This window comes from Sciurus carolinensis, chromosome 5 (genome assembly GCF_902686445.1).
Source record: "Sciurus carolinensis chromosome 5, mSciCar1.2, whole genome shotgun sequence".
NCBI lineage: Eukaryota > Metazoa > Chordata > Mammalia > Rodentia > Sciuridae > Sciurus > Sciurus carolinensis.
The window spans coordinates 160,526,266-160,643,963 of record NC_062217.1 but is presented as its reverse complement, the minus strand read 5'-3'; the positions used below and the strand labels follow the sequence as shown (position 1 = coordinate 160,643,963).

General features: G+C 48.2%; 2 protein-coding genes across 5 annotated transcripts; one reads left to right on the top strand and one right to left on the bottom strand.

Annotated features, from left to right (window-relative positions):
- Positions 1-6,688: 6,688 nt before the first annotated feature.
- On the top strand, positions 6,689-78,825 carry Nrap (nebulin related anchoring protein). 4 transcript variants are annotated; one of them, XM_047552194.1, is made up of 42 exons: positions 6,689-6,929; positions 7,269-7,363; positions 7,910-7,997; positions 12,213-12,317; positions 15,190-15,294; positions 16,464-16,568; positions 17,271-17,375; positions 18,071-18,178; positions 18,451-18,552; positions 21,345-21,449; positions 22,368-22,484; positions 24,879-24,983; positions 27,292-27,399; positions 28,385-28,489; positions 33,424-33,522; positions 34,640-34,744; positions 35,842-35,949; positions 36,191-36,292; positions 38,547-38,744; positions 39,399-39,503; positions 42,524-42,622; positions 44,663-44,767; positions 46,163-46,270; positions 47,835-48,146; positions 49,319-49,423; positions 52,207-52,305; positions 53,874-53,978; positions 54,720-54,827; positions 55,364-55,477; positions 57,582-57,779; positions 59,391-59,495; positions 60,723-60,821; positions 62,218-62,322; positions 62,659-62,766; positions 63,625-63,936; positions 69,707-69,811; positions 70,571-70,669; positions 72,247-72,351; positions 75,511-75,618; positions 76,860-77,171; positions 77,846-77,977; positions 78,549-78,825. In XM_047552194.1, the coding sequence occupies exons 1-42, from the start codon at positions 6,858-6,860 to the stop codon at positions 78,651-78,653; spliced, it is 5,190 nt and encodes a 1,729-aa protein (XP_047408150.1). In that variant the 5' UTR covers positions 6,689-6,857; the 3' UTR covers positions 78,654-78,825. The 4 variants fall into 4 exon arrangements, with proteins under 4 accessions (XP_047408150.1, XP_047408149.1, XP_047408153.1 ...); XM_047552193.1 differs by having other exon boundaries at positions 21,342-21,449; XM_047552197.1 differs by lacking the exon at positions 24,879-24,983.
- On the bottom strand, positions 78,386-107,755 carry Habp2 (hyaluronan binding protein 2). The gene is made up of 13 exons (XM_047552198.1): positions 107,599-107,755; positions 96,210-96,246; positions 90,209-90,319; positions 88,637-88,744; positions 88,163-88,279; positions 87,291-87,410; positions 86,658-86,829; positions 86,048-86,145; positions 84,845-85,100; positions 83,650-83,792; positions 82,858-82,992; positions 81,355-81,500; positions 78,386-79,397 (listed from the first exon to the last, which is right to left on the bottom strand). Exons 1-13 carry the CDS (start codon positions 107,665-107,667, stop codon positions 79,233-79,235), a joined length of 1,677 nt encoding a protein of 558 aa, XP_047408154.1. The 5' UTR covers positions 107,668-107,755; the 3' UTR covers positions 78,386-79,232.
- Positions 107,756-117,698: the final 9,943 nt, after the last annotated feature.

Below are 117,698 nucleotides of genomic sequence, written 5' to 3'. Positions count from 1 at the left end.
CCCAGGAAAGGTCCACCATCAATCATGGCATCCAAGTGTTGTGTTGGTTTGTCCACCAGGAACTCATAGCTGGTTCAAATGGAGAGGTGGCTAGAAGGGAAAACTTTTCTTATTGTGGGCTGGTGTGTGAAACTCCAGTGTTATTGTCCCCAGACTGAATTATCACAGTATCAACAAGTCAAGTCACAGAAACATGGAAGGGAAGAAACCATTTTGAATTTTTCCTTAATTGTACAGACATTTTGAATCCAAACAATACTCTATTCTGACTATATCTCCTTTGTGTCTCCAACCTTGGACCATGTAATTTTTAACAATTTATTTAATTATTTTTATTTTCCTGTGCTAAGGATGAAACCCTAGTCTTGGCATGAAGCACTCTTCCCCTGAGCTGCACCCCAGGTCTAGCCATGTTATTGATCCATGCTTCTTTCTATAATGACAGGAGTATAGCATGATCTTCCTGCCCCCTCCCTCTCAAAACATCCCCAGCTCTTCCTATTTGGATGGTTTCCCAGGGGTTGTCTTAGCAGTGGCTCCAAGCAGGTCCCTCTGGGCCTTCCCTCCAGCTCTCTGCTCTGCTCACCAGGCTGGCCACAGGTTCTCCGCCTCCACCTGCTGGGCACAGCACCGCAAGGAGGAACACCAACAATTCCTTCTCCTCTTTTCCACAGCTCAGACCAAGCTTTGACTTTTGACCCCCACTGAAGGGTATCCCAAGATGTTCAGAAATACCAGGCCGGGCACCAACAGGCCCAAAACCCACTCTGCACCAGCAGGCCTCTGCCCGGTGGGGAGAATGGGAAGCTCAGGCAGAAGCTATTCCCTGAAAGGAAGAATTCATGTTGTACCTTATCAACTGATGGCCTCTCAACTTCCAAGTCAACCTTTTTGTCTGTTCTGCAAAAATTTATCTGAGCCCTTTAATTAGTCTTCCTTTGTTAAACTTTGTCTGTAGGGGGCACTGGAGAGACATTGCAGATGGAAAGAGCTTTGTTTTCCTGGTTCTCTGCCTGGTGTGCGCCTGCAGAGGGCCTGGCTTCTCAGCACCAGCTTCCTATAGAGTGCCTAGTGGTCAGAGCACCCTGCAGCCAGCTGGGACCCTCCTCAGGTGGTTTTGTAGTGGAGTGCCTCCACTGAGACACCTCTCCAAGGACAGCTCTCTCTGCATCTAGAGGGCTGACTTCCAGAAAGTTCCAGAAAGCAATTCCAGCAAGTTCCACAGGCATGACAGAACAGTGACTTCTTTGCCATCTAGTGAGCCACAGCCATGCTCTCCAACAAAGTTTGGACCTAAGCCCTGGTGGGGAAACAGGGGAGGTGATGGAACCTTTCTTGGGTTCCCATTTCAGCTCCAGGGGTAGCGGCATATTATGTTATATTGTTATGTTTTGTATGAGTTGTTTGCAGGAAATATGATACCTCAGAATATGACTGTATTTGGAGGTAAAGTCTTTAAAGAGGTAAAATGAGGGTGGACTCCAATCCAATATGACTTTTGTCTTTCGAAGAAGACAAAAGTTTCTGGACACAGAAACACACAGAGGGAGACCATGAGAGGATGCAGGGGAAGGACTGCCATCTACGAGAGAGGCCCCAGAAGCTTCTGGCCCAGGAAAAGGCTGCCTCGGGAGTTGGGTATTATTATTCAGCCTTGGCCCTGTGAACCCCAGGAATGGGGGTGAGGGTGGGGTGGGATGTCTGATCTGGGAAAGTGTGAGAGCCCAAGACAAGGCCCTGCTTTGTGAATTCTCCACCACAAGCGAGGGGACACAGCATTGTCTGTGCAGTGCAGAGGAGTGGAGGATGGAACAGAGTCAGCGCCATCAGCTCAGAAGAGCAGGGCAGGGAGTCTGCGCTGCATCTCACATGAGAACTCTCCTTCCCCAGCCCGCAGCCAGCTTCTTTGAGTGAGCAACTCTTGAACACCCATCATCAGGGTTAGCTCCTTCCATGCATGTTGCCCAGCCCAGAAGTCCCTGCAGCTCCTGCAGACCTGTCTACCCTAGAGGCGTGGGGAGTTAAAGTACAGGGTAACACTCAACCAAGGGACCACAAGACATGAGTGGGTGTTGGGGGCTATGCCATACGGACTACGCCAAGATGGCGCCTGGCAGCCAGCCAGAAGTTGTTTTGGTCACATCAGCGGTGAGGAAGTCGGTTAACATAAGCACACCCAGGTGTTTTGTCATTGGCCGTATCCAATTAAGTCCACGCACACAGCGCATGCGCAAGTGTTCCCGAGTGCTCCTGCTCGTTCCTACTCATTTTGACCTTTACTGTGATTGGACAGCTAGCTCCTCACCTGATCTTTGCTTAACTAACTTTGGCCCTACCCTTCGCCTCCTGGAGGGGATATAAGCCAGCTCTCCTCGAGCGCCAGGGTTCCCAGGTTCTTGAATCATCACTAAACCGTTCGAATTCAAGAGTCTCGCTACTCGTTTGCCTCCCGCACCAAATTGACTCTGCTGGACGGCGTCAAGTGGGCAAGTTTCCCAGACCCTCATTCTTCAGGGGGACAATTCTGAACTCATTTTATACACTTTCCCAGAGGGTCCCCAGCAAGAATGAGCCCTAGTTGCCAGTAGCAGTAATAAACTCAGAAAATACACTTTATTGATTCTTCTTTCCCTAGCCCGTGGAATCACCTCCCAATCTACTTGCACCCAAGTTCTGGCTTCCAGCTCTGCCTGCAAGGGGCCATGAACCAAGGCAGGCATGAACTCCCAGTGCGGGAGGAACAACCCCAGGCTATCCTGAGCAACAGTGATAGAATGAGGAGTCAAAAACTGTCCCCTTTCATGACCTTTGTCACCTCTATAATTTCAAAACCAGTTCATATGTGCAGCCCTGAGAGTGCTGGAAGTGATTCGGAGCTGGGAAGAATTGCCTCATGCTCCAGATGACACGATCGAGGCACAAAAAGATCTTGACCAGCTGACACAAGGGGTCCACCCTTTTCTTTATCAAGAGATAAAAAAGGAACACTACATTTAAGTTCGAAAGCAAACCAAGTGCCCCATGAACACAGCATTCATGCACGTGGAGCAAAAGGCTGTTCAGCTTTTCATTGGTCACCAGCTCCCTGAATCAAGACTCTAAAAAGCCAAAGCAACACGGTGTGGTGCTGGCAGAAGCATCCAGATGGAGGGTCCATAAAACTCTCCCCGTCCACTGCCAGGCCCACGTCCTGGACTCTGCTGATTGGACAGGACCATGTGTCTCTCAGCAGTTCCTTCAGACCCATTTGGCCTCACCTGTCATGGCCCTGTGCCTACTTATGCCAACCCAGCTGCAAGGGCGGCACCCAGCTCTGTGAGGGCTCTGGCCATCTCGCATGGGCACAAATCACAGTATCTTTGGTGTTTTGCTGCCCTTGGGGTTTTCCTGTTGACACTGAGGCATGACATGCTCTGGGACTCCCTGGACACATACATGGCATGGAAGTGTAAGGGAGTTAATGCTCCAAATTTTTCCTCCTCCTTCCTCTAGCAGATGTTCCTGGGTAGCAGTCATTTATGTGGTCTCTTGGAATGGAGCTTATACATATAGGGCATCCCTAATCCAAAACTCCAAAATATGAAACTTTTTGTGCACCAAGATGATGCCTTGAATAGAAAATTTTACCCCATGAAACTTTATTTCATGATCAAAATTATTAAAAATATTGTATAGGACTGAGGATGTGGCTCAGTGGTAGAGAACTTGCTAAGCACTTGCGTGAGGTCTTGGGTTCAAAAAATAAATTTTAAAAAATTGTATAAAATTGTCTTCCAGTCATGGGTATAAGTGTATATGAAGTATTAATGAATTTCATGTTTAGATTTGTATCCCACACCCAAGATATCTCATTATGTATATGCAAACACTCCCAAATAAAAGCAAACAAAACAAAACCAAAAACCTCTGAAATTCAAACCACCATGGTCCAGACATTTTGGATAAGGAATACTCAACTTGAAGCAGGTGGTAGCCATCTTGAGAACCAAACCAAATACTGACCACCTCCCTCATTTTCTGTCCTCTTATTCCTGCTCTCTGAATTACACTGCCAAAGCCCTTACCATGTAAGCCTTCACCTCAGGTCCTGTGTCCTGGAGAATCCGGGCTAAGATCACATGTTCCTTGAACCATTTCCTATGGCCAGAGGGACCCTTGGTGTGCTCACCAACTGGAACTTGAATGGCCTGCTGTAAACCCTGTGTCAAAGGGGAGGGATGGAGGCCAAGAAGGGAAGGGTCTGTGTAGAATGGGAGGGGGATACAGTACAAGGGTAGTGGCTATTGTCTTAGTCTTTTTGTTTGTTTGTTAGTTTTGTTTTTGCTTCTGTAACAGAATGCCTCAGTCTAAGTAATTTGTAAGGAACAGAAATGTATTTGGCTTTCAGTTCTGGAGGCTGGGAAGTCCGACGGCATGAAGTCAGAGAGTCTTCTTGCTGTGTCATCTCATGGCAGAGGCCGAAGGGCAAGAGAAAGCAGGAGGTGACCAGACTCATTTTTACAACTGTTCACTCAGCCCATGATGTTAGTCCACCAGCCACCTCTCATTAGGCCCCGCCTCCCACTACGGTGGTATCTAGGATGAAGTTTCCAGCATATGAAACCTGGTCACATCCAAAGCACAGCATCAGCCCGACAGGTGGGACTGTGTCTCCCTTGCCTGGCAATGAGTGTTCACCTCAGTCCCTTGAACCATCCCATTCCCAGTCTCATGGTTGTTTTCCTCTTGATTTCTGACATATGATAGAGCAGAAGTGACAGAACAAGTCCACTTACGCAGCTTTCTTTGAGCAATCCTTGCTTCCGCCAGTGGGACCAAGAAGTGGTAACAGCTGTGGGCTGCATCACTGCCTGTGGCAAAGAAAAAATGTTCCACAACTTCTTCCCTCAATGCAGCTGACCCTGATTTCTCAGCCCCCCACCCTGGGGACACGCTCATTCTCGGTGATTCTGGGGGCTCATAGCCAGGTAAGACTTGGTAAGTCTGGTGGAGAGCAAAACATCTGGAGTTGCAGTTCCCATCTGCTCGGGCTGGTGGGGAACCTGCTGCCTCATCAGCTACCCCGGCTGCCTTTCAGCATGAGAGTCTGCACAGCCCAGAGTCCCTGATGGGTCCCCTTCCCAGGTAGAGAGAGCAGCTTTGTGCCCACATGGGGCAACTTGAGACTCCCCTGTTCTCATGGGAACATTGCTCTTCTTCACTTCCTTTTCTCCCCCCAGATGTCCCAACATCACATCAAAATACTACTGCCTTCTCTCCACCTGACCTGGGGACACTCCGCCTAATCTCACAGCACCGAGGTCAAAGGTTGCTCATTGGTAGCCTGCCAGAAAAATATTACCTATGGCCTTGTTTAATTGTTTTATGCCCAGTGTTTTATCAAAGAGGGGATTTTGTGTGTAAGCACATATCTCCAGCTTCTTTGGATAAATCAGAATATTTGGCAACATGGGTACTAATTCCCTGTGACAACAGATGGCTGAGTCTGAGGAGTGCTGGGTTTTTCCTCTGTTTGGGGAGGTCCTACCATGTACTGTGACCTCACGCCTGACCTCTACCAGCATAGTGGTATGAGTATTAACTTATTTCATTAACTCAATAACTATTGTGTAACCTTTAAGGCCAGACCTGTCGCAGACCCTCAGAATATAGACGTGGCAACAAGAACCAAGTATCCTGTGTTGGTGGAGCTTGTATTTTGATGGGGATGATATAATTAAAGATACATATGCTAGGCCTGTCATCCCAGCGGCTCCAGAGGCTGAGGCAGGAGGATCGCAAGTTCAAAGCCAGCCTCAGTAATGACAAGGTGCTAAAGAGCCTGTCTCTAAATAAAATACAAAAACAAAATAGGGGTGGGGATGTGGCTCAGTGGTTAAGTGCCCTGAGTTCAAAACCCAGGACCACCCCCCAAAAAGTAATAAAAATGAAAATGAATGCATCAATATTTAATATTTCAGGTAATGATAACTACTGTGAAGATCCTAAAACTGAAGTGGGGACTAGAAGGTAATGAGCTTGGGGTGGGAACAGGTGAGGTGACCTTTTGTATAAACAGAGATGGAAAGCAATGAGAGTCACAAAACCAGGGAGAGAGGTTTTTGTCCTCAAGCTATCCTTGTGAAGGTCCACAACACAAGGGAATAAGCAGAAAGGTCTGTTTGGGACCTGCCAGGACAGAATACTAAGGCCTGAACATTCGCCATTTTGTGTTCCAATAGAAGCTAAACACAAATTATCTAAACTAATTTTTTAGTTTTACTGTCCTAAATGTTTTCAGTAGATAAAGCTCAAATTCACACATTAGCTCTACCCTTCCCCGGGAATGAATCAGTCCTGCTTTACTTCCTGAGTTTTTAAGCTGGCCTCTTGGCCTTCGTCGTAGGATGCCTACAGCCAGCTTTTCTAATTTGATCACTGGGTGATGCATGGTGTATTCTTGAGATTCTTTTCTTGGGTTGTGATCACAGCTCCTGTTCAACTACTACACACTGCCTGGTCATACACCAGGGTTTGGCTATCCACATAAACATGATGCTGTTCTGAGTTCACTCTTCTATTTAGAGAAGCCCGTCAGCTAGAAATACCTCCACCTTATTTCCCAGACGCATGCGTGCTGAGAGCAAGTTGCCAAAATAGCCCTTTGAGTAAGTGGCAGCTTTAAAAACCAACCAACTGCTGACTCAAACCAGAAGGTCAGTAAAGGAAAGTGGAAGTTGGATTCTGAACGCTGGATTGAGGAGCCCACAGGAGTTTGTAGTGGTGGGGAGTTTGGAGACTTGACCAAGTAGCCTGAGGTTTCTCCTTGGATTTCTCGCCTATTGTCTGTCCTTGTCTTCTTGTCTTCAGACTCCAAGATGAATGTGCAGGCCTGCTCTAGGTGTGGCTATGGGGTGTATCCTGCTGAGAAGATCAGCTGCATCGACCAGGTCAGTAGACATTTCCTGGCCTTTGGGAATCATAACAAACACGGCAAATTTGTCTTCTTACATGTGGATATGTGGGGTTTTCTGAACCACAAGAAAGAGATGTACTTTTATACCTTTGTTAGGTTCTACCCACTTCTGTGTCTTCTAGGTTGCCTCCAAAAAACAAAACAAAACAAAAGTTATCCATTTACTTAACATAAAATAATCCTGTGTGTGTTTTTAATTTTTTTTTAATCACCATTTCATTCCAAAATCTCAGTTTTTAATACCTAGAATATATAAGAATCCTGAGCCTGGGAGGTGAATAAATAATTACTGAGTCTGCTTTATGATTTCTAGATATGGCATAAAGCTTGTTTCCACTGTGAAGTGTGCAAGATGATGCTGTCTGTGAATAATTTCGTGAGTCACCAGAAAAAGCCATACTGTCACGCGTAAGTGCTTGATACCCCCCCTCCCCCGCCGCTTGAGTTTTGTCCATTCTTCAATAAGTAGCCTACTAAAGGAACAGACCATGCACCCCACGGTTAAATCCAAGCAATGTCCGCAAAGTGTCCACTCACATCGAATCACGGAAAAGATGTAAAGTGGGGGGTTATGCGATGGATGGGGAATTGCAGATTTCTTAAAGATCAAATCTGTTTACAGCAAATTCTCATCAAATTGTTGTGTGTGCAATTTAACTGCTGGCAAATATGCATAGAGCGCTTTAAAGTCTTTTAAGTAACTTTCAAATCTTTTTCTATTTTTTAGAAAGTTTTCAAGTGATCAGTTAAAGTTTATCTTTAAGTCACACGGGTTGAATTTAATTGGTTTCGTTTTTTGTTTTCTTTAAGACTTCTTGCCTGGAATATTATGAACTTAATTATTAAATTTTATGTTTACTGACTTTTAAAAAATAGCTGTACCATCAAGAAGAGTCACTTGATCATCTTGGATAAGGGGCATTTCTGATTTTGATTTTTATCTTATTTTTGTAGCCATAACCCCAAGAACAACACTTTCACTAGTGTCTATCACACACCATTAAATCTAAATGCGAAGAAGCTTCTGGGAGCCATGGGTGGGGTAAGTCACTTAATTTTTGCATTTCAAAATAACCTTTCAAGAAAATCCCTTTGCTTAAGCACCTGTTAGGTTTCTAAGTGGATCTCTGTATGTGGAGGTTCATTTCCTCCACAGACACATGCAAAGTGTATTTAAGTAACACATGTTGCTCATTGTCCTTCCTCAACAATTGGGACCAATACCCAGGATAATCTGGGTTCTGTATTTGATCCTTGATTCTAATATAGTCTTTCTGTTTGGCCAGTGCTGGGCACATGGTGTTAGTTTTCTAGGCCTTGCATATGCTAGTGCTTAATATGTAAAGCAAAATTTACCTGGTTGGAAAATATTACAAGGGCTCTTCTTTTCTTTCCTCTGTAATATTTTGGTACAGAGTGTTCAAAACTTCAGTTCCACACTCTTAAACCTCTCTGCATTCATTAATTGCTTAAGATTATATGTAGCCTCTTTCCCCTGTGGGTAAGATGCTTGGATTTGGAAATGAAGTTTGGTTTGGGAGGTGGGGGCAGGGACGTGGGGTGGACAAGGGAGCCGTGTTGATACACCTGACCCCTTCTGAAACATAAACGGTGAAGTTTCATCAAATAACCAGCTGCTGATTGAACTCTTGCATCTATTAAAGTGATGAGTCATTGAACTTCTCTGGCCAAGGCTGGGTGAGAAGTGTCTTTGTGGGATGGCGGTTAGCAACTTTCTAAAATTAGAAAGTTACCAGTGATGTGGAGGACTCTCTAATAATCTCTCCTTACCCAACATCCCTTGCCGATGTCACCCCACTCATACTGACTGTGGCCTCATCCTCAGGAGAATCTGTATTAGACAGAGGTGGTGCCCTTGCCCTGTGGCTCTCTACATCTGCTCCCGTAAGACTTTATGTCACTAAGTGCTCTGTTCAATTGGCCAGTTTACATTATGTTTATTTAACAAGCATATATAGAATTGCTTGATTCACTTCCTACACATCACAACCCAATGAAGTAGATCCTGTTATTATCCTACTCTACTGGTGAGGAAGCTGAGGCCCAGACAGCTGGTCACCCAACATTGATTTCTAAAGATCCACAAGCCTTAAGAATTCACAAGCAGTCCTACGTTATTGGAGCTGAAGCCTTTTAGAACTTTGATTTTGTCTCTTGATGTCTGGAGGAAGCTATATAAAATTACAATAAGTGCGTGATTTAGCTCTTATTTCAACAGAGTACCAGACACTCTCCTGAGTTCTTTGTTTTCTCATGTATTTTCACGAGAACCCTCTGTTCTAGTGTAATATTGCAGTTGAGGAAGCTGAGGCTCAGAGAGGTTAAGTAACCTGCCCAAGTTCATCCAGCTCGTTGGGTACAAATCCAGATCTTTCTGACTGCAGAATTCATGTCATTGGCCCAATTCCAGATCTTCGTAGAGGGTGACAAACTCTCCAGAAGCAAAACAGTACTCATTGATGTTTGCACATATCCAGATGTTTTACAGTTGTGAATGGGAGAAGTATTTACAGAATGTTGTTGCATGTATCATACTCTCTATAGACAGGTCCGTCATGTCCGTATCTTCCAACCTTACCTGAGCCGCAGCTGGCAAGTCCACCTTAGAGTCATGCAACAGGTCACACGGGAGTTACTTTTCCTTTGAAGCAATGCTGAATTCTCTTTCTTTTAACTGTGTGTGACAGGTCCAACCTGGCTCGAGGCTAGGATTATCGCTGGTTCTACTTCCAGCCACAGGCAGTAATGTGGGCATCCCAGGAGGCCTGAGCGTGTCTATTTGTTTGCATTTATGTGACTGTATGACTGTGCGTGTATGGACATATGTGTGTGTGGGGGGAGTGCATGTACGTGTGTATGCAGGTGCAAATATGCGGGCACACACATACATATACCTGCATGTGATATGTGCACGGGCATATGTGTTTCTACATATTAATGTGTATCGCATATGTGTACATGGTGTGTGTGTGTGCGTATGTATGTGTGTGTGTGCTATGTATATATGTGTATGTGTGCGTATGTCCATGTGTATACCTGTGCATGTCTGTGTGTGTATGTGGTATGTATGTATATGTGCACATGCTGTGTATAGGCATGTATGGTATGTGTGTACACGTGTACACGTGTATGCATGTGTACACATGTGTAAATGGTATGTATGCACACGTGTGCATGTGTATGTACAAGTGACTACTGAGATCCCTTTCTCCTTTCCCACCAGGGATATATTAAAATGGACAGCTATGTCCCTTCAAGGCCCCAGATCTTGCAACCACTCTAGGGGAAGTGACAGGTTACTTTTTATCCCCCTTACCTCTCTGAAAGACTTTGCTAATGAAAGTTGTAAAAAAATCATTGTGCATGTGCTAAGAGAACAGAGGAAGGGCAGAGATGCTTCAGAGATGGTGGCAAAGGAGAAAATAGAGTACAGATTCTAAGCTGGCATGTGCAGCAAGTTTACATTTCTTTGTTTCCAAAATGCTGCTTTTTGAAAAATAAATAAATATTTACTAAGACAGAATGTCCTGTTTGATAGGCGTGAATGGAATTTTTAGAAGAATAAGCATCTGGGTTCTCATCTATTCAAGGAATGAACTTTAGCCCTTACTGCTGGATGTTATCGGCAACACAGTTCTCCCCTTGGCCATCCTCAGGGGAATTGGGGACATTTGTGATTGTCACAACTGGGAAGGGCAATTATTACCTCTGGTGGGTAGAGACCAGGGGTGCTGTTGAATGTCCTGCAATGCTCAAGAAGTTCCCCCCCAAAAAAGATTTAACTAGCCCCAAAATATTAGAAACACTGACTTGAGTCTATGTGATGCTCATGGTACTTCCTTAAAATACTAGGAAAGCGGACTGGGGTTGCGGCTCAGTGGTAGAGTGCTTGCCTTAGCATACGGGAGGCACTGGGTTCGATCCTCAGCACCATGTAAAAATAAAGGTATCTACAACGAAAATATTTTTTTAAAAAATCAAATAAAAAAAATACTAGGAAAGCACCTTGTCAAGGTGTCTGCATTTACAGATTTAACAATATGCTTATTGGAGCTGCATGAAGCAGCAGTAAGCAAAAACTTACTGGAAAGTCATGGAAGAAAAGCACCCTTGACAGGAAACTAGGATCCCTGGGTTTGGTATTTTTCTCCAGGTTTGTTTCCTCATAATATGTAAAATTAAGGGTTTAAACTTCAGCTCTTAAAAATTGCAGATTTCTGGACCTATCTCAGACCTCATAAATTGGGTTATCTTCATTTGGACTTAAGACCTGAGTTTTACTTTTGCAGTTAGTTTTCTATGCTTTCTTGAAGAAATCTTTGCCTACCCCAAAGTCACGAAGACGTTGACGTGTCAGTTCTTTCCAAACTGACAAACCTGTATCTGCGCCACCCGTGCCACTATGTCTTTCAATACCGATTCAATCAAAATCATGGTGTGTTTTGTGGACACCGGCAGACTGATTCTAAAGTTGATATGAAAACACAAAGACTCTAGAATTCCAAGAAATCTTGAAGAACAAAATTGAAGGACTTAGGTGAGCACAGTTCAAGACTTACTATAAAAGCAGTATTCATTCCCTCGTTGGAGAATTGGTGCAAAAATAGACAGACCAGGAGAGTGTTGAATACAAGACCCAGCAACTGCTCTGCTCAGATGTGGTCATTCAAATTACAACACAGGTCCACAGCAACTCAATGTGGCAAGAAAGTACTGGAGACATGGGGTATTTGGGAAAAAATGAGCCTTGACTCCTATCTCACACCTGCGTACAAAAATCAACTCAAGGTATATCATAGATCAAGATGTTAAGAGTAAAATTACCCATGAGGACATACTCCCATGAAACTGGTGAGCCAGCGTTTTGGTGAACCCCTCGGGGGGTTGGTGACACAGACTGAAGCAAAGACCATTACTTCGATGTCCAGCAGTTTCTGAGGTCACTCTAACCTGCATACCATATGTTGTGTGTTAAGCGCCTAGAGACTTTATCTCAGTCTTGTTGATTGCCCTGCTCAATATAGCTTTGCATGGAGCAGGAGCATGACATGTGCCACCTCGCTGGTGGCACAGATAAAACCACAGCAAGATGGACAGCGTGGGGTGCCTGGTGGTGCAAGGAAGGTGCTTCACGGTTGAGACTTGGGAAAGATCCCCCTCGATTTAGCTATGCATTGTTTATTTATTTTCTTTCTCTTCTCATGGAAACATTACTGACAACATCTTCACGGTGCAGGTCAGTGACCAAGAAGATGGTGAGCAGTTTAAATCGGTTTTTCACTGGGACATGAAATCCAAGGATGGACCTGATGCACCTCACAGGCAACCACTGGCAAACGAGGTAAGAGAAGTGATAAAGGGCTTTGGGAAAAGAAAAACGGCATTTGCACAAATGAAATGGATGATGATGATGAGGAGGAGGAGTAATAGTGATATTATTTCTAGAGGAAATCAGTAGTGTTCTTTTGTCCTGTCTGTAATTATAACCCCTATGAAAGAGACCTCCATAGTGCCTGGCAGCACTTCAACCGTGTCTGCTTCAGCCCAAGTTTTTGTCTTGTCCCTTCCCACCACTGTGTTCCCATCCCGGGGAACAGCCCCCCAGGCTTGAAGCCAACACTGCCCTTTCTTCTCCTGACCCTCCACTCAGCCCCAGCCCTGCCCTCCAGGCCACTGTCCCCACCTGGACCTCTGTGAGGGCCTCCAGGGATGGCTTGGCCTCTTGCACATTCGCTTCTCCCCAGCCTACTGTGCCCACCCTGGTCACACACAGCTTCTTCTATGTCCCGACTCACTTGTCCCACCACCCTCTCTGTTGACAGCTTCATTTCAAAATTCCTGCAGCCATAATACTTGCATTTTTCTTATTATAAAAAATCATCACAGTACAAAGGCTAACCCTTTATCCACCACCTCCAAACCCAATTCCCTCACTTTAGAAGTACCCTCTGTTACCAATCTTTGGGGATCCTTCTAGACTTTACTGTTTTCTTTTTTTACTTATGTTATTTGTCAGTCATCTATCTCTAGTCATCATCTAGCTATTGGTTGTCTTCCTATTTTCTATTTATTTATATCCATCAATCATTTCTCTTTATCAATCATCTGTCTATCCATCCACCTATCAATATCTGACTTTCAACTACTTACATAGGAACATACCTATCTTTATTGAAGGACCTTGACTCACTCTTGCTTCAGTTTTATTTGTAAAACGAACTTCAAAAACTTCCTAATTCACAGAGCTATTGTGAAAATTAAGAGTAAAATACAAACAAAAATATTAGGACAGTGATAGGAAAAATAAACATTGGCCATTATTATTTTATTGATAGTTATATTGATTGTTTGTTTTCTCATGAAACAGCATGCATTGTTTTGAAGCTTGTGTTTTCCACTCAAAAAATGTCTCAGAGACATTTCTACACCAGCAGCCTTTTAAGCTGTGGTGGATGGGTGTAGTGTGATTGTTTTAGTCAGCTTTTTGACTGTTGTGACTAAATGACCCAACCAGCACAACTATAGAGGAAGAAAATTCTATTTTGGGGCTCACAGGTCTTAGTCCATAGAAGGCATGCTCCATTCCTCGGTGCTAGAGCTGAGGCTGAACATCATGGTGGAAGAGTGTGGCAGAGGGAAGCAGCTGACATCATCAGGAAGCCAAGGAGGGAGAGGGGGAGTGGGAGAGGGAGAGGGGGAGGGGGAGAGGGAGAGGGGGAGGGGGAGATGGAGAGGAGGAGGGGGAAAGGAATGGGGAGAGGGAGACTCCACTCTCCAGATACAAAATAAATACCCCACGCCCCCAATGAACCACTCCCTGCACCACACCCCACCTGCCTCCAGTTACCACTCAGTTAATCCTATCAGGGATTAATTCACTGATTGGGTTAAGACTCTCACAACCCAATCATTTCTCCTCTGAACCTTCCTGCATTGTCTCACTCATGAGCTTTTGGGGGACACCTCACATCCAAACCATAACAGTGGCACATGGTTCAGAGGGTTGTGCCATGGTGACTATTGATGGGCAGGAATCTTTTCTTTCTTTCTTTTTTTTTTTTTCTTTTGCTATTACAAAGGTGCAATGAACACCCTTTTTCATGGCCTCTTTTGGACAAAAGTGAGTGTTTCTGTAGAAGAGATAATGAAAAATAAGGTTGCTAGGTCCAGGGTATGTGCCTTTTTAATATTCAGAGCCTAAACGGCTATGCATTTATTCTCCCGCAGGCAGATTTTGAGAATGCCTGTTTTCCTGTACTCTCACCAATACTTGGTATTGCCAGATATTTTGGCATTTTTTTTAATCGAGGTTTTTCTGCTTGCTAGTGCGGTTGAGCATATTTTCAAGTGTCTCAGCTTTCCAGAGGTGGTTCTGCCCAACCTGTCCAGCCCGCCTGGCTCCCTGTCTCTTTCCCTCATGTCAGTCAAACCCAGCTCCTGGGCCTTTGCCACCTGCCTGTGCTTTCCTTTGTGGCCACCCATACTCCTGGGAATCATTGAACAAATGTTTATTGAGTCTGCTGTGATTAGTGAACGGAGCATGAACATCCCTCATGGAACTGACTAGAGGAGCGCCTTTGTCTCTCCCTCTACCCTGTTAACCAACCTTGGCCTTGAAGGTCCAGCGACAATCCCAGGGCCCTTTCATACAGAGAAGCATTTAAAAACCTCCCACTCTGTTCATCATCCTTCCAGAACATTATAATATACAAATGAGTTCTCATTGTTTTTTCCTATGTAATGTTATCTCCAATGGTAAATCATAAACACCTTCAAAGAGAAACATTGTCTTCCTTCTTTTTCTTTTCTTTTTTTCATTGCTAATAGGCAGATAACAAGAAGTAGGTTTTTGAAGTTTTAATACTACTGATTAACCTCAGTAATCGGCTGTCTACAGGACCCTCTTCCCTCCCCACCACCACCCAGTCTTAGTGCAAAGAAGAGTAAAGGTGTTAAGTTATATTTGGACATTTTCAATAACATCAGTGTATTTCAGAAAGTTCCATCACCTAGGCTATTAGGTCATTTTCTAGTCTGAAGAAATGTACATTCTAGTTACCTAAGACTTGTTCTTTACCAATAGGAGCTTGTGGTTTTTAAAGGTCTTATTTTGACAGTGTGTGAGTGTTGCTGGGGGTGCGTGGTAGATGGGGGGATCTTGCCAACCGAATGTGTGAGGCGTGTGTTCGTAGCATCTTGTGTTTCCTCCGTAGAGAGCCTACTGGACTGGATACGGGGAAGGCAACGCCTGGTGCCCGGGAGCTCTGCCAGACCCTGAAATCGTAAGGATGGTTGAGGCCCGACAGTCTCTTGGTGAGGTAAGGGCCTTAGAAATGACCTTAGCAATTGGTTGAGCAAGTAGTTAGCAGTTGGTTGACATCTTCCTTTGTTTTGAGAAAGGCAGCAGACAGAATACTGTACCCGCCAATCCGTCCCGTGTTCTAATCCCCAGAGTCTTTGTGTATGTCACTGTACACGTGGAAGAGAAGTTGCAGGTGTGGTTAAGTTGTGGGTCTTGAGACAGGAAGAGCCTGGATTCTAGGGTGGCCCAATTTACGTAACCACAGGTCTTTATGACAGGGAGGCGGGAGGGGCCATTCCAGGAAAGGTGCTGAGGGCAGAGAGAGGTCAAAGCCTTATGGGGCTGGAACCAGAGCTTCTAGGAGCTGGAAAAGGAAAGGAAGCAGATTCTCCCTAGTTCCACCACAGGGAGGTCAGCCCTCTCGGCCCTAAAACTGTCAGGCCCGTGGGGCTGGGGTTGTGGCTCAGTGGTAGAGCACTTGCCTAGCTTGTGTGAGGCACTGGGTTCGATCTTTAGCACTACATATAAATAAATAAAATAAAGTTCCATTGACAACTAAAAAATATATATCTATAAATAAAAAATATGCAAGAATATTGGAAAAAAAAACCTGTCACACCCTGGAAAGTGTTCCAGTAGGAAGGCAGCTTCAGCCCCAAGTGCAGAAGTCCTGGGCCATTTGCACACAGTGCCCCTCCCACACACCGACCCATTCAAGAGTCTACTTTGGAAAACACTGTTAGTCTTTGTGACTTTTCCTTTAGAAAAAAGACAGAAAGCAATGGAAACACAAATGCTAAGGTGAGATGTTTTATTAGGAAACTAACCAATCTGAAAGAGCAGAGGGGCCAGTGAGCCATGCCCTCTGGGGCCGTGGAACTCTCCAGAGCGGACGAGTTGGCAGTCTCTGTGTATTAATGACTGTGCTGCCATGCAAGCCTTAGAGGGAAGGACACCTGCGTGGTTGGACCAAGCTCCCCATAATTTGATGTAAACCTGAAGGGGAGTCCTTTCGACCTAGGGAACGTTGAGTTCCTTGGTGTAGATGGTGTTATTCAAGTACTGTTTTCACACTTATTCCAAGAGATCGAAATGCTCCCCAGGATTCATTAGAAGCAGCTCCGTTGGTCTGTTGGTTCTCATCCGCTTCTTACTTCTCATGCTGCCTGTGCTTCTGGCCAACAGGCGTATACAGAAGACTACGAGCAGCCCAGAGGAAAGGGGAGCTTTCCGGCCATGATCACTCCTGCTTATCAAAGGGCCAAGAAAGCCAATCAGCTGGCCAGCCAGGTGGGTGTCTTGAGCATATTCACCTTTGACTGTACTCAATTTTGTCATTGATGAAACTCGGTTATTCAGAAAAAAATATTCAGAGTGTTTTGGCACAGTAGGAACGAGTAGTATTGTGCTAGGGAAAAACAGCATTCTTATGTTCTCCTTATCATTTATTCTCTGTGCCTCGATTGGCCACATCTCCAAAATGAAGAGAAAACCACGTGGCTCACCCCGAATGGACCCAGTGATTTCTTGAAGTTGCTTTAGCATTAAGGATGCTGATTTTTATCAACTAGATGGCAGAGGCTCCTGAAGATTGGTGTAGTTTTTAGTGAAGAGCTCAGATTTTGGAGCCAGCATGCTGGGATTTGAATCCTGGCTCTCTCACATATTACCTGTGTGGCCATGGGCTAATTACTTAACTTCTCTGCTCTTCTTCTGCCTGCTTATTTGGAAAGCAAGGGAAACAATAATCCCAGTGGATGTGTAGTTGTGGACGTGAAGTTACTATTTGATTAACACTTAGCAGTGCCTGGCACTCTCTGGAACTTAGCATAATGCATAGACGCCTTTGTGACCATAATAGACTTGCCACAGGTCTGTGCGGAGCATGGCCTGATGCTGTAGATTCAGGAGAGCTCTAAGGAGAGGTCCTCACAGAGGCCGGGGCGGGGGGGGGGGGGGGGCGTGAACTTGACTCCTCCGTCTCCCCACCAGGTGGAATACAGGAAAGGGCATGAAGAGCGCATCTCCAGGTTCACCACGGTGGCGGACACGCCTGAGCTGCTGCGGGCCAAGGCAGGGGGACAGCTCCAAAGTGAGGTAAGACGGGATGGAGGAGGGAGGGAGGATGCAGGAGGCACCCCAGTCCTGCGGGGAGTCGGGAGCGCCAGCAAGAACTTCCCAAGGTCTAGGACGTCAGTCAGCGTAGACCTCCCAAGACTCTTTAAATGAAAGCGTGAGATCCCGCCAGTGCCGAAGCAGATACAGCCAGTTAACTGAAAGAACTCTCCCCGGCCACTGCAAAGTAGGAAGCGTAGTTTCTAAAGAACTCCTTCCATTTGCCCTTCCTAGCTTCAGTGCCCCACCAGAATGCAGTGTTGCTCTGAAGGGGAGGTTGAAGCACACGTCCAGCTTCCCTCCCAGGCAGTGTCCACTTGCCTTGGCCTGGATCTGGGATGGAGGAGTCTTCTTGGTCTCCCACACTTGACCGCAGCTCCTCAGGGATCTGAGACCTTGCTCAGCCCAGCCCCAGCACCTGGCCCACAGCAGGTGCAACACGGGCAGGTGCTGAGCGCCACAGTGAGCATCTCCCTGCACCAGGCACTGTGCTGGGTCTGGGAGTGAAAAGGTGAATGAGATGCACGTGGAGCTGGAAGCCACTCACGTGCCATAGGAGCTGTGACTGGGGGTGGACACAGAGTCATAGGAGCCCTTAGCCAGGAACCTCCCTGAGAGCACCTGGTAGACAGTGGAACTGTGGACGTAAGCCACTCTTTTCTTTCTCTTTTTTCCAGGTGAGATACACAGAGGACTATGAAGAGCAGAGAGGGAAAGGCAGTTTCCCTGCTATGATCACACCTGCTTATCAGATCGCCAAAAGGGCCAACGAGCTGGCGAGTGACGTAAGTGGCCAAGGCAATGTTGTCACGTTGGGAAGGAAGCAGGAAACCAACCCGGGCCTGTGGAGTCCAACTTCCTGTCTACTCTTGCATGCGCCCTGGAGCCAAGAAGTAGCTTTCCCTGGTAGTTTTCAGTCATTGTTTGCCGTGACAATGACCTGGTACTTCTAGACTCAAGCAGAAAAAGGACATTCCATTAAACCTTCATTTTTGCCCTTCCTGCTCCTGTCCTTGGGAGGCTAAATTCAATTAGTTTGTCCTTTCCCTTCAAACAGGTGAGATACCATCAACAATATCAAAGAGAAATGAGAGGGATGGCTGGCCCTGTTGGAGCTGAGGGCACATTGAAAAAGGAGTGTGCAGACCAGCGTGGCCAGGTATGAGATACGTGGCTTCCTGGGGGCCAATTCTCACCATGGCCAATTCTGCTTGGCTCCTACTAGCTGTGACACAGCCTATGTCCATTTAACCAGAGGCTGGGCTGTGGATCATCTTCGTCCTGTGTATGGAGGGTGGATTTTCCAAGCCAGGAAATAGCAAACAATTACACAGGGCTGTGTGGTTGACTTGATATCAGATTTCGAGCACTTTTTTTTTTTTTTTTAAGTAAAGAAACGATACCAATATGGTGGCATGGCCAAGAATAAGGCATTCTCATCTATTCATTGAAGAACAGACCCAAGTACCGGAGTTGGTTATATTTAGTTCATTGTGCATCAACGTGGAAAGGATCAAAATATGACTGGGTTGTGGCTCAGTGGTAGAGCACTTGCCTAGCACGTGTGAGGCCCCGGGTTTGATCCCCAGCACCACCAAAACAACAACAACAAAATAAATGAATAAAAGTAAAATAATCAAAAGGCACATCTTGAGGATATTGAGCATTTTGCTGAGTAAACAGGGCCTGTTTCCTTAGAAAGTAAATTTCTTATGTAGGTTGCTAGGTGAGGCAGTAGCCAGAAGGTACAAACCTTTTCCCCAGTTTCTTTTCGCCAACGAACTTTGTCTTGTCAGGGAATGAACAGGTCGCAGCAGCAGTTACAGGCCAACCTGGACTTGTTGGTCCCCGTGTGTTTTCTGGCCCTACTCAGGTGGTGGATGGGAAAAAAGGGAAGCATTGTTTTTTCACAGTTGTAAGTAAAAAACACTGGAAGAGTAAGTGTGAGCGTGGAGTGGTGCATTCGATGAGTTTGAGGGAATAAGTAAATTTCTTAGCTGCACAGTTTGATTTATTTGGCAGCAAATTAGTTGGCTCTTCAATGTACATGACCTATAAAATAAAAGGACAAAGAATTTATTCCTCTTCTTTAGAGAAACAAGTTACCATTTGTGGCCACATACTCATGTGCCTCTTAAGATGTGTGTGGCTTTGGTGGTGACCCCTTTGCAGATGTCTGCCTGAGGAAAACAATGCTTGGTTTTGAATTCAAAAGACCGTATTATCCAATTCTGCAGGTTCATTAAATGCTCTCTCGGAGCTTTATATTCAACAAAAATGTGTTCTGCTGGTTTCACATGTTAAAAATTTTACCTAGTAAGGCTTGGAACAACTTTTAAAAATGAGTCTTATTAAGAAACATCTGGCTTCTGTAACTGGCAAAGGTATTTTATTCTGTATTTTGACAGTGCTGTCTACCCCTAGCGATGACACACGTGTTCAGTTTAGTCTGTGCCTCTAGGCACGTCCATACACATGGATGAAATATAACTTCATGGGATCGTAGTTGGTTCTTGATTTTTAGGACACTTTGAAGTTTCCAGTCTTGATAATAACAAATACAAGAATCAAAGTGGGTGTCGTCTGATTGCGCCGTTAGCAGCTGTTGAAGGGACTCAGTCTGCTGTGGCATTTCGCTGTGTGATTTAGCGTGACTCGCCAGGGCATGAGTAGGACGGAGTGAGAGAGGCAGACAGATAACTATAAATATCCATAGTGCCTGAAATGCCAAGCAATTCATTCTTCTTTTTAATATCGAACTAGACTCACTAAAATGGCTCTACCATGTATTCAGTTTATCATTTGTAACAATCAACTCCCCAATAGGATGAGGTGTCACAAAAAGAGTCACACACACACAAATAAAGCTACAAGCACAAAACTGTGGAGCAGGTTGGGGAAAAACCACAGAGCAGATTGCTAAAGAATTTGAGGGGTTTTTGATCGTTGTTGTTGTTGTTTTGCCTATTACGTCTGACCCAGAATATTCTAGCAGCCAAGCAAAATGGAGCACTCTAGCTAAACAGTTATCATGATTGGGCAAAAGGAAGCCTGGGCATTTAAATTTGACCCAATTCTTGTACTGAAGAAAATGTGTGTGCCCCAGTCTAGTCCTGGTGCTGGAGAGGGTGCCCCCTGCCTTCCATGAGACCCAGGAAGATGGAGTCACAGGCTGAAGGGACATAATCATGGGCAAAGAGTAGCAAGAATGCAGAGGAGAACACAGCTGGTTCTGCCCCTGGGCGGGTCTGGGATGAGGCAGGACTTTGGAACTTCCAAGAGAAAGTTGCATCCAAGCTGGTCTCAAGGTGCTTCTGGCTGCCAGGGAAGGGTGGCCCCAGTCACGCGATGAGAGCTTCATGAAAGAGGAGGTTTCTGTGGGAGTGAACGGGCGGCATGGGAAGGAAAGGGAAAGATTACGAGTGAGGTTACCATCCTTAGTGTCAGTACACGATTACTCCCATTCCAGATAATCAATGTGAAGTTTCCCCTTGTAAATCACAAAAATTGTAAGAGACTCCTTTTCTGGTTTCATGACAGACACACTGAGGGAGATAGTATAGGGGATGTCAAAGCATCTCTGTGCATAGCTCTACCATTGGACCTAAGTAAGGTAGTGTTTGAGTCTCTTAGAAGACAAAGGACTTCCCCGTTGAGAATTAAGGCATGAATATTTCATAGCAGCATGGCACTGGGAGACCAGTAGAGTATCTTGATTTATTGGGTAGAAATAAAGACAATGATTATGATAATAGTTACCATTTATTTACTGCTGTGTACATGCACCAGTATGCAGGCCTGACTCCAGGGTCTGGTGTCCTAATCACCACATGGGACAGCACCTAGGGCAGTCACTGGAATGATAATGGGAATTGTGGGCCCTTTGGGAACAGGCTCTGTGAGCAATCATTTCTGATCCCCACCCAATCAAAGTTTTGATTGTCTCAGCAGGGTGACTTGGAGGAGTACGAGGAGCCCAGGGGAAAGGGCAGCTTCCCAGCCATGATCACCCCAGCTTATCAGAATGCCAAGAAGGCCAATGAACTTGCTAGTGATGTAAGTACCAAGCAGGGTGGACTGGAAGCAAGGCAGAGAGAGAGGAGAAATGAGGCTTTGAAAGCTGTGCTTACTGAAACCTCCACACAGACACATTCTCAGAGCTGAGCCAAAGGGGAATGTTAGCCTAGCCCTCCATTCCCCTCCAAATTTTCTGATGTCTTCTTTTTTCTGTGAAGTCTTTGTTTACATTTATCAGCTTTGCAAGGAGATCAACGTGGACAAAAAGCAGAACTCATTTTACGTCTTTTGAAGCGAGTACAAATGCCGGTCCAGCCAGATAAGCAGGGATCAAGAATCTCAACCAAAACCTATTTAGAAATGGAGCATTTTAATGGAAGAGCTGATTAAGACAGGTTATGTGATTATCAGACTGGGTGTAACCAATGATAAAGTGGTTTTTATTTGCGGAATGTTAGCCAACAGGCCGTCCTTGAAAGATAGGCTATAATTAAATGGTAAAGTGAAACCTCACTGCAGATCTTAACAGGCTGACTTGAACTTGGCTTCTAATCAGTTTCTCGAATTCATTCAGGACCCTCTGCCCTTTCCTGGACTCTCCTAATGTTCAATTACCCACTTGCCCGGAACAGAGCAAGGGATGTGCAAGACATGGCCTCAGTGCCAGGCTAGAGTCAGGCTACTGGAACCTGGGCAGAACCAGGCTGGAATTACATGATTGTTTTAGTACCACTTTTTTTTTATCATGCACAATTATAGTGTAATGTATAAGAAGTGTGAAAAGAGCCAGTACTATTTTAGTACAAGAAGGACCGAGTCATTCGTAGACATAATGGAAGAAGAAGTCCACATGAATTCTTTGTCTTCAGAAAATTCTATTCAGTAAACCTTGACATTAAATCTGGGGTAATTTTGGAGACAGGTCTCTCACAGATCTCCTTCGTGTGTTTCTTTCAGATAAAATACAGGCAGGACTTGCACAAGATGAGGGGTGCTGCACATTATCACTCTCTTCCAGCCCAAGACAACCTGGTTCTCAAACGGGCCCAGAGTGTGAACAAGCTCGTGAGCGAGGTGGGTGTGGGGGGAGGGGGCACACTTCCGTGCTGTCACCCTCTGCCTCCTAGACAGTGAACGGGTGACCTATAATAAAAAGCACCATTAAGAGAGTGACACCACACACATAAACTGTGGGTTTCTGGTTTCTGAAGAATACGTAGTAAAAGGCAATTAACAAGAACCCCAGGAGTAGGGCTGGGGCTGGGGCTTAGTGATAGAGCGCTCATCTTGCATGTGTGAGGACCTGGGTTCCATCCTCAGCACCACATAAAAATAAATAAATAAAGGTACTGTGTCCATCTACAGCTAAAAATATATATATATAAAAAAAACCACCAGGAGTCAAGAAAATTAAATTTTTCTCTGGTGGCTCCAACCTATCTTCCCAGTCTTCACCAGGTACATAATCAAAAGTGCCAGGCAGTAGATTTCTGGTTGGCAGAAAGAGTGCAGGACTTAGCAAACAGTATGTCGTCATTATAGAGTGGAAATCCAAGGTCAGAAAGAGTGTTTCAAACGTGGGACCGCCCTCCTTCTCCGTAGCGGGAGTTGGAAAGGCTGTGACTTCCCACCTTTCAGGCAGAACTGGCTGCTGGAGGGGGCATGGTGTTGGTGTGCCCTGTGCTTAGGCTTTGGGAATTCTTAGGACCACCTGGCAAGGAAACGCCCCACCGGTGTCCTCTCCGCACCCTCCTCTCTGCTGGCAGCTCCTCCCGTCCACATCACTTCGAGACTCCAGTTGGGCGCCTCTGGCAACACGGGGAGCTACGGCTATTAAAAGTCTCACATATGAATCATCTGCACCTCAGAGACAGAGATGCAAATATCCTAGAATAGTTCTCTTCTCTAACCTCTAAAGGCTGGTCCTTTCCCCCAAACCGTTCATTACCCCATGGTCCTCCAACTTGGGACTGCTCTGGATCACAGGAGTGACATGTCCTGAGCCTCATCAGGAGACCCAGACACTTGGAAGCAGTAGGTGGGTGCAGAGGCCTTGGTATCTGCACTTAAACAAATGTTCCAGATGATTCTGATGCTCGAGACCATCGACAGACTACAACAACCTCAGCGTCAAATCAGTCTGTTTTTATAAGTGAAGTTTTATTGGAACTCAGCCACATTGTATTTGCTTACATATTGTCCATGGCTGCTCTCAAGTCACCTAGGGGGAGTTGAGCACTTGGCATAGAGGCCACATGGATGGCAAAGCCTGAAATATTTACTGTCTGCTTGTTTTATTAGCTCTAGATTAGGCTGTCACTTTGTCATAGGCCTGGAAAAGCTAGCATCTGGTTCTGATTCGTAAAGGCTTTCAAGGGACAAAAATGGAACCAGACCACTGGTTGTACAGCGTGGCCACCCTGGAATAGCACCGTTAACATGTTGACCTTTTTCTATGTAAATATATAAATAACTGAATATATGAGTATAAAGACATATGTCTAGAGTTGGAATTCAACTATATATACAGTTTTATATTTTTTGACTTAAAATCGTAGTGTGAACATTGTAGTGCATCTTGCATATTTTAAAGAACATATCCCCGCTATTTAGTTTTATAATACATGGTAACAAAGAAAGTCATATTTCCTTTGGTAAGAGGCCACAAGAGAACCTTTGATTTCTTTTTTTGCCCTTATGTTTCTGCAGTAAGACCAGCCAGCTCTGCCTCTATAAATAGTGATCACCCTCAGCTGTGTTTTGCAATTACCTGGGATGACTCAGAGTCCACTTAATAACTATAGCCTCATGTTTTCTTCCAGGCACTTAGGAAAGCTCAAGTAGCCAGCCCATTTTAAACTGAAGACACTCTTCATCAGGGTGATCTCCCTTGTTATATTCCTTAATAAAGTACCTTTTTTGGTAAAATTTTATTGAAATATATATAGAGAGGTGCATATACCAACTGTGTATAGTAGGAAGAATTTCCACAGGTGGACATGGTTACATGGTGAGATCTCAGATCAAGAAATGGAACTTGACCAGATGTCTGGTTTTCCTCTTAAGAGTAACCACCTGATTTCTCAAACCAATTTTGCCCTTGTTTTTTAAAAAAACTATTTTGTGATGCTGGGGATCAAACTGAGGGCTTTGTGTGTGCTTGGTAAGTGCTCTACCACTAAGCTACACCCCAAACCCTAGTTTTGTCATTTTTTTTTTTTAGCTGTATGTTTTTATAGTATTTGCTCTGAAAAAGAACCACATATGTTTATTTATCAGAATGAAATTAATTATTACTTTATGATTTGTTTTTAACAAGAAAAAAACATACTTACAACATCCTATGCCTGGTATTTTAAAATTTGGGGTTGAAAATTTTCTAAAACTATCTCAATCAAGTTCCGGCAATGTTTTCAAGAGTGACTTGGGGTTTGGGTCTATGGTGCATCTGGTGTTTTGGTTTCCAAGGTGGAATATAAGAAGGATCTGGAAAGTAGTAAAGGTCACAGTATCAACTACTGTGAAACGCCTCAATTCAGGAACGTGAGCAAGATCTCAAAATTCACCAGCGATGTGAGTTGCATGTGTCCCTGTGTCTTGGAGAAGCAGGGATGTCTAGGCATGAGTACCTGAGATAGTTGGTTAAGGTTGCCTGATGGGATTAGGTGTTGTAGAGTCAAATTCTGTCACATCCCCCCTGTCCCTTCCTATGTGTGACTTTGAGTCCTCAGCGCAGGACCTGTCCTCTCTGTTCGTTTGCATCCCTTCCATGCAGCCCAGCGTCTGCTCCTATAATGACGAATGCTGGTGAGGGAGCCTGGCTAAGCATGATCCGCCCCCCATGTGACTTTGTGCTTCTGAGTGAGTGCATGATCTCACTTAACTCTCATAGTCATCTGGAGCCAGACAGTCTCTCTCTACCTCAGAGATGAGCAGACACATACTGGAGTGGCATTTGTGAATTTGGACATTCTCAGAGAAGGTCTGGTGATGTGTCCTTGAGAATATCAAGGACCTATTCTAGAGTGTATGATATTACTTCTGTTTAGCTGTACATAATAGTAGAATTTGCAATCACAGGTGACCTTGTTAGGCTCAGTATGGAATTTATTTCGCATAAAAGTTGTGGTTAAGAGGATCAATTTTGGAGCTAACATACTTGGTGCCATATAGTTAGCCAAGTGAGCAAATTATTTAAGTTCTCTGAACCACTTTGCCAGTCATTCAAATGGAGATGTGTTGGGGTCTTTGGCCCCTTGCTTTTCTCAACCAGTGACAAGGGAAGGGGACTCTCCCCAACAAGGCCAGACCCGGAAAGGTAGGGCCGACTGACCGCCCGCACCCAGCCCTCCGGGCGGAGGACAATCAGACGTGTCAGGGAGACCAGTCACAGCAGGAACTCGTTTATTGAGGAAGTCACACAGCTTTTATGTAGGGTGGGGGGCTAGGCGGGAACCCCAATCAGCTTAAAGGTCAGCAAGGCAGGGTGGGGGGGATTGGGGGGGTGTTTTCACGCAGGTGAGAGTCCCATAGGACTATATGGCAAGCACGAGCTGATCACGTTTGTGGAACTGTTGTTAACCAATCCCTGACGGTGGTCTGATTTATCGTCATTAACTTTTGAAACCGCCTTTGAGGCCTTGATCTTGCTCACCCGCCAGGAAGTAAGGAGTCAGCCTGAGCTAGTTAACATGTCATTAGTCCCAACAGAGATGATAATAAATTCTTTTTCTTCATAGAGTGACTGGCAAAGGTTAACTGAGATAAATAGAATCATCTCTAATATATAGCAATAGTATGTCTAATCTATAGCAATAGTATTCTATTATTATTATTATTATTATTATTATTATTATTATTATGAATAGTATTCTACTCATCCCAGGCCTGGAAACTCACTGACCTCTCAGGGCAGGTGATTTTAACACAGTGTCATGAAGCTACCCAGATTTTCCTATTTATGACTTCTCATCATTCCATTTGGATCTTCTATTTATTTGATGTTATTAGAGATATAACATCATTATTTCACATGGTCACAGTGACCAACTTTTACATCACAGAATTTGACAAAGGTCGCCTTCATATACAGTCATCACTTTGCATCCATAGGAAATTGGTTCCAGAATCCTCTTGGTGGGTACCAAAATTCTCAGATGCTGAAGTCCCTTATATAAAATGGCTTAGTAATTGCACATAACCTATGTACATCTGCACATATACTTTAAATCATTTCTCGATTACTTATACTACCTAATATAATGTAAATGCCATGCAAATTGTTGTTGTGCTGTATAGTTTAAGGAATTGTGACAATAAAGTCTGCGTGTGTATAATACAGATGCAGTGCTTAAATTAATATTTTCATTCTGTGATTGGTTGAAACATGGGTGTAAAATCAGAGGCAGAGGGCTGACTGTATGTAGAAGTAGAGGTAATTGCATGCAGTGACTTGCATCCGTCCCCAGCCTGGGACTGTGCAGATGGTGTCCACATAATCAGTGCTTGTTCAATGATGGGCTCCACACACTCACGGTGAGTTTTCACATTGGAAAAATCTGGTAAATTTAAAACCAAAACCGTAACAATAAACAAATAAGTCAAGTCTGCTTTGTGCTCCCAGTGCTGGTCAGACTCATGCTCCCAAGGGCTTGTCTGCTGTCTTGATTCAACTTCTTGTGCTTGCTTGAAATGTAAGTGGTTAGAAAAAAGTTTGCTTTACTTTTGACTCCGTGGTACACTGACTACTTAAATGGGTTATATTTAATCCTTTGTATTTTGGATTTAGTGAATTAGGACAAATAGTTTATCTTCAACTAGTGGGAAATTTTTTTTTTTTAAGTGGGGAAGTATTTGCTATAAGTTTTGTGTTTCTATGTAGAATAAATATAAAGAAAACTACCAGAACCACATGAGAGGCCACTATGAAGGAGTTGGCATGGACAGACGTACACTTCATGCTCTGAAAGTTGGCAGTCTGGCCAGCAACGTGAGTGCTTTGTGCAAGGGCCTCCAGGGGTGGAGTGGATGGGGCATCAGGAATTCAGCTCATTGTTTTTCAACCTCTCTAAAATATTTGTGTTCTCCTGGGTAAAGACAGACCCATAAGAATTTCTAAATGTTAACCAACACAACCCAAAAATACTTACAATCCCTTGAAATTTTCAAAGACTCAATGTATTTTTCTTAGCTTTCTCTGATTTAAAGAGTACTGAGATTTTTATAATTGATCCAGTGTGAAAAGAACTGGGTTTCTGAGTAGTAAAGAGAAATGGATGAACACAATTCATATTTGAAAACCCCCAGGATTCCAGAGCTTTTGTGATTTATATGGCGTTTATTCAATGGTTGGTGAGTTTGTCTATTTGAGTCTTTGTGTTCATTGAAGACCTGCTATGGCCAAACATTGGTCAAGGATCACAAAATAGAACAGGTCCCTGTTTTCTTTGTAGCATGTAATTATTAATTTCTCTGGATTTATCAATCCAGTTCACAGAGTTTCAAATGCCAGGTTGTAAATCTTGGAGGTCAGGGACACTGAAAGGAAACTACTTTCATTATGCAAATGTCAGTTTCTTCTGCTTGAGACTGTCCAATTTGACCTTTAGGGAAAAAAAAAATTAAATATTCTGAAGACTCAACTTTTCATTTATTTTCTTGGAGTGAGCTAGAAGTAACTCCACCTTTTGCCCAAGTGCATGCGCTCTTTATTAACAGAAACGTCAAGGAATCTCATCATTAAAAAGAAAGATAAATAACACTACAGATGAACATTAACTAATCTTGGATAATTAAGAAGAATTCAAATTAATCAAAGACAAAAGTGTGAACATAACTTAATTTTCCTTGGAGGTGATGAAACTGAATTAATTTTGTTTTTGGCTATTTTAAAAGTATTTCTTATGACATTCAAATGAGGTCAAAGGAGAACAGGGACTGATTTCTTTTTTCTTGTTCTTGTCTTTGGGTTTCAGATTGCCTACAAGGCTGATTATAAACACGATATTGTGGACTACAACTACCCAGCCACTCTTACTCCTGCCTATCAAACAACCATGAAGCTGGTTCCCTTGAAAGATGTAAGTCCTCTTCCGATGGTCCTTTTGTTTATTACTTGTCACTTCCTCCCTGTGGGGCTATTCTTAGGCAGTAAGAGGGAAAGAAACAAGATAGGTCAAAGGCAGGAGGTGGAAGGGACTTGAGCAAGGGGACTCTTTCCCCTGGGAAGTCCATCCATGCATGTCTGGAAACTCTGGTTTTCAATGTACAGTGGGGTCCACTCTGGTTTTGTCTTGAAAACACCCTGAAGTTCATTTTCTTCTTTTAGAAATGAACTGCTGGGGGAATTAATGATCATTATTTCTTAGCAGTGCTGACTTTTTATTTTAAGCTTTGGAGTGTAGTATGTTAAGGACTGAAGGAATTAAAATAAAATGGATAGATGGATATCAGTTGAAAGTAAGTGGTAATGTTGACTGAACTTTTTCTCAGGAACACATCAGAAACATATCTGTGTGTGTGTGTGTGTGTGTGTGTATGTGTGTGTATCCATATATAGATAGCCATATCTATCTGCTTATCCCTTATTTATTGTTATTGCAACACTGAATCCTTTTATAGTTTGGCTTGCCCCAAACAAAATAGTACAATTCAATTTATTGTTTTCTGATTATAAGAATTTTACTACCTGTTTACTATGGAAAATTCTGGAAATACAGAAAAGTACAAAGAAAAAGACAAAAGTCATTTGACATCTGAAAACATTCTTAAGGTGGTCTCTAAGTGAGTGGGTGCCATAGTTCTTGGTCAGTGAAGGTGGTCTCTGATCAACAATTCAACACACAGTACTACATATATTTATTGAATGCCCAGTGTTACTTACCTTCATTTCCTTTGGGATCAGCTTGACTCCAATATTTGACTTGAGCTTCCCCTTCGGTATATAATGCTTCACCCTTTTTTCTCTCTTGCTCCACATTAGGAGCAATAGATCGGTTGGGTCTAACACGGTGTCCAGGACATTGGAGCACACACATAGCAAGGGTAGTGAAAGGGGCTTTTTAAAGGAGATGGGAAGTAGAGGAATGTCAGCCTCTTTTTCTCAGGAAGTTTTACTGGGTTGACTTACTCACCTCACCTTAATGAAACCAAAGTTAAACTTGGCCATTACCAAAGTTACTTTCTTTCTCTTTTGGCTGCATACGTTACCTGGGACACTTGCCAATTAAGAGTACTTCATTAAAACTCCAGGGTGTGCTTGTGCAGCAGAGTTCTAGAAACCATGCCTAATAAACAGCACAAACAAAACAAGATTGATTCCTACAACTTTGTTCTCCCATTATAACATGACCTGAGACTACGTTTTTCCATAGAAGACTCTGGATCAAACTGTACACCTGAAATATAGCTAGCCCACTTGGGGACATCTGATATATGAACAAATTTAGACTGAATTAGGAGTATAGAGTTTCGAGATAGGTTCTAAACTGGCCGGGCATGAGCCACGTGCAGGCTATAGGAGTCTTTTTTTGTTTGGTTTGGTTTTGGGCCACACGTGTCTAAAAATAAATTGAACCAACATGTGGAAGTTGTGAATTAGACAGTGGAATTAATATTTTCATCTTTTCTTGAAAAATCTGAAAAGCCTGGGAGAAGTGGCCCTAGTTTCTGCATGGTGGCAGTTGTCTGGGGCTGAGAGGTGGCGGCTCCCTGAGTGTGACTTATACCCTTTTCCCTTTCCTTCCTGGCTCTGGTGTGAATTTGAGTTTACTGTCCCTGATGTAGGGACTTTAGTGTTCAGGAAATTTGGGGGGAATCCATTCGCAAGAGCATTTGTGTCTTCTCTGTCTGATAGCATTAAAAGTGGTGAAATAACTATGAAATTAAATAAAGCATGGGCCCTCAATTAGAGAGCATTCCCTTTAGATAGATTTTATAAACACTAATAGAATTAAAATGAGACTCTATATTTAGCAAAGAAACCCTTCAGAATGTAGATTGAAGCAATAGCCAGGCATTTGTGATGTTGCAAAGATGTGATTAATCATGGAGTCTGTTAATTATGTCCTGCAGAGAAAAGTAATTGTGCTCTGTGACATACTTAATGCAGAATAATCGGGAAGGAAGATGCCATTTAAAAAATATAGTTTTCGTGACATTTTATCATGCATAATTCTGAATTCTAATAGACTCTATTATGAGTTGATAAGTTTTCGCTCTGAATTAATGCATTAGGAAGTCACAGTACTGTAATCTCATTAATAGTCGACTTTGAAATGACTTTATATTTCCTAGTTTTCCCTATATTCTCAGGACACAGACAAACTTTTCTCCTTGAATCATAGGGAGGGTAAAGGGATGCTGTCCTTGACTCCAAGTCCAACAAAAACACTCCAAGGCCCAGTGTATTTTTCCTAGGTCCTGTTCTAGAGGTTAACTTGTAAGTCATTCATTTGTGCACAGAACACATTTCCCTATCTGAGCAATACTATCTCTGGTCATGGAAACCTCTTGTCCAAATACCAGTTGAGTAGTCCAAGCACACTAGTTTTGACAAACCAGGTTAATATGCATACATTAAGAGCCACCTTGAGAGGTAGGGTCCTGGGATTCAAATCCAAGCTCTGACACTTACTTGCTGTGTGACCTTGAGCAAGTCACCTTAGGTCTCCAAGCCTCAGCTTGCACATTATAAGGTAGGGATGATAGTAGTGCCCACTGTTAGGGTGTTTGGGAGAATTAAATAAGTCATGTGTGAGAGACTTAGAGTACTGCTGGGCCCAGGTGCGTGCCCTGAGGTTGGTTGTGATTACTATGAGCTGGTGTTGGGACAGGCAAGAATGAAGGGAGTACAGCAGCCAGTGGGTCCAAAGTGGCCATTAGGTCTACTTCATTTCATCACTGAATTTTAAAAATATAGAATTGCTTTCCAGTATTTAAAAATTGCAAGATTTTTCATAATAATATGGATTTCTGATTTCTTTGGAATAATTAGAAAATATGGCCATTCTATGTCCTACTCCGGTGATGCATGATAGTCGGTGCTCTAGAACGGGGTGGCACCTGCTGCCCTTGCTACTGTCCCCATCACCTCTCATTCCTTTCCCCCAGTGAGGCCAGGCATTGAGCTTTGTCCCTGGTTCCCACAGACAATTGTGGCCTCAGGCTGCAGACTCCCCAACACGGGCTGTCATCTCAGGGAGGTAGCTCCAGGAGGTAGCAGCAGGTGGACAGAAGGACATAGACACAGGGCTGCAGTGTAGACAGATAGGAGATGGTAGGAAAGGGCATGGCTGGGGTGCGGCCCCCGTGAAGGGCAGAGCCAGCCGCCTGAAGAGCAGGCTGGTGGCCATGAGCAAGGTCCAGGTAGAGATGGCAGTGGAGAGTGGGGTGCAGCAAGGGGTGGGGTTTCTTAGGCAGGACACAACCCTACAGAAGCTGCCACACACTGTGGGATTCTGGGTGGGGGTGGGGGCTTCAGGGAATAAACCAGAGATGTGAAATCTGCCTGGGGGACATTTGGTGGTGATCAACCCCACAAGCCAAGCCAGGGCCCAACAGGCTCAGGGACCTGACCTGGAACCCGTGGGCAGAGAGGCTCCAGTGTCCTGAGGGACTGGACTGAATCATCTGGGGTCCTGGAAGAAAGGACTCATCTGCGATACCTACGTGGGCAGGCTGCGTCTGAGTTTGCTCCCTGGGCACAGCCAGGTCTCCGAGACTGTTGAAGGAATGAATGAATGAATGAACAGGTAGGTAGGTGGGTGGAGGGACCAGAAAGGCTTAAGGGAAGAAGGACAGGGTTAGGAATGAGTTTGCTTCTTCTTTTACCTGGATTTCCAGCTAGCCTTGGTACAAAATTACCCCAAAGGTCCTTAACCATCCAAACCTACCCTCATTTCTTTTACCCCAGATCCCCTTCCTGCCAATAGGCTGTGGGGGGCTCCTGCTTAGCTCAGCTCAGCCCCTCCCCATTAGCTGCTTCCAGCTGCACACCTTGACCTTTACTCCCTGGCTCCAGTTCCCTTTGCCTGGACAGTGGATCTTGGTCAGGTGTGTTTGGAGGAAAACATGATTGGATGAATAAGGTTTCATGTGCAAATGGCTAATCATCCTTCACTCTCTAAAAAGCAATTTGCATTTTCCCAAAAGAGAAAATTCCCTAGTCCCAAATATCTTGAAGTGGGAAGCCAGGCAGATGGAGCATCAAACTGTGCTGGAAATTCCACCTCCTCCCCTTCTGAACTCGTGGCTTCTGTTGAAGTGCTTGGGGACTCTCACCAAGAGGAAGTGAGACCTGGCAGGGGCTGGTGCACAGGTGGTCACCCTAGGTCATCCCTGTGAGGGGCCGCTGGTGCTCAAAGACATGTGTGTGGGCTTGGGCAGACTTTTTGTCCCTCTTTCATTTCTTTCTCTTTTTCAAAAACACCCCTGTTTTTGTGAGGCATAAGACATATATAGAAAAGTGTAGTAAGTGCAGATATTCACCTTGGATTTTTATAAAGTGGCCGTGTACAGATTTTCCTTGAGAATAAGTCCAGGAATAGCATTATCAGGACATGGGGTATGTGTATATGCCAAAATGCCATACTGTTTTCCAAAGCAGTTGTGCTGATCTGTATGTTTTCCAGTGGCATTATGGGAGCTTCCATAGCTCCATGTCCTTGCCAACACTTGATATTTTCAGCAATTTTAATTTTCTCTCTTCAGGTGGGTGTGGAAGTATATCCTATTGTGATTTTAGTGTGCATTTCTCAGATTAATAATGTGGACAAGCAGCTTTTACTGTGTCCACTGGCCAGTGAGTTGGCCTCTTTTTTGAGTAGCCTGTTCCACTCCTTGGTGTGCTGTTTTCCTGTCTGTCAGCTTAGGGTGTCTGTTGGTGTCCAGTTGAAATCTTTGGTTCTTTTTCTCATAATTTGAGAATCACCACTTGGTTGGGTTGGGGAAGGAACCCAAGCAAATCTTAGAGAAAAAGACCAAGTGACATCTTCCTGTGTCTATTTTTACCTAGGTCAACTACAGGCAAAGCATTGACAAGTTGAAGTACAGCTCTGTGACCAATACTCCGCAGATTGTCCAAGCCAAAATCAATGCCCAGCAACTGAGCCACGTAAGTGACCTGCCTCCGCCTGGCCAGATGTGGGGGTGTCATCATCGTTGTGAGACCTCTGGACATCTAAATCCCAAAGAGTTGACCTTTATTACTGGCAGAATGTCTTATTATGGTCTTGGAATGATCCCCCTCAAAAAATTTTTTATTATGGAAAATTTCAAACGCATTCAAATGTAAAGAGAATAATGTAATGCATCTGCATGTACTGACCCTCAGCTTCAGCAAGTATCAACTCAGGGCCTATCCTGCTTTATCTATATACCTAGCCATACCCCCTTCCCCTATTATTTTGAAGAAAATTTCGATATTTTATAACTTAATCTAGAAGTATTTTAAAAATATTTCAGTATGAATCTCTAAAAGATGGAAAAAGGTTAAACCTGTTTATACCACTTTAATACATCACACCAAAACAAACAAGACACCCTAACAATAATTCTGGTTTTTTTATTTAGCTTTTAATTTTTTACAGACCACATTTTGATTCATTGTACACAAATGAGGTACATCATTTCGTTTCAGAATGTAGATTCACACCATTTGTGTAATCATACATGTACATAGGGTAATAATGATGCTTAACAATAATTCTGAATGTCAGCAGTGTCCAAAGTTCAGGGTCAATTTTTGGTCAAGCCTCAGATGATGTGTATCCTTCCATCAGGAATCACGCATCTGACTAGCTCTTGTGTGTGTGTGTGTGTGTGTGTGTGTGTGTGTGTGTTTTAAGATGTCTCTTTCTTCAAACACGTATTCGGTGGTTTCTTGTTGAGAATCAACCCTGCATACAGCAAGAGACTCAGCACCACAGCAAGTTACAAAAATAAGTTTCATGCCTTCAAGGGCTCATAGGAGGAGTTGGTGAAGTTGCCGCAGGGAATTCTTTTTCAAACATGCAACTTTGAATGTGCCTTTGAGTTGTTGAAGTTTTCAATCGGCCCCTCCAATCTATTAATTTGAAACATTCCCCAAATTACAGGCTTCTGTGTAAAATGGATTTTCCAGGAACTCCTTCTTAGTGATGGGTCTCAGGGGAAAGTGGGAAAGAGTTTCTCCCCCAAAGTTTTCCTTCTGCCCATATAAAAACCCTGCAGCTGCATTTTCTATCCATCAGGTGAATTACCGCGCTGACTATGAGAAAAACAAGTTGAATTACACACTGCCACAGGATGTGCCCCAGCTGGTGAAGGCCAGAGCTAATGCCGAACTCTTCAGTGAGGTGAGCGGGCTACCAGGAGGCCACGGAGGGGGACGTGGGTGGATGTGCACGTGAAGACGCCTGTATAGTCCAACAAGCAGGGACCCTTCTAATCCTGAGAGAGGTTCCTCCTAGGCATCCGTCACATTTTAATTCTGAACTTGGCCATCTTACGGCACTCATTCACTAGGGATGGCTTGGTCAAAGCCACTTGCTTCTCATTATCTGAGCACACGTGTGGCCTGTGAGAACTCTGTATAGCCATCAGCAGCACTGTCATCGTCATCACCCTGGTGACTTCTACCTGGTGACTTGCTGTGTGGGGAAAATACAGACTTCAAGAACAATCCTGATTATGAGAGTCTTCCAGAGCCATTGGTGGGCTGTGATTAGGCTTCTCGTTCCAGATCGGATTTGTGGGACAGGAGGAAAACCCCCAGAATTTACATTTTCTGTACTGGGATGGCTGATATGATGTGCCATGATAGGATACAGAGTCAGCATAACCCTCAGGAACTGTTGTAGGGACACAGTTGGTGGCATGGGCTTTGAGATCAGGTAGACCTGGGTTCAGATGTAGGCATAGCCAGCTTTTACCTGTGCGACCCTAGGTGAGTTCTTTAATTTCTTTGAGCTGCACAGGCCTGATGAGAAGATGTGCAATCAATGAATTAAAGCATTTAGGACAGTGCCAGTAAGCCATAGCTGCTGTCACCATGGCGATATTGATACCTTCTGTATCAAGGGCACTTGGCCCGTTTACCATTTGTTTCCATATACCATATCTAATTTATTTGCACGCTGACTCTGAGAAAGAGGATATGATCTTCTTTTTGTAAATGGTAAAATCAAAGCTCAAAGATGTAATTAACCATAGTCACATGACCAAGAAATAACAGAGTTTTGTCCTGACCTCTTACCACTGCTCCTTGTGGGCCTCTGACTAAGGAATCAATGAACTGTGTTTATAGTTATTATTACTATTTTTATAATAGCAGCCAAGACTGGCCTGTAAGTTGTTAAAGAAACCAACTTTCTTTCTTTAAAGAAAATTTCTCTTCAACTTTTGGAAGGACTCTAGGTAGCAATTCCTGCTCACCTGTGTTTTTGTTTGTTAGGTGAAGTACAAAGAAGGCTGGGAGAAGACAAAGGGGAAAGGATTTGAGATGAAGCTGGATGCCATGTCTCTGTTGGCCGCCAAAGCCTCTGGGGAGCTTGCTAGCAATGTAGGTTTTCTCTCATTAACTCAGAAATGGATAAGGAATGGTTCCAATAAAGTGTCAGTGGTCCTGCGGAAAAAAATAATGACTGTTAACATTGTAAACATCACAGTACTTTAATCTTCTTCTGGATCCACGCAAGACTGGGAGGTGGTTTCTCAGAATTGTTCTCCTAGCACTTGTTAAACCGAGCCCCTTAGATGGCAAAGTTTCTCTCACTCACAGGAGACTTTCTTTTTCTCTCAAGATTAAATACAAAGAAGAATATGAGAAAACAAAAGGCAAAGCCATGGGAACCACGGACTCGAAGCTTCTGCACTCCCTGCAGGTGGCCAAGATGAGCAGCGAGGTAGACTCCTTTCCCACCCCCGAGCCTTTCTCGTAAAGTTATGTTACTTGAAAACTTTTTCCTGGCAACTTTGCCGGGGACCATTGCCTTATTATTGACTTCTACCTGCAACTCCTTTCTTTCCTGGCTTGTGTAAGAAGTGTGCTCGCTTTCTTTATTTTACTGAAGTATGCTCTTCTTTGAAAGTAGAGAAAGAGTGTAGCCCCAACAGAGATAGCCTCTACTGATCAAGGTACAGAGGTGTTTGGCCACAGTTACTTAATCCACACATTTGCCAGTCAATTACTATGGGCAAAATGCTGTATGAGACACAGGGGCCACAAGAATGAATGGCTTATTATAACAAGTTTCTCCCTCATGGAAATTAGTTCTGCTGAGAGAGTGACTTAGTCTATTTTCTTTTGCTATAACAGAATATGTGAGACTGGTCACTTATAAGGAGGAGGTTATGTGGGCATACAGTTCTGGAGGCTGGAAGTCCAAGATTGCATCTGGTGAAGGCCTCCTGTAGCATCACCATGGTGGGAAAAGTGGGGGGCAACAGGGAGAACCCAAGTGGTGGCCTTGCTTTTTGGAGCACATTCTTTTTTATTTTTTTAAGTACTCAAAAATCTGTTAATCAGATGAGCACTGTTATAAGTATCAGTAGGTATTTTATAAATATTAATACAAAATATGAATTGCAGAATATAGCTTACTTTTTCATAAAATAATCTCTGAGGTTTGTATCTCAATGTAGTAGCCCATGGTCCAGTCCCACGAGAGGGAAAACTAGCTCCCTACTGAGGCACAGTATTATCTACTCACGTGGGCTTCACTCCCATGACCCAAACATCTCCCACTAGGCTCCACCTCCCCACTGCCTCGTTGAGGAATTAAGCCTCCAGATACATTTCGGTGATGGGAAACCATGTCCAAATCTAATAGGGAGCTAGGCAGTAAGCATTCCAGTCATTGTGGTGTTCTGGATGAATTGTACAGTAACAAGACACCTGGTATTCAGAGTATTTACCAAACAACTGGGATATCCCAGGCTCCAACGAATCAGAAAAAGGCTACTTGTAAACAACCATGGTGGCTGGAGATTAACCATGGTAAACATCACTTACCAAAGTAGGAGATATTCCTTTGGGGAAAGAGAGCATGGCTAGAAACGACACAGCTGGTTTCTAATCAAGTCTTCCCTGCCAATGCTGGGCAGGCAGAAAGAGCCCGTGAGCATTGAGTTCCTGCTCTGTGACCACTGCTCCAAGCAGCAAAGTCAGCTTATGCAGCTCTGAAGGTTCAGGTAGATATAATTACCTGACCAAGCTATTAAGATGCCATGACTTGAATGGAATATGTGAATTGGCATCTGGGCTACCATTTTGGATTTGTCTACTGGGCAAGTTGGTGAAATGCATAGTCATGAAGCATAAAGAGGTAGTGAGATTTTGGTTTAGTTTAGACAGAGAATGAATTTTTTTTTAATATGCAGTTGGAGCAACTGAGGGTATAAGAATGGTATTTTATCTAAAGTCATAGGTAGTCAGGATAGAGAATTGGACCCCAGAGCTCTTGCTAACTGGTCCACACTCCTTTTACTGCAATACCCTACCATCCCCACCACATGCCATCATCATCTCTCACCTCCATCACTACAATCACCACCACCATAATTACCATCATCACCTACATCATCACCATCATTACCACCAGGTTCACCATCCTCACCATCATGGCAACCATTATCACCAGGACCACCGTTATTACCATCATGGCAACCATTACCATCATCACCACCAGGACCACCATTACTATGTGACAGTCCCTGGACTAAGCACATTTCTTCTACTCTTTCCTATTCTTCTTACAACAGTTTCAAGGAAAATGAGCCCTCAGGGAGGTGAAATGCCTTGCCAGAGGTGTCCCAGCTGGTAAAGGGCAGATCAGGTTTGAGCTCAGGCTTGTCTGGCTCTGAAGTCCAAGCTTTGTTATTCTGCTTCTGCAGAAACCACAGATCAAGTGCCCTCTTCCTAGAAGAGCCAGGTAAAAAGAGCTAAGATCCATAAGAGAGAGGCCTCCCAGAGACAAGGGGAGCCACAGTAGCCCGTGACACTGCCTTACAGAGCTAAGCCCTGGGTCAGACCTTCTTACAGATGGTGGCATTGAAAGCATCCATTCCTCCTGAAAACCTGGGAATCTTTCTTGTGTTTTCACAGCACTTCTGCAAGAGCAGTCTTTAGCTCATGGGCCTTGTTTTGGTATATTCCAGGTTGAATACAAGAAAGGCTTTGAAGAGAGTAAGACCCACTTTCACCTACCCATGGATATGGTAAACATCAGGCATGCCAAGAAGGCCCAGGCTCTTGCCAGTGACCTGGACTACAGGAAGAAACTGCATGAGTACACTGTACTGCCTGAAGACATGAAGACTCAGTGGGCCAAGAAAGCCTACGGGCTCCAGAGCGAGGTGAGCCCTCACTTGCTCCCAGCTCTGCCCACATCTCAGAACTAGATATACTCTCAGTGTGATTTTGAACTTGTGCATGAGTCTATTACATAACTCAGAGGACTAGAGGAACTGCTGGAGATGCTGGGCCCAGGGAGGACAGACGAGGAGGCAGAATCAGGACAGTGGAGACTCAGGGATGGAGGTGTGGGGCTTACAGCCAGGGGCAAAGTTAAGAGGCGTTGGCTCAAGCAAAAGGGAAACAAATCTTGGAAATTTAGCAGGTTGGAAAAGAAGGTTCTTAGCCAAAATATACGAGAAATGATCTTAAAATTTTTAAAAATTTTTATTTGTTCTTTTTTATTATACATGACAGTAGAATCTATTTTGATTTATTGATGCAAGCATGAAATGTATCTTTTTCTAATTAGGATTGATAAATGGCCTTTCTATTAAGGTGGTGGTGTTTGAATATTAAAGTAGGACATGATATTCTCGTTATGAGATGGGCTCAGTGGCTGTGCCTCCCAAGTAGAGAGCTGCCTGATCATAGGGAGGAGGAAGCAGTTCTTCGGGAGGACAAATGCAGCATCGAGAGCTTCCTGACTCTCGCACCAACCTCGTCCCGTCTGCACCTGTGTCTCTGATGAGGGCCTGGTGGGGTTTCTCTTGCAGCTGCAGTACAAGGCCGACCTGGCCTGGATGAAGGGAGTCGGGTGGCTGACCGAGGGCAGTCTCAATCTGGAACAGGCCAAGAAGGCTGGACAACTGGTCAGCGAGGTAACCTGAGCTTACACCCCTGACCTTCGGTGGTTCTCAGTCCAAGTCACCGAGAGTGACCTTAGCCTCTGATTCCTCCTCCCCACACCAAGCTTTTATTTTAGATGTGATTCACAAGAGAGTACTTCTTCATTTTGCATTTGCAGTACATCCTGAACTAACTTTCCACATCCTCAAACTTCCTGGAGAAGGATTTTTAAGAAGCCTGCAATTTATGTTAAGAAGCAGCTGCAGGGCTGGGGAGATAGCTCAGTTGGTAGAGTGCTTGCCTTGCAAGCACAAGGCCCTGGGTTCAATCCCCCAGCACTGCAAAAAAAAAAAAAAAAAAGCAGCTGCATATGGAAAGATTGTACAGGTTGATCATCCTTAGGCTAAAAACCTGAAATCAGAAGTGTTCTAAAATCCAAAACTTTTTGAACACTGATATGATGCCCCAAGTAGTAAATTCCACACCACGAAACTTTGTTTCATGCACAGATTTAAAATATTATATACCCTGGGTGTAGTGGTGCATGCCTGTAACTCTAGCAACTCAGGAGCCTTTAGCAGGAGAGTCGTAAGTTAGAGGCCAGCCTCAGCAACTTAGTGAGACCCTGTCTCAAAATTAAAAAAAATAAAAAGGGCTGGGGATATAGCTCAGTGGTCAAAATCCCCTGGGTTCATTCCCCAATTACACACACACACACACACACACACACACACACACAAATTATATAAAATTACCTTATATATATAGAAGGCATATATGAAACATAAATAAATGAATTTTTTGTCCAGACCTGGGTCCCATCCCCATGATATCTTATTTTGTCTATGTGAATATTCCAAAATCCCAAAATATCTGAAATCCAAAAAGGGCATTTTAGATACGGGAAACAACCAGTAATGTGTTTCTTGTGTGAGGAGGATGTGCTTGCTTCTGAATCAGAGTCTGATAATTGGAGGTGAGTGTTCTCTTTATGCCTGTGCCTTAACTGCCTTGCAGACTTGGGACATGTCACTCACCACCCTGACCCTTTTCTCTTGGTATTAAAATGAGAAGGTTGAACAGGATACTCCCCGAGGGCTCTGTAGCACTAAGCCTGTGCATCTCTTTATGCCATGGAATGGCAGCAGGCAGAAGAGGACTTTGGAAGGACATTTCACTTGGAAGTGTGACTATTTCAGGAACTTTGTTTGGGATCTTCAGAGGGGATTCTTGTCTCAGTGCCAGGAAGGCTGAGTCGGCATATCTCTGGCAAATGATAATAATAGTGATAAAATAGCCACCATTATGGACTGATGATAATTACATAATCACTGGTGCATTTGATAGACCACTTTGAGTGTGTTGATGCATACTGCTCTTTATAGGTTACCACTGTCCTATGTGAGTAGAGATGATGAGCCTAGTACTATTCCCATTTTATACATGAGGAAAGTGAGACTTAAGTCAATATCCAGGTGGGCAGCAGACTGGGGTTCGTACCCAGTTTGCGAGACCCAGTGCCCTAACTCTTTGACCACTAGGCAACACTACCTCCCTAAAGCAGGTTTTGGCATTTATTCTTACCTTTCCGCTGCACTTGCCCTTCTCTCACACAAAGACACATTTAGACTTGATATGTATAAATAAGGAAGGTAGAAAGAGAGGAATAATCCTTTGGGGTTCCCACTTCACAGCTTCCTTGAGACTAACTGAACTCCAGGTGGAACAATGAAAGCCCACTCTTTTGGATTGGGGTGCAGTCTGGAGGGGGTTCCAGACAGTTGGTCCTTCATCCTCAGGAACGTCAGTGTCTATCTTACTTCCTGTGCTGACTACAAAATTTTAAGCCCTCTTGGGCCAGGAAGATTTTATCTCCTTCACCTTTTTTATATGCCAGAACAGATTTTTGTTTCTTTAGTAAGTAGTTAGGAGGTAAATTTGAGCCACGCAGAGTCTGCGGTGACTGGGAATTGCCAACACCGGAAGGGCAATGTGACATCACATGGTGAGGGAGTTCTCCTATTCAGCACAGTGGAACAAGGAAGGGAAATTAGAAGACTCTTTAGAATATTTTCTCCAGATCCTTTTTATCCAAAAAGGAGGAAATTTGGAGTTCCCAGAGTTCTAGTCACTGTGTTGGGTTCAGCTGTTCTCTGACGCTCTTGCTGACGTTGCTGAGAGTTTGGCGGCTCCAGGCTCTGAGCTCATCTCTGGTCTCCCCACCACGTGGAGCTCCTGCTACGACCCACCATCCTCAGCGGCCGCCTTTCCCATCCACTTTGGCATCTCGGGTGGAAAATCCAGAGGAACTAATCTTCAGGAAAGACAAGAAGTACCCACAGGGGGACAGAATTAGCACATTTGACAATTTGCCAATTAATTTGTGGCCGTGAGACAGGGACACCATGAGAACAGACCTCAGTGATCTGGGAGATGAGACACTGAAGGGTGAATCCCGCCTGAGCACCAGCCTTCTGCTGGTGGCCCCTAGTGTTCCTCCTTCCTCGTGGCCAGTGCTTCCTGGACAATCGTGGTGACGACCATGACGGTGGCAATGGGCAGGTACTAAACACCTGTGCCAAGGACTGGCTCACATGGGAGGAATGGCACACCCAGAGTGAGGGAGCCTCTGTTGTCCCACCGCACAGTTGGAGCATGGGGGGTGCAGGCCCGTTAAATGACGTGCCCTCTGCCTTGGAGCTGAGAGAGGCACGGGCAAGGTTTGAGCCTCAGTCCTTGTGGTTATAAAGTCCAGGTTTCCTCCACTTCGCCCTCCTGTGTCGGATCTAGGTTTATAAAATGGAAATGGCTGCACACAGTGAATCGCAGTCTCTGCCAGAAGGAAAAACGAAAGTTCCCACCCAGTAATAGCAATGGAAACAGCAGAGCAGGCTGACTTGGGGCATGTGGTCCTGTTTCAGCTGTAGGACCAACTAGAACACTGTCCCCAAGGACATGCTCGAGCCACGGAAAGTGTGCGTGAACACATGCATGTGTGCGTGCTGGTAGGGGGCTGCCCAATTCCAATGCCACCGAGTCCTTTTCCTTTTAGAAAAACTACCGGCAGAGGGTTGACGAGCTCAAGTTCACCAGTGTCACCGACAGTGCCCAGATGGAGCACGCCAGGAAGAGCCAGGAACTGCAGAGCGGGGTGAGTCCTGGGCCGCCCTTTCTCCCCCAGGCTGCTGTGTCATGGGCCTGGGAAACAACAGCAGGTGCTGCCCAGGCACGACCCAGGAACCAAAGAACCTTCCCCTTAAATAGGCTGGACCCAGCTTTCCTCAGGCTTCCAGGCTGCGTCTGGGAATGGGACACCTACCCCGGCTCACCCCACTTCTCCCCCAAGCGGTAGAGATAGGTGCAGCCCAGTGTCCCTCCTCTGCTTTCAGTATTCCTTCTTCCTTCTTCCTTCTTTCTTGTTCTGCTCTCATCAAAGACTGTAATTCTGGAGCCAGGAGAGAATTATCTTGGAGGAGGACATTTGCGTGTGGGATGTGTGCAGGTCATGCCCATTAGACCTCCAACCTGGGAGGCGGAACAGTGAGGCGCCACGTTAGCGTCCAGCACCGAGTGGGTGCTGGACCTCTTCCCTCAGTTGGGCCAGACCCTCTCTAGTGTTCCTTCCTAAAGGTCCAGGTCCCCCTGCTGGAAAGGATGCTATCCACGTCACTCAGTCAGTGGAAAGCCACTGTTTGGAAACTCAGTTCCAGGGTGGGGGAAGGGAAAGAGAAAGAGCTTTCCATGGAGAAGTTCACTCTGGCTGTCCTTTTGGTCAACGTTCACTTCCGGGTGTCAGTGCCTCCCCACGCATCAAGGTTGGTTATGGAGGCAGAGAGGGGAGTCTGTACTGATCTGAACCCCTGGTGGGGTATTCTGTGTGTCCAGGCACAGTGTAAATGGCAACAGCTTGGGGAGGTCAGTGGCATCTTGGGGGCAAATGTATGAAAGTAGACTTAGAGGGGTTTTGGGGTTGGCCCCTGAAAGTAAACCTAGTTTACTTTATTCTGCCACCTAGTGCCTGGTCTGTGGTTTGTTTCTTTTTAAATTTGTTTTGTTTTTAATTAATGTATAATATCTGTACATTAATTAAAATGTATGATTTTAATTAAAATGTATAATTTTAATTAATGTATAATATCTGCTGTGTCATGGGCCTGGGAAACAACAGCAGGTACTACCCAGGCACGACCCAGGAACCAAAGAACCTTCCCCTTAAATAGGCTGGACCCAGCTTTCCTCAGGCTGTACCTACTTATGGGGTAGTGTTATAATTTGATGCACGTATACTGTTTTAGTCAGCTTTTGGCTGCTTTAGTCAACTTTTTGCTGCTGTGACCGGACTTGACAAGGATAATTTTAGAGGACGAAAAGTTTATTTGGGGCTCACAGCTTCAGAGATATCTGTCCACAGAGGGCCAACTCTGTTGCTCTGGACTGGAGATGAGGCAGAGCATTATGGCAGATGGGTGTGGTGGAAGAAAGCAGCTCAGGACTTGGTGGCCAAGAAGTGGAGAGAGACTAAGCTCACCTCACCGGGGATAAACCATATACCCCAAAGACATGTTCCCAGCAACCCACCTCCTCCAGCCACACCCTACTGCCTATGATTTCCACCCAGTTAATCCATTCAAGTGGATTAATGAACTGATTAGCTAAAGCTCTCATAACCAAATCATTTCAACCTCTAAATTTTCTTGCATTATCTTACACATGAGCTTTTGGGGGATACCTCATATTTCAACCATAACACATACAATGTGTAATGATCAAATCAGGATAATTAACATTTTCATCTCCTTCAATATTATCATTTCTACATGTTGGGAACTTTCAAACTCTTCTCCAGGTATTTGGAAATATTTAATTAATTGTTGGAGATCATTCTTGCCCTTGTGTATAGAACATTAGAATTACCCCTGCCCTATCTGTCTGGTAGAACCATTACCCATCTTCTCTCTATCTTCCCTTCCTAGCCTCTACCCTCCCTGGCCTCCAGTGACCTCTGTTCTACTCTCTGTGTCTGTGTGATCCTCTGTTCTTAGTTCCTACAGATGAGTGACATCGTGTCTACTCGTCTGTGTTTGGCTTCACTGGGCACGATGTCCCCCAGCTGCCCCCACGCCACTGCAGCAGTTGTGATCCCTTCCCACCACGCCCCACCTGCTCCTGACCCCGTGCTCTCTCCCAACAGGTGGCCTACAAGGCAGGGAACGCGCAGTCTGTCCACCAGTACACCATCAGCAAAGATGAGCCTCTCTTCCTACAGGCCCGGGCCAACGCTGCTCACCTCAGTGAGGTACCGCAGGGCGCGTGGGCAGCCGTGGGCTCGGCTCCTCCTGCCTTTAGCCACGCAACCCACCAGCCACATTGATAGTGTCTGTGCCAACAGAGGTGACTGACACCTGGTGGTTCTAAACGTCGCTCCCTCAGCACACCTATGTTCCTGGGCAGTGTTTTAGGGTAGGAACTGATGACCTTCCCAGTGACAGGCTGGTGGAGGACTTGAGACTCTGAGTGGATCCTGGGGCCACAGGGAGTGGTTATTCCAGGGGTCGAAGCTGAGTAGTGGCAGAGGGAGTGGGGAAGAGCTCAGATGTTGTCCCCCACACTGCTTGGGTTTGATTCCCTGATCTGCCGCTGTTGCAGGGTGGGACTTTCAACAAATTCTTTTTTGTTGTAGTTCTTTATTATAGTTATTCAGTCACACTAATTGTCCCATTAGCGGGTTTTACTGTGACGTTTCCATGCATGTGTCTGTCCAGCTTTGATTGTGGTCACCCTCTCTGGCCCCTGCTTCCCCCCCAGGCCCACCTTCCTTAGTAGCCCACCTTCTATTTTCTGTTCATCTGTGGGGTTTTTTTTTGTTTGTGTGTTTGGTTTTTAGTTTCCACACATGAGAGAAAACATGCAATGCTTACCTTTCTGTGTCCACCTGATCTTGTTTAACACGATAACCTCCCCTTCCCTACCTTTTGGAAACATTCTTTACTTTGAATCGTCCCAGGGGTGAAATGAGGCGAGACTTTCCTCGCTGGGTTTTCCTGAGGTTTCGCTGGGCAGACAGGCATCAGGCACTCGGAGGTGCTTGTGCCAAGGTGGCTCTCAGACGCAATGGTGTCTGTAGTCCCATCTTCCTGTCTCTGTCTTCGAAGGAGGGCCTGCTCTCAGCTCTCCCGCTCAGCTCCCGGGTCTTCGTGGGCCTGATCTGGGAATGGATGGGTGGGAGGGAATTGGACAGGGAAACAAATGCTAAATTGTTTCCCACACAGAAAGGGAGGGAGGCCTTCCAAAAACAGACCTGGAAACCTGGAGGTGGGTGTAGAAGAGGACGCGGAGGAAGGAAAAGCCAGTGAAGGGAGGAAGGGTACAGCCAGAGTCCTTCTGCTGGGGGCATGGGGACAGACACAGAGACAGATGGTCCCCAGATTCTGGCTTGTGCACTGCTGGTCTGCCTTGGGTCTATCTTTGGGGCTTCCACATATCCCTAGTTATGTGCAAGGCTCCTAGAGTTTTAATTTCTCCTTCTGATCAAAGCCCTGTGGCCGAGGGGTCTTCAGCCACAGGCTAGGAGGCCTGCTCCTGTTCAGATTCCAGGGAGGAATGAAATTGCTGTTTCCTTCTTAGCAAGGTCATTGCAGAGTCTGGAGAAGCCCTCTCTCAGAGGATACTCTCTTGTCTCCTAAATCCCCAGAAACTGTACAAGAGCAGCTGGGAAAACCAGAAGGCAAAAGGATTTGAGCTGAGTCTTGACTCCTTGACCTTCCTGGCAGCCAAAGCCAAGAGGGACCTGGCAAGCGAGGTGAGTCAGCCCCCAGCAGCTGTGGGAGATGCAGAGTCCCGCTGCCTAATGTCTGGGAGGGTCTTGAGCCATCGGGGCAGGTTCTTTGTCCCCCTGAGCCCCAGAGTTCTCATGTGTGAAGGGGGATAATAAGCATGACTACTCTTGCCAGTTGCCTAGGGAAGCACTTGTTGGGCATCTGCCTTGGTAAGTGGTAACTTAGTAGCAATAGTAACAAGAGCTAGAATCCAGGGTCCTCACTTTACAGATGCCCAGAGATGGTCCATGACTTTCTAATGACTACTTGTGATTTATAATGTTCTGTTTCTAAAGTGCTATAGCCTGTTAATGGTTAAGAATATAGGCTCTGATGTCAGACCTTGGCTACCACTCCAGTTCTGTCACCTCTCAGCGTAGTTATTTTGGGCAGATTGTTTAACCCTTCAGTAACTAACTTGCTGGTAAACAGGTAACTGCAAAATGGTTATGGGAAAACAAAATGAATTGATGCATATTGTATTTATTTATTTATCTTTTTGGTACTGGGGATTGAATCCAGGGGCACTTAGCCACGGAGCCACATCCCCAGCCCTTTTAGTACTTTATTTTGAGACAGGGTCTCCTGGCTAAGAGAGACCCTGGGCCTGGCTAAGTTGCTTTGGGCCTGGCTAAGTTGCTGATGCTGGCTTTGAACTCACGAGCCTCCTGCCTCAGCCTCCTGAGCTGCTGAGATTACAGTCGTGTGCCGCTGTGTCCAGCAATGTGTATTGTTTTATAGTCCAATGTAATCTGTTATGAGTCCGATGGGCTAGAGCGAAGTCAAAGTCGGTTTCCTTCATCATGGAAGTCTTACTTTTAAAAGAGAGGGAAAAAAAAAAAGCAGTTGAGCCAGTGGCTTGGTGACATGGTTGATTTATGTTCTGATATGAGCTCCTTACCTGGTAGTCAGCAAGCAACATTTCGCAAACCAGTCTGTGGATGTACTTTGAGTGGCATGTGGTTACCCCATGCCTGGCTCAGTGTGTGTGCAAAAAATAGTGGCAGTTGTTGATACTGTTGCAGGGAAGAAACCAGTGTAGAGCCCTGTCTCCTAATGGAGTAGCAAAAATGTTGAAAAGTGCCGCCTAGCGTATGTGCCACAGTTCCCAAAGCATTTCCCATTGATTCTCCTGCTGGTTCTCTCTGCTGATGGCCTAGCACTGAAAAAGTCTTAAAAAGATTTTTAGGTGATTTTCATGGAAAAATAAAACCCAGGCCACTTAATAATAAATCCCAAAAGAGTGATCTGAAAAAATTAGAGAAGAATTGGAATTTCATGAGAAAATTGGTGGAAGACTGATAATAACGGAGCATTCAGCATTCAGGAAGCTGCCAGAGCTTCCTGGCAGCCAAGGTGAAAAAAGGAATTAATGGGTAGTAATGTTTTATCTCATCATTTGATGAAAGGAAATATATCAGTTGTCCAAATGCTAATTCTTTTAGGGTTATGTCAAAGGCTTTGTTGTGACTCACATGCCTCCAGTTAGAGTCTGAACAGCTCCTGCAGGAGATTCACACGCACTGCCGCTCTGCTCCTCTTACTTAGGTGAAGTACAAGGAGGACTACGAGAGGTCCAGAGGGAAGCTCATCGGGGCGCAGGGTGCACAGGGAGATTCTCAAATGAGCCACTCGCTGCAGATGTCCAAGCTGCAGAGCGACCTGGAGTACAAAAAGGGCTTCGAGGACACCAAATCCCAGTGCCACGTCTCCCTGGACATGATCCACCTGGCGCATGCCCGCCAGGCTCAGCACTTAGCCACAGACATAGGCTACAGGACGGTGTCCCATCACTTCACAGCGTTGCCCACGGACATGAAGGTGGAGTGGGCCAAGAAGGCGTACGGCCTGCAGAGTGACGTAAGCACTGTGTGTGTGTGTGTGTGTGTGTGTGTGTGTGTGTCCGTGTGTGTGCCTGTGTGCATGTGTGTGCCGGTGTCACAAGAGTGTCCCCAAACACTTCATGACAAGTTTATGCGATGGGATGCCTGTTTCTGGTTTCCTAAGTGGAAACACCTACTGTTTTAACTTTTGTTTAAATGATGCCCATTTTAAATTCTGCACTAACAGAAAATCAGAGACTCATTTGTTCCTTCTTGGGCTCTGATCTACATACGTCTTCCAGGTTTCTTTTTATGGCTCGGGGAACGGTATTTGTGACATTCTTAGCTGTGGCTGGCTAGGGGAGAGGGTCCCGTGGCTCATACCAGCTCCAGCCGTTCCCAGTTTTGGAATGACCAGATGGCCAGTCTTCGACTCTTCTCCCTCCTCCGTATGACCACCTGGTGCTGTTTGCTTTCTGTCTTCAGCGGACTCTTGGGCAGGAATGTGGGTGAATGGAGCAGGCGGGTCAGCGGCAGCCAGACTGTTCCACACACATGTGTGCCCGTATGCCTGTGTGTGTGAGTGTGTGTTCTCACACCTTCCCTGGCGCCACTGTTTCGTGATCCACAGATGATAGGCTAGTTGGGAGAAGTGTCCATTTAAATAACTTTCCACTAAGACTGCTCATTCAGAGGCAGGTAAAGAAATGAGAACACCTTCCTCCCACCACGGTGGTGGGAAGGAATTGTCACCCCGGGAAGCCTCGGATGATGTCTAGTGAAAGTCCCTCCAATAGCTCCCGCCTGAGTTCTGTTACAAATTCTCATTTTTCTCTCCCCTTCCTGTCATTTTAAACAAGAAAACTGATAATGCAGACAATGAGGATGCACTTCTTCTGAGGTAGACCCGAGTCCGTAATGAGGGCCAAGGTGGGTTTGGTCCCTCCTGCTCTACCCCCAGGAGTGTGGGCGGGGCCTAAGGCCCTGCACCTCGGGGAGGGCTCCAATTAAAGGGAAATTAATTTACATTTCGAAGCCCTACCTGTGACGGTGCAGAAATGGATAAGACAAGAGTGGCATATGATTTGACTCAGCTGGCACCAAGGGTACATCGGGAGCCGTTAATAGCCCTTTAAATGTCTGTGCACCAACAATGGCTTGCCTTTTTTTTTTCTTTCTTTCTTTTTTTTTTTTCCTCTCCTTTGTCAGAACCAATACAGGGCAGATGTGAAGTGGATGAAAGGCACGGGCTGGGTCGCCACCGGGTCATTAAATGTGGAGCAGGCAAAGAAGGCAGGAGAACTCATTAGCGAGGTGAGATTTCCTGACAGCGTGTACCAGGCCTGGCTGCATTAGGCGTGCGGCGTTTCTGTATAAAATTAAAATAATTTCCACTCAAAAGGCAAAGAAGAAGGCAAAGCCACATGAAAGGCCTCCGAACCCGGACTAGGGCTGGTAATTAGAGGGAAACCACATACCAAACACACACCAGTAGGGGCCCATAGAGCCCCGGCAAAAACAAAGTGGGTGACAAATGACATTATGAATAATAATGACAATCAAACGGAGCTCAATTGCTACCCACCAACTTACCTTTTAATGAAGCAGCACAGGAGAGATGATAAAAAGATACATTTATTGCACCCAGAAAGCTCTTTTTATGACTTTATGCATATTTTCTTTCTCTCTTTCTGCTACAGTGTAAACAGTTTTTGAATATTCACGTGGTGTCCGACACGGTGACATGGTTGATTCTTTCTTGTGAGAGTAGATTAAATTCTACTGAATTTAAATCTCACTCCTGTCAACTTATAGCCACCCTGGCTGAACCCTAAGGCATTTCTGCTTATAAAAAGAACCATTTCCCCACTTTTTAGGACAGTTCATTGAGCAGCAATTTTAGAGACTTAGCACTGTTGACAATTTGCTAATTCTGTGCTGCGAGGAGCTGCCTGTATCTCCAAGGGTGTTTAGCAGCATCCCTGGACCCTAGATGCCAGTAGTGCCCTCTACTTAGCTGTGAAAACCACAGGGGTCTCGAACATTGGCAAATGTCCTCCAGGGGGCAGAATTGTGACTGCACTGGGCACCCCAGGGAGGTGGGGCTCCTGCTCCCACAGAGGTCCAACACCATCAAACCGCACAAACCCACCCTCTTCATGTCTGTTTGGGGAGAGGCTTGATCAGAAGGTTAGTGAGCATTTGATTGCCTTCAGAGTAGTCTGTTCTTTCTGGACTTTTCTGGATAGAGGAGACCAGAATGGTCATAGCCCCTGAGGACTTCAACTTTGGCAGTGAACTTCCTGGGATGTCATTTTGAGGAGACTTTCTTACTGAATATGAAATAGTCACAGAGGGACACAGAAGGACACCCCCGGTGGTTTTCCAGGCGCACCTTTTCTGCATTGATACTTTCCCAGGGGAGAGCATTCTAGTTACCTGACACATGGCAGGGTTGATTTCAAAAGTGGCCCCACTCTGATTAGCCTAATCAACAACACCTGAGGCTCAGAAGACTCCCAGGTGTCAGTGGGGACAGTATTGCCCTAAGTTGTTCTGGATAATTAAGAAGAGACCCTCTCAGGCAGATGAACCTGAAAAACTTAGAGGAACAAACATTTTGGTTTGAGGGTTCATGATCCATAACTCTCAATTTTGGGGGCCTACTCATAAAAGGAAATGAAGAATAAAGACAGCTATAACTGGGCTTCAAGATGATTCTGGTATGAGTCTAAGTCTGGCAGCCAAAAATCTTGTGGGAACCCTTTATCCGGTGGTAATTTAATTTGTCACATCATTTTAGAAACTTTCTCAAGAAATCTGGTTGTCTTTCTTAATGTCCTTGTCTATACAAGCCCTCAGACTGCAGGGAGAAAGGTGAGTCGTCATTCAGCAACCTTTCCCAACTCTCATTCAGGCTGCCATGTTTCTAGGTTACTGTTCACTTGGGTGGACTTCTTAACTGTCATAGTGTCAGGCACAGTTGAAAGAGTCACAGGTGGGCATGCATGCATATACACTCATACACCTAAACGCCCACACTCACACACATACCCCCCCATGCCTGTGGTGTGTAAAGCAGGAGTCAGCTAACCTTTTCTGCAAAGGACCAGAGAGGATCAGATAGTAAATATTTTTAGCCTAGCAGGTTATAAGAACTCTGTCACAACTAGCTGGAAAATGACCATATGCACTATGTAAGTGAATGATCATGGTTGTGTTCCAATAAAACTTTATTTACAAAAACAGATAGTAGGCCATATTTGACTGCATCTAATATGACTTAACACCTATATGCAAAAGTCCAACTAGATAAATAAAGGGATATTTATAAAATAAATCTGTAGTTTGTTTTAGGAAAACAAACTACATGATCCTATTAAAATAACAGCCATTTCAGTTCCTGGGAAGTGTACTTTGATGAAAGGAAAAAGGAATTAATTTAAGCATGAGTTTCAGAACACTTCAAAATTGGGACCTAAGGTCTTTGCCAGCATGTGAATTTTTTTGTAATTTTTTTTTGTTTCAGAGTCTCAATTTGTGTGATGAGTCTTTTCAATCATAGCACCCCTTTTCTTATTTAATATTTAAAGAATTGTTACATATGCTAACTGAACCAACCTCTTAAGTGATTGGCTAGTGCGCATTCTCTGACTGTTAAATGCCAGGGTTTTGACTGTGATAATATGTGCCAAGTCCTTTATGGAAAGAGAATAGAAAGCTTCAATCAATAAGTGTAACTATGAAAACTCTCAGAGCCAAACTAAGATATGTAAACAACTACAACATAGTATTTGAAGTCTATGAAAGGAATCCTTTCCTAAGTGTGGATCCTACAGTTTTTTACTGGTATAACCTAATTTTGAGATGTTGTCTTTGCACCAGGTAGAAATACTTTAATGTTAATTGACATGAGGTTATTCTTAAATTGAAACAAATATTAACCTGAAGGCACCTAGGATATAAAGATGGAGGAAGCAGAATAATAATTATGTTCACAAATTCACTCTAATCTCAAGCAACCTATGATTTTCTCTTTCAAATGGCATGAAAGAGCAGCACAAAATTCACAGCTTTGATCTTTTCCTGCTCAACAGAAGAAGTACCGTCAGCATCCAGATGCTTTGAAGTTTACCAGTATTAAAGACACTCCGGAGATGGTCCAGGCCAGAATTAGTTATACCCAAGCAGTGGATGTAAGTGATAATGTATATACATTATGACTCTAAGAGTGGCCCTCCTTTCAACAGTGCGATTGAAGCGGAGGGGATCTTGGGCCTGCTCCTTCTGTCGTCCTAAGGATGAAGGAGCTCCCTGTCCTTTGCCGAGGCTCCCCTTAGCGGGGGTGCTTCCTCATTAGGATGCAAACGGGGCGTTCCTGCACTTAGGATGCCAAGTGGGGCTCCGCACCCCACTGCCCAAGACGCTCTCCTTCCTGCCCATTTGCATGTCTTGAAGAACGTCTGTGGGGAGGCCTTTCCCTCCCCTCCTTTTGTTCGAAAGTGTTATTTTCAGAAGGGAATTTTAGTGAAATTCTTGCTAATTAGAATACGGAAGCCTTGCTTAGGGCTCTGGGGGACCCAAGGGCAGGAATTGTTCTCTCAGTTTCCCAGACTTTGAAAACAATTTGAGTCTGATTTAGGGACCTTAGCCTGGCTTTCAAGCCATTTCCCATATTCGCTTTATAATGAATGTGAAAACAAGGTTTGACCCTTTGCCCTCTCAGTGCTGGGTTCCCTGGAGACTAAATAGAATGACCAGGTCCTATAAAAATTCATTTTGGGTCATGGACCAACTCTGGCCAACTCAGTTGAGAGAAGCCCATGGATCCTCGGGTACAGCAGCCCTAGCTTTTAAATATCTTCAAATCATTCAGCTCACCGTGTGGAAAATTCCCAAACCTCGTGGGTAGGGGTTTCAAAATTCTCTCCCTTGCCTCCCAGCACGTTATTCTAGCTGAGCCTTATTTGACAGACCTTCTGAAATGGGCTGGGCACCTGTCAGAATATGCAGTGGGATGATTTCCACACTTATGGGCTTTGGAATTTATAATTTCTTGTTAATCAGCCCATCAAAATCAAATTGAATTCTGAGAAATACAGATGGTCAAACAGGAATTTCTTCAGAGAAAAACAATACTTGCTTCGTCCTTACCCTAACCAACTCTAGGGGGCACTGCTGTGATACGCAGGAACTTGGTCACAGCGGTTAAGATTTGGGATGGAAAAGCCTGGCTCAGAAGCTTTCTCTGGTGACTGATGCCAACTCCACATGTCATTGCAAACTACAAGGATGTCAGAAGCCCAAATCAGAGTTCTGGGTGAAAAGGGCCCCACGCCCACCCAGGGGACGTTTATTAGGATGAGAATCCTCGAGATGGGGGAGAGGACGGGGACGGAGCCAGAGGAACCTCACAGAAAGGCATCTGCATCCTCATGCCCTCTCCCTGCTTTAGTTAATAACCAAATTACTAGATGGAAACTAGACCTCATTTTCTTGTTTGACATTCACCCAGAGGTGTGCTGGGAGTGGAGCGTTCAGAGGGGAAGTTTCAGCCCGTCGTGTTCTGAGCTGGAAAGCAGAACGGGCGAGAGAATGATGTGCACGTTGCCATGTCAGCTGTAAAACTGGGTGCAGGCTGGGTGCTCACGATCCTGTGTCCACGAGGACATGGCAGATGCAGCACCTCAGTCTCCTGGAAGACACCATGGCCAATGCATGGGGGAGGCCCTGGGTTTAATGCAAAACCTCTCTCCATCCACAGAGGCTGTACCGGGAGGAAGGAGAAAATATAAAGCATCATTACACACAGACTGCAGACCTGCCTGAGGTCCTGCTGGCCAAGTTGAATGCCATGAACATCAGCGAGGTGAGGCTGACCTGAACCACTAGGGATGCTGGTTTCCATGATGCAGGTCAGGGTACCTTCCTGGGCATGCACCAGGCCCTGTGCTCAGAAGAGCCTGTGCTGGTTAAAGCTCTGATGTCACCCTCCTGAAAATTGTGATCATTTTGAACAAGGAGAGCCACACTTTCATTTGCATTGGGCCCTGCAAATCATGTAGCTGATTGTGCAGAAGAATCAACTCATAGCAGAGAATGAGCCGGGGAAGACTACCTACCTGCCTCAGTACAAAGGGATGTGTGCCAAGCAGCTGAAATATGGCAGTGTCCCAGGAGAGCTGAGTACCTCAGGGGCTGTCTGTGCCAAGGGGACACCTGGGGGCTTAACTCCTGCCCTCCCTAATCTCTACCAGCACTCCCGCCTGCCACTCCTGTTCTTGGATAGATAAATTTTTTTTTTCTTTAACACAGAGATTTGTGTCCCCTTCCTCCAGTCAACTATGCTGGTCAGAAAAATCTGGGTCTGTCTGACTCCTTACTTTTAACCCCTCCCCTCTGTGATTTACCTGCCAAGGGCAGGTGAGAGGCAGGCGCCCACCCTCTGAACATTGGTTCTATGCCCCAGTGATCTCCAGACCCAACTGGGGTCAGGGTTAGGGTCGGGGGAGAGTACCCCACAAAAAATCAGTTTCCCACTTTGGTAAACCAGAGTTGAGAAACCACCAGATCACATGAAGGTCTTTATTTGTGCACATCTTTCTGCCAGACTCGTTATAAGGAATCCTGGAGTAAACTTCGAGACGGTGGATATAAACTGAGGTTGGACGCCATTCCATTCCAGGCAGCAAAGGCTTCCAGTGAAATCATAAGTGATGTGAGCATCCGACACTACGACAATGTTTCATCCTACCCAGCTTTCACTCTTTTTGCCTCTAACCCCTGCCTTCTTTTGCCTGTGGATAATATCCTCTCCTCTCCGAACTGACTGTGTCAGGGCAATCAGATAATGACCAGTGCAAAAGAACATATCTTACAACAAAAAAAGTTCCCTAGCCTGGGGTACAAAGCCAAATGCTGGACTGTAAACATGGACCCCGGGCAGATGAAATGTACCCTCCACCAAGAGTTTTCATAAAGGGAGTCTGTGTGAAGAGAGCGTTAACAATGCGCGCACCTTCTTCCAGCCTGGGCCGCCCAAGTGCTAATGTGTCCCGCCATTTCATAGCTGAGCCCTTTAGTCATTGGGAGTCTTGCATATGAAAGAATAGACCTTTTGACAACTCCCGCGCGTTTTCTTTTAACTCACCCAGTTACTGTCAAAAGAACAAAACATTTTTGCCCAATACCCACCTCTTCCATTCCGTGTCCCTTGTCCCCGAGCTGTTACTCTCCCGCTCTCTTTCCCTTTAGTACAAATACAAAGAGGCATTTGAGAAAATGAAAGGACAGATGCTTGGCTCCCGGAGCTTGGAAGATGATCTCAGCCTTGCACATTCAGTGCACGCGACCTCACTGCAGAGTGATGTAAGTAGGAGAAAATGCGACCGAGCCAGGGGCCCCCACTTAACCACGCTCATGGCGTAACCGACTAGTGTCGCTTGTCCTTGTGGAAGTGGACCTTGGTTCTGTTGTGAAATTGCCTTTGGGCTTCGGCTTCTTCCACTATCAAGTGAGGTTGGATGAGTTGACCCCTGAGTTCCCTTCCGGACTGGACATTCTTTGATTTTGACCACTGACCACACATGGTAGCCTCTGGCCTGCAGAAGCATTTTGTTTGGTCTGCAGAGTGAATTAACTGCAAACGGAAAATTTGACATAAAAGTTTGAGAAGCTAGATTGGACTCCCGAAGGCCACGGTGGGTTGAGGTCGCTTACCAACAGCTCACTGGCCCTCCCTGCAGAAGGGGTCTGTGCAATCCTGGCCAGCAGCTGCCCCCCTTCCCCTGCTCCTTTCTTCACTCATTTGTGCTACCTGCACAAATACAGGCATCTGAGCTTGCCACCACCCTCAGAGTTGGTCCTGGCCCCCGGGCATTGGCACATGCATGTACATGCTGTCTCCTTGCACATGTGAGCTGGCTTATGCCAGGGGTGGCATCTGCATCCAATGTGCCAAAAGATCCAGATGCTGTCATGTGCAATGTCTCATTTAACCTCAAACCATCTGTAGGAACTAACTCTGTCTTGTTATTCACCCTGGTTTCCTGGAGATGGAGCTGTGTTGGTTTGCATCACTGTGACCAAAATACCTGACAGGAACAACTTAGAGGAGGGAAAGTTTATTTTGGCTCACAGTTCAGAGGTTCAGTCCATGGTCGGTCAAATCCGTTGCTCTGAGCTGAAGATGAGGGAGAGAATCATGGCGGAGGGGTTTGATGGACGAGCTCTGCTCCATTCATGGCAGCCAGAAAACAGAAAGAGAGCAGGGGGAACAGGACCACAGGGAAGATGCACCCTTCCAGGGCTCACCTGCAGTGACCTGCCTCTTCCTGCCATGCCCCACCTACAGTGACCACCCAGTTAGACCAAGCTCAGATGAATGGATAAGGGTATAACTCTCATAATCTCACCTTTTCACCTCTCACAATCCAGTCATTTCTTCTCTGAATATTCCTGCATTAATACAGGAGCTTTTTGGGGACACCTCATATCCAAACCATAATTAGAGACTGAGTGGTTCAGTCCCTTGCTTAAGGTCAACTAGAGAGGGGCAAGACCAGGAAGTGCAGCCGACTCTATGTCTTGTACCCTTTCCACAGCTTCACATGTTCTTTGCCATTTTATTCTCTGCCTCAGTTTCCCCACTTCTAACACCTCCCCCTGCTTTTTGTACTGTGACTGTGGTGCAGGGTAAAGGCAGGACCAGTGGAGGTAGGAGTGGAAAGTTAGGGTTGAGTGGCTGGTGCTTCAGGAGTCAATGGGAAAGGTGGGGGAGGAGGAGGAAGAGGACAAAAAGGTGGTGTTTATGCACCTGACTCCCAAGAAGTCCCTGGGTGAGTTTCACAGAACGTCCAGCAGCTCCTCCCAGGATGGTGTGCAGCCAGTGGTCTGGAATGACCTTCCCTTCCTCTCTCAGGATGTGCACTGGGTTTGGGGGAATGTCCATCCCTCAGGGCTGGCTCTCCAAGCATCCACCCTACGGCTCCTGGCTCTCAGATTGACTCAGAGGTCACCTAATCTTTCGAGGAAGCTGTTCCTTAGCTACTGTGAGAGGAGGACCCCTTGGTGTCTAAACCCCAAACCTGAGTGGATTATGTGGAAAAGAGTAAGAGGTGGACAGGGTCCAGGGTGGCCACACATCTTCATGCTTCTGAAAAATTGGGAAGATCTTAAGAATTGAGCCAAGTGGGTCACTGACATTCTATCTGGGCCTTGTATTTTCCCCTAACGGGGGAGCCGTGGGCCTCTTTACCCAGATCAGTGACCCCCAGGAGCTAGGGGGTGGTGAACGCAGAACCTGGAGCTGAGCCCTGCTTACTAGGCCTTTCCCCACAAGGCAGGAGCACAAGCCCTACCGGAAACATCCCTGGGCTGACCTGGGACAGTTGCACTGCAGTTGCTCTTGCTGATGGTCCTGTTGCAAGTAGTGGCTTTGAAATAGCCGCTGTTGATCTCTTTGCTCCTCCAGGTGAATTACAAGAAAGGCTTTGAACACTCAAAGGCGCACTTCCATCTGCCATTGGACATGGTAACCCTGGTGCATGCCAAGAAGGCTCAGACCCTGGCCAGCGACCAGGACTACAGACATCCGCTCCCCCAGCACACGTCCTTGGCAGAAGACCTGAGGCTGAGCTGTGCCAAGAAAGCTCACAAGTTGCAGAGCGAGGTAAGGAGGCCTGGCCTGTCCCTCTGGGCCCTTCCCCTCACAGGTCTGACTTCCAGGCAGTGACCTGCGGCTCCTGATGGGTCAGTGAAGGCTGCAGACATCGGGAATCCTAAATACGCATCTTCTTCTGAAACACAACCCATGAATTCCTGCATAATAACACGAATCAGTGAGGACCACCACCATTTACTGAGTGTTTTTGCTGAATTCGAATCACTGTGTTTTCACACATCTCTCATGTAATGCTCACAATAACCCTGCATCGACAGTCTTCATCCCCACGGTGTTGAGAAGTCACTGTGAGGTGTGAGGAAGATAAATGGTTTGCCCAAGAGCACACAGCTGCACCTGAGAAGTGGGGGTGCTGGATTTGAACTCGAGGTTCAGGGGTGGAGATGCCCTCCAGGTCCATGTACTTTCACGTTCAGGAGTTGCCAGTGGCTTTGCCTCTGGCCACACATTGGATGGAGGGTTCCTTTGGGTGCGCCCCGTCCCCTCTTCTGGGGCGGGCTAAAGTGTGTTGGTAGACACTGCTCAGAGCCCATCCATCACACTGACCCAGGGGAAGCCAGCTCAGGGCAAGTTCTGGGGAATCAGGGCCCCAGAGATCCAGGAGTCCCTTCAAGGCTCCTTCAGGCTCCTCCAGCACAGCAGGCCCGGGAGGGGCAGTGTCAGAGGACTTGCTGGCTCCTGAGGAGAGGCAGCGGGCACTGCCCCCAGGCAGAGGCAGCCGCTGTTCTGCTCACACCTTCTTTCCCAGGTCGCTAGGCATGAGTGCTCTGAGGGTTGCAGGTAACGGGCCCACGCAGGAGGGCAGAGCGCCGCGTGGACCCCCGTTCCTGGTCTGGCAGTGCCAGCCAGCTGAGCGGTCTGGTACTGTCGTCCCTTGGAGTCTTGTGTCTGTGTACGGTATTTACTAAATGACATCAACTGTCAGGAACCCAAGAGCAGCTGTAGGTGTGGGGGAGCTGCCACGCTTATCCCGGGCCTCTGTCACTTACACAGAGCCCTCGCTTGCCCTGCCTCCTGTTGTGATGGCAATTGGAAGGCAGCAGGCCCAGGGGGCACCTCGCTGGCTGAGGGGAGTGACTTTGGGGACTCTTTAAACTGTCATCCCAAATCACTCTGGTGCACACACTCGCCCCTATCCAGGCAGGCTCAGACAGGTCTTTGCCAGAGTATTTTGGATTCGTTTATTAGTTCTTTCTTAACCCATAATTAATTAATGGCGCCCGCTGCTGCTGGGTTTTGTTTTAGAAGACCTGTTAAGCTGTTTGCACACGTGCCCCAAAACGACTGACTTCCTGCCCGCAATCCACCCCAGCGTTTATTTTTTTGATAGCCCACATTAAAATAAAAATCTGTCTAGCGTCGCTACCACAGCTACTCGGAGACAAGTGACAGCAGATTATCTTCTTCTGACCTACATTCTCCCCACTAATGAGCATTTACCAAGAAGCATCAGTGCGATCACCGAGTATAGTGTATCTGAGAGACGGACGCGGCCCTGAGTTCTAATTATGACAGATGCTATGTCACAAGACCTTTGGCTTCTCCTTGCGTTTGTTCTGAGAGTTCAGCTTTTCTGATTCTTTGGGTTGTTCCTTGCAGAATCTGTACCGCTCAGACCTGAACTTCATGCGAGGTGTTGCCTGCGTCGTTCCTGGCACCTTAGAGATTGAAGGAAGAAAGAGGGCCTCTGAACTCATCAGCGAGGTGACTGGGGGGCCCAGGTGGGGCTGAGAGGCATCTGGTCTGTCAGGCCAGTGGGAGCTTAAGCTGTCAGAGTGGCAGCTCACCACCTCGCCTGGCTCTTGCCTGGCTTCTCTCCTCACTGGTTTCTCCATCCAGTTGGATGCCATTGAAGATGGCATTGTGGCTATGGAGTCAATTCCTCTCTTAACATGTAACAATTATTCACTGCTCCTTTGAAGAGTGGCCCTGTGGTACAATGCAAAGCCAACAGGCTTTGGAGACCAATAGATAAAGAGATTGAAATTCCAGACCAGTGCTCATTTGCTGTGTGTCCCCAGACCAGTGACCAGCTCTCTCTGAGTCTCAGTTTCTTAGTCAAATGGGAATACTCATTCCTCCCCATTTAGCTTTTGTGAGGACTCTCACTAATCTAAGCACTGTTTGTGTGGCAGCTATACAAGAAGGGATCACTACAAGATTGGTGGTAATTTCTTGGTTTAAAAAAAAAAAAGTGGAATTCCTAGAATTCTAAGCTTTCTGCAGTCCTGGGCAATATAGCTCACCCCTGAGATGGCCACAGGACTTCTTTCCACAGTGCATGCAAGGTCAGGACGGGGTGCATCATGGAGGCATGGGAGTGGAAGGTGTCAGCATGCAACCGCAGAGCTCCAGCGGGCTCTCAGCGTGCTTCCCATCAGAGTCAGTTTGTGCTGTGTTTCTTCGAGGAGGTCACTAAAATGAAGGTTTCTTAAGCTCAGGATGCATCAGGACCCTGTTTGGAGCTTTAAAAAAAAGCCCAGAGACGTGGACCCCACTAGTGACTTTCTGGTCCTCCTGCCTCAGCCTCCCAAGTAGCTGGGATTACTGGTATCCTGGGAGGCATCACAGGTGCATGGTTTGAGTCTGCTAAATGGGCACTGGTGTAACCTCAAGCACAGGGACACCGGATCTCTGCTTGGGAGCAAATTAGCAAACAAGTTTAAATAGTCATGTTCGTTTCCATGGCAAAGGCCTAGCTCTCCCCTTCCCACGCATGAGTGTCTGGTTCAGTCCACCATCCTCGCCTCCTCTCTGCTTCTTCATCCCAGTCAGTAGGGAGGTCACAAGAGAAGGTGACCGACTGGATTCTGGAGCAACAGGCTTGCAGCCTTTGCAAAACAGAGCTTTAACTAGTACTCAAAGAACTGGTTCTCCTCTGGGTTTATACCTCATGGAGTCTTCTTCTTCCTTTCTCGTGTGTGGATGTAGAGTAAATACCGTCAGCATCCCGGGTCGTTCAAGTACACAGCCGTGACGGACACCCCCAACCTCCTGCATGCGAAGTTCAGCAGCCAGATTACCAATGAGGTAAGCTCTCGGATGGCTTTTTAAAGACTGCTGGATGGTTAAAAATATGTTTATGGGCTGAGGGAGGAAGAAGAGCATGTGTTCGTATGGAGGTCTAGAAAGCAAAGAGCATTACGTACAGAATCTAAATACTTTCCAGAGGGAAGAAGGCCCAGGTCGGAAACCTGGCTTAGTGTGTGGTCTTGCTCCCTTGGGGCTGGCATGGACCAGCCTCTTTAGCATCCCCTGAGTGTGCTCAGCCTCACCCTGGTGCAACTGACTCCCAAGGCTATGTCACAAGAGCCTCAGATGATTCTTTTGCACAGTAAAGTCTGAGGAGTTCTGGTCTATAATTCCTGTCTTCTATCTAGGCAAATATCAACTAGCCGATTTCATATTGTCCTTCTCATGGTGGTTGTGCTCGGATGGTCCCAAGGTCAGGGTTCGTCAGCCTCCCGATCCTCGCCTCTTGTCCTTCTCACGCACTACTTACCTGGCTCACATTTCACTGTCGCTAGCAAAGGGGAGGTGTGGGAGTAAGAAACTCCTTCCATAAGTTGTCTTTCCCACCCTCTGGTTTCTACTTGTTCTTTCATGGGCTTGACGCAGGTGAGCTGAGCAGAGACAGAAGTGTCGAATCTTCTTTAGATTTTAAAATTCCCCCAACTCTGACTTTTAAGTCAGATGAAATTTGACTGTTGAATATGATTTATACTGTTCCTTTCCACTTTCAACCCAAGCCAAAAAGTAAGAAGCGCGCAGGAGAAAAAGAAGTCTGGAGAGGTGGAATTCGTGATCTTGTACAGTGATGTTATCAGTTTAAAATTCTTATTGAACCTTTCTTCCTTCCTTCGTGAACTGAGTGCCATGGGACAGTGATGCCTTTTATGATGGCCTCTGGTCTCGGAGAGCTCAGCAACCCCAGCCCCTTTCCAATCATGAGGATCGATGCTTCTGTGGGGGGTGAGGCCAGCCCAGGCAGCCCTGGCTGAGTCTGCTCATGGGGAGCACCCCGGGGTGTTAGGAAAGGACGCACACCAGGACTGGGCGCCCCCTCCCTTCAGGCAGGGATTCTTCTAAATTTCCCAGGTCATAGGATCATCTTCTGCTTTGTTCTCAAGGACAAGGTCTGTGTCATGAGGAATGTCTATAGTTTTCCCAGGTTTATGTCATTCCCTGGCCTATTTTTGAGCAAAGAAAATAGCAGCTCCTTATACATTCTTCTCATTTCACTGATTTACCCATGAAGGCTTCTATTGGAGGGAACTTCTCCCCTTAGCTGCAGGTGTACCCAGGGCACAGCGAATGACCTTCTGCTATTGGGTTTGCCCAATTACAAATGAGGGGTGTCCAGCACCTCAGAAGCATGCAGTACTTATCTTCCTTTCCTTTTTTTTTTCCCCCCCGCTGGGGGCAGCGTCTCTATAAAGCAGCTGGAGAGGATGCGAGACACCAGTACACAATGACCCTGGGTCTGCCCGAGTTCGTCCGAGCGAAAACAAACGCAGCCAACCTGAGCGACGTAAGCCCATCCTGCTGCTCCACCTGAGCATGCTCCCAGCCACGCGTGCCTGTGTCTGTGGCCAGCTCCGACAGCGACCTTCCTGGCATGCAGGGGAGTTCTTTTAAATGCATGTTTTAGATGCCCCTGTTCAACCCACCTACCTTCCCCAAATGCGTCGCGTGCACAGGGGTGCTTAGAGCCTGCCGTGGGATGTGCTGAGATTTTTCTTTGCCAAATAGGGGGGCCTTTCCTTCTCAGAAATCTGGAGCCAGGTACTACAAATGAAAGGGGTAGCCTTTGTTCGCTGATTCATGTAATTTTTTTTTTTAAGATGTACATGTGTTCCCACTTTAGGCAAAATACAAGGAGTCTTGGCGTCATCTCCGTGCTCAGGGCTACAAGCTGACAATAGATGCGCTCCCCTTCCAGGCTGCACGGGCCTCTGGGGACATCGCCAGCGATGTGAGTGGAATGTTCTGACCTTCCATCTTGCCTAATCTCTGTTAACTTCATGTAAAACAATGTCTGTGGCTGATTTCCCGGAATTAAAGCAAATCTATAACCATGAGAGACAGGATGTCACCTGCAGAATATATTAGTTATGAATAAGATCCTTTGACAGAGGGGAGGGAAAGAGATGCTTTGCGAATCAGGAGCTATGTGCAGGCAACGGTCTCCAGCAGGAAGACGCTCACGATTTATTTCTGATTTCAAAGTCCAGTCAGTCTAGGGACCCCCGTAATGTATGACCTGCTTGTTTTGTAACCCCACCCAGAATTGGAACTGGAACTCCTCAGAGAGGGCCAGACAGCCATGAAATGCCTTCCCCTTGGCTTCCTGAAGTTTCCTGCCACCGTGTTAGGGTTTGCCAGCTGCGTTGCAGCCACTCTGTTGATAACGTCCATAGCTTTGGGACATGAAGGTGACTTTCTCTTTCCCACAAACAAATCACAGAAAACGTGGACTTCAAATACATGGATCCCGTCTTTTGGGTTTAATGTTTTGCCAAGTGCAAACAGATGAAGCACGAGTTTCTCTTTTACCCTTTTTGATAAATTCCGTTTGGCCACAGGACACGTAAGGGGAGTGGGGCCCTTGCTTTGGTTCTGGGGATCTGATTCTAATGAGATGGAAAGACGGAGCAATGTTTTAATTGTTCCTCCCCCAGGGAGGAAGGCATGCTCTCAGGCCAGCCCCACCCTGGTGGCTCTATAATCATCACCGCCTCCTGAGAGGTCATTTTTCTAGGGTCTGCCACACAGCACAGATGGAATTGAAGCAGCTGCGTACAGAGCCTGACCAGCAGGTGCTGCTTTCCAGTTTCTCTACAGACACGACTTTGTGAAGGAGCGAGGGAAGCTCATCGGGGTCCGCAGCGTAAGCGATGACCCCCGGCTGCGGCACTGCCGCCTCATGGGCCAGCTGCAAAGTGAGCATCAGTACAAGAGGGAGGCGGCCGGCAGCCAAGCCCAGTGCCACCTACCCATGGACATGGTTCACTTGGTCCACGCCAGGAAGGCCCAGGCCCTGGCCAGTGACCATGACTACAGGACTCAGTACCATGAGTTCACGGCGCTGCCTGAGGACTTGAAGATGGCCTGGGCCAAGAAAGCCCACGCCCTGCAGAGTGAGGTAGGCGCCTTGTGCAGCGCTAACCAGCCCCTCCCTCCCCCTCCCATCATGCCCAGGTATAAATCACTGCCCCCTCCTTGGCCTTTTAGACCCTGCAGTCCCAGTGACTTTCTTCATCTTTGTTGAAATCCATCATTTAATCATTCAGCCAGTATTGCTGAGCACCTACTATATACCAGGCACTCTGCTAGGCCCTGGGAATACAGCGGAAAGAAAAAATATCTCATGCTAATGGGACTCGGCTTCTCCTGGAAGGAGCTAGACCATGACTGATGAGGAAAATCCATAGCAAGTCAGATGGCGACATGCTACAGAGACAAATGGGTCCGGGGAGTGCAGAAGGGGGCGTGGATGTGTGTGTACCTGCACACGTGCAATTTAAAAAACGGCATCAGGGTATTCTTGGATAGGTGACATTTGAACAAAGGCCTAAAGGAGATGAGAGACGGGAATAGAGAGTTCTAGGCAAATGGAACAGCAAGTTCAAAGGCCGGGGTCCTGGCAGGAGCAGCCTTGGTATATTTGAGACCAGAGGGAAGCAAGCAGAGGGTGTCATGGGCATTGGGGTCGGAGAGCACTGGGGCCAGGCTGAGCACGGGAGGGAAGGAGGCGAGGATACGTGAATAATGCAGGCTCAGTGGACACCTGCCGGCTGCTGCCCATGCTTTCATTATTGCCACAGCTCCAAGGTGGGGACAGATGTCACTCCGACCCTATAAATGAGGGGATGAGAGTGGTGCTAAGGAAAGGCGGGCTCTAGAACCCACTTTCTGAGCCCTCCTGCTCCCTTGGAGGGAGCCCAAAACAGCATGTCATGCCCCTTATGGGACAGTGTAGACCCTGAAGCCCAGAAAGGTGAGGTCCTGCCCTGAGCAAGGACACTGAGCAGGTGGCAGGGGGACCAGTCCCTCCCATGTCATGATTCCTGAGATGCAAATCCCAGCTCCTATTCCCTGCCTGGCTGAGCTTGGCAGTCCCTCCCCTTGCCAAACCTTGGACGTGGGAACCATGACTTGGAACTTAGTAATGATGACAACGTGACCATTGCCTGTGCTTATGCAGGTGTGCAGGGTGACAGGCACGGTGCCCTGCATCGTCTCTCCAGGCCTCACTGCATCCCTAGTGGGAAGGGGCTCCTGCTTTAGAGTGTGACCCCTGTCCATTGGCACAGAGCCCTTACCATGTGCACCAAGGTTTCCCAGCATTTACACTTGTGACGTTTCAGGCCAGATAGTCCTCTGTGGTGGGGACTGTCTCGTGTGCAATATCCCTTGTTCTATCCTCTGGTTGCTGAGAGCACCAATCAGAAAGGTCTCCAAATATTGCCAAATGTTCCTGGGGGACAAAATTAGCCCTTGTTGAGAATCGGGTTGTCGGTTGAGACTTGGTTTGTGGGAAGCACTTAGCATGGTGTGTGGCCCATAGCCACTGGACAGTGTAGCTGTTCTAAAATGTTCCCTCCACTGTGCTTCCAGTCCTGGGGGCCTTCAGGGCAATAATGCCTGCTCTTAAGTTTAATTAGATAAAGCACTAAGGGGGTGTTATGAACACATACTTGGTTATTAATTGTTAGAGTAACAGTGTTATTAACTCATTATATTAGTCATCATGATTTGCAGTATCACATCGTTCACCACTGGGGAGAGTGTGGAGCAGGCAGAACCACCGGGTCCCACAAAGGGGATTTTTACTTGCCGCCAACTTCCACTCCCAGGGTCCTCCCACCACTTGCAGGTGACCCTGAGAACTGTCCCCTCCCCCCATGAAAAACTTAACATGTGACTCTCCAGTGCCTAACTAGGAACACTCTGCTCAATGGTTTACTTCTTGGGAGAAAATAAACTGCTGAGACAGGACAGGCACTTAGGGAAGACTCAGGCTGCCTGGGAGAGGCGAGGATGCTGGGCTGAGCAGAAGATGTGTGTGGGAAGCTGCTTTGTCCTTTGCTGTCCTTGAGCAGCCACTTCACTTACCAGGCCTCCATCTCTACACTGGAGAAGCAAAGAGGTTTGATCTGATCCATGACTTCAGATTTTTGGGATTCATAGAAAAATGTTTATTTTTTTTAAATGGCAGGGTCAAATATAATGTCATATATTGTTTTACTAAGTAAGGAAAAGGAAAAAAAAAAAAAAACCCTAAATGTTAGCTGAAGGTATGATTTATGTCACTGTTCTTTCTAAATAGAAAGGAAATGTTAACACCGAAATAATGGGACATAATCAAAACAGGAGAAACAGGAGTTGGCAATCTCATACTGGCTTTTAAGACCAGGGTCTGTATTAAATTTTCGAAGGCTAAGAATTTATTGCTTAAAAATTTGAACTACCATGTTATGCTATATGCACTGTCTCTTGACTATAAATGGGTTAATTTGGGAGGCTTGATTCCAGGATAGTTTGAACAGTAGACCTTGAAATGTCCAGCTGCTTTTGAGCCTTCAGCTTTATTGTTGTTGTTATAAAAAAAAAATCAATTTCATGTAGTTATATTATGTAGAAAAGGAAACCAGTGTTATGGGAGGTCCCTCGACCTGTCAGTCTGGGGAGGACTCTCCTCATTGAGCTGCTGCTCCTGCCCGCTCCCATCCAGGCCAGAAGGAAGGCATCGCAAGGGGCCAGCGGGGGCTAAGGTGTCTGCTGCTGGGGCTGAGCTCCCCAAGGCATGATTGCCCCTGTCAGGAGCTCCCGAGACACCCAGGCTGGCCCTGGCAACGTCCATCATGGACACATGCTAGTCCTACCACCTCCCTGGGCCTTTCCAAGTCAGCTATCCCATACTCACTCCATGATCCCATGCTGGGACCAGAGGGGGTCCTGAAAAGCACATGGCCCATCCTTTCCAGGTGTGTGTACTTGGGAGGACTCCTAAAACTCTCCAGGTTTCAGCTTCCGCATCAGAAACAACAGTACTAACAATAGCTAAGATGTGTGGAGCCCTTACCCTGGGCTGGCATTAGTATAAATATTTTGCACAATCTTATTTAAGATCTAGATAGGTACTAGTATTACTCCTCTCTTTACAGATGCAGCAGTAAAGCACGCATAATCTCATTAATGCCCTATGTCACAGGCTGGCAGGGAAGTGACTTGCTCAAGACCATACTGCTAGGAGGAGGTGAACAGGAGTCCAGCTCTATTCTCTTGACTCCTGGTTCAGTCTCTTTGACTTCCCCATGAGGTTGGACTTTGAACCCACATTCTCTGGCTTCTGAGCCTGTGCTCCTGGCTACAAGTATGGCCTACCGAGTTAGTCAGATTTTTGTTCCTGTGACCAAAATACCTGACAAAAACAACTTAGAGGAGGAAAGATTTACTTTGGCTTGTGGTTTCAGAGGTCTCAGTCCATGGGTAGCTGGTTCCATTACAGAAACATCATGGCGGAAGGGTATGGCAGAGGAAAACTTTTAGTACATGGCAGCTAGAAAACAGAGAGAGGAAAGGGCCAGGGAGAAGAGAAACCCTTCCAGGGACACTCCAGTGACCTATTTCCCCCAACTAGGTCCCACCTCCCTAGTCCATGTGGTTATTAATGGATTAATCCTTCGAATGGATTAATTCACTGATGACGTCAGAGCCCCTGTGATTCAATCTTTGCCTAAAAGCCCCACCCCTGAATTTGGGGACCATACTTTCAATACATGAGAGCTTTTGGGGGGACATTCCAGATCCCAACCATCATATCTACCCAGAGTGCACACCCAACTTGTTCTGCAAATGAGAACAAGAACCCTTCCTTTGCAGGATGGTGTAAGGGGGAATGAGGTAGTGAGTCTAGAGCAAGCCCTGCTACACACAACAGGACGATGACGATGTCTAATTAATACAATATACCCCTTCCTGTAGGCACCTCCTGGGTGCAGTCGCTTACGTCATTCACTCACAGGTTCATCACAACTCAGAGACTGAATGTTGCAGCTAGTATATTTGCAATATAATGCTCCAAAATGGGGGTGACCCCAGCCCCACTTATGACTCTGCAGGTGGCTTCCAGGTCTTAGCATATGTAAGGAAAAGAGCTAGTCTGCTGTTGGCTGAAGCCAGATTCGGTTGGACAGTTTGGGAAGGTCTATTATTATCTTAGGCTCATTCTCTGAAATCCTCTTTGGGTAGCTGATTCTTCCCCACTCCCCGCCCTCTCCCCTCTTTTATCCTGAAGTCTGGGGCAGGTGTGTTGTTTTTAGGGTCTGCGTGAATAGTCAAAGCTGGGCTGCGAGCTGAGATTTCAATAGACGATCCATTTATAAGAGAGTCTGAGGTGCAGTCAGATCTTTGGGGAACCTGCATCTTGCTTTCTGACTTACCTGCGATCCTACTGTTCAGCTCAACAAAAGGCGAGTTGAAAGAGCGCTCCCCACTTCATCTGGCTTATGAAAGGAGCAAGGCCTGGCTGTGAAGAGGCCCTGTAGGATTATTCTCTCCAACTTAGAAATGTATCCAATTTTCTCTGTTCTTTATCAGAGTCGAAGGCAAAAGCTTTGCCGGTGTAGACTGAAAGATCGCGGTATAAAAAGCAATCTTCCTGACATGGGGTTTTGAAACCTGCTCCCCAGCCTGAGTGATGTCTCCCTCCGCCAGTTGGAAAGCAGAGTCGAATTGGCACAGGGGCATTAGCCAGCAGACAGTAGATCAGAAACGGACTGTCTTTGAGGCCAGCTGTGAGGAGCGCTGTGAATCCTGAAATGAAAGGAAACTAAAAAGGCCGAGAGGCTGATTTCCGGAGTGATATTTTGCGTTACGGCAGAGCTTATATCTAAATTAGAGAAATGCCATCAACTTCGTTTAGACCCAAATTTTAGATTTCCTTAGAGAGGCTTTTCCACCTTTAAAAATGCCTGATTTCCATAAAGGGAAGAAGAAAGGCGTGCGGGTGACTGTCTCATTGAAGGTAATGGTGGGTAGATCAAGGAACTGTCATAAGGTTTGATGTTTTGGGGGGCTCCTAATCAACCCATTGTCTTAAAAGCACCTCTTCTTTTCTCCCAGGAATGGTGCTGTGGTCCTAATCTTCTGAGTCCTTAAAATGAAGAAAGAGGACAAAGTCTAGCCCATTCTTGCAATATAAGCAAATCATACTGAGTCCCAGCAGGGGGAGGTAAACTGAGGCTTTAAGAATTAAAATGGCTTACTCTAAGCCGGTCATATCTAAATTTGATTCAGTTTTTAAAATCCTGCTTTAATTGACTCCTGTCCCCTTCACTGTTGCTACCACAGAACAAAAATCTAACTGGCTCTTGTCCCTAAGTACTCGCATGTACTCCATGAGAATAGAGGGGTTGTCATGACCTTCCAGTGTCACAGAGAGAAACTGAGTCACATTTTGGTAAAGTGATTTGCTCCGAGTCACAGCAGGTCTGATCTGGACTCAGGGTGCTTTTATCAACTCAGCAGTGTGTGGAGAAATTCTAGTTGGGCAGGTGGTCAGCGGTCTCCCTTGCAGAATGGAAAAAAGTATCCCGGCTGATGCCTGGATTTGAGCACATGTCTCAGCTCTTGCTTTAAGTGAGAGTTCCCAGAAACCATCATCTTTGACTGAAGACCCTGCTGGTGGGGCTTCTTGTATCATGTGCAGTATTCATTATCTAACTCCTGGCAGAATGTACAATGCAAACGACTGAACTTGAGGACATGCAGCACAGGCTCCCGATGAAGGGGCTGGCCCGTTTTAAGGAAGCCTTACTTCAAATGCCACTGCAAGTCAAGGACCTTCTGGAAATGCCCTAATAGTCTTAGGCACTCTTCTGAGGAAGCCCACGATTTTCTTTCTGCAGTTTCGCTACAAGTCAGACCTGATGGGCATGAAGGGGACAGGATGGCTGGCGCTGAGATCCCCACAGATAGAGAGCGCAAAGAAGGCCGGAGAACTCATCAGCGAGGTACCATCAACCTGTCCCTACCAGAATAACTTTTCTTTGAAGAGAGAACCTGTTGATGAATGGAGATTCCAAGAGAAATCCAGGGCAGCTGGATTCCCAGTGTTTTTCTGGGACCATTTGCAACAAAATCCTAAAACAGAATGAGATTTCCCACCAAATGAATTCACTATTGGGGAACTAAAGGCAAACACAGGAGATGGTTCTCAGCAAATACAGTACGTACAATTGTGATCTCAAATGGCCCATTATTTCTATTGGGAGGTCAGAAGCTTGCACCTACCCATTGAGTTGACTCTTAGTGTGCAGTGTGCAGAGACCGTCTGACTTCAGATAGTGCTAAAGGTTGCACACAGAGAGTGACATCACCTGAACTCACCTCCAGGTTGGTGACCTGGAGATCCCTGTCCTGGAATCCCCTTGAGGGTGGTCCTGCCTTCTCCATGTCCTTCATAATGGAACTTGTCTGGTGAGGGTCCAAGCAGGGTCCCGTTGATACTGAATGTTGTCCTCTGCTCTATTCCTATTCTCTTTCTTCAAAAGAGTCAATACATGTCAAATGTTCCTTATCACAAAGGAGAGCTTGGATCTTTCCCATGCTGTTGATTTGGGTACCCACCAAAAAGAGAAATTTGTTCTCCAATAACGTCACTGGTACATTCGATTCTAAAGGAGGTGGGGTGAAGCCACCACCTCCTTTAGAAAAGGAGAATGCATGATGTGTGGCTGTGTTTTGTGGGAACCTTTGTCTTTCTCTTCTAGACCAAATACCGTAAAAAACCAGACACTATCAAGTTCACCACAGTGGTTGACTCCCCAGATCTGGTTCACGCCAAGAACAGCTATGTGAACTGCAACGAGGTGGGTTCTTTCTCCTCACTCATCTCTGACATGCGGTGGGGTGCAGCTTCTCGGTGGTCAGTGCTGAAGAACACAGGCTCTGGGTTCGAATCCTGCTTGTAGGGACTTCTCGTATGGTATGCATGGCCCATGATTTGACTGCTGGAATGCAAACCTTCTGAGGTTGCAAATCTTCTGTCTAGGTGACCATGGGTCAGTCGCTTTCACTCTTCTAACCTCAGTCTCTTATGTGAAGGGGTCTGGGGTTTGGGGTGGAGCAGGGGAATGATAGCAATGATTTCACAAGATTAAGTGAATTAAATGAGGATTAAATAAATGAAAGCAAATAAAGCTTTTAGCAAGTACAGCAAGTACTCTATAAATGTTCCTCATTATGGCTTGACCCATAATCATAATGATAACAATGCCAAGTTTTACTGATGATCCCTTACCCTGCTGGAGATCAGATACATCTTAATAGCTGATGAATGGCAATGGAATTAAAAGCTTAATATATCCCATTAGGAAAAAAGAAAATAAAAAGGAAGAGCAGCTATCTTCAAAGCTTCTTTCTGCTTCTGCTTCCTGTATAATTTAGCCCCATTTCCTCTGTCTTGTATTTATTTCAAGAGGGAAGTTAAATGTTTTCTTTCTCCTGAATTATCAGGAAATTTGATCCTGTAAGCACAGGGACAAAGCTGCCCCATTCACACAGGAAGCCCAGATACTGTACTGACCAGTACATTCATGTTTGTAAAGTCCACACTGAATTTGGAACTGGATTGAACTATTGTATTTTCCTTTTTAAATCACATGATATTCAAATACTTTCTAAAATTGTTTGCAATTTTTTTTTTTTTTTGTACTGGAGATTGAACCCAGGGATGCTTTACCACTAAGCCACAACCCCAGTCCTTTTTATATTTTGTTTTGAGACAGAGTCTTTCTGAGTTGCTCAGGGCCTTGTTAAGTTGCCAAGGCTGGCTTTGAACTTGTGATTCTCCTGCCTCAGCCTCTTTAGTCTCTGGGATTACAGGTGTGCACCACCAAGCCTGCCTACAAGTCTTAATATGCTACTCTAGAAGTAGCAATCTGATGTAGTTTGAGTTTTAAAGTTGTGTCTGCCTGATAAAGTTGAAGTATAAAAAGCTTAATTTTTTGAACATGTTGACATTTTATAATAAAAATAACTGCTTAGCTGTATTATCATTATTACTATTGATATTAAACAATGAAGGCCTGAGGCTGTATCTTATTACCAGTGGAAATCACTTGTAATGCTCAGTTGCAGAGACCCTCTGAGATACCCACACATCTTAGACTGCAGGGATGGCCAGCCAGTAGGTTGGTTTGTGGTCCCTTTGGAGCAGATCTTGGTGAATATTTTTAACAGAGTCTATGTGAAACCAGCCACCTCCACCTGTCGCTGGTCACATAGCCTACCTCCTCCGGGCAGAGGATTCTAGAAGGACCTCTCTGTGTGTAGGGCTGGGTTTCGCTCCATCTAGGGGGCAGTTGTGTGGGGCGGGGAAGGAGAGAGAATCAGCTGCATTTCCCCTGTGGCTTCAGTCATGACCATGAGTCTGTCTTACCCACAGCGCCTATACAGGTTGGGGGATGCAGAGTCGTTACACAGATATACCCTGATCCCTGATCACCCCGAGTTCACCCGAGCCCGCCTCAACGCCCTGCATCTGAGCGATGTAAGTGAACTGGTGGTCCCTGTCGTGTGTGCCTTCTTTGCTAAAATGATTCATACCCAAAGTGGATTTTATTGATTAGGGAAAGAAAAGTCCTGGGAAGGAGGGTGTGGAAGAGAAAGAACAGTGAACTGATTGTGGGACAAACTGTGTGACTCTTGTCACTTTCCTTGCTGGGCCTGTTTGCTCACCTCCAAACCCAGGATGAGGCTGAGCTACACTGAGCTTCCTTCTGGCTCTAACATTCTGATCTGGGCATGGCTGCACGGATCTTGGTGTGTGCTGGGTATTGTCAGGAGCGTGTCCTCCTGGCCACAGCAGGTGTCTGCTTCTTGGCTCCCTCTCCTTAGCCCTCCAGAGGAGCACAGCCATGGAGATGAAGTGGCTCCACCTCATCCTGCAGCCTGGGGAGACTCCAACATAGCCTCTCCCTTCCAAACCTGGCTTGCTCCTCTGTGCATGTGTTTGTGCCCAGCAATGCTCCAGTCCCTTGGACGTGTGCCCTTTGCATGCATGACCAAGAAGCTGTTTCCTAAACCCAGGCTTGTTGTTAGCAGGGGTTGGAGCCCCCCAGTTGTAATAGAATAGGCAGCCGCGCGGCCAGCAAAGCTGTGATCCCTGGATAACAGGTAGAGAGGCGTTGGAATCAAAAGGCATTCTCAGATCGGAATAACACAGGCTGAGTGTGTCGGCCTGGGGCAGCGCGCGGCCTCCCAGAGCCCGGCCATTCTTCCCTCCCTGGCCTGGCCATTGTGTCCTGGGGCTCCGTGCGGATCGACAGCTGCTGCCGTTCACCCCAGAGGTGGCCGCCTCGCAGGGGTTGGCAAGAGGCGCCTTCTAGTTAGCGTGTGTATTAGTTTGTTGCGTTTGTAAAGCCCTGTGGGATCCCACGCAGTGAATGCGCTGGTGCTTTGTAAATATGAGTTATTATGACCATTTGATGCTTTTGAGGGATGCGTGAGGGATAATTTTAGAACAGTAGCTCTGGTGGGCTGACCTCCATCTGGGGAAGCTGGACCGCCCCCTCTGCACAGGACATCTAGCTCATTAAGCACCAAGGATGTGGAGGCAGGCCTCCCCTGGAGGGACTTCCGGAGGCCCACAGCTATGGAAGCTGGTATCAAACTGCCACTCCACTGGGGGTCCAGCTTAAGGAGGAAAGCCACCCCAGGTCGGTGGGGGAAGCGTCCTCCCTCTCCTGGGGCGTCAGCCCACAGAGTCCCAGAGCTGAAATCAGCCGCTGGGGCGTTCAGGTGTGAAGCTCGTGCACCTCATTTGAAAGACGCTTCTTTAGGGGCGTGTGGAATGCGCACAATTGGATCAAGTGCTCTGTGAGGAGGAGGTGGAGGCAAAGTGACCTTCCTGGGTAAAGAAAGCCATTGAGATGTGCAAGGCAGCCAGCATAACTCAAAATCAAATGGCTCTAATGCGTGAGGACGAGGACAAGACTGTGCCCACTGTGATCAAGAAGAGGAGCGCCCAGGGTTCCAAATCAAAGGGCCTCCGGAATCTAAGGATCCCAGTGGCAAGGCAAAAACCTCAACAGAATAAAAAACTCAGGAGGAAGTGATCACAATCAGGCAAAGAGTGTACCGGAGGAAGAACAGGAGAAGGAGCTCAGGCCACTCTCTGGGTGGCTGACCCTGAGCCACCGAGACTCAGAAGCTGGGTGCGTTGGACACCAGCGTGGAATGACATTGGACTTCGAGGCTGTGCAAAGCTTGGTGTCATCAGCCAGCCTGGGCCTGGCATGGAGTCTTCTCAGAAAGGCACTGTGTCCCCATCACAGAGGGAAATAGGGCTTTTGACTCTATTTGCTACTCTGATGGGGTGAGGCCACCAAGACAGGACGCATCATGCTGAAGGGATGGCTGTTTGCCGTTATCTGAAGGTTCCTCCCTTCTGTCTTTCAGTGCGAGCCACTAAACTCAGGGGTGACCCAGGAAAGTGAATTGTTTAGGCTCTGCCATCCATCCATTAGGCGGTTACCCCAGCAATGGCTGGGTCTGTGTTTCCAGGGCCTTGAACACTGTAGATATTTGGCTCCTGGTCTGTGCTGTTGAATTTTGGAGGTGGAAGTCGGCATGAAAGTGAGGGTAATGGCCACAGGCACGCACAGGTGACAGACCGCCCCCCACCGCCTGGCCCAGTGGCTTCATGGTTCCCACTGGTGCCAGGCCCAGTGTGGGAGGGGTGGGCCACTTCACTTCTCATCTGCCCTTCCTCCTTTGCTCCCTTCGCCCGACCCCCTGTAGAACAGAGGGCCAGCCTTGACCTCCATTTCCAGGTGACAAGAGTAAGATTCTTAAAGGGCCCTGCCCCGCTGCGGCTCATGAAACAAGCGAGTCATGGATGCGGCCCGGGGCCATCACTTTGTCGTCTGTTGGTGATGTGTGGCTTTCCTGCTGTCTCCCTTCTCTGTGGCTGAATAAAAGCGAGCCCTCCGCTGGGACCTCCCGAGGACTCCTTTCATGGAGTCGTTCCCTTACCTTGAAAAAAAAAAATACAGCTACATGAAGGCGCTGGAGATTTTGACACCTCCGTTGGTGGTGTGGGTCTAGGAGGACTAAGAGGCTGTGATTACAGACTCCGGGAGGCCCGGGGACAACCTGAAAAGGGAAAAATGAAAGAGATTCTGTGAGGCACATAGGTCACCAACTCAGGTCCTTGACAATACGTTGAATCCAGGTGAAGGCTCCTCCCTTGGAGCAGGCTCCTGGGGTGCTCAGGAGAGGTGTGGGATGTGGCATCAAAGCCAGGCCAAGGCCCCACCCCAGGAGTCACTGGAGCTAACAAATCTGGGGGACCCAAGGAACAGCACTGTCAGCTGTTCGAGAAACTGGGTTCTTGAACTTTGAGCTCCGGCATGTAGGACTGCAGACACTGGCCACAGAGAGCAAGTGCAGACATGGGAAGGTCTCTGAGAGCCAGACCCCGGCCCCACAGGAGCAGGAGCCAATGGTCGGGTTGGGGACTTAGCGCTGAAGCCCATCATGGCCAGCCCCACAGATCCCAGAGCTGGGGGGTCCCCAGGATGGAAGCGGGCCACGGGCTCTGCTGTCCTGGGAACACACCATGTCGGGAACTCCTCTTGCTGAGAATCATAACCTGACGCAGAGGAGTGACCCCCTGCTCACCCACGCTCTCACTTTCTCCATCTAGAAAGTCTACAGAAACTCTTGGGAGCAGACCCGGGCTGGCGGCTATGACTTCAGGCTGGATGCCATCCCGTTCCAGACTGCCCGGGCGTCCAGGGAGATCGCCAGCGACGTAAGACCCCATGCATGCTCCGTCACTGATCGGGTTGGCTCTGGTTTTCCTAGCTCTGCTGAAAGGCACAGGACAGGCACCAGGACTGTCAAGAGTGTCCCTCTCTCCACACCAAAACTGAACATGTATTTCAAAGAAAAGAAAAATCAGGCCTGTTTCCCAGGATCTTAGCCAGAAATGTGGGGTTGGGGAGGGTTGGTTGCATCCCTACTACTTCTCTTTAAAGAGAGGCACTCTTAAGAGTTGACGGACAAACACCTAGGAGTCAGGGAACATGTGACTTGCTTGGTTGGTGTGCAGTGAAGTGACCTCTCCTAGCTGAAGTGCCTGTGGAGAGGAGAAGGACTTTGGATCTGTGCCCTAGATTCGCTTGAGTTCAGATCCTGGCTTAGCCCTATAGGGGTTGGCTATTTTCTTGAGCAGGTTGCTAGTATCCTCTGAACTCAAACTCCTACATCTACAAAATGGAGATTAAATACTCGTCTCCTAGGACTCATGTAGGAATGAAAATGAATGGTTTACGGTGTCTGGCTCATGGCACATCTTCAAAACCCAGCTGCCCTTATTAGTGAAGAGGAGAGTTTCCTTGACTAGACAGGAGAGTCATGCTCACCCATGGCCAGTTGCTTGCCAGTTCATGGTGAGATGAGTTCAGAAATCAAGAGCTGGTGCTCAGAAACATTCTTAGCAATCAGACATCGAGACAACGAAGCACGTGATTGATCGGTAGACTCTTCTCACTCAACAGGGTAATGGCCAATCTGGGTATTACTAAGAACATGGTCCACCCACATATTGGTCTTTGGTGGAGTAGAAATTTAACAACACAAAATGAAACAGGTCCCTCATCATGAACGACTTGAGAAGTACCTGTCTGGTACTAGGGATCAAAGGAGGAATGGGCAGCTTCTTGTCCTCTTGGAGTGCTCATTACAGCAGCAATGGTACCAGCCGCCACCATCAGTGGGCGTGGATTGGTGCTGGACCTGAAGCTCCGCCCCCATCTCATTGAATTCTCTCAACCCCGATGGTGTGAAGATTCATCCTTCTATTTTATCAGGGAAACTGGCCGAGAGGCCCAGCAAATGGTCCAGGGCCACAGAGGTCGAGCTACTTGAATCCAAAGCCTGTGTCTAACCCACTGTCCAGCTTCCTGCTGAGAATCCTGTGGGCCGGCCCCGAAGGGAGCCTGCTCTGGAGGGGAGGTTGGCCTCCTGACCCTCTGCTCTTCTGACTTTCAGTTCCGGTACAAGGAGGCCTTCCTGCGGGACCGGGGCCTGCAGATTGGGTACCGCAGCATCAACGACGACCCGAGGATGAAGCATTTCCTCAACGTCGGCAAGCTGCAGAGTGACAATGAGTACAAGAAGGACTTTGCTAAGAGCCGGTCCCAGTTCCACAGCCGCACAGACCAGCCTGGCTTCCTCCAGGCCAAGAGGAGCCAGCAATTGGCCAGCGACGTGCATTACAGGCAGCCCCTGCCCCAGCCCACCTGTGACCCCGAGCAGCTGGGCCTGAAGCATGCGCAGAAGGCCCACCAGCTGCAGAGTGATGTGAGCACCTCCACAGGTTCCCTCTTACCTCTGGGGGAGCCAGGCTGAGACAGCTTCTGAGACACTTTAGTACCAGGAGGAATATACCAGAAATTACCATTTCTCAAATCTCTCCTGGGGAACATGCTCTGTGCCAAATGCTTTTCAGACATTGTGCCCTGTTGTCCTCAACCCCAGGGCTGCCTCATTTGACAGATCAGGAACCCAAGACTCAGAGAGGTTAAGTAGCTTACTCAAGATCATACAGCGATTAAGTGGCAGACCTGGGTTATGAGCCCGCTTTGGCTCCATGTGAGAGCCCAGGCTCTTGATTGCTATACTGCCTCTGATGCGTCCTGGTAGTTATCCCACCCAGCCTGCACTTCTTCTGGGAAGAAACTGAAGTGCAGAGAAGTTAGGGCCGGAGCGGACTTGACCCTGGGTCCTGCCTCACTGGCATTTCTACCCCCATCGCTTGAGTGGGAAGGTGTGAGGGAAGCTGCAGGCTGGCCCGGCTCATGGCACACGGGGTCCCCACGCAGGGACCCTCTGCTTAGCATCAGTCGCTGCTTCCTCCTGGCTTTGCTGACAACTACATATCTGGCTTCTTGCGTCTTCCTTTTTTAAAAATAATCCTATCCGCCAGGTGATCCAAGAACCCCAAACCCCGCTGACATTTTCCTCCTTCCCCCAAGGTCAAGTACAAATCAGACTTAAACCTGATCAGGGGTATCGGCTGGACCCCTCCCGGCTCCTACAAGGTGGAAATGGCTCGGCGGGCTGCGGAACTGGCCAACATGAGGGGCCTGGGGCTCCAGGCGTCTTCTGTGAGTAGCAAGCTGCAAACCCACCCCGGCTTGCAAGACCACGGGAAGGACAAACTCATTGTTTCTTTTCAAAGTTTATTTTTGGCCAAAGGTCAGCTGGCACTAAAGAAGTGTGAAACACAGCTCGAGCGAGGCGCCTAATTTCCTGGGTCTGAGATGACCGGGCAGATGACTTGTGGGTTAAACTTCCTGCAGGGTTTTCTCTGAAGTTGCAGCCATTAGTTCTGCAGAGGCAAACCTACCAGGGCGACATCAATCCCGGGCCAGGGCAGCCCAGGCTGCGCTGACTGCTTGCTCGTTACAGGCGCGGGAAGGGTCAGGGACTCTCTGGCTACAACAGTCTGCGTTTTGAACCTACTTTGTTCAGAAGAAAGATTCCATGGCTAAATGAGAGATTGGCTTTGCTTCTTTCTCATTCTTGCCTTGAGGATTACTTTTCTTGGGCAGGGTGGGGGAAGGCCGGGGAGGGGAGGGTGAACATGTTAAAGGCTCCGGGGGCATCTTGGTGCGTCTTGTGGGAGCAGGGCGGGGGCTTCATTTCAACTGAGGGAGGTATGTTTGATTTCTGCAGGGGGAGCCAGAGGCCGTGGAGGCTGGAGGTCATCTGAGGGGGAACGTGAACCCAGATGCCACAGAGATTCTGCATGTCAAAAGAAAGAAGGCTCTGTGGATGTGAGTGAGCAGCCTCCACCCCCGTTCTTGAGAGAGACACCACAGAGGAAGTCTGCTTGCCCGAGGCTCAAGATGGCTTCAGTTTGGGCAAGCCGTAAAACGCAGCACACCAGCCCGTCCCCAGATCTGTCTTTATTAAAATAACACCTCTAAAAGCAATCGGAGGAGTTTGTGTTTTTGGTCTTCTCTCTAGTCCCTGAAGGAGGTGGCTGGTTCTGTTGAGTGCCTCTTGTCTGCAACAATGAGAGTCCAGGTGATTGCCCCTGGCGCTGGGCATCCCCCAATCTCGCATTTGCAGATGTCCCCCGTGGAGGCGGACTCTGTGAACGCTGATTTTCTAGAGGGCACAGTTGTTGGAACAGAAACAAACTAATGCATTTCATGTCGATTCCATCAATCCTGGGAGCCTCATGGGATGGTGCAAAAGCTGGTCCCGCAAGTTCCAGTCTGGGCAGGGGTTGTCTCTGCTTAGAGCATGGACACTCTGGCGTGTGGCCTCTTGGAGGCTCCCGCGATGTCCCTTGCTGTCCAGGAGGGCCCCTTGGTGCCGAGAGGGATGTGCTCTGGGGTTCTGAGGACAGCCTTAGAAGCCTGTCTCCCCGTGGATGGTGGTTTTGATCCAATTCAGGAACCTGGTGACTTGGGTGTAGACCCCCGGCTTCTTCCCACATTCTAGGCCCCAACTCACGATGCCATAGACGTAGTAGGTGCCATCCTTCTCACAAGTCAGAGGGCCTCCCGAGTCACCCTGAGGGGAAAGCAGCCTGAGTTCAGTCTCCTGGGCTGGAATACATCAGAAACACCCCTACAGCTCTCAGGGTTGAGGGGTGACGAGGTGGAGTCTCCTCCCAGCCACTGGGGACTCTTCTCATGTCTCCCATGATCCAAGGCTATGAAGGGAGAGAAGCTAACGCCGTCCTCAGTGCCTCACTCTGAGAGAGCTTGGCAGAGAGGCCCAGGAATGCAGCCACCATGCTGGGCCAAACCCCCACTTCCTGCTCGTGGTCCTGATATGGACCTTATCACTGCCAGTTCTCAGGGCTTTCTACTTCCTCTGGCAGTGACCAGGGAGATGAACCTTGTTTGGACAGAGTCACACACAGGGGAGGACAGGGACTCTGAGGCAGTGTGGCCTAGCTCATGGTTCAACCTGGGCGGTGGGGTTGGATCTTCTGGGTTCCAAACCAGACTTTATCATCTGGCAAACTGGGCCTTGGTTTCTCAATTCTAAACTGGTGGTGACAGACACCCTGCCCAAGGGTTCTTGTGAAGATTCTTTGTAAAACACATAGAACGGTACCTGGTGTGCATTTAGCCCTCGGTGGAAGTGGAGAGGGGACGGAAGAGGAGGGGGAGGAGTGGGGTAAGGGTTCTTCACTGTCACTCCTGCTAAGGCTTTGCCACCAACAGGGTTTAAGCAGTGTCTCCTCTCTCTTAACCTGAGTTACTACCTTAGGATCTGAGGGTCCCTGGTCCCTTTAGGCATCTGAGATTGGAGAATTACTTTGGTGACTGATAAGGGTCACACAATGGGAGACTAAACCAGGTTTCAAACCCACGTTATTGGTTCCCAAAGCCCTTGAATTTTCTAGGGAGTTGAGCAATTGCTTTTCTTCCCCATCTTCCAAGGGCTCTGTGACTATCACACCCACCTGCCTTTGTCCCTACTCTGAGTACATGGGTATCTGTGACTCCTTGGTAATGGTGATGGGGTAGTAGAAGAGCCATAAGCCTTGGAGGAAGAAACCTCAGTTTCCCATCCCCAAGTGAGCTGGGGTTGACAGGTCCTTGCTGGGTTCCTTTGTAGGGAAGCTCTATCCAGGAGACGGATTTGAGTGTGGGTTTTCTAGGACAGTGGGGTGGCTTATGAGGACAACAGAGAGAATCCTAACTTGAGGTGTACCTGGGAGTCTGGAAGGGATGTGACGTACATGACATGAGCCCTTCGGGGAGAGGGGGTGTGGGAAGGGGCTTCGACTTGGAGACCCGAGGTCCCTTCAGCACCTGCTGATGGATCCTCCACCCCGCCCCCCTGCAGCAGTGTCTGAGTCCCCACAGGCCTAGCAGCTTGGGGCTCCTGGAAGTCTGGAGTAGGGGGAATGTCATCAGGCCCCACTTAGCTTCTCAGGACTAAATAAATCTCTCTGTCTCTCTCTCCTTTTCTCTCTTCCTCTCTCTCTCTGTCTCTGTCTCTCTGACACACTCACTTAAACTCTAATGATTATTAACATCATTTAGTATCTCTGTGACATCTCCAGGCCACATATCTTTCTCCCATTAGCCCTGGTCTTGTGGGTAGTTCCCCGTTCACTGGGCACCTCAGACACACTGCCCAATACCGAGGACAGAAGTTCCATCTTCCCACTGAAACCCAGCGGAGCAAAGTGGCAAGGCTGCTACCCTGCAGACGTGGGTCTCTGGAATTCTAGCCCCACCACCCACTACGCTGTTGCTTCTCTAAGCAGCTGTGAAATGGTGCTAATGACATTCCTTGGCCGGAAAGTTGTGAGAGTTGAATTTGAGCAAGCAGGCCCGCTACGGCTGGCTGTGGCTTCTACGCGCCAGGGCAGACATTCCCTGCCCGGGCTTCCGCTTTGTGCAGGTGGCCCTCTGACCCCAACTCCCATTCCAGGGCTCTAGGGGCCTCTGTGCCCAGTGTAATATCCTGCCAGCCTCTCCTCTAAGTGCCACCTGGAGTCTCTGACCTGGCAGGTGTCTTGCCCGGGTTTCTGAAGGTTTCCTGCACAAATCATACTGTCGTCGATGGTGTGGTCATAGAGACGGCGGGAGTTGCACAAGGTGTTGGAGATCAACTTGACCTTGGCATCCAGGAGCTGTCGGGACCCTTCTCCTGGGGGACAGGGACAAGAGTCACTACCACGAGGACGAAGGGGCGCCCACCACACCAGAAGCTGTTGAGAGTAAGGAAAAGGCCACCAGCCCTCAGCTCAGGACGGCCGGGGTTTTCAGGAGGTGGTGTAAAAGCCCCATCTTCTCTCGCCTTCAGCCGTCACCACCCGTGCAGAGCTTTGGAGCTGCCCTCCCATCTTTCAGGCAGCACCGTGAGGACTGGGAGAGCAGAGACGGTGTGGTAACCATTTTTAAATTTCCTGTCTCTAGCAGAAGGGCTGGCATATAGTATATTCAGGATGGAAGGACAAATGTACAGGTGTGTGAAGGGCCTTGTGCATCAAATTACCTCCTTCCCAGAGACCCCCCTAAATTAATGAAATCAGTTAAAACATGTCCTTGATTTTGAACATGCAGTCTTAGAGGACTCTTCAGGAGAAATAAAATCATTGTAACCCAAGGCCCCATGAGATTCCCACTAAGACATCACTATTCCACCAGACCACAGTGAGCAGAAGAGAGGTGGACAGGGTTAGATGGTCTGCAACAAAAATGGCTACAGAAAGGGTTCTGGTTGACCCTAAGTCCATTGGGCCAGAAATCTCCTTTTTCAAAGCCTCCAACAAATGTGCATATTACATTTCACTTTCTTCATGAATGCAGACTGATTTAAAATGATTCTTGCTTTCCATGATTAAGAACAAGATTGGGAAAGATGACAAGTATATTTTGAGTGGGAAGAATGGAACTACCCCTTTCAATTTCTTTGTATTTGAGGCTATAATCTGGCTATTATCAGATTCCAGACCTTGGAGAGACGTGTGATTATTGGGAGATTGAAACTGAGTTGTATTTTGTCCAAAGAGACTCTACTGTCATGTATAACTAAAAAGGACAAATACAGATTTTTTAAAAATAATGTCATATGTGCCAAAGAAGATATACCAAAAATTTTAAAAATATTTTGAAGTAAATAAAAATTAAAACAAACAAACAAACAAATAAATAAAATTGAGTTGTTCAAGCAACAAAGGTAAGACTCTACCACAACCTGTCTTATCGGAAAGTCCATGTATTTTCTACTTCACTGAGGTAAGGAGGGAAGTCATCTGGGTCCAGGATCAATGCTTGAGAGAAGCCAAGTATCTAGGATCAGGGCCAGAGACCGACATGGAGATCAGGGACGTTCAGGGAAGGTTCCTTGTCAATGGTGAGATTTAAGATCCAGATCTGGGATGACGGGGCCCACACTTTCTTTGATAATGCATCTTAAACTTATGTCAAGTTCAGAAGGACACTAGAGGCTGGCTGGTTGATGTAGCTCTCCCGAGTCTCAGGAGAGTGCCTGCCAGACTCACCTGTCTCTGTCACACCCCAGCCAGAGATGTGGCACTCGGTCCCAGAGGGAAAAGGATCGTCAGGCAAACATACAGTCTTCACATATTTGGATTCCACAGCGCAGTGACCATCAACTGGCTTTAACTTGAGCAGAGCTGGGTAGAGACAGAGGAGGAAGTGCACGCCACGTCATCTTTGTCTGAGAAGCGTCAGCTTCGACGCGGGCGAAGGGTGGTCATAGCAAAGCCCCAGCCCCTGTGACTTGAAAGAATTTTTTCCTCAGTCATTTCATTTTTAACATTTCTACCTGGGAGCAGTGACCCAGGCTGAGAGTAACAGTAAGAATTATAACTGAGTTTGAAACCATTTCTAATCCACTTTGAAAAAGCAGGCTGTTCTGCTCACAAACACCCACCAGGTGCCAGGTATGGCCACGTGTTCATCATGTCACTAAACACAGGAAGTTAGGAGTCGTACGACAGCGTCCACACTTTATAGAAGAGAAAACTGAGATGCAGGGAGGTGACAGCTCCCAGTAAGCAGGGCACCTGGAGTTCAGGACTCAGTGCTTTCCACAGCACAATGTCCCCCATCTCTTCCACTTAATTTAAGAGCCTTTGCCCATTTATTAACATCACGACCACACACTCTTAAGAACTAAAAAGTTCTAGAATCATTTCTCTACCTTATAGGACCCACAAGGGACCTGAGATGATCAAGAGCGCTGTCTAGGACCAAACCTCTGCTCTCCATCAATGGAGAAATCCACCCAGGTCAAGACCCACAGGAGATGCGTGACAGAGGGGACTTGCCAATATCGTTGTGGGGAATGTCGTCTCTTTCATTATAGTGGCTGTACTTGAATATCTTCTCCACCCTGAAGCTCTGCTCGTGGAATTCTGTTGTCTTCAGGTCCTGGTCCCCTAGCACGACTTTTAGATGTTTGACTTTCATGCTGGGAGGGAAAATAAGATGGTTGGGAAATTGCCCCCGGGACGTGGGAAGCGAAAGCCACATCCGAATTCTGCTCTGGTGTCCCGGGTGACCTTCAGCAACCTCGTGATCTGCAGCCTCAGCAGCCTCACTTGTAGTCCTCACAGGACCGACGACATTGTGAGGGGACTGCTTTATTAATGGAAGCAAACTCCAAACCCAAGTTGGCATTTTTAATCCCGCTTTTCCTGGGAGACTTCCCATCCTCCCTGGGCATTGCTGCAGGACAGCTATTGGGGTTTTGAACACATCTGCTGAAATTCATTGGTAGGTGCTAATGTTCACTTGTTCTGGCCTCTCTTGGGGGCACCTCCCAGAATCCCGCAATAAACCATTTAATGACAGGGTAGACTGGAAACCCCCAAGGTTTCCCCAAAACCTGGGATTTGTGGGACCAGCCCTGACCAGGTTGAGGCACTTGGAGGAGGGAGACGTTCTTCAGCTCCCAGAAGTCACTTCCTTCTGGAAGCACACAGGAGAGCTGGCAAGGACCCTGGACCTTGGAGGCTCATTGATAATGGAGCGGGTTGTTTTTCTCTGTCCAGGGCAGGACCGAGCAGTTCAGGAAGCCAATAGATCCGAGTTCACGTCCCATCTACCCGCTTTCTTCCAAAATCCCTCCAAGGTGCTAAATTCCTCCAAGACCAGGTCCTCATTTATGAGAAAGGGAATAAAAAGTACCCTTCGCCTGCAGATATTCACTAAGCACTTGCTATGTACAAACCCCTGCTGTAGGCATTGAGGACACCACAGTTAATACAGCAGGTAGAAAGCCCCAGCCTCCCTCGAGTTGCCTTCCAGGAGACAGTTTTGAGGGTTAAATATAGTACAACACACGCGATGGCCACAGCAAGCCCTGGAGACCCGGCAGGGGTTTTCCCTCTGGTCTAAGGGCCTCTCTTTGCCTCCGAAGCATTTGCCCCTAATTCTGCCAAGTTGCCACTCCAGTGGGAACAGGGGACCACCCCACACCATCACCAAGTCACCCTGGTCCCCGCTCCCAGAGAGACCTACTCAGTGCAGTGGGCAGCAGTGAGCACCCAGCAGGGGTGAATCAGGGCACCCCCACAGAAGTGGCCTTGGGGCATGGAGGTGGTCAGTGGCAGGGAGGTCTGCAGGGACACCTGCCACGGGTGCTTGCCCGCCGTGCTCTTGAAGCCTCCGTAGATCCGCTTGACCTTCCTCTCTGCTATCTCGGTCCTACCACAGGAGGCAAACCCCGGAATCTTGGTGGGGGGCTCCGCGGGGCTCCCCTCTAGGTTGGCAACATCTGTGGGACCCAAGAAAATAAATCACATGACTCAGCCTCTTTCTAGTTCGTCAAAGGGACCCAGTCAGAGGTAGGACTCCGAGACCAGAGCTGGGCTAACGTTCGGAGCTAGGAGACAGCACACTGCGCACAACAGATAGCGTGCACATCTTGATTGACATGAAACAAGTCTATAACAGAAACAGCATGGAACATGTTGCTCACTCCTTATTATTTCAATGTGTGTTGCTCCTGGGATCTACATGTACACACACAGAGAAGCGTGTGCAAATATGTAAATCCATCACTTATTCACCAAGGAACACATGCTGTATTTTGGAGCCTTGTTCAGTGCAGAGGAGACGATGTCCAGATGAAGTAGAATAGGAGGAATGTCTGCACAGACCACTGGGAAGCAGAGGGAGAGTGGTGAGTGCCACATGAATGGTCCTGAGGGTGCGTAAGGAAGGACAGCATGCTCCACCCGGGAGGAGGGTGCACTTGAGTTGGTTCTAAGAACGGTGGGAAATGGCCAGGAGCAGGTATGGGATGACGTGTTATAACACAGGTACCCGAGAGTAAGGCACAGGTGTGGCTCTGGTCAGGAGGAACTCCCCCGGTCAGGGTAGGTGGGCACATGTTCCAGATGTGTCACAATGGTTGGACCGGGGGGGCCTCGAGCTGGAATTCAGATCATGAGCTTCCTGAAGGGCTGGGGACAGCAGTGCCTGATCACCATCGTAGGCCCCAGGCCTGGCCTGGTGCCTGGAACATGGCAGATGATCAAAACCTGGCTGCTGAGAGCATCAACTTAGAGTCAGCAAACAGGAGTGCAAGCTTGGACCACCCGGCCAGAGCTGACGAGGATCGGGTAGGCGTGGAAGGGGGTTGGCAAAGCAGCTGTGGAGAGGGGATGGGGTTGGAAGGGATGGGGTGCCAGTAAGGGACCTCCAGACAGCCCTGCTTACCTGGGGCTGAGCAAGCGGGGACGTTGCAGAACTCCCACTTCACCTTGTCACTGTTGGCTTTAATGAAACACCAGGGCTTTTTGTCTCCATCTGGGTTTCTAAAATAAAATTTTATAAAAGGTAACTCGGAGTCAAGGCTTGGAGACCTCAACCTCATCCAAGGCCCTTCAGACAAGAGAAACCCAAGCTCTGCTTCCCCTGGGACAAATGGAGCATGTGAACCCTCTGACGGGTTAGCAGAGCTTGGTGTCCGGGAATCCCAGGGACCCGGAAGTTAGTCCATAAGCCTGTGCCAGGCCCGTGGGACACAGCAGTTGATCTCAGGAAAGAATGAGATCCCCATGGAAGACCCTTCTTCAGTGGGGAAGTAAAACGGTCACAGAAACACAGCAAGGGTCAGCTTCTTCAGCCCGAACCCCTGAATTCCAGGCAGGTCCTCTGAGACAAGGAGGCAAGGAGGCTCCTGTGAAGACAGCTTTGCGATGGAAGCAGCTCAAGGAGTGCCAGGGGAGGTGCCCAGCACTTGCCTGGTAGAAAACCTCCCTGGAAAGACGTCCAGTGTGTCTCAACCATCAGTGAGACTGAGCCCAGAGAAGATGGCGAGTCTTACCTGCAGAAGTTATGCTCCCCGATCCCGTGGGCCTCTGCGTCCTCCATGAACATGTTGTAATTCTCCTGCAGCAGGAGGTGGGAGTTCCAGGGGAGGCAGGGGTGCAGGTTGACCGTCCTGCTCACGTTCCCACGGTAGGAGTAGCCGTCCCCAACGTAGCAGTCCTCAGGACCTCAGAGGGGGGTGACAGGGCTGTGAGGACAGGGAACAACCAGCATGCTGCTCCCAGGAAGCGGTGGTGTCCTCATCAAGGGGCCTGAGTTACTATCACTTGGAGAGTTCATCACCAAGTTCCAGAAATTTCCACATCCAACCCGACTTCAAAACATGAAACACACAGGTTGGGAGGTGGGTGGGAACTTAATTTCTCAACTTTGGGTTACAAAGGAACAAGGGGAGGGTGAGTCAAAGCCCAGGTATGCCCAGGTGTGATCCGTTTGCCTGCAATACATCCCAGGTTATACCTTCCTTACTGGGAGCCAGACACAGCCTCAGGTGGGAAGGGCGAGGCAGGAGTAGAGCTTGGGAAACTGATCGAACCACCTACTGGCAACAAAACCCAAATAGAAAAGGACTCCAGAGGCCTCCCTGGTGGCCCTGGGTTTCTGGGGAAGCGGAGGCTGAGACCCATACCTATTTCGCAGAATCTCCCCCCGTACTGCTCAGGACAGGCGCAGCTAAACCTGGATCTCCGCTTGTGCTTTGAACAGGTACCGCCGTTCTGGCAGGGGTTTGGCCTGCACACGGGAACCACTGTGAACACAGGAAGCGGGGCCAGGAGGGCGCCTCAGGAGGAGCTGCAGCCTCCGTAGGAGATGACCAGGGGATGCTGGTGGCACTCTTCTGCTGTCATCTTTCACAACAGATGGGTCGCCAAAGAGAGAGACAGACCCACGGACACTCTAGTAAATGCACACATGAACCTTAGGAACATAAGCAGATGTGGATGAGTACGGATGGAGGCCATGCAAAAAAGAGTACACGTGGATGGTCAGCCAGCAAGGAACAGGAGGCGTAGACTGAGCAGGAACTGGGGTGAGTCTGGGCTAGGCTGAGACTTGGCTCCCACCTTTGATAGCTGTGTGGCCATGAGCAAGTTAGTTAACCTCTCTGATTTCAGTTTCTTCATCTATAAAACTTTTCTTTGTAGATTTTTTGGGAGAATATGAGAGAGATTGAAAATCTCCTGAGACAACACCCGACTCGCACAACGACTTGAGAGACTCATCCCCCAACATGGCCCATCTCAGGAATCCTTCAGTGCCTACTTCCGGGAGGGAGTGAGTTTCAAGATGATTCTTATTGGATGGGAAAAGACACAGATCAGTCAATTCCCACTGGGCTCTCCCGGGAGGATTAATCTTTAAAAATTCTCATTCAGAAGCCCATCTTGGATGCCGTGAAAACTTCAGTTATGTCTGGACTTGCACGCAGTGAGAGGCAGAGACCCAGGCACAAGCGAGGGCAGAGAAAAACACAGCAGAAAACGGGGCTCCGCCACCTACCTCTGGAACAGTCGGGACCCGTGTAAGGGTATTTACAGGCGCAGCGGTAGTAGGGGGGACTCTGCGTGATGAGACACTCCCCTCGGCCACATGGGTTGTTCTTGCATTTGTTTTGAGCTATAGGAGAGCCACAGAAATAGGGAAAACACAGTTGGGGACACATTTTATTTACAGGGATACCTGCGCAGTACGACGTGTGGGCTGGGCGTGGAAGACCTGCCTGTGGCCTTGTCCATGGTTCTGAAATACCATGCTGCCCAGGGCAGCTGCTCTATCCCCAGGCCGAGGGGGATTGCTTCCTACGCTCCTTCCACTGCTCACAGTCCTTGATTTTCCCTTTTAATAAAAACCTTGATAAACTTTTACACCTTGAACAAACAGTCCCTTGACCCTTCCTTGCCACCTGAGGCTGCAGGAGGAACGGCTTCTCCTTCAGCTCTGAGGGAAGAGTGAATCTGGAGAAGATGCGCTTACCGTTCTGACACCTGTTCCCAGAAAAGGGGGCCGGGCAGCTGCAGGTGAAGGTGTCCCCGCGGATGACGCAGTCCCCGCCATGTTCACAGGGGTTGGACTGGCATGGATCTAAGACACGTGGGCAGAGGTCAAGGCCGGTGAGGGGCAGCCAGTAAGAAGGCCCCCCTTTTCACCTGAGTCCAGTCTCCTGCCCCAAACGAGAGAGTAAGAACAGAGCCAGTGACTGGGCGGAGCGGGGAGACGTGCGTCAACCTTAAAGAGCGAGGAACACTGCAGCCTCGCCACCAGGGACGGGGATTCAGGTTAGAAGAGGGAGACGGCAGCGATGGATGGTGACCGCACCCCCTGGGCCCGCTGTGGACGGGGCCTTTCTCATCGAGAAACTCCCTGTCTCCCCGAGAGTGTCCTTCTCCTCCCATCTCCCTGGGAGTGCCGCGGGGTCTGCCTCTGATGCTGAAGGCATTTCACAAGCCCGAGACCTCCCTACTCCCAGTGCCCAGGGGTGGAGGTCAGGAGTGGGAGAAGAAAACCCACCCCTCATGAAACGCAAGGCTTCTGAACATCAGGAGAGAAGACCAAAGGCGGGAGGGTGACAGAAGGATTGACGGCAAGGAGGAAATGACCCAGTGGCCTTCATCTTTCTTCAACTACTTGTTCAGTTAGATTTTGTCATATTTCATCTGTGCCTTTGGCTTTTCATGGTTGTCTGAATGGACCTCCCCTTGGGGAATTCTTTATCCTTCTGTTCACGCACATTGTTCTTTGGTTCAGGAACTAGGATCCCTGGGCCTGGCTCTTGTTTTGATGGTCCCTTCTGATGTTCCCCTGATGCCCTGTATCTTGGCCCTGCCTTCCAGGCCACTTTGCTCAGTCTCACAGCTTTTATTCCAGCTGCTACCTGCTTTCCGTGCCTTCTCCTGGCTCAGTCATGTGACTTTGCCTGGACCCGGCCTCTTATTTTCCTTTCTGCTCCCATAGCTCTGCTTAAGTAGCCTCAAGACAAGTGTGGCGGAAGCACATGCATGTGAGTACACACACACACACACACACACACACACACACACACACACACACCCCTAAACCTCCTGAAGAGCGAAGGAGAGAGAAAAATGCAGCCAATGTGGACAGTAAGACTCAAAGCCAAACTGTGGCTCCCACGGTCCAGGGCTCAGGGTAACTGAGCTCCTTCTGCATAACTAGGATCCAACCTGAGATCAAAGCTACAGAACCGACTTTGACCGTGACTACTATTCCTGGAGCCAGGAACCCTGGGTGGTGAGGCATTGCCACCACACGACCTGGGCCAAGCCAGCTCTTCTCTTGGCCCCACTGACTTCATTGGTCACTTGAGAGTAGGGGAGATGGTGTCCAGGGCCCTCCCCGGGTCTACCTGAGTATGACTCTAATTGAAAAGATCCAGTCTAAATGAATTCTTCAACACCTACTTATGGTGCTCATCGGAGAGGATGGGAGAGAGGCCCTTGAGAGAGGCCCTTGCATTTGGTCACCCATAAATTCCTCTTGGGCTTGTGGCCTCCTGCCCGGAGGGCCCCGAGACAGATCTGTACCTACCGTCGTCTGCGTAGTACCAGTCGGGATTCTCGGCATAGGCCTGCCAGGAGGTGGTGGCCTCCTCCTGCTTCTGATGCTCCGAGCTGTAGTCATAGTAGTCAGGAGTCCAATCTGCAGGGGCAGAGATGGCACAGAAGACACCCCAGTCACGAGACCTAAACGCACCAGCATCTTATTTAGTTGAGCACCTTTTCCGGAAAGAGTTCAGAATCCTTAAGAAGGAATCACGTGTCTTTCCAGCTCTCCACACCCACGGGGTGGGTAGCCGGGATCGGGCTTTGTGGCTTTTCACTCAGGGGCTGTCACCATCCGGCAAGGCCGTGTGGCATTGGGCGGGGCCAAGTGTGGGGAGGTCAAGCCCTGGCTGTGCACTAACTGTGACCTTGTCACCTCCGTGCCTCGATTTCCCCTCTGAGAACAGCAGGGAGAGGACTCCGTGGTTCCGAGCGGGTGGCCCGGGGTTAGATTCTGCCGCCCTGGACCGCCCGTCGGGTGACTCTCCAAGCAGCATTTCCTCATGAGACTTTATTAGTCACCTTGGCCTCTTGAAGTTGCTTCCCTTTAGGTCCCAGCATCAAGCTCCTCCCAAACTGAGTCCACAGAGTCATTGAAACAGTGAGTGTTCCCTGGCCCTACTGTTACCATCTCATTTCATTCTCAAAAACGTCTAGCAGGTACATTATTTGCTGGACTTCGAGTTGAGAAACTAAAGTGGAGCGAGGTTAAGTCACTTGCCCAAGGTCACAGAGCTAATCCATGCCAGGGTCTTGGCTAGGGTCGCTCGTCTCCATATAACCAACTACTAACTCTCACCAGCTCAACCTCAGTGCCCAAGGGCTTCGACTGGCATCTTCCACGGCCTTGGCTACACCCACATGTGCCCAAGGGAGAGGCTCTCCAAGCACCCCCCCCAACACCCAGCCTGCCAATGAGGACTCACCAGATGCAACCTCGAGAAGGTCTGTGGCCCTTGCCTACCGAGAGGGAGGGCCGGGTGGGGGCTCGGCCGCCACCGTAAACCTCCCGCTAGACCAGGCTTTGAGAAAAGCAGGCGCGAGACTAAAGTCAATTCCTTTGTTGTCTAGGGCCTTGGAAGATGCTGGTGGCTCTGTGGCTCATGGAGAAGACTTTGGAATTGGAAGAAAGTTGGGTTCGTTTTGTGCTTTCCAGCCAGTGGGGGTGTCGTGAGTCAGGAGCGGAAGCTGGAAGGAAGCTGTCCAGAGATGCATATGATAATGAGCCAGTCAATGCAGACAGGCGACTTGAAAGGGCTCAGGCAGCGCCGGCCGCCATGGCGTGGAAGACGGCACTCCACCCACGCCTGATAATCAGCCACCTCACCTCATCATCGCTCCGTCATTCCGTCAGAGTCTTTATCTCCCTGGCTTTTGAAAAATCGACTTTTGCACAATGGCTGCTTTATCTTTCCCATTAAAATGGAACTATCTTTTCATTTCTTTTTTGAATACGCCAACTCTGGCTCCTTGGCAAAGTTTCACATCATTTCTCACAGTGTCAAGTCAAGACTCCCCTCGCTTGCTCATTATTTCTCCCGAGCTGCTTTTCCCCACTATGAAAATGTTCCCAGAGGAGGCCACCTTTCCCAGGATGAGGATCCAGGTTGAAGATAAGGCCATTGTCTTCCTGGAGCAAATGAAGTTTCCTTCCCTCTAGCACGGAACAGCAGAGAGAGAGACTGAGCAGCGTGGGCATGAAGGGTTTTTCTGAGTTGGACACGAAAGATTTCAAACTGACATTTGGAAGAGACAGTGAGATGATTCCATCGTTTCTTTGTGTCTTTGCTCTTCAGAGAATTTGTTTTTGTTTTTCCAACAAGTGTTCACAGATAAGAGCCTTCAGGTTGCTCCTGTAATTTCTCCTATCACTCCCACAAGTTGGGGTCGAACTGGTGAACCTTGACTAGACTATTAAGGATTGTTCCTGCAAGGATATCTGGAAATCGTTTGGGAGAGCCTTACTGGGTGGGACAGTGTGGATTTCCCAGGTGATGGGGAATGGGTGAGATCTCTGTGGGAGGATTGGAATTGAATCCGGTTCTCTTTGCAAGGGCTGCTCATCTCTCAATGAAACTGCAAGGAATAACCCACAGAAGTTCCAGAACATACTTCTGCTGAGCAACACAAACAGTGCCTCCTATTGGCTAGGATCCCGAGTCCCTGGTTAAAGGGGAAAGAACCTCAGAGAGAAGTTCAGTGGCCCCTGATCACCAGAGCAGAAGCCAGCCCCCTGGAGAGTCGTGCAGGGAAGGCAGGGAGGTCCTTCCCACGTGGGGAGCCGCAGTGTGCTTTGAAGGTCTTGCGTGAGCATCACGTGGGAGGCTTCCTCCTCCTTACAAAAACCTACTTTGTTTCTTCTGTCCTGTTGGCACTTAATCCCACTATCTGTACAAGAACCTTGTGTTGTGCATCTTCAGTGGGACAAGTATCATGGCAGGTGCCGAAAGGCACAGGGGACCATGGAGAGCTACCCAGCTATACAGACAAGAGTGGGACGGGGCCTTGTCCTTGGAGGAAGCTCTAGGCTGGGTCGGCTGGGGAAGAAAGCCAGTCACGGAGGGAGGTCAAAGGGTGGTGCAGAGCTGAGAGGCCGTCAGAGCCAGAGCCCAACCCATCTACCAGCTGGCTACAGACACCAGAACCGCCCAGCTGAACCCAATCTAAATGGCTAAACCCAGGAATGAATATCCAAAAACACAGGTAATGATGGAAGCCACTGAGTTTGGGATAGTGTATAATGCGAGAATAACCACAGACACAGGATTGATTGGTATTGGGTTGCTAGTGGGATGACAATTCTAGATATTTTAGATACAGGAACTTTCCTTACTGGCCCAGTTGGCTGCAGAATTTAGGTTTGGGATGGCGTCTCCCTCTGGGGGTGAACTTGGTCTGATTTGTTTCTTCCAACTAGAGAAGAACAAGGGCCACTTTCTACATCAGGCTGCCCAGCAGACCCCTGTGTGCAGTTGTGTTGGGCAGACCAACCTCCCCCTTGGCCTCCAAGCCTCCCTGCCTTCTGATGGGCCAGCACACGTCTCTGCCCACAAAGATGGCCCCTGCTTGAGGCAGAGCAAATGGTGAGCTCAGGAGAGAAACTGCAAGAGATCTGGGTCGTAGGTAGTGAAGTTAGAGCACTGATGTGCTCTGTAGGAATTTCATAACTTGTCCAAATGGCTTAAGTGGGTAGAGAGGGTCGCTGCCGGGCGTGGATTCCTTCCTTTGGCAGATTGGCAGAGAAGGACTTTGGGTTCAAATGCAATTCACATGAGATTCCCTGGGCTGTAGGAAAGGGTAGAGCCTTGGGGAAGAAAGGGGTAACTACCAGAAGCGCTTCATATTAAGTCCGAAGAGAAAGTTAGTGGATCTGTCTGTGTATCGGGGTCTGTTTCCAGGAGCTACCAGGAAGAAGGGCGAGGTCCTGCGGAGTCAGTCGCCCAGAGTCCTGATAAGAGGTTCTTGCATGTTGAGTCCTTTCTAGGCGTCAGACTCTGCCCTACGTCGTGTGATTGTGCACGATCTTGTTTAACCTGAAACATCCTGAGGCACGTGTCTCACTCCCTGTTCTGCAGATAAGCAAAAACCACAGCACAAGGACCCGGCATCCTAGCCCAGGCCAACCTGACTCCAGGTCCTGTTTGCCTTTTACGAACCTCACGGGTTTATGTCTCAGAAACCCCAAGGCTTCCAGCTTTCAGGAAGTAGCATGCACCGGGAAACCGTTAGCCCGGGCTCTGGGTCCTGCCACCAAGATTCCCGTGTCCATGTTTAGCATCTCTCGGAAAAAACTGGGAGTTCCCGCGATGGGGCCTTGCAGCTGCTCTGGTTAAAGGGCTTGCCAGATGTGTGGAACGGAATAAAAATCCCCGGAATGTCGTCCCTGTTGGCGGCATCCATCACGGCGGCACAGACGGCTCCTCCGAGGGCCTCCCCCGGCCCCAGCCCTGTCGGGCTGCATTTGACGCTTCCACTCTGGCTGACGGGCAAGCCCAGCAGAGGCCTCGCTGGCAGGCGGCGGGACAGCTGATGGATGGGCTTGGCCTGCGTTGCAGGGCAGAGCCAGCCAGCTTTGAAGAGGTATTTCCGCAGGCCTGCTGGCTGCTGTGTCACCTGCTTTGGGGACATGGGCAGAGTCTGTGCTGTTTGATGACCACCTCCTTCACTGCCCACTGGGGACTGGGGACCGGGCACCTTCTGCTCCAGCCAGGCCCTCGCTGTGCACCGTCTCCAGCAAGACTCACCAAAGAAGCGGCTTGCCCGTGGGCTTGAGCAAAGCGTCCCCTCCCCACACTGCTGTCTGGAGCCTGCGGGAGATGTCAGAGTCCATCAAAGCACAGATCCTGTGCCCTTAAATCACACACCTGACCGGTATGGCTTAAAACCCTACCTACTCTTTGCAGGAAGGCCCAACCATGACACCTCCCCTGCCCCCGAGCCAGAGGCTGGAGGAACACCTGGAGCCGGATGCTGGGGCGTGGGAGCAGCCTGCTCCAGCGTCCCTCCATTCACTCCGCAAATTCTCACAGGCAATTGGCAGAATTCTTGTGGAGCTCAGATTTGCAGGGCGCTCAATCCTGTGCTTAAATACCTCCCGTGGTGGGGAACCTATTAACTCCCATTCAGATTTTTGGACAATTCTGTTGGTTAGGAAATTCTTCCTGTCTGAGAGCTTCCAATCTATTGAATCACAGCTCTGAACCTTATGGACACACAGAACGAATCCACACCCTTTCCCATGATCTCTGTTAGGTAGGGTCATTGCTTTACAGTTGTTCAAGTTGTTCACTGCACAGTTCCAGTATGTCTAAATTCATTGTAGACATCTTGACAACTTTTTGACAGAAGGCAGGAAAGTGATTTGTGGCAGAGAAACTTTGTAATTTCCACAAAGTTGCTTCATAGACTGCATTTCAGATGCTTGAAGTCAGTGAGGTCTCTTGAGTCCTCCGAGCTCTTGTCTCCGATGTCACTCCACAGCCTCTGCAGCTCTGTCTCTTTGACACCCAGGCCCTTTAATGGTGCCTGAGCAATCTGTGCTCCAGACTGGGACAGAGGCAGCCCTTCCAGCCCCTCGGCTTTGGCCTCTCGCTGGCTGTGCGTGCGGGTGAGGAATGGCCATCGAAGGGCAGCCCTCTGAGCAGCTGCACTGCACACCAAACACTCTGCTTTGCTTTGGGGAAGATGCAGAATCTCCGAAACCCAGGCACCAGGACTGCTTCTCTTGCCTTCCCTGAGCACGCGGGGGCTGGAGTCACGCTCTCTGAGCTCCGTACGGCTGTCCACCCCTCTGGGCGTGGCTGCTGGGCAGCGTCACCGCTGAAGCACATCTGACCTGGAGACTGTTCCCCTGGCTCCAAAGCAGCCCTCCATCCAAAGAGCGGACGTGACCGTGGCCTCTGCGTGTCGGTCCCCTGCTCTGAGGGTGGCCCGCCCAGGTCCCTACCTGTCGGCCTCTGGGCAGGCGCAGCCGAGATGGAAGGTTCCTCCTCTAGGGCTCAGAGCAATCAAGGGAGCCTGGCACCCAGAGCCAGCAACCCCAGGAGGAAGAGATGAGGAGGCAGCCCTGCTTGGCCAGCCAGGCCGTGCAGACCAGGCGGAGGAGACGGGGGTCCTGGCTCCCCACTGGGGGTGGAGTGGTTGGCCTTCCTGGAGCCAGCCACTGCTCAGCACACCCTGGTTTTTCCTTAACCTTTGCATCTCACTTGGGCTGTATGACGAGAAGAAATTGACCTCCCTCTCTGGGCCTCGGTCTCTTTCTCTGAAAGATGAGGGAGTTTAACTACATCAGCCGTTTTCCCCGGGGCTTCTGGGACTGGCCATCAGAGGTATCCAGGGGCAACTTGAAGTCGTTCAAAGCACCATGTGAAGGCATTGTTTCTGGGCGAATTTGCAAAGGGTCTGTGACCCCTCTGAGCCAGCTGGACCTTAGGGCCCTGCAGTCCCTGCGTGCTTGGGCCCCCTCCTCCAGCTCTGAGCACACTCACCTGGGTCCAGGTCGTCCAGGAACGGCATCAGGGACAACTGGAAAACAGAACAGCGGAGAAGACCATGTAGGACCCGGCCAGACCCTGCCAGGCCAGCTGGGTGCTCCCCAAGCTTCCGGAAGCCAGAGAGGACCAGACCCAGGGCACGGGAGCACTGGGCGCTTCCTGGGCTGCAGCAGCGTGGTCTGGAGGGCGGGCAGGGCCTGTGGGAAGATGTCGCCCTTCCGCCTCGGCAGGGGCTCCGCTGCTGCACGCCCGCCGGCCCACCCAGCCCAGGTCCCGACTCTCGTCGGTTGCAGCGATTATCTGCTACTCTGCCTGGTTGCCCGTTACATTCTCAGAACAATGCTACGAGGAGGCCTTTGAGGCCTTCAGACTCAGTCACACGGCTCTGATGGGGGTTGAATTTAGGCTGAAGTCTGAGCTGTTTCCTTGGATGACAGGCTTTGGGGATTGGGAATGGACAAATGCATAAAACTCTCCAGACATTTCCTGTTGTTCTTGGAATAAATTGCAAGCACCTGCCATGGCCTTTAACCCTCTTCCCAGTCTCCTCCCTCCACAGCCCTTTACAAAGCTCCAGCCGCATCTGACAGTCAATGGTACAGGCTGAGTTGCTCCCACCTCAGGACCTTTGCACTGGCTGTCTTCTCTACCTGGATATCAGTTTAAATGTTGTCCTCTTAAGAAGGCCTTCCCCAAACACCCTGTCAGTCTGCCATCCCTCACTCTATTTCTTTTGCTACTGTACCAGTTTATTGCCACCATGGTCCTCATTATAGCACCATATTTTTGTTCATTTTTGCATGTCACCTGTCTCTCATGTCAGACTGATATGAGAAAGGTGGCGATCTTGTCTGTCTTGTCACAGATGCACCACTCAGTCTCCAGCACAGTGCTCGGCACGTGGCTTTCCTCGCAAAGGTTTTGCTGACTAATGGTATGAACAGTTCCCTTAGAATGCTGTTCTTAACCAGAACAAGATACCTGAACTCACCTTGTACCTGGAATATGTTCTTTCACTTAAAGCAGGAAGCAGCAACTAAGGCCCTTGGGCAATGTGCCTCAGTTGTGTTTTTGTAAATAAAGTTTTATTGGAAAGCAGTCCCATGACCATTTTTACATTTTTTTTTCCAAAGGCTGCTTTTGTGCTAACACTGTCAGAATATTTGTGACAGAGAAAGAACAGCTCAGAAAAATCACTATCTGGCACTTTACAGACAAAGTCTGCTGACCTCTGATCAGAAAATGAGAGCTTTATCCCTTGACATGTTTCCCTTCAGGTCTTGGCTGTGGGAAAGCTCAGCGTGGCGGGTGTATCCTCCCAGGACCTGCGGGATGTGGGCAGCTCAGTAGATCTGCCTCTTCTACCCTCTGCTGAAGTTTTAATTTTCTGGTTTGCTTTGGTTTCCTTAAACACCTTTGGGAAGTAGGAAGATGACAGATTAGAAAGGAGAGAGAGAGAGGAGAGAGAGAGAGAGAGAGAGAGAGAGAGAGGAGAGAGAGAGAGAACACCTCCGGATGTGCAGTACCCAGGTCATAACGTTGGCAGAGAACATTCCAAAAAAACAGGTGCAGTCCAAATCAAGATCCAACTCCGAGGGTATTCTACAAAAGGGTCAGCCTCCACTCTACAAAAGCCAGCCTTAAAGGAGGCCAAAAACGTGGAAGACTGTCCTTTGTTAAGAGACGTGGCAACTGAATTTGCTGTGTGATCTTTGATGGGATCCTGAATTGACAAGAAAAATGCTATAAAGGTCATTGCTGGGACAACGGCGTAATGTAAATATTTACGTGGCATTATCATATGATGCTGAATTTCTTGGAGATGGTTAGTGGTACCATAATTTCATAGGAAAACGTACTTAAGTTGTGCCTGCTCAAGTATTTAGGGGGACGTCTGCTCTCTATTTGCAAATGATTCAGCAAGCAAAAGAAAACACACATACACACACACACACACACACACACACACACACACTGAAGCATGAGAGCACAAACGTGTCCAAGTGTCAACAGTTGATCCTTGTGGGTGAAGGATGTTCACGGGGTTATTATTTCCATTCTTCTGTAGTTTTGAAAACTCACAAATTAAAAATCGAGGGAGGAGAAAGGAATTCCAAAGAAGAAAACAAAGGGAAGAAGGGAGGCCATGCGGGCTGGACCGGGCCTCTGCCCGTTTGCTACAGGACAGGTGTTTTTTGGGGGGCTGGGCTGGTGGAGAGAGGGAGGCCTGGGGTGTGGGTACAGGGAGCACCTGAGGACACCCCAGTGTCAGCGTGCCCGCGGACAGGCGTTACCCCTCCCCCAACCTCGCCTCAGGGCAGCCAGTGGCCAGTGCTTGGCCATGGTCACTGTGCCCTGCTTCCCTGCCCTCCGCTGAACTTGTCCAGGGGGCAGCACCTCCCTCTCCACCTCAGGAACTCTTCTCTCTGAACTGAAGAGGGCGGGCCATGCTGGCTACCGCCAGCCCTGAGAAGTGTGCAGGACAGGAGGAAGGACTCTGGGGACGGCCCTTCTTGGTGGCCCAGTGGGGAAGGGCCTTCAGGACCTGTGGGCCAGAGCCCAGAATCTTGGCCCTAGCCAGAGCCGAAGGGACCGCCAGGTGTCATGCTGCCCGCGGCCAGCAGGTGGCAGGCGTGCCCTTCCTAGGTTTGGCCTGGCAGTCACTAAGTTAGAAGACACGGGGACTGCCCGCGAAGAGCTGGCCTCTCCAGAGGCCGAGGCTGCCCCTGCCCACTGTGCAGCAGGGGCGTGTCAGTCTGAGGCTCCCTGGGTCCACGCACAGAGAGGCTGTGAGGGACTTGGGAACCGGAAACTCAGCACCAGGCTGCGTATCTGGGTACCATAGGTGGAAGGCTGGGCCTCGGAGGGGGAGCCACAGGGCCACATCCTGAAACTGACCAGAACAGGCCTCCAAGCGGAAGAATGGACACAGCACCTGCTCTGTTCACCCCATCAGTCGGCTCAGTTTCCCACAGGGACAGCAAGAGGATAGAAGAACCCTTACTCTTGGACTTGCAAATCCAAAGCAGAAGACTGAAGGAGGAAGAGGAGGAGGAGGAAGAGGAGGAGGCTGTGATAACTAAGAAGGAGAAGAGACCAGGAAAAGGATTTCGGTTCACATTTATAAAGAGCTGACCATGAGCCAGGGACCGTGCTCTGTATTTTGTCTCGTTTGCCTCACATGATACTGGATAATTTAGGTACAATAATTACGTCCATTTTAGAGGGGAGAAAACTAAGGTTTGTAGAGATTAAGTTGCCCCAAATAACTCAACTAGTAAATGCTGGAGCTGGATACGGAGAGTCGGTCTTACATGGTGTCCTTGCTCTTAATGGCCCTTGCCGGAAGGGCCCACGGAACCCAGGCATGCAGGCACCGTCGTGAAAGGGAGAGGAGGAGACAGAACCCTAGGAGGGGCAGATGTGGAACCAGGTTAAACTGTCAGAACCCTGTTCTTGGAAAGCTTTATATTTATCAAAGGTCCATCTCTAGAGGCTCAGGCCTGGCAGACTACATAGAAGGTCATTTGGCCCCTGGGGGCAGCACACAGTGAGCTTCAGGTGGTCCCTGTGGCAAACACATCTCAACCAACTCTCCACCTTGATGGAAAGGCGCGCAAGCCACTGGCCGCTTCTCCAGCCACCTGCCTTCCTAGTTTCAGTGGGGCTGAAACTAGGCTGGCAGCTGACCAGCTCCTCCTCCTTGACTGGGCTCGGCTACTGCTCGCACACAGGCCGGTGGGAGCTTTGCAATGGATCCAGCCGCAGGTCCTTCCACCCCACACTTGGTCTTTCTCAGTGGTTCCAGGGCTCAGGACTTTGGCCTTCCAGAGGTCAGGAACAGGCCCTTGGCAGTGTGAAACTCTCCCCAGGCACCAGCAAGCTTGCCTCAAGGTCTAGCGTAGAATTGGCAGTGCAATTTTCTTGGAATGGGCTTTGAGATCTAGTCTATTTTGTCCTATCTGGTGATTTGAATCTAGTCTTGATTTTGACAAGGTTCTCCCTCTGCCTTTCAGAAGTTCAAACCTTCTGGAAGACAAGTCAGAAAGGCTGTGTTCCAGGTATCGCACGGAGTCGATGGGAGTGTTCTCAGGTGATTGGCAGGCAGTCGGGGGGCGAGGGAGCCAGATCTGCTCTTGGGGTCCGGAGGCCCAGCGTAGAAAGAGCCAACAGCAGAGAGACCTTTCTCCTGTAGGTGAAAGGTGGGAGCCCAGATCACAGCCATCTCTTCCTCCTTGGATATTCTACCACGCACCTGGTGGAGCAGATGTCACCGACCACCAGGGAAGGGTGGCTTTACTCCCAAGGGCAGTTGGGCAGGAGAGAACTCCACACTGTGGCCAAGTGAGGCTGCAGCTACTGGACTGGGAGGTGACAGGGACATGTGCACACAGTTCAGTGGGCGGTCCCCACGCTGGATGCAGAGCTTGAGACCAGAGCTTGAGAACAGAGTGAATGGTGGAAGTGACAGGAAGCAGTTAAATGTCCAGATCACTAGCCCAAGTGCCGTCCCCATACCGCCCTCCTGCTCTGCTTCTGCTTAGCCACATCATGGTGTAAAGAGCAGTTTAGCCACACGGTCCTTTTATTCATTAAATGTGGTAAAATGTATGTAGCATTACATATGATTTTAACCATGTTTAAGTGTGGCATTCTTTGGCACTAATTACACTCACAACGTACCCATCACCACTATCTATGTCCAAAACGTTTTCTTATCCCCAACATGACTTTTACCCACTAGGCAATAACTCTCCCTTCCTCCCTCCCCGCATCCCCTGATAACCTCTATTCTTCTGTCCCTGTGGATTTGCCTATTCTAGGTGCCTCATGTAAGAGGAATCCTGCATTTTTCTTTCTGGGACTGGCTTTATCTCATCATGCATATTATTTTCAAGTTCTGTCCATGTTGTAGCATGCATCAAACTTTCTTTCCTTTTTATGACTGAATAGTATTTCATTGTCTATTTCTGTCACATTTTCTTTATGCATTCATTTACTGTGGACTCTTGGGTTGTCCACATGTTTTGGCTCTCATGCTGCTATGAATGTTGATGTTCAGGTATCTGTTGGAGTCTCTGCCTTCGATCCTTTTGGGTGTCCATCTAGTCGTGAAACGGCTGGGTCACATAGTAGTTCTGTGCTTCATTTTTTCCAGGAATCACCATACTGTTTTCCAGGGCAGATGTGTTTTATAATCCCACCAGCAGTGAATGAGGGCTCCAATTTCTCCACATGCCCACCAACATGGAAACCAGGAACATGGAAAATATTATTTTTCCATTTTTAAACATTACGCCATGTGGTGGTGATGCAGCAGTGCCAGTCTGTCCTTCCTATGCACAAGGAAGTCACCCTTCCCACCTTAGCACACAAGGTGCTCAGTGCTGCCTCAGGGTTGGCAGGTCCACTGTGGCTTTGCTTCCATCTTTTCATCCAGATCTCAGGGCAGGAGGGGAGTTTGGAGGGAAACCTTGGTGGGAAAGTTCAGATACCACAGGAGAAGACCCTGGTCCGTGGTGCCTGCCAGTGGTCTCCTTCTTCAGAGTCGGGGCGAGCCATTCACAGAGAGGAACTGACCCAAGACCCTTTGCCTACAAAGGAGGGAGCCGAGGCCCAGTGAGGGGCCTGCATGGGGACTTGAGTGGGTTGGCAGGTGGGAGGGACTGGAGCCCAGGTCTCCTGGCTCTGACACCAATCTCTGTGCCTGGCTCAGAGGGACCCTGTGTAGTTCCCCTGCTCCAGAGCTGGCCTGTGCAGGCCCCACCCAGTTAGCTGGGTGCTGGGCTGCAGGATCATATGGCAGCAGCAGCAGGGATGGGCAAGGGCAGGGAGGACCTGTGGACCTGGGAGATGGCTATTTAAAGACACTGGGTCTCCAGCCTCAGTGTGTATAGGGATTGTCTGGAGAGCTTGATAACAGCACAGACCCTGGGCCACCTGCAACGCTGTGCTTCCATGGGCCTGGCTGGGTCCAGAACGTGCATTTGCAACCCATGCAAGGCCACCAAGTGACCCAAGGAGGTTGAGGGTTATCTTTGTTCCTGTGCAGCTGTCGAATCATTCCATGCCTCAGTTTCCTTACCCGATCTGTTGTTTTATTTAAGGGCATTTGGTTCCTCAAGGAACAAGGATTTGCAATGGATCCCTCTTCAGGTGGCCACTCACTGAGAAATATCCGTACAAATAGGCCATCCCAGGGACGTGGGTCAAATAGACTTAGGCAGGAAGAGGTGAGGTTCGAGGTGAGGAAGTGAGCCCACCCCGGATAGAGACTGGAGAAAAACAAACCCTCATTTCTGGATGTGATAATGTACCTGAGGCCCTTTGAAAAGAAGATAAAACAAAAGAGTAGGCCAAGTCTGAGTCCCACGGGCAGGAGCCCTCACATTAACCTTCTTGGCCAGGTAACTTCAGCAAACAGCCCAGGGCTTCAGCAGAGTGAGTACCCACAGCTGGGAACCAGTCCACCACCGAAGCTGCCCTCCCTTTTGCACTTTCCACTCTGTGGAAGGTGACCCGCAGGTGGTCCCTGAGTTGATTTAGGTGGTGCCTGGCCAAGGTATGAAATAACATTGAATAAGTCATTGCCTTCTCAGGTTACTGTCAACCAGCCCAGTCCCACCACAGGGAGAGACTTGGGGTGGCTGGCGCATCTTGTCCTCCACTTCTTGCTGATCTGCCTCCAACAAGGAGAAACAGGCTCCAGTGCAGGATCCAGCCTGAGGACGGCCAGCCAGAATTCAGCATGTCACTTTGTTTTGTTTGGTTCTCCATTAATAGTAGAGACACTGTCCTTTAAATCAGTATGGAGAAAAGGTAAGTCTGTTTAACAAAAGTACTTGGAAATTCGTTGAGGCTGTGGCAAAATTTTCCAAGATGGGATGAACTCATGACAAAACAACTCAAATCAGTGACCTAATGGGTTGGTTAGCTGACAAAACTCAATCCTTCTGGGGTCAGAGGTAAAGCTTCAGGGGCCCTGAGGAGCCTCCAGGTGGGGTCAGCTTGATCTCCTGCTGCAAGCAGCAGTCTGAGGCCACTGCCCAGCCTGACATCCCTGGTTCCACATTGAACAGTCCCACTGTTTGTGGCAGGGCCTGGCATGAGGATCTATACTACAGTGGTTAAGAGCATGGATGCTGGCATTTGGCAGATGGGTTTGAATCTGTGACCTGCCAGGGCGCCATCTTGGATGGATTATTGAACTTCTCTATGGCTTAGTTTCTTATCTGTGAGATGACAGTGACACAGGTTCCTACCTTCTGGACTTGCTGGAAGGCCTCAGTAAGATAATAAACATAAAACACACAGTATTTAGCATAGGGCCAAGACTTAAAATTGATTGCTGCTGTTATTATTACTATTATCAGCCCTTGTTGTCAATAATTTGGATTTTTTTTTTCCACAAATTGCTGAGTGCACCCTTGGGGGAGGGGCAGACTGAGGAGAGCTCACTCAGCGCAAAGTCTTCCTGGAACTTGTTTGTCAGGTCACAGGCACATCACATTGGCTCCCTCCCCCCACCATTTTCCCTGGGATCTTTGCCAAGCCCTAAGCCAGGAAACCTTATTATATTAATTATGAAGAAAAAGCATGTTTTATTTAAAATCCCGGCTGCCGAATATTCTGCCATGCTGTTTCTCTGTGGCAGCAAAATTGCTTTTGCATTTAGGAAGCCCTAATGAGTTCAGAATGTAAATGTATCTGTGCCTATACACACATGTGATTTCCTGCGACCTGATTTCCCTAAATACCAGTGTACACTGCCAAAGCTAATGAGCTGGACTCGCGCTTAGGATCCATTTTTTAAAAAGATCTATGAGAAGTTGCAGTGAAATTCAATCTTCCCTTTTTGAGAAGACTGTGGAATACAAGAGAGGGACATCTCTTCTGCCTCTTCTTGATCTGAAAGAGACCGGCAACCTGGGGAGCTGAGACTTGGGTTCTCATCTGCCCGTCAAAGGTCTTCCTTGGTCCTGAAACCCGTGCCGTTTGGGGAGCTGGAATCAATCAGATGCTGGAACTGGTTGCTTGTCCGTTGGAGGCTGGCTCCAATTCTTCGACATCCATAGCGTCTCTGAGCGATAACCAGTTTTCTCATTCTCTCTCTCTTTCATGACAGAACCAGGCTGATGGTGCACCAGTGGTGTGGGAAGGGCAGAGGGACCACAGGACCTGGAGACTCATGCTTTAGACCGCCTGCTACTCCCCTTCCTGGTAGAGTGTACGAATGTGAGACCAGTGTCACCAGAATATCTGGGTTTCAAACACACGTGGAGATCTGTGTCTGTATGAGATGTCGTGGATTTCAAATGCTGCCTGGAAACTAAAAGAAAACTAGAACACTCAGCAGGCTGACCTTCTACCTGCCAAATCAAACTTGGGCTGTGAGCAGAATGTACTCCCAACAGCCAAGTCACAACCTTTGGCTGATGCAGCTGTTTCTGCAGCTCTCTACCTGGGAAGATTCTAGAATTCCAGGATGTTTTTTAAAAAAACACATAAATGTGAGCAAGCAAGCATTATAATTTTAAGACAGCTTTGTCAGCGACAGGAAAAGCAATTGTCTGCTCCTCTCTGGGCTGGGCTGAGATAAGCAGTACAGGCCCACGAGCACTGTCCTCTTGCTTCTGATCCAGCAAGAAGTCAAATTCCATTGCAGTCAGTTCAGTGTGCCTGAAATCAGCCTAAGAACCACAGTAGCATGAGATTTCTGGACGGTCCTCATCTTCCTGACAATTGAGTGGGCCTCCTATGATGGACAAGGAGTTGCACAGACCTGTGTCCCAATCCTGGCCAGCGAGGTAGTTTAGCATCACGGGACTTATTTCTAATCTGAGAACAGGACTCACATACTCATCTGTCCTGGGTTCAGGTGCTCAAAACTGATAACTATGGAAAAACCAGTCTAGACCAGAATAGGAAGGCATGGAAAGGATGCCCTGGAGTTCACAGCAATGCTATCTGACTCACAGCTCTTTGACGAGTAGACAGCAAAATTGAAATCCAAGCTGAAGATGATCCCAAAGAGAAGTAGGCATCATGTTCATCACATGATCCAAATTCATGGGACAGCGCCCAAAGGTCTTTCCAGTGCATAGTCTTCACCCAACCCGCAAATGCCTTGCTTCAGAATTTCAGAGGCACTTGGAATCCATTACACTCCACCCAGAAACTGACTCTGTTCTAAGAGCCGTGGTACCTATGGGAAGGACTGTGCCCCTGTGATGTGGACCAAAGAGGTGTCACGCTTAGCCAGGGCCCTGGGCCTACCATCTAAAGTTCAGCTCTTCCACTTCCTGGCTCCATGTCTTGGGGCCAAGTTATCCAGTTCCACATATGTATATTCGGACCAGTGATGGTACCTACCACTTAGGATCCTTGTGGGAGATGAACCAACCAGCAGAAACCTCAGGCCTGGCACTCGGGACTCCTTTTTACATGGTGACAGTTGGTTATTATTTTTAGCTCCAAGGGTGGGAGAGGCCACCCAGCCCATCTGGCTCTGTGGCTTCTGTCCCCCAGTGATGCCCCAAACTCTCCAAAGCATCTGAGTGACTTGGCCACTTTCCTCTGGATGCCCGTGCGCTGGACTGTGGAATTCGAGCCGCCTTCCCGACCACCTGTCTGGCACACATCTGGGTAAGAAAACATTCCAAAGCCCCGAATCCTCTCTTTGGAATTGACTAAGCTCATTGCCCGAAGGCTATCTCTCATATTTTCTCTTTTATCCATTATTGACTTATAATTTCATCGCTAACCCTAAAAATTCACTGGGGCTTGCAAAAAAGGGATTTTTCGGGAACATTATCCTTTTGTGAACTTCAAACAGACTGCATCAACCCTACTCCTTGCCTGCAAACTTTAGGCTTAATTCCTTCCGACTGCTACTTTCTCTGGGCCTCTCATGGGCCTCTGATAAGTTCTACAGTCTTTCTTTAGACATGTGGGATTTCTGCTGTGTGTTGGGCCCAGACAGGCAACAAGCAATCAAACGATGCAGGGGGCTTGATAGCAATCTGTAATTGCAGCCACTGCACATACACGAGTCATAATTTGAAAAGAAACCCCTTTCCAAAGTGAGTCACTTGGCAGCTTAATATGTGGCTAAGAGAGGTGTCTGAGCAGAGCTTACTGAGGGGGAGGCGAAGCTGTTGTCTTAAAAACATGCCAATGAGAAAACCTGTAATTTAATCTGCTTCCTTCAGGAAACACTTTTTGGAATGAAATGGGAAATGAACTGCAAAGGTACTTAATAAGATACAGAGGTTCAGGCTGTTTTTTCAGTTCTTATCCTCTCTGCCCACTCTCTTCCACCCACTTCCCAACAAAGGGAAACATTCTCTGATTTTTATAGGGAAGCTGTGTTCATTTTGGAAATTTTAAGTATAAAGAGCTCATATATATTGAAAGCCACATGTATGACCTCATTTAATTGTGACCTTCCCCAAATCTGTGAGAGATTAGCACTTGGTTTGCAGGCGAGAACACTGAGACTCAGAGGGATGGTGTTCCTGGTCCAACATTCCACACCCACAGAGTGGCAAAGCTGAGATTCATCCCTGGCCCCAAGGCCACGGTCATGCCTCAGCCCACGTCCAGCACCGAACTCCCAGGAGGCTCGATTTCTGTTTAAGGCCCCCTTTCCCTTGCCCGCAGAGATCCTGCTGATACTGGGACCACAATGGCACACAGCAGGAGCCAACATCTCCACCACTCCTCTCGTTCCAAAGGTTTTGAGTCCCCAGTCCAAGATCCTCTGATGGGACTAACTGCCTTCAACCTCCCTCCAGTCCCTGATCATCCTCTCTGCCCCAGCCACTGTGGTCATGGAAAAAAAGGAGAAAAAAAAAATACCAATCACAAAGCCTCTCCCCAGATCTAACCCATCTAAGCCAATTCTTTGCCAGGACCATTTGCAGGCAGCAGGATTCCCTGCTAAGGCCAAAGAACAGTGGATCTTATCCCAGTGTTGGCTCCAAAAGGCTGGATCTGGGTGTGTCATCTCCGGCACATACGCATACTGTTCCAGGGAGACAATTTGTGGTTCTCGGTGGCTGGCCTCTCAATAGGGCTTCGAGATCCATGCTAGATGACAATCCATGCCCTAGCAGATTTTCTTCCCCCAGTCTCCTTCCTTGGAATGCTTTCAGGGACACTCTGTTCCAAGAGGGATCAAGTCAGACGCATGTCACCCTGGACTCGGCTGCTCAACAGCAGCCCAAGCTACAGGCTTTCAGGAGCCTTGGACTCTGGACATAGTCAACTTGGCAATGTCTGCTTTTCCCAACTCGTCTCTCTGTGCTCCTGGCACAACCGGTTTTGTCTTCCCAATAACCTCAGGATCTCTCGACCATAGATATTTGAAAAGGACACTTACCCCCATGGCTGACTTTCCCACAAGAACAGTTAACAGCAGAACGTGGAGATCAGACATCCTGGCCAACATCCTTGCAGTTGAAGGCCTGGGGTTTGCTCTCAATGCGATTTCTTTTGTTGTCTTTGCCTTTAGGGGGGAAAATGTCAGTCTCCAAGGATTCAGGAACAAATGAAGAGGATGCAAATTATTAACTAGGCATCAAATACTGTTTAATGTTTTGCAGACCAACTATCTTGATTAAACAAATGGTAACTTTGGGGCTGGGCTGAGTCATGGGATGGTTTCTCTTCTGGGAAGAAAATCTCCAAAGAAAGGGGCTGAGACAAAGAGCCCCCTAACTCCTGGGTGCACCCGGGATCCACTGAGTGTTCAGTGCAGACAGCTGAAGGTGTATCTTTGCATCTCAGTCACAGGATGAATAGACTCCAGACCAGGTGAGGCACCTGCCAAGGTATCTTCCATTGCTGACTTGGGGAGAAGGTTGATAGATTTCTGATTTATCAAATCTCAAACAGAATGAAGGCCTGGATGGGCTCCTAATAACATCACACTTTATATTCATGAAAGATAAGTTAAAAGATGCAAAACTGCTATTGACAAACATTGATTCTGGGCCCTTTGAAGTGTTGCCCACAGTTGCTTGTTGGCTTCAAAAGTTTTCTTTTAAATCTCATTATGTAAGGTTTTTACTATTTGATTAATTTCCCCCTTTTGTTGAAGTCATTCTTTCATCAAGGGGAAGGGGAAAACATGGTGCTCAGATCTGGGGACTATTGTCCCTTGTTTAGACACACTGGTTGCAGGTGGGACTATATGAAGAAGCGATTACCTAGTCAGCATGGGATCATGTAGACACAATTGTTCTCCTTAATAGGCATGATCTTGAGCTCCTATAAACTCCTGACCACCCGCAGGAATCTATGCACAGGCTCCAGGAATCCTCTAGACCTGAGTTCTAAATTCAGGTTCTGAAATGCTGCCACCACCTGAGCCACATCTCACCTGTGCCCTTCCCCTTCCACATCTGCCAACCCATCGTCCACTCCGTGGCTGCTCCCACCTGGGGAAATCAGGTTGCTAGCTATGGAGGATCCCTCAAGTCCCAGCGCAGAAGAAGACCAAAGTCCAAGTCCCAGGCACCAAGTGGGCCTGGAGGACCAACCAAGTTCTGCCACTTTACTGCTTCAATAGCCCTCCATTTGCTTCTTTTCTCCTCTTATTTTGTATCTCCCCTATTTTGGGCAGCCATGAACTCCCTCTGATCAACATCCACCTGACCCCTATGACACATGTACATGCTAGTCCCTTCTTCTAGAGAGTTCTTCTCTAGCTTATCATACCCATCCCCTAATCCTTTCTTCGACCTAATTCTGCTCCTATTCATTCCTGAGAAGTTTAATTTAGTTAACTCACCTAGTTCATGCATCTTTCAGGTATTAGCTCATACATTACTTCCTCAGAAACCGTACCTGTGATTTTCCTTTAGCATTTATCTAGGTCGTAATGATGCACTGCTATTGCTGCTTCATTAATATTTGTTTGCACACGGTCCCCATCAGACCCAAAGTTCACAAGATCTCACAAGGCATTGGATTCCCGGCGTAGACACCGAGCACTTGCCTGGCACTTGACAGAGGCTGAATGAATTTATGTTGGATGAAATAAGCAACACACCACTTTTTTAAAGTGACAATTGGTCATTTTATAACCGGGATGCCTTAGACAACATAGCCAGCTAATGTGAAAAGAAAAATGGGATGTAAAAAAAAAAAAAAAACCAAAAAAGCATTTGTAAAATTTATGGCACGCTTCCACTTACTGGTGATCGCTACATGAAGATTCTCAAATACTCACTGAGGGTCTACTGTGAGCTGGGCATTGGAAACAGGGGGACGTAGGAAGCAGACATGAACTTCTCTCTTAGGAGCACATGTTCTGGTTGAGGATGAAAGAGGAAATTAGTTAATTTCAGTTAGTGATAAGTATGAAAAAGAAAGGAACCAGGTGTGGGACGGAAATCCTCACAGGTGGGAGGTTTCCGTGGGCAGGGAGGTGGTGAAGGTGGCCCAGGGTCGTTCATGTGCCCGGAGGATGCTGGTGGTTATCTGATCACAGAAGAGAGAGGTCCAGGGGGCGGCACACGGGAGGCCCTGGCTGCTTTCCAGATCCTTGCCGGAGCCTGTGCAGCACCCACACAGAGAGCAAAACCCCACATGGCCATGTTCAGGCAAGCCACACCACTGAACCCCTCGTGTGACCAGGATCTCTTTTTCCCTCCACCACCTCACATACTAGTGACCTTCTGGCTCGGTGGAGAGATTCCCAGAAAACAGACCAGAAGCTTTTCTTCCTGTGTCTACAGGAAGTGACCCGGGCAGGTGTGCTGCTCAGCTTTGTAATCTGGATGAGTTTCCCTGACATGCAATCTTCCCTTTATTTCAAGCAAAAAGGGAACAATTTTGTTCTTTTAGTAGTAGTTCTCCCATTGTCTCTTATTTCCCCAAAGTTTTGTCATCTTGACAATGTGAAATTGAAGAAGCTTCAGTACTTAGTCCTAAAGGGGAGAAGTCTCTAAAAGATACTTGATCCTTTCCATTCAGAAGGACAGAGGGGGCGGTTCGTCAGGCAATATGTCTTTATCTGGGGAGTCGGAACAAACCTACCTGGAATCTCTGGGGCTGAAATGCAAACAGGGAGCCTTTGTGCTCCTCCCATGGGAGTTTCTACTCTGTTCCCTGGGTGCTCTGGGTGCCATTTCTCACGTGTAAGGTTACAGGCTGCTGAACAGAGCTCCTGTCCCACCCGTTTTCCAGTGGGCTTGCTCTCCACCCGAGGGACGGCATCCTCACAGTGCCTGGCCAGAGACCCACATTTCAATGTGCTGGGTGGGGATCGTTAATCCAGCAAGCCCCTACTGGGCCTGAAAGAATGTGTGTCCAGTCTTCTTCCCTCTGTGTGGGGCAAACGGCAGAAAGGGACGCCTAAGGGCAGCAGCCTGGACTCCAAACAGACCTAGGCTTGGGCTCCAGCCCTGCTGTATCTCTGCTGTGACTTCGGGTCATTTACCAGCTCTGAGCCTCAGTTTCCTCATCTGTAAAGCAGGGCCGATGGGGCTCCCGCTCTGCAGTGATACTGAGGGGTGTGCATGGGAGGCTGAAGGCCAGGGTGCTTCGTGCAGTGGCTGGCGGGGAGCAGAAGCTTGCAGACATGCTGACTTTGATATCAGCAAAGGCTTTCGCTGCATGGTGCTTACAGGGCCTCCTCGGGAGGAGAAGCGCCCAGTGGGTTCGGTCTGCGAACCAGGGAAGAATGGCCACTTCTTGGCAAGGACCCTTACCTTATTTAGCCTCTTTAGAACCAAGGTCAGCAATTTTTTCCTGAAAGTTGCAGAGAGTAAGTATTTCAGGTTTTCCCTGGCCATACCGTTTCTGCTGCAACCTCACACATCTTGCCATGGTACCACAGAAGCACACACAGGAAGTACTTCTGTCAATGGGCACGGTTATGTCCATTAAAACTGTATTGACAGATGGACACAGTGGTGCATGCCTGGAATCCCAGCAGCTCAGGAGGCTGGGGCAGGAGGATTGCGAGTTCAAGGCCTGCCTCAGCAACTTAGCGAGACTCTAAGCAACTTAGTAAGACCCTGTCTTAAAATGAAAAAAATTGAATTAAATTAAAAAGGAGCTGGCTGGGGATGTGGCCCCGTGGTAAAGCCCCTCTGGGTTCAATCGCTGATACCCAAAACAACAAAAAAAACAGACCTGCAGTTTGCAGACTCCTGCTGTTGGAGAAAGTCACCTGGATGCAGCAGAGCATTGCATGAGTTGAGGGGGGACTGGACAAGAGAACACAGGGCTCTGGCCTCTTGGGACACTGCCACTTTGGAGAGTACCGGGATAGCATGTACCCTTCCCCTCTGGGGATCTCTAGAGTCTGTGTAGAGTGGGGACTAAAGAGCATTTAGTCATTCAGTCTGTACATGTTTATTGAGCACCTACTCTATGCCAAGCAGGGCTCTAGTGGTTAAAGGAACGGACCAGGCTCCAGCAGCAGGCAGATATCTCCGCGATGACCCTCACTGGGACATGTGGCTGGTCTACCGGTAAATTCCCAAAGCCACCTCTGATCAGAGAAGACATTGTGCAGGAAAGGTCCCTGCTCTTTCCTTTGTTCCTGGGGCCCCCGCCAGATCCATGAACCCCCAGGTCTCCACTGCTGTGGAGAAAGGAACAGGGGAAAGACCTTGTCAGCAACCCGCCCACCGTGCCCCAGGCCCCCAGCCAGGTCGGCGTATCCTTCACCTGCGCTGGCACAACCCGTCCTCTGCCCTGGAGGACAGCAGCGAGCCCCGCGCCCGTGAAGGAAGCCAGTGTTTATTGGGCAGCTTCTGAGATTCAGGCACCTTTGTGATCCTGGGCTCATATCGTCTTCATAACAACTCTGCAAGGTGATTTGGTCCATTTTTAAATTAAAGTGAAGCTCAGAGAGGTTAAATAACTTGCGTGGTCACATGGCTTGAAGCATGCCAGCATTTGAAGTCTCCGGACTGCTAGCCAAGTGCCTTCTGATGCTCCCGTGTGGACTCCTGCGGCGTAGGGCAAAGTCCCCCGAGTTCTCATTGGAGAAAACATCTAACCCAGGATCGCCACTGTCATCTCCTCCTCCTCCTCCTCACTGTTCCCTGTGGGGTGGGTGGCACGTGGCCAGTGTCTATTAAGGAATCACGTCCTTCCAGCAACGGCAGCCACTATTGTCCTAGGTTGGGTTTCCTGGGAAACAGGCAGAGCTGCTGAGACGGTGTGCAGGAGGTTCCTGGGCTGGGGAGGATGTGGTGCTCTTCGCATGGATACTCATGGGGGCAGGAAGGCAGGCAGGACTGGGCAGAGGAGGAGTTGGGTTGCAATAAGTCACAACAGAAAGTTCTGGAAAGTTCTGGAGCTGGGATACCATGAGCCAAGGGGGCTGGCCTTTGTACTGGGATGGTCTCTTCATTGGACATGGGCTACCCCGTGGAAGTCTCCAAGGGCAAGAGGTAGAGAGGAGCTCAGCTGAGGGTCGGTCACCACCCATGGCTGGCAGCTGAATTAAAGGGGGCGCTGGGAAGAGGGGGAGCCCTAGAGCTGTGCAGCACCCACTCCAACCACTAGCATCCCACAGGTCAAGTGCCAATTCAGGAACCTGAATGACACAGCGGGGTCTTGAGTAAACATCTCCAGCCCTTACACGGTCTAATCAGCAATGGCTAAAAGACGAACGTGGCCAGGGTGATCCACAGATGTCGCAGGCGGCGACAGGCGTTTAGTTAGATTAATCAATATCAAGAGAAAACGAGAATGCCATTATGGAAACCATAAACCCCACACAGTAATAAAACCCAGCTTCAGGCTGATAGCCAGGCTCCTTGCTGGCCAAAGGAAAAAGAGGAATCAGATCATTTGTCACGATTACATCATACCTCAGTCTATTTCACAGGAAAAAATGAGTTTATTCCCTCATGGTCAAGTTCGGGTCGATTTTGATTTTTTTTTTTTTTTTTTAGCTGGTGAGCAGGGATAGGAGTTGGGTAAACAGGGTGCGGAATCCCTCAGAGACAGTGAAGATCTGATCTTAGCCACGTGGCTGCTCAACATGGCCAGAGGAAGGGTGGCCCTCTGCTGGGCAGTCAGGAGTCTGGTTGACCCCATGATGCCCACTCTCCCCCAGGTGTGTGTCTCCAGCAGGTGCTCTGCCAACCCCAGCAGGGGACAGAAGGAACCAATAAGCTCCGCTGCATCTCTCCACCTTAGAAAATGGCACACGTGTCTTTAAGTGGGAAACCTGAAAACCGTCATTGATCTTTTCCTTCCCTCCTCCTCCCCCAATCCAAATCAAGGACACGTTTCCGTCCCCGGAATGCACCTCAAATCCTTCTAGCACCTTCCACTCCTGCTGCCATCTCCTGCCTGGCTTCCTGCAGCAGCCCCACCCACTGCTCTGCCGGTTTTGGCTCCTGCCTCCTGTCGCGTCCCTTCTCTGAGATCCAGTAGCACACAACGTAGGCAAACCTGATCACATACGTCGCACGCTGCTTCACAGCTTCATCTTCCCAGGTTCCTACTGAGACCCTGTTGGAGCTGACCTCCGTTTACTTCTCCAGATTCACTCTGTGACTCTGTCTCCCATGCACTGTTCTCCATAAGGCTGGGACCGTGTCTGTCGCGGTCATTGCCGTACCCTCATCCCCGGCTTAGGATCTTGTATGACGTAAGCAGCAATAAATATTAGTTGGATGGGTGGATGGACAGATGGATGGATGGATGGACGGACAGTGGGCAGCCGTGTTGGATCAGAAGACAGACACCCCTCCATTGGCAAGGGCCTACCACCAAGCTACGGACTCCAGAGTCCTCTTACCATGTGGACCCTGGCTCCCGCCATCGGCAGTTCTGACTCCTGCCACCCAGGAGCCTGGAGAGCTGGAAGAGCCCTCGATGCCGCACACCTTGCCAACCCAGTGCCTCCCAGCCCAACGTGGCTGAGACACCTCAGGAACCTTCACGCAATGACTAATCTGCCCATTTGTACTTGCTGCTTTTCTTTAATCTTTCAGTGGGCCTTCAATCTTCACTCTGGCGTTTTAATTTCCTCTGTTCCGTGGTTGTCTATGGCAGAGAGCGTGTTTTCCCAGTTTCTCCCATTCCATCAATCAGTTCTGCGGCAACAGTCTGCCTCCTTGGATCTCCAGCCTCACAAAGAGCCGTCACCTGGGCGTGTGATGCTTCTTGTTCTAAGTGCGTCTTTGATTTATTAAACATTTTTGAATAAAATTCTGCATACGTTTTGCATGTTGGAAAGCGCCCGCCCCCACCCGACGTAATGGAATACCTAAAACAGGAGGAATCTTGAGATTTGGGTGTTTCTTTCTGTCTAGACTTGTCGGCTCTCTGAATACAGGATGCTGTGATGTTTTCAAAAGGCTTTTTGCTTTTAGGGAAGAGAGACCTCTGAGGGCTTCTCTAAAATGTAGTTCTAGTCACTGCCAGGTATTGCTGTCTTTCCCAAGCACATTTCCATACTGCCTCTGCACTCAGAGCCCAGCGAGAACTTGGGCTGGCGTGAGAACCAAAAGAAAGGCCATTTATTTGCTGTGTGATCGTGGGTAAGTGGCTTAACCTCTCCAAGTCTGTCTCACGTAAGTTTTGTGTGCATTAAATGAGATGATATGTGCAGCAGGTGCCTGGCACATAGTAAATAATTGATTTGTGTTAATCTATTTTCCTCTCTTTCATTTCCATGGCTTGTTTTATTTCTAATATCTTATGGAAACTTTCTATCTGTCTCCAAACTGGCATGATAATCAATAACGTTTATATGAAGGAGGAGGACAACAGTGGAAAAACAGCAAGGCCCCCCACAGAGGCAGGGGACTCCTCTCACTCCATCATTTAGCCACTCACTTGTTTTAGAAGTCACTGTGCGCTGGGCGCCATGGCCTCCCAAGACACACAGGAGACTGCCTCCGCGAAGAAAAGCCGAAATGGGCAAATCCACAGATGCCTGCAAGACCAGTCTTTGCCAAGGTCAAGTCCCAGCCACACGGGGTGCATTGGGAACTGGAGGAAGGCCCAGGGAAGAGCGGCAGGTGTGGAACAGGTGCCATCAGTCATGACGGTCAGGTCTCTGCTCACCCATCAATGGTCACACCCAGCCTCCAACGGGTTGGGAGAGCCAGCTGCCACCCAGGCAATATCCCTTGCCACCAACACACGCTTCTTGCACACTCAGAACAGGGTTTGGGTCTGTGACTGGAGATGAGAGGACAGACCCCACTTATGCTCCTCTGTGCCTCGGTTTCCTCATCTGTGACAGGGGGATGATGGTGGTCCGTACCTTATAAGGGGTGCCACTGCCTGGGTTAAGATGGGCCAAGGTCAAGGTGCTTGGAAGGGAGCCAGCACAGAGAAGCGCTCTCAGAGTGTTTGCCAGGTGGTCCACCTGCTGTGTCTACGCAGGGCTTCCTGGCCCGCTCTGAGGCTGCGCAAGGGCTCGTTAATTAGCATAAAGGATGTTAGAAAGATTTATTGGCGATATGAGCAATACTCAGATCCATGTTGACTCAAGAGATGGACAGGCACCTTTGACCTGGCGAAGCAAAAGGAAAGAAAGGGGAGGGTGGTGGCCGAGGCCTAGAGTGGACGTGCCAGGCAGCGCACCACCCGAGACAGCCGGCTGCACTGTTTCCTGCCCACGGCTGCTCATCCAGTTCCCTGACCTGCCAAGCAAGGACCTGTGTGTGGTTGCCCTGCCCAGTGCCTAGCAGCCCCTCTGCAAGCGTGTGTGTGGCCAGAGCCCATCGGCTGGCCATCCACCGGTGGTTTTGGTCCTGAATTGTTCCTGTGCTCTGGAGTTCACTTTGCCCCCTGACCTGCTCCGTGGGACCCTGCTCAGCTGGGCCCCAGGCAGGAGTCCCTGCAGGGGTCGTGTGGGAGCAGCTCACCCGCTGTGCGCCCGCTTACCGGCTCTCACCTGGGCCCCCTCAGCCCCTGCCCCGCCACCTCTGTGGCTCAGGCACTCAACATCCTCGCCTGGACTGGGGCAGCAGTCTACGGTCTCAGCCTGGCCCACAAACCCAGCCTGTGCTGAGAGGATGAGCCATCTTCTGAAACGCCAGTCTGGTGTGTCACTGTTCTGCTAAAAACTCGCCCACAGTGCCTCATTGCCTTCGGGACAAAGTTCAGACCAATTAGTGTGACATGGGAGGCTGCGCTGATCTGGTCCCTGGTGGCTTTTGCTTTCCCTGTCCCCACCCGCTCATTCCTTACCACCATTCCCCATCCTATCCCCACCCTCCACCGTCTGGTACCTTCAATTGTTTACCCTCCTGGTTCCCCAGCCGGAGTGTCCTCCCTACTTGGGGGACTTGGGGAGCTTTGCTCTTCCTCTTTAAACACTTGACTTGAGGCTCTTTCCCTGGAAGCCAGAGTCAGCTCTGCATCCTGAGGTCTCCTATGGCATCTTCACATGTACAGCTCAGACCCCCGTGGGGTCTGAGACTCTGATTATCACCTTTTTAAATCTCCAGCATGTGGCACACAGTAGGTGCTCAATAATTGTCAGCTGAATGAAATGGGCTACATGAGATCTCAGAGGGGAAGAGGAAGGAGAAAGGGTGCAGGAAGCCAGGGCACCCCTGAGACGATGGGTCCCTAGTCGGGTCTGAGTGGATTCAGGTATTTGGTGTGGACAGCTGTCCCTGGAGCTAAGTCAACAGAAGGGGCAGCAGCAGCCAATGCACAGAGGGAGCATTGGCTTCCTTCATCCTGGAGAATGAAGGAAGGATCCTTGATTGCTCATGTTCCTGTGGGTCTGGCTCCACCCAGAGCCCATCTAGAGGCCTGGTGTTCAAGGGCAGGAACAATGCAGCTGGGATGTTTGGAGCTTGGATTTGGGGGACCCCTTTTTCTAGTCCAATAATCTGGGACTGGTTGTTCAACCCTCTGATAACAGGCCAAGCTAACTGGGTCACACATGTGAGGGTCTCGGCCCAGGGCCTCCCAGGTGGTCAGCACCCAGTGGGGCTGCTTCTCTTCTCCTGGGCTGCCTGAAAGCAGGACCTGCCGTTCTCCCGAGTGCACCTGAAGAAATCACAGTCAAGCCCGTTAGGCCCGCGCCTGGAGTCTTCGCTAGAAAGAAACCATCTCTTTTCTTGAGAGCACATTGTGAATGTGCTAACAGAGGCGTCTGGAACATTTACCCTGGAGAGGGCTCCGGCCCCAGAGAGGGACACACTTACGCAGAACTGACAGGAGTTTTTCAGATTTGGGGAGACTATTCATTCGCCAATGGTACTCGGACCAGGCAGTGAGTTCCCCGTCCTGCACACAGGCAGTGGAGGGCCAGCGCTTGCCAGATCCCACCGTTCACTTCCCAACCCTCCCTTGGGGGTTGTCACATGGGCAGCTTGAAATCAACCGCATGGGAATATTTAAAACACAAACTGGCAAATGCTGCAAGATCAGGACTTCTCAGGGAAGCTGTTTAAAGTTCATCAGGACACCACTGACCCCCTGGACATGAGGGACAGAAAGATAAGTGACTCTCTCAAAGTCACACAGCAC

Coding starts and splice junctions, on each gene's coding strand:
- Nrap (XM_047552193.1), top strand. CDS start 6,858: ATGAATGTGCAGGCCTGCTCTAGGTGTGGCTATGGGGTGTATCCTGCT. Junction 17,376..18,070: donor GGGGACAGCTCCAAAGTGAG/GTAAGACGGGAT, acceptor TCTTTTTTCCAG/GTGAGATACACAGAGGACTA. Junction 77,172..77,845: donor CCCACCAGCTGCAGAGTGAT/GTGAGCACCTCC, acceptor CCTTCCCCCAAG/GTCAAGTACAAATCAGACTT.
- Habp2 (XM_047552198.1), bottom strand. CDS start 107,667: ATGTTGGCCAGGATGTCTGATCTCCACGTTCTGCTGTTAACTGTTCTT. Junction 86,146..86,657: donor GGGGAGCATAACTTCTGCAG/GTAAGACTCGCC, acceptor ATTTTATTTTAG/AAACCCAGATGGAGACAAAA. Junction 81,501..82,857: donor CTGGGGTGTGACAGAGACAG/GTGAGTCTGGCA, acceptor CCTGTCCCCCAG/GAGAAGGGTCCCGACAGCTC.